The sequence below is a fragment of the Gopherus flavomarginatus genome, chromosome 1 (assembly GCF_025201925.1).
Source record: "Gopherus flavomarginatus isolate rGopFla2 chromosome 1, rGopFla2.mat.asm, whole genome shotgun sequence".
Classification (NCBI taxonomy): domain Eukaryota; kingdom Metazoa; phylum Chordata; order Testudines; family Testudinidae; genus Gopherus; species Gopherus flavomarginatus.
Genome location: NC_066617.1, coordinates 336,128,157 through 336,272,335, shown reverse-complemented (window position 1 = coordinate 336,272,335; position 144,179 = coordinate 336,128,157). Strand labels below are relative to the sequence as shown.

Here is a 144,179-nt window from a genome sequence, read left to right as displayed (position 1 = left end):
AGACACAGAGACAGGACAGTCCTCAGTCCGGACAAAACACAGAAATAATTACCTGACCAGATTCCTGATGTCAGATCCCGGGATCCCTACCAGAACAGAGTGGGAACCAACAGGTTCGATGGCGTAGACCTCACTGTGGCTGTGCACCTTTCCGCTCTAGTGGGGGACCGCTTGGGCCAAATGCCCAGGTGCCGGCTGCCACGGTCATCCCACAAAAACAGTCAGGAATCACACAGCCCCAGTGAAGACGTTTGCCATCTCGGTGGGACCTCCAAATTGTCAAAGTTAGAATCAGGACTCACAATTTGTCAGACCACTCTGTTTATTAGCGCAGCGCTCCGCCAATAACATTCAGAATATGTGAGTGGCCATGCAAGGCCCAAACAGTCTTATTTATACAGATAAAAGAGCGGGAATTAGACAAAGGGACAAAGGAAGCAAAACAGGAAAATTCACCTGGGGCACAGCATGCATATCCTATTTCCTTACTAACTCTTATCGATCTAAGGCTAATACTTCACCAATTGCCCTTAAACGGTGCAATTGTTCTATGTTAATGTCTGTATTCCTGACACCTGGACTGCAGCATTCCAACAGTTTTGCTTAAAGGTACAGACAGCATTTCTTTAATCCTTTCTATTCTTACTATATAATTCATTCTACTTTCACACTAGGCACTTGTCTAGATTCTTATTTTCATAATCTACTGAATACAGTACTAGAATGGACAAGTGCCAAGTATTGTTATGCATATAAGAACCATATTGTCCTAATCCGGTCCCAGGAGGTTGCACATTAGTTAACTGCAGAATTTGGTTATCTGCATACTAAATTAAGGTCAAATATTGCTGTTCAGTGTAATCACTTCAGATAAGTCAATTAGGCATCATATACAAGATTTCCCCAACAATGAAAGGTCGTTCTCCTCTCCCCCTCAGTAAATTATGGGAAAATTATACTGCAAAATATAAACAGTGTTCATGACAAAAAATCGTTAATCATACTGGCAAGAAGAATGCAGAAAACAAAGCATAGCCAAGATAGAATGTAGCTATTGAACTCTCTATAGGAGTTGCTATTCAAATCTTTAAAGCAGAAAGTGTTACATGATATTTACAGTTAGAGTAAAGCTGACCTAAAATTCAGAGACTAAAAATCATCTATGTTCATGCAAATCTGAAAGGAATAAATGCTATTGAGTCAAACTTATGATTATTTAAGTGTTTCAAATGTCTCTCAAGATAATTCGGATTTACATGTATTCTCTATTCTTAGTCTAGGGAGTAATACATTCGTAGATAATAAGGCCAGAAGGGACCATTGTGATCATCTAATCTGGCCTCCTGTACAACACAGGCCATAGAAGTTCCCCAAAGTAATTCCTAGAGCAGTTCTTCTAGAAAAACATCTAAACTTGATTTAAAAATTGTTAGTGATGGTGAATCCACCACAGCCCTTGGTAAATTATTCCAATAGTTAATTACTCCCAGTGTTAAATACAATTATGCATCATTTCCAGTTTGAATTTTCTAGCTTCAATTTCCAGCCGTTGGATTGGGTTATGCTTTTCTTTGTTAGATTGAAAAGGCTGTTCTTAAACATTTGTTTCCCATGTGCATACTTACAGAATTCATCAAGTCACCCCATAATCTTCTGATTGTTATGTTAAATAGATTGAGCTCTTTGATTTTTCTCTCTGAACCCTCTCCAACTTATCAACATCCTTCTTAAATAGTGGGCATCAGCACTGGACACAGTATTCCAGCAGCAGTCAAACCAGCATCAAATACACAGGTAAAATAATCTCTCTCTGCTGCTTGAGATTCCCCTGTTTATGCAACCCAGGATAGCATTAGCTCTTTTGGCCACAGCGTCACATTCAGAGCTCATGTTCAGCTGATTACCTACCACAACCCCCACATTTTTTTCAGAATCTTTGCTTCCCGTGATAGCGTCCCCCATCCTGTAAGTGTGACCTACATTGTTTGTTCTTGGATATATACATCTATATTTAGCCATATTCAAACAAATACTGTTTGAGTCCATCAGTTTAACAAGCAATCCAGATCACTCTGACCTCTCCTTTTCATTATTTACTATTCCCTCAATTTTTGTGTCATCTGCAAACTTTACCAGTGATGATTTTATCTTTTCTTCTATGTCTAATAAAAATAGCAGAGGGCCAAGAACCAATTCCTGAGGGACCCCACTGGAAACAGACCTGCTTGACGGCAATTCTGTGTTTACAATTACATCTTGAGACCTATCAGTTAGCCAGTTTTTAATATATATAGTGTGAGTTATGTTCATTTTATATCATTCTAGTTTTTTAATCAAAATGTCATGCAATACCAAGACAAACGCTTTCCAGAAGTCTAAGTATATTACTTCAACACTATTACCTTTAATCAACCAAACTTGTAATCTCATCAGAAAAAGGATATCAAGTTAGTTTGACAGAATCTATTTTCTATAAACCCATGTTGATTTGCATTAATTTCATTACCCTCCTTTAGTTCTTTATTAATCGAGTCCCATATCAGTCACTCCATTATCTTGTCTGAGATTGATGCCAGGCTGACATCCCGTTTACCCTTTTTAAAAACGGGTACATTCGCTTTCTTGCAGTCTTCTGGAACTTCCCCAGTGCTCCAAGATTTATTGAAAATCAACATTAATAGTCCAGTGAACTCCTGAGCCAGCTTTTTAAAAACTCTTTGATGTAAGTTATCTGGATTTGCTGATTTTAAGATGTCTAACTTTTGGAGTCTCTGTTTAACATCCCCCAGAACTACTAGTGGAATGGAAAAAATGTTATCATCACCATATGAAGAGACTATATCATCTGTTTTTTCTCCAAATACAGAACAGAAATATTTATTGAACATTTCTACCTTTTCTGCATTATTACTGATATTTCTCCCATTTCCACCTAGTAATGGACCAATGCCATTGTCAGGATTCTTTTTGTTCTCGTTATATTTTAAAAACTCCTTATTGTGCTTAAATAGCCATCAATTTCTCCTTCTCAGTGAATACCATGTCATGTTTATTATCTGCAATGACAATTGTAAATATTTTAATGATTACCACAGTAAATGTCTAACTTTGGGTAACTAGATATTCTACCCATTTGCTCATAGTGATGTACCTTAAGTGGTCTGCGCTTTTTTCTCAGGTTACCAGCCTCAGGCATGAAGGTACAGGGCAGAGGTAGGAAGTATATTTTTATTTTGTTTTTTGAAAATTCTCTAGCCATCCTGCTCAAGATAATCTCCCCACTCTCACTTTTATTGGTTACTATGCTCCTAGACTATATTTAATAACTATTGTGGAGGTTTATTTTAATTGCTCCCATCTCTGTACCCATTGTGTTGGGCTGATTTCTTTAGAATAATAGAATATCAAGGTTGGAAGGGACCTCAGGAGGTCATCTAGTCCAACCCCCTGCTCAAAGCAGGACTAATCCCCAACTAAATCATCCCAGCCAGGGCTTTGTCAAGCCGGGCCTTAAAAACCTCTAAGGATGGTGTCATAATATATTCCCAGATTTGGACCTTAGCGTCCAAAATATGGGTGTTAGCATGAAAACCTCCAAGTTTAGTTACCAGCTTGGACCTGGTAAAGCTGCCACCACCCAAAAAATTAGAGTGTTTTGGGGCACTCTGGTCCCCCCAGCAACCTTCCCTGGGGACCCCAAGACCCAAATTCCTTGAGTCTTACAACAAAGGGGAATAAACCATTTCCCCTCCCCCTTCTCCCTTCCAGGTGTTCCCACCCTGGGTTCCTGGAGAGATACAGAGAAGCAAGCTCCGTGAATCTAAATAGAGGGATTCCACCCTCCCTATTTCCAGTCCTGGAAATAGAAGTACCGAGAGAGAGCCAAGCTCACCCCTCCATCCCCCTCCTTCACCCAGAGGGAATGCAAAGTCAGACTAGTAAATCTAACACACACAGATTTCCCCCTGACTTCTTCCTCCCACCAATTCCCTGGTGAGCTACAGACTCAATTCCCTGGAGTTCCCCACTAAAGAAAAACTCCAACAGGTCTTAAAAAGAAAGCTTTATATAAAAAGGAAGAAAAAGTACATAAAAATAGTCTCTCTGTATTAAGGTGACAAATACAGGGTCAATTGCTTAAAAGAAATATGAATAAACAGCCTTATTTAAAAAGAACACAATTCAAAACACTCCAGCAACTACACACATGTAAATACAAAAAAAAAAACATATAAACCACTATCCTTTCTGTACTTACAACTGGGAAACAGAAGATTAGAAAGCAGGAGACAGAAAAATCCTTCCCATAGCCGAGAGGGACAGACACAAGACAAAGAACAAAGAACTCACACACAAACTTCCCTCCACCCAGATTTGAAAAAGTCTTGTTTCCTGATTGGTCCTCTGGTCAGGTGTTTCAGGTTACTCCTTTCCAGGTAAAAGAACATTAACCCTTAGCTATCTGTTTATGACAGATGGAGATTCCTCCACTTTCCTAGGTAACCCATTCCAGTGCTTCACCACTCTCCTAGTGAAAAAGTTTCTCCTAATATCCAACCTAAACCTCCCTCACTGCAACCTGAGACCATTACTCCTTGTTGTGTCATCCAGTACCACTGAGAACAGTCTAGAGCCATCCTCTTTGGAACCCCCTTTCAAGTAGTTGAAAGCAGCTATCAAATCCCCCCTCATTCTTCTCTTCTGCAGACTAAATAATCCCAGTTCCCTCAGCCTCTCTTCATAGGTCATGTGCTCCAGCCCCCTAATCATTTTTGTTGCTCTTCACTGGACTCTTTCCAATTTTTCCACATCCTCCTTGTAGTGTGGGACCCAAAACTGGACACAGTACTCCAGATGAGGCCTGACCAATGTTGAATAGAGGGCAATGATCACATCCCTCAATCTGCTGGCAATGCCCCTACTTATACAGCCCAAAATGCCTTTAGCGTTCTTGGTAACAAGGGCACACTGTCGACTCATATCCAGGTTCTCGTCCGCTATAACCACTAGGTCCTTTTCTGCAGAACTGCTGCCTAGCGATTTGGTCCCTAGTCTGTAGCAGTGCATGTGATTCTTCCATCCTAAGCGCAGGACTCTGCACTTGTCCTTGCTGAACCTCATCGGATTTCTTTTGGCTCAGTGCTCTAATGTGTCTAGGTTCCTCTGTATTCTATCTACCACTCCTCCCAGTTTAGTGTCATCTGCACACTTGCTGAGAGTGCAGCCCACACCATCCTCCAGATCATGAATAAAGATATTGAACAAAAACAGCCCCAGGACTGACACTTGGGGCACTCCGCTTGATACTGGCTGCCAACTAGACATGGAGCCATTGATCACTACCTATTGAGCCCGAGGATCTAACCAGCTTTCTATCTACCTTATAGTCCATTCATCCAGCCAATACTTCTTTAACTTCCTAGCAAGAATACTGTGGGAGACCGCATCAAAAGCTTTGCTAAAGTCAAGGAATAACACGTCCACTGCTTTCCCCTCATCCACAGAACCGGTTATCTCATAGAAGGCTATTAGGTTAATCAGGCATGACTTGCCCTTGGTGAATCCATGCTGACTGTTCGTGATCACTTTCCTCTCCTCTAAGTGCTTCAGAATTGATTCCTTGAGGACCTGCTCCATGATTTTTCCAGGGACTGAGGTGACTGGCCTGTAGTTCCCTGGATCCTCGTCCTTCTTTAAAGATGGGCACTACTTTAGTCTTTTTCCAGTCATCTGGGACCTCCCCCAATCGCCATGAGTTTTCAAAGATAATGGCCAGTGGCTCTACAATCACATCTGCCAACTCCTTTAGCACCCTCAGATGCAGCGTATCCAGCCCCACGGACTTCTGCTCGTCCAGCTTTTTAAATAGTCCTGAACCACTTCTTTCTCCACAGAGGGCTGGTCACCTCCTCCCCATGCTCTGCTGCCTAGTGCAGTAGTCTGGGAGCTGACTTTGTTTGTGAAGACAGAGGCATAAAAAGCACTGAGTACATGAGCGTTTTCCACATCCTCTGTCACTAGGTTGCCTCCCTCGTTCAGTAAGGGGCCCACACTTTCCTTGACTTTCTTCTTGTTGCTAACATACCTGAAGAAACCCTTCTTGTTACTCTTAACATCTCTTGCTAGCTGCAACTCCAAGTGTGATTTGGCCTTCCTGATTTCACTCCTGCATGCCTGAGCAATATTTGTATACTCCTCCCTGGTCATTTGTCCGATCTTCCACTTCTCGTAAGCTTCTTTTTTGTGTTTAAGCTAGGCAAGGATTTCATTGTTATTTGAATTGTTCATTGAATTGATTGCCATTAGTCTCACTTTTCCACTGTCATGCTCATTTATCTGTTGCCATTAAACCATGGCTGCTTTTAACTGAGCTCTTCTTCATGTCATCTTTCTGCACTTCCACCTGTTAGTACATTGCCTTCCTCACATGCAGCTCTCTTCTGGACCTCAAAGCCATCTTCCTCACTGGAACCTTCCCTTCCTTTGTTCCATCTGCCCTTACCTTCTACCCTCTATATACACACAAGGTCTACCTCTAGCTCACACCTCCACCACACCCTTCATCCCCACTCCTTGCACTCATGTTCTCTTTTAATATCTTCCTGCTCTTAGTAGCCCCTGACCTTTGCCCCAACCTTGCCATTATCATATGTGCAACATCCTCCCCACTCCCAACCCCTGCCTCCCAGCTCCATGACCAGTAAGGTAAGGCTGAGAGCTTCTTAATAAGGCTTTGATTTGTAAGCCCTTTAACACTGATTAACCCTTAACCAGGAGGCGGGGCCACTCAGGGAGAACAGTAATTTGAAAAGCCAGCTGCTAAGCGACCAGAGGAGCTAGCAAACAGGAGCAGCTAAGAGAGTTTTGCAAGGGAGTGGGAGAGCTAGATACATCTAATTAACAGTCTGTAAATTTAGGGAAATAAACACCACTCCCCCTGAACAAACAAAACAGAGAAACAAAACCCAACAAAAAAGCTGCAGGAGTAAAAAGATTGCAGGCAGAAGTCCAGCAACAGAGTGAGGACTATCCAGTTTATTACACTGAATGCTACATGTATGATTATCTGCCTTATGGGCAAGTGTCATACATGTGCATTTGTGCAAGGAGGTCATGGTCCTCAGAGACTAAGTACAGGCTGTGGAGACCAGAGTGGCTGAACTGGAGGACCTAAGGGAGACAGAGAAGTGTATAGATGAGACTTTCCAGGACACAGTAGCGTGGTCCCACCCCCAATCTGATACCCTCTCTGCTGTTGAGGAGGATAAAAATCTTGGGGAAGGAGAACATCAGAGTGGAGTGGAGGGAAATGATCCCATAGTTGGGACCATCCCTCCAGATGATGTCACGGTATCCTCTTACACTGAGGATACTTCTCCAAGGGAGGGAACCCTCGTCACTAGGAAGAGACAGTTAATGGTAAGGGGGGATTTGATCATTATAAATATAGATAGCTAGGTTTGTGATGACTGGGTGAACCGCATAATTAATTGCCTGGCAGATACAAAGGTTGCAGATCTCTTGAGACATCTAGGCAGGTTTTTGAGTGGTGCTGGGGAGGAGCTGATGGTTGTAGTACATATAGATACCAATGAAATAGAGAAAGGTAGGAGAAAGGTCCTGGAGGCCAAATTTAGGCTGCCAGGTAAGAAAGTGAAATCCAGGACCGTCATTGTGGCATTGTCTGAAATGCTTCCAGTTCCACGGGCAGAGCCATTTAGACAGGCAGAACTGCAGGGTCTCAATGCATGGATGAGACAATGGTGTAGGGAGGAGGAGTTTAGATTTATTAGGAACAGGGGAAGTTTAATGGAAGCAGGAGCCTATATAGGAAGGAAGGGGTCCATCTAAACTAAAATGGAACCAGATTTCTGGCATATAAAATGTAAAAGGTTGTAGAGGAGTTTTTAAACTAAGGGCTTGGGGAAAACCAACAGGTGAGGAGGATCTATTAATGGGGATTCTCTATATCCTAGAAAGAAGGAGAGGATGGAAGATGATCAAGTACAGGTAAGAACTGATGAGAAACAGTCAAATGAAAAAGAGTCCCATTCAGTTACATCACATAATGTGAAGTGACAAATTTTGTTTCTCTGTACAAATGCTAGAAATTGAAATACTAAGACAGATGAATTTGAGTGCCTGGTATTAAATGAGGATACTGATATAATAGGCATTACAGAAATGTGGCGGAATGGTGATTATGGGACTTGATAATACCAGGGTACAAAATATATAGGAACGACAGAGTAGATTATGCTGGTTGAGTGAGTGGCACTATATGTGGAAGAAAGCATAGAGTCAACTGTAGTAAAAATCTTAAATCAATCAAAGGCTATGGCTACACTAGTGAGCATACAGTGGTGCAGCTCTCTAATGTAGCTGCTGTAAGCTGAAAGGAATGAACTCTCCTATCGGCTTAATTAATTCACCCCCAATGAGCAGCAGTAGCTATGTCGGCGCAAGAAGCTCTCCCATCAACATAGTGCTGTCCATACCAGTGCTTAGGTTGGTGTAACTTATGTCACTTGAGGGTGACTTATTCACACCCCTGAGCGACATAAGTTATACCAACATAAGTGGTAGTGCAGACATTGCTAAAGTGTACCATAGAATATCTATGGATAGGAATTCCATGCTTGAATAAGGATATAGGAGTAGATATATACTACTGACCATCTGACCAGGATGGTGACTGTGAATACTCTGAGAGATGAGACAGGTTATAAAATAGAAAACTCAATAATAATGAGGGATTTCAACTATCCCCATATTGGCTGGGTACATGTAACCTCAGGACAGGATGCAGACAGAGTTTCTTGACACCATAAGTGACTGCATCTTGGAGAAGCTAGTCCTGGAATCCACAAGAGGAGAGGCAATTCTTGTTTTAGTCCTAAGTGGAGCACAGGTTCTGGTCCAAGAGGTGTATAGAGTTGAACGGCTTGGTAATAGCAACCATAATACAATTACATTTAAAATCCTGGAGGGAAGGGACAACAAAGAAGCCCACGGCAGTAGCATTACTGTTTAGTTGGGATACCTGTTGTGCATGGTTGCAACACTCACACTTAGGAAATTACACTCTATATTTATGATAGTTTTATTAATACTGGTAGCAAATTCACAAACACTCCAACCCAGCAAGGTAGGGAGATATAATACAGAATGAGCTAAGCATCCATATACTTACACCATCCCTTGCAAAATACCCTGAAGTGTTAGTTAACATCTTTCCCCTCACCAGTCATCATCCTGTCATTACCTGAGGCATGCTAGCCAAGATACAACTTTTATAATGTGTTATACTGACACCACTATGCTTAATGCATATTTAGTAGGGGTTTCAGCCCTTTTCCCTGATTTGTAGTTCCTCATCCTACTAATGTTGGGATGCCCTTCTCCCATAGGTTATTAATCCTTTTCCTCAAGATTATTAGCATAGACGTCAATTAGTTACCATGACATTCTTGTGGTCAGACATCTGCTGATGTCCCTAACTTAAAATATCCCAAGCTGGTATAAACTAGTATTTTGTGGTTACTTGTCAGCAGTTTATTCATTACAGCGTTCTATTTTGTGATACCTTATGATCTAGTGTTACTGTTGGGTAGCTGCCTATACTTAAGGCTTTCTGGGGCTTATGCCTGAAGTAGTTCAACTAAGCTATTGTCTTACAGGCCTTGAGGCTTGTAGACTCATTGCATTATTGCCTTAATTTATACCTATGCCTCACGTCGTAAATACCTGTACCTATAAGCTACAAGCCTAAGGAACTCATGAAAGGATCTCTATGTGTGAGAATTTTGTCTTCCTTCTGTAGTTTATTTTCCGCTACCTACTTGCCCATTGTGAGAGGAAGGTTGGTCCAATGGTTAGGTAACTAGCTGGCAATTTGGCAGATCCGTGTTCTACCTAGGCCCTGTGGGATTTTAGACAAGTCATGTTGTCTCTGCCCAGTTCCCCATCTCTAAAATAAGGATAATACCATATAGGATAGAATAGAGCTGATTTTTCCCCCCATCTTGTTGCAGATGGTCAGGCTGGTCACCAGAAACTGAGACCGCTTGGCCTACAGCTGGGTGCACCCTGTGACACTTGCCCAGCACATGGAGCTGCACATCCCATGTGTAGTTTTCCATGTGCGCAAGAAGGTAAAAAAACACCTTTGTACTCTGCCTTTCTCTCTGAGCTTGTGGCTGCACTTATTCACATCTCTTCATCCTTGCACACCCCGTTGATGGCCCCATGAAGTCATGAGACCTCCTCATCGATCTCCTTTTGGTGCTGGCCAGGGTGGGTATCCAGCAGTCCAGGAAAAGGAAGCTCGATGTGTGGCATACTTCCATTCTCTCATTATTTCACAAGTTCAAGCTGAGTTCATTTATGCAGTGACCACTGATTCCCAGAATTCCTTCACAGAGCTTTAGGAACTGTCTGGAGTTCTCTGCTCAGCACCACCATCTAGTACCCGTCCCTGTTTTTTCATTTGTTGTCCCAAGAAATCACTTTTGTCCTGTTTCTGTGACTCCTCCCTCAGAACACAGGGTGGGCCTGAGCCTCCTGTACCCTAGACTCAGACAGCCTAGGAGAGTCTGGCTGTCATTGTTTCAAGCATGAACTACTGTTGATGTGTCTCTTATCACTTTTGCATTGCAGTACCATTCTTCCATTCCTCAATCCTTACTAAAGTGTTGCCTTGCTACAAAAAACTGGTAACATGTCTGAGACAAGGAGAAACACTCTCAGTTCCATAGAATTTATTTTGTTCCTGTGCCTCTTGAACCTCCTTAAGTGCATAAATTGTAATTGTTTTGCCTCTGGAATGATATCCTACAGGATTAAAGGGAGAAATGGAAGAATTGAAGGCAACAATGTCTTGTGCTAGCAGATGCTTCAAAAATTTATTTATTAGTAGTATCATCATAGCCTTGGTCATATACCTGGACCCCATACTGCATAGGCACTGCATAAATAAAATTAAAATATGGCCTTTGCCCCCAAAGAGTTTACAATTCAAGTTTAAGACAAGAGACAACAGATGGATACAGACAGACCAGCAGGGTAGTATAAAGAAACCATGAGATGCTATTAGTCAGCATGATGGGTAGAGGTTTAGTGTACCAGCAGCCTAACCACTGTCAGGTTTTTTGTAGGTGTCACAGCAAAAGAGAAGGGATTGAAGGAGGACAATGAGAGAGCTTTGCTGATATTTATGTGGAGCTCCTTCTAAGCATGAGGGAGCAGCAAGGAAGAAAGCACAACAATACTTGTTTGAAAATTTAACAAGAGGGTGATGTAGGCTAACATCCTGACAGGGCCGGCTTTAGGAAGCACGGGGCCCAATTTGAACAGTTTTGATGGGGCCCCGGCAGGATCACTAAAAAAGAAATGTAAAAAAAACACATGGGGTTTGTACTCACCAGGCAGTGCTCTGAGTCTTCGATGGCACTTCGGCGGCACTCGCTCCAGGTCTTTGGCAGCACTGAAGGACCTGCCGCCGAAGTGCCGCCGAAGACCCAGAGCGAGTGAAGGACCCACCACCGAAGTGCCACTGAAGACCCGGAGCACCGCCACGTGAGTAAAAATTAAAAAGGCGCCTCTAGCCAAGGAAGGGATTCTCTTAGGCGTGGGACCTGATTCGGGGGAATTGGTGGAATAGGCCTAAAGCCGGCCCTGCATCCTGAGCTGATCAGAGGTGGGATCCAGGTTTTGGATAGTGAATGAGAGATGATGGGTAGGGTGGAGGTACATATGGAAGGGCCTTGAAAGTAGACGCAAGCAGCTTATATTGATGCAGTAGAGAAGGGGAAGCCAGTGGAGGGGTGCAAAGAGAGGAATGAAAAAATGACAGGAAAATTATTGTTGCAGCAGCATTCTGAATGGATAGGAGTGGGGCAAGATTGCATTTGGCAAGACCAGAGAAAAGGCTGTTGCAGTGAGATATACAATGATGAGAGCCAGGACTAGAGTTTTAGCTATGGGGATGGATCGGAAAAGCCATATCTCTAAGATCATTTCTGCATAATCTCTCTAAGATTTAGACATAGCATATGTGAGGATCTAGAAAAAGGTCTGAGTCAAGGATGACACCCAGATTACAGGCCTGAGTGACAGGCAGGATGGTGGTGATGTTCACAGTGATCAAGAAAGGAGGTAGCAGGGAGGGCTTATGAGCAAAGATTAAGTTAGAATTCCTAGGATACTTAGCATTGTGTTTCATAATTTCCTACCCATTATGCAAATTTTTTTTCAGTAGATAGAAATAGAACTTAGAACTCTGTCTGCTAACACAGCACTGGGTGAATTTCAAATGTTATCTGTTTGCAGTTCAGCTATCTTGGCCCTTTTTTCTCTCTTTCTGAGAAATCTCATTGTAAACTTGCCAATATATCAGTAAAAGTAAAGAAAAATATTTCAGCAAAAGAAATATTTTTGGAGGAAAATATCATCCACTGGAAATTTTGGATCACAGAAAAATCAGCAGTCTAAGGAACCCATGGATGGGCTTCATTGTGTGAGGATCTTGCCTGCTTTCTGTAGATACTCTTCTGCTCCATGCTTATCCATTGATAATCTGGTGAAGCTGGACCAGTGGTTAGATCACTAGTGTGGTACTTAGGAGAGCTAGGTTCCATTCCTGGCTCTGTCCCAGACTTCCTGTGTGATCTCAAGCAAGTCACTTAGTCTCTGCATCTCAGTTTCTCATCTATAAAATGGGGATAATACCAACTTCACCCAAGCAGTATTGTGAGAATAAACACTTTCAAGATTGTGAGGTGCTCAGCTGGGGCCAATGTTAGATAGAACAGAGTGGATTTATCAAACAAACTAACCCTATTTGTCCTGAAGATGGTGAACCAGTTTATATAGTTTTCTGTATCAACTTATTTAATTTTCATTTTAAGAACATAAAACAAAGTTAAAGTTAGGCAAGCCCCTTAAAATGAGGTTATACATGGACAGAAAACTATTATAAACGGGAAGGGTTATAAGTGGAGCTGGTTGAAATTTTGTCACCGCTAAAGGTTTTTTTTTAAACAAAAACCACTCCTTTTCTCCACAGGGGAAAGGTGAAGGGGAAACTGGAGTAGGGTGGCCTGGGTGTTGGGGACGGGGAGGCAGGCAGCAGCATGCTGGATTGAATGGGTTAGTGGGGCTGACAGGCTCCCTACCTGGTGTGGGAGGGAGTTCGGGCAGGGAGAGGAGGGTTCTGGGTGGCACTTACCTGAGGGAGCCCCTGGAAACTGCAATATCCCCCTCACTCAGTTCCTAGGTGGAGGTGTAGCCGCCTCTGCCTGCAGGTACCACCCCTGCAGCTCCCACTGGCTGCAAATCCCAGCCAATGGGAGCTGCGAAGCCAGAACTCTGAGAGGAAGCAGGATGAAGAACTGCTTGGCCATACCTCCGCCTAGCAGCTGAGCGAGGGGGATATCACCACTTCCAGAGAGCCCTCGAAGAAAGTGCTACCCACAGCCCACTTCACCCCATCCTGTGCCCCAACCCCCTGCCCCCTCTCACACCCAAACTCTGCTGCTGCTGGGGGGATGAGGGCAGTGGCCCAAGACTGCCCCAGCAGCAGCCAGTGTGACTATATAGTGATGAGTGCCTTCTTTACTTACAGTAAAATCGTGATCCCATTGAAGTTAAGGAGAGTTTTGCCCTTATGAATTTGAGTGGGAAGTGCAGGACTCAATACTTTGCCAGATCAGCCTTTTAGGCCCTGAACCAGCAAAACACTTAGGTATGTGCTTAACTTTAAACATGTAAAATAATGCCATTGACTTCAATGCTTAAACTGAAGTACATGCTGAAGGGTTTTGATCTATCAGGGATGTGGCTGCCAGGTTATCCCCGCCAAAGGAGGCTGGGAACTAGAGGTGTGGAGTAAGGAGCAGGGCTTCTACCCCTAAAACAATCTACCTCTGTTGATGGACATGACGTGAGACATTTGTCTTCATGTGCTCAGGGTTAAACCGACTGTCAAATTTGGGGTTGATTTTGCCTTGGGTGATTTACACCTTCCTCTGGAGCATTCAGTGAGGATCAGCCAATAAGACCACTTAACAGCCACTGCAGGGGGTGTGTATGGATAGGTCTTATTTAGTCTTTTCATCCAACAGATTTCAAATTCATAATAATAATGACAATAATTCAAGCAGTTCTGTCATTTAATTAACCCTAAATAGAAACTTAGTGTAAAAACCCATGCCCCACCAAGCCTTAGACATTGAACGAAGGCCTTGTCTACACCACAAAGTTGCAGCGCTGGTGAGGGGGTTACAGCGCTGCAACTTAAGAGGTGTACAAACCTGCAGGGCATTACCAGCGCTGCAACTCCCTGTTTGCAGAGCTGGCCGTACACCCGGTCGAACCTCGGGTGTAGAGGATCCAGCGCTGGATCACCAGCGCTGGTCATCAGGTGTAGATACTCACCAGCGTTTTTGTTGACCTCCGTGGAATAAGCAGGTATCCCAGCATACCTGAGGAAGCCTCTCTGGTAATCAAGCAAACTCCACTGCCCTGTGCTCACCTGACCCCTCCTTTAAATGCCCCGGGAAATTTAAAAATCCCCTTCCTGTTTGCTCAGCCAGGTGTGGAGTGCAATTAATCTATCAATCACTCAGCGACCATGCCTCCACGCACCAAACGAGCCCCAGCATGGACCAATGCAGAGCTGCAGGACCTCATTAGTGTGTGGGGAGAAGAGGCTGTGCAAACACAGCTGCACTCCAGAAGGAGAAATTATGATACTTATGGTCAGATATCGCAGTCCTTGATGAGAAGGGGCCATGAACGGGACGCCTTGCAGTGCAGGGTAAAAATTAAGCAGCTGAGGAGTGCGTACTGCAAAGCCCGTGAGGGAAATCGCCGCTCAGGAGCTGCCCCCACAACCTGCAGGTTTTACAAGGAGCTGGATGCCATACTTGGGTGTGACCCCACCGCGAGTCCTAGGAGCACGATGGAGAGTTCAGAGCAGGGAGAAGTGGGGGATGGTGTAGAGGACGGAGACAGTGAGGCTACTGGCGTGGAGGGAGACACCCCGGAGTCCCAGGACACATGCAGCCAGGATCTCTTCTCCAGCCCGGAGGAGGCTAGCCAGTCGCAGCAGCTGGAAGCTTACGGTGAGGAGGAAGCTGAGGATCGTGCTCGTGGTAAGTAGATTTCAATGTTTTGGGAGAGGAGGATTTTGGTTATGGCTGCCTGCATGCATGCCTAAACGTGGAATAGCCCATTGATTTGATCTATCCTTCCCCGCGGTTTGCTCTGGTGTCCCCCGAACCCCCTCTCCAAGCAGCTATCCTTCCCCGCGGTTTGCTCTGGTTTTCCGCACCCCCCCCTCCAAGCAGGCATCCAGCCCCGCGGTGTGCTGCCGTGTTCCCCAGCCACCCTCCAAGCAGGCATCCAGCCCCGCGGTTTGCTCTGGTGTCCCCCGAACCCCCTCTCCAAGCAGGTATCCTTCCCCGCGGTTTGCTCTGGTGATCCCCCACTCCCCCTCCAAGCAGGCATCCAGCCCCGCAGTGTGCTGCCGTGTTCCCCAGCCACCCTCCAAGCAGGCATCCAGCCCCGCGGTGTGCTGCCGTGTTCCCCAGCCACCCTCCAAGCAGGTATCCTTCCCCGCGGTTTGCTCTGGTGTCCCCCGAACCCCCTCTCCAAGCAGGTATCCTTCCCCGCGGTTTGCTCTGGTTTTCCCCACCCCCCCTCCAAGCAGGCATCCAGCCCCACGGTGTGCTGCCGTGTTCCCCACCCCCCCCTCCAAGCAGGCATCCAGCCCCGCGGTGTGCTGCCGTGTTCCCCAGCCACCCTCCAAGCAGGCATCCAGCCCCGCGGTTTGCTCTGGTGTCCCCCGAACCCCCTCTCCAAGCAGGTATCCTTCCCCGCGGTTTGCTCTGGTGATCCCCACTCCCCCTCCAAGCAGGCATCCAGCCCCGCAGTGTGCTGCCGTGTTCCCCAGCCACCCTCCAAGCAGGCATCCAGCCCCGCGGTGTGCTGCCATGTTCCCCAGCCACCCTCCAAGCAGGTATCCTTCCCCGCGGTTTGCTCTGGTGTCCCCCGAACCCCCTCTCCAAGCAGGTATCCTTCCCCGCGGTTTGCTCTGGTTTTCCCCACCCCCCCTCCAAGCAGGCATCCAGCCCCACGGTGTGCTGCCGTGTTCCCCACCCCCCCTCCAAGCAGGCATCCAGCCCCGCGGTGTGCTGCCGTGTTCCCCACCCCCCCTCCAAGCAGGTATCCTTCCCCGCGGTTTGCTCTGGTGTCCCCCGAACCCCCTCTCCAAGCAGGTATCCTTCCCCGCGGTTTGCTCTGGTTTTCCCCCCCCACCCAAGCAGGCATCCAGCCCCGCGGTGTGCTGCCGTGTTCCCCCCCCTTTCCCAAGCAGGCATCCAGCCCCGCGGTGTGCTGCCGTGTTCCCCAGCCACCCTCCAAGCAGGCATCCAGCCCCGCGGTTTGCTCTGGTGTCCCCCGAACCCCCCCTCCAAGCAGGTATCCTTCCCCGCGGTTTGCTCTGGTTTTCCCCCCCCACCCAAGCAGGCATCCAGCCCCGCGGTGTGCTGCCGTGTTCCCCCCCCTTTCCCAAGCAGGCATCCAGCCCCGCGGTGTGCTGCCGTGTTCCCCAGCCACCCTCCAAGCAGGCATCCAGCCCCGCGGTTTGCTCTGGTGTCCCCCGAACCCCCCCTCCAAGCAGGTATCCTTCCCCGCGGTTTGCTCTGGTGTTCCCCCCCCCCCCCCCAAGCAGGCATCGAGCCCCGCGGTGTGCTGCTGTGTTCCCCAGCCACCCTCCCAGCACGGAGGCAGCCACATGGTGTGCAGGCATCCAGCACCACATTTCCACCCCCCCCCCCCAGTATCAGGACGGGTTGAAAGCGGACCAAAAAAAACCCCAACCCCCCAAGCACGTAGCTCACCACCTTCCTGTTCACTACTGTCCCTTCTTCAGGACACCAGCTACCCCCTGTACCCACTGCTGATAAACCCCAGTGACACAGTGGTCAATTCCCACTCCCAAGGGGTAATTTTTGCTAAAAACACTCACCCCATTGCTCGCCATGACTTAGCTTGCTTGCCCTCTCTGTGTTATGTGAGGTATGTGAGAAGGATGCTACCTAAGTCTCAAAAGTCCTTCAAAATTTGATAATAAACAATGATGCCTCTGTGTATTACATGTTTCTATCTCTCTGTTTTCTAGGGACCTTGACTACTGCAGCTGTATCACCGCCCTCACGTAGGTTGCAGAACTTGAGACGCAATCCTAGGAAATCAAAAGAGGAATTGATCAAGTCTGTTCTGAGCCACTACAACAGGGAAAGTAGGAAGACAGAGGAATGGAGAAGCAGTGTACAGGAGTGGAGAAAGACTGTACATGAATGGAGGCAAACAGAAAGCAGGAGAAAGGAATTGTGTAGGCAAACAGAAAGCAGGAGAAAGGAATTGTCTGCAAAAAAAACAACAAAGCAGATGATAAGCCTCCTGTCTCGCCAAACTGAGTCTTTCGAGTCTCTTGTAGCCATGCAGACAAATATGTACCGTGCTAACCCACAGCCCTCCCAAAGCCCTCTTTCTTGTCACCCTGTATATTCACAAAACAACTTTCTCCAGCAGCCAGTTCCTTATTATCCCCAGCTGCCCCCAACACCTATAAGATCACCTACTAGCCCTGATAACTATAATTCTTACCCTGTTCACTCCACCCCCATCATTCTGCAGCATAGTAATGCTGAAGTGCAACAGACAGTGAATATTGATCAAAATAGGACATAGTAAAACCTGTAAATGTACTGTCAACCACCCCTACCCCCTTGCATGTTTTGTACTGTATGTTGAATAAAGTTTTTCTATTTCTTTCACTACGTTTTATTGCTGCTGGAAGTGGTAAATAATACACAATGAGGTAGAGCAAAGCACATCAAATGCATCAAACATTACTGCTGGCTCTCAGCATCAAATTGCTCCCTTAAAGCATCCCTAATCCTTGAAGCCCTTTCCTGGGCCTCCCTATTAGCCCTGCTCTCTGGCTGAGCAAACTCATTCTCCAGGCATCTAACCTCGGAGGTCCATTCCTCACTGAATCTTTCACCCTTCCCTTCACAAATATTATGGATGGTGCGGCACGCGGATATAACAGCGCTGATGCTGCTTTCCATCAAATCTAGCTTCCCATAAAGACACCTCCAGCGAGCTTTCAAACGGCCAAAAGCACACTCCACAGTCATTCTGCACCAGCTCAGCCTGTAGTTGAACCGGTCCTTGCTCCTGTCAAGCTTCCCTGTATATGGTTTCATGAGCCATGGCATTAAGGGGTAAGCGGGGTCTCCAAGGATCACAGTGGGCATTTCCACGTCCCCTACTGTGATCTTGCGGTCTGGGAAAAAAGTCCCGGCCCTCAGCATCCTGAACAGGGCACTGTTCCGAAATATGCGTGCATCGTGCACCTTTCCAGGCCATCCTGAGTAAATGTCAGTGAAACGCCCACGGTGATCCACAAGCGCTTGCAGAACCACGGAGAAATAACCCTTGCGATTAACATACTCTGATGCCAGGTGGGGTGGTGACAGAATAGGAATATGAGTCCCATCTATTGCCCCTCCACAGTTAGGGAACCCCATTTCCACAAAGCCAACTACAATGTCCTGCACGTTCCCAAGACACACGGTTCTTCTTAGCAGGGTGCGATTAATGGCCCTGCAAACTTGCATCAGCACCATTCCAATGGTAGACTTCCCCACTCCAAACTGGTTCGCCACCGATCTGAAGCAGTCTGGAGTTGCCAGCTTCCAGATTGCAATAGCCACCCGTTTCTCCACAGGCAGAGCAGCTCTAAATCTCGTGTCCCTGCGCCACAGGGTAGGGGCGAGCTCAGCACACAGTGCCATGAAAGTGGCTTTTCTCATCCGAAAGTTCTGCAGCCACTGCTCGTCATCCCAGGATTGCAGGACGATTTGATCCCACCACTGAGTGCTGGTTTCCTGAGCCCAAACGCGCCGGTCCAGGGAGCTGAGCACGTCTGTTACTGCCACAAGCAATGTACTGTCTTCACAGTGAGGCGATTCAATATCATCGTCTGACTCACTGTCACTCTCACTATCACTCACTTTTTGCAGGTGAAGGAATAGCTCCACTGCCAAGCGCGATGTGCTGGCAACATTCATCAATAAGGTCGTCAGTTGCTGAGGATCCATTTTTAAAAAAATTCGCAGAAAAAGCGCTGTACAGTCACAATGCTGCCACACTGCTCCGCATGTGTAACAAAGCACCGCTGGGCGTTGGAACAGGAACAGGAAGCGGAAAGACAATCACACTTCCTTCCCCTTCCCACAAGCCACAGCGCCGATATGGGACGAGGTGCTCTGTGGGATAGCCGCCCACAATGCACCACTCCCAACAGCGCTGCAGCGTGGCCACATCTAACATCACTTGCAGCGCTGGTTGCTGTAAGTGTGGCCACTCTGCAGTGCTGGCCCTATACAGCTGTACTAATACAGCTGTAACAACCAGCGCTGCAAAATTGCAGATGTAGACATACCCTCAGACTCTTGACCCTGAAGCATTCTGGCTCATTTACGTTTTCAGGAGAAAAGACAGGGCAAGTGAGTGTTATAAAGAGTGCTTGTGGGTGGCAAATCACTCTCTTCTGTAATGAAAGTTTCAAGTTAATCCTCCCAAACGAGAGCCCTTCACACCACCTCTCTGTAATAAATCTGTCACCACTTCACCGTCATTCTGCCTTGTCATTTTCTCCTCCGGTGCCCGTTTATTCTCTGGAGCATTACAGGAGGTTGCCTCACCTTCACTGAAGAAATCTTTCTGGAAATATCCAATTCTGTGAGGTGCTGAGTGACAACTGCAAGAGGTTCTGAGTGCCCTCAGCTCCCAGTAAGGCCAATGCGGGAGTCGAATACCTCTACGTGGATACTCACCAGACTGCTGTGAGGGAGCAAACTGCTGGATACTTTGTGCTTTAAGCCTCTAGACTGTAAACGGAGTCTGAGTATCAGGGCCGCCCGGGGGGGGGGGGTGCGAGTGGGGCAATTTGCCCCGGGCCCCATAGGGGCCCCCACAAGAGTTTTTCGGGGCCCCTGGAGCTGGGTCGTTCACTCACTCCGGGGGTCCCAGAAAACTCTTGCAGGGCCCTGGCCCCCAGAGCTTCTTCCACTCCAGGTCTTCGGTGGCTGGGGGTCCTTCTGCCCCAGGACCCGCCGATGAAGTGACAGGTCTTCGGTGGCAAGACCCCAGGCCTCCTGAATCCTCTGGGCAGCCCTGCTGGGTATTGCACGTCTCGAGGCTTCTAGACACTCTCAGGGTGCAGAACCTCTGTCTAGCACCCCCGCTCTGAGAGCTGAGTCTTCATAGTCCAACTGCCTAGACTCTAGGACTAGACTGACCCCTCAGACTTCCTCCATAGCTTAACACCCTTTCCCAGAACTCCAGCCAGGTGGGTATCCTGCATCTTCAGGGATATGTTAGGGTGATCATATTTTCTAAAAGGAAAACGGGACACCACACAGTGCTCTCCTGAAGCACACCCCATCCCACCCCGTGTGCAGAGCTGGCCCAAGCCGCTCGCCTGGGAGCTCCCTCCCAGGCACAGGGCTGGCCTTAGGTCTCTTAGGTCTCCCCCACAGGCCCGAGCCGCCTGGCATCACTGCTTACCTAAGCCCCACTACCATTGCCGTTCGCTCTACCCCCCAATATTCCTCTACACGTCACTAGTGGGGCACACCCCACTTTTTTTGTCAAAGCTGGGTATTTGTCCTGTTTGCTCTTGTTTTGGGGAAAAAAATTGGTATGCCCAAGACAGTACTGGCCAAAATGGGATGTATGATCACCCTGTATGTTGTGGGTGGAACACAACACACAGACTTTGCACAGGATTCGAAGACATCATTGCTCAGTACTTAATTGCACAAGCTGTACACAGAGCTAGACAAATAATAAACCCTACATGCATTTCCCTGCCTCAGTTTCCTCACCATTCCATAGTATTCTTTGGGCTGGGGTCAGAGTCCTGTGGGGCCATCCAGGGTTCTTCTATGTTAGTGCATGGATTGTTTTCTCAGTCATGGAGGCCTCCGCACCAGGTCAGCTTGCTCTCTCTGATGTTCCACAGTTAAACCAGCCCTCCCACTAAGGCAGCATGCCTAGCTCTTCCCCTCCAGTGCTGGCCCAAAGCTTGCTGTGACCATGTGTGTTTATATATCCCACCACCACCATCTGATTTATTTATTCTGCTTCTGGGGATTTTCCACTACTGTAGACACCAGCCCCTGTTAAGGTGAGGGAGAAAACTGGTTCTTCAGGCTTCAGCCAACCTTCACAGACTACCCATTGTTAGGTCAGAGTACAGATATTGCAGTCAACTGCGCTCCATTGTGCCCAGTGCAGTGAGGTTACATGCTACTGGCCCTGGTGAATTCCACGATACAGCAATTTTCAATAGTCTCATAATGTCAACCAGAATCCACAAGTTGTACAAATTCCTCAGATCCTCACAGCTCCAGGGTACCCTCCACTCCCATTAAGGTAAATGGGAGTGGAGGATACTCAGCACTTTGTGGAGTCAGACCTTTGACCTGTACACTTTGGTGATTAACAACACTCTATATTCCAAACAGGGTAACTGCTGGCATTTTCCCAGGGTTGGTTGGTTGGTTTGATGAATCCCATCATGGCCAGTTATCTTGTAAGTGTATTAGTATAAAAGGAATACCCTGAACAGATATTTGGCCTTTTTTTTGTGAGGGTAAAATTCAAGGTTTCTTAGCATGGTAATCACATCATCAATAATAAAATCTAGTCCCAATTCTCTTCTCATGCAAGAGAATGTCCATGGCATTTCACCAGGGTAAAAGCAGTGTGAGAGGTACTCTGGCCTCATTTACAGGTCCAGTGTCTCAAGGCCCAACAGAATATATAACACAGAATCAGAAGCGAGGAGCTGCCAACTCCTGTCTCCTCAAGAAGGCATACTCTCTGCTATGAGGCCAGAGGTAGCAGCAACATTCCAGGGGTGCTGTAAAAACGCCTGAGAAAATGTATTTTCTTTTTAGAGCTAGGTCCATGTTGGACTCCTAAGGGCTCCATTCTGTGATGGGCTGAGCACTTCAGCACCAATTTAGCAAAGCACTTAAGCACACGCTTAAATTCAAGCCAAAGGGATTACTCACATGCTTAAAGTGGAGCATGCACTTAAGTGCTTTGCTAAATTGGGCCCCAGCATTTTGCACAATGAAGCACTCCCTGTGCCAGACTTGCTATTTCACAAAGTGAGAATCAAGGTTTACAGCAGCATGTCAAGCAGGTTTCTGAACAGTGCTTGCCGTTACTGTCAATAAATTACACATTGGTATGGAAATGCACCTGCAAGCAAATGCAGGAGCTGTTATGTGTCAGCAGCAATCTGGGCATTGCTGTACAAATGGCCAAGCACTCTGTATGGAATTAGAAAATGAAAGAGATGCAGCGTACCCTAGCTTGGAGAACATTAGAACAAGCACATACAGTCAGAGAATTCTGAATAACTAGGAGTACTAGGCAAAGGGATGACTGATGACTTAGCTGCTCATCAAAAGAAATACACTTCCCCAAATAAAGACCGCAACCTCTTTGCAATATCAATAGCAAAAAAATGAATGAGTCACAGAATGTCTGGGAATAGAGAATATGTCCCAATTCCCTCATCTCGGACACGTCAGTGTGGAGATTTTTTTTTTAAATTATATATATCAATGAAACCAGTGCACAGAATAGACCAATGGAATGGTATGAGCCAGAATTATCAAGAGGACTTAGCCTTCATAACTGGGGCTAGATTTTCAAAAGATCTCAGTTTCTGTAGTAATTATTTATTATTTGTATTAGGATTGCACTTGCAGGCCAGAGCCTCATTTTGCTAGAAACCTGTATAAACATAAAATAAAGAGATGGTCCCTGCCCTGTGTCACAGAAGGAGCTGAGCATTTGAAAATCTAACCCAAAGGGATTAAAGTATGCCAGTGGGGATTTACTTCTACCAAACATGCTGGAGTATTAATAAATTGTTATGCACAGTTGCACAATGCTATTCCACAGCAGCAAATATAGTGAATAAAATGAACTGTCTAGTTAAATCATCACAATTTTCTTTTGTCGATGCACCACAAACATCACCCTAAATGTTCTTAGTTTACAAATATATCAATGAGTCTTATTTCGTGCACAGCTATTTAAATAATAATCAGCTATGCATACTTCGGCTGTCTTCCAAACACTGCCCTCTGCTGGATGGAATGTCATTAGCAGCTCTGTTCAAATGCATATATGAGCAGGCTGCCCTCTAGATCAGTGGTCTACAAAGTGGGGTGCACGCACCCCAGGGGGTGCACAAGACAATCCACTGGGGGGCGCGGCAGGAGGAGTGCCGCCAGGGGGGAGAAGGGCAGTTGGAGGGGGGAGGGAACAGTGAGTGGGGAAGCTGCCCTGCCCCTCCCGCAGGCAGGGCCACCTGGAACACAGGGGCTTTAGGGGCTGCAGGGCCCTGAGCTCAGGGGGCCCCGGGACCCTGGCCTGCAGCCCTAAACTCCCTTTCAGAATGCAGCGCTGAGTCCTCTGGCCCGTGGAGGAGCAGGGGCAGCTGCGCAGCCAGCGGCAGGAAAGAAGCAGCGCTTTCCCCTTCAAAGCCGGCTGGAAAGAAGTGGGGCTTTGAAGGGAAAAGTACCACTTCTCTCTGGCTGCTGGCTGCGTGGCTGCTTCTGCTCCTCCTCAGTCCTCTGGCCTGTGCTCACAGGGCCACATTCCGAAAAGGGCTTTAGAGCTGCAGGCCAGGGCCTCGGGGCCTCCTTAGCCCAGGGCCCTGCAGCCCCTAAAGCCCCTGTGTTCTGCGTAGCCCCGCCTGCTGGGGGTGGGGGGCAGCTACCAGAATCATGGCTCTCAGAATCACGGCCATCGGGGCGGTGCTGCGCTGCACAGAGCCACCTGCACATCCCCTGCACCAAACAGGAGCTGCCCCAGGTAAGTGCTCTGCACCTCCTGTCTGCCTCAGCCCTGAGATCTCCTCCCGCACCCTAACTCCCTCCTAGACCCCGCACCCCAACCCAGAGCACCCTCCCACACCCTAACTCCCTTTCAGACCCTGCACCTCACCCTGAGCCCCCTCTCGCACCCTAACTCTAATCCAGACCTTCAAATTGCTGTATCACAAAGTATTAAACCAAGATTTTCAGAAATAATGAAGCATATTCAATGACATTGCGCTCACTAAAAATATTAATAATTTTTTTTGAGAGCAAAAAGGTTTTTTGTACCGTTAATAAAATAAAATAAAAATATTTTTAAAATATTGTTTATTTCATCTTTATCTCATCCTTTTTTTAATTTCTATTTTTTGTATGTTTTATAATGTACATAATGTATTAGCATAGTAGTACATGTATATAATTTATACATAAATAAATATATATTGGGGGTGCATGCTCAAAAATTTTTTACTGATAGGAGTGCGTGATCAAAAAAGTTTGGAGACCACTGCTCTAGAGACCTACATCTTGGCCTAAACAAAGGGCTGGGAAACAGGATAGGAGAAAGAAGGAACAGAGAGAGAGAACGGAGGAAGGGGAGAAAAGAGCAAGGGAAAAGAACAGATGAAGGCAGCAATAAGGGGAGAATGGGAAAGAAAAGGAAAAATGAAGAAGAGGCAGCTACCTCTGTTGTCAATCCTACTACGCTGTGAATTTCTCACCAGCATCAGCTTGCAAAAGCTGTCAAGAAAAATTTACCAGCCAAGACGGAAAATCTGCTCACCTAAACTTTTACTACGAGAAGGAGAAGGAAAACAAATTACACGATTTTACTTACCAGTCAAAAAACAAAAACCCAGCTCACCCTGGGCCGGCAGAGTGTTGCCAGGTTGAGGAACGACGTGTCTATGATCCCACATCAGACACGTGTTGCACTGGCCTCTGTGGGGTGGATGTCAGACCTGTTCAAGTGTCATCATGTCACTGTCTCAGCTAGCTGCCATAGTAGCTAAATATTAACCCCAATGACTGGTATTGCTGTAGTGTGAGGGATCATTTTACTAGCTGCCAATGGCAGCAATCTAGAATGTACAGACACCTTTAGACTATCCTGAAACAGCCATGAATTTCACAATTACAGCTATTACTCATTGTGATGGGGTAGACAAATCTCAAACTGGACCAGGAAAGAAAGGAGTTAATGGTGTGTTCTGGAGACAGGATACAGCCCATGCTACCCTATAGCACAAATATTACTGTTACAAAGGCAGCGTGCGCCCGTGTTAGGGCACTGGAGTGGGACTCAGGAGACCTCAGTTCTACTCTCATCGCTGCCACTATGTCTCCTTGGGTGACTCACTTCACTTCTCTATGACTCTGTTTCTGCTTCACCCTCTGTCTGTCTTGTGTATGTAGCCTGAAAACTCTTTCAGGAGGTACAGTAATGCACACAAAGGGGCCCTAAGCCCACTTTGGTCCTCTAGTTATTACCATATCATAAATGTTCCTCTCCACGGAAATCTTTAGTAAAAGGTGAAAGATTTATACGAACTGAAGAGAAAGCAGTATTACTACTACCAGCATCCTAGCATTAGAAACTGACACCATCAGGTCTCCTCACCTCTACTTTTAACAGTGTCTTTGGGATACCATTGCTAGTTTCTCTCACTCTCAGGAAAATACTGAGTTGTAGCATTTGGATGCTGAGTGAAAGGTTTCCAAGGGTCTGCCTACAGTTTCCACCATTGCAGATCCACTAAGGGTATGTCTACACTAGCCGCCGGATCAGCGGGTAGTGATTGATCTATCGGTCTAGACGCAGTACATCAATCCCCGAATGCGCTCCCCATCAACTCCGGAACTCCACCAGGGCGAGAGGCAGAAGTGGAGTCGACAGGGGAGACGGCTGTTGATCCCACGCCACGAGGACACGAAGTAAGTCAATATAAGTTGATCTAAGATACGTCGACTTCAGCTACGCTATTCTTGCAGCTGAAGTTGCGTATCTTAGATTGACGTTCTCCCCCCCCAGTGTAGACCAGGCCTAATAGTAGCAGTGCTAGAATAGATTGTTAGGTTTAGAGATGACAGTGGTTAAAATGCCTGCAGTCAGTTTACATTTGGACTCTCACCACTAAAGCTGCATCAAGGAACAGTTAATAGTGATAATTTAAAGAGAAACGTTACTAAAAACAAAGCCTAAGAAAATGAGAAATTAGCAGTGCTGTGTCCCATCAACATCTTCTGCAAAAGTACCTAACTGCACATTCTTTCTACTTCACCAACCAATAACGTTACACCCAAGTTAATTTCCTGATAATGGTCTTGGTTCTCCGCTCCAATACTACCCAGGTGCAGTGCAGTGTTCTATCCTTACCAAGGTCAGTTCAGTTACACTGGCATAAAACTAATGTAACAGAGTGGAGAATCAGGCCCTGTCTCCTTAAAACTATATACCCTGGATGAAATCCTGGCCCCCCCCAAAGTCAATGTGAGTTTTGCCACTGACCTTCACATGGTCAAAATTTCACCCCTTTTCTCTTTCTCTTAACTACTGTGAAAAATAAAATAAATTTCTCTGTAAATACCAAATTTTACCATAATTTTAGTAACACAAGGAGACAACTACCAGCATCTAAACTTGGCTAATTTCTTAAAATAACTGTGTTTATTGTACAATTTTAAAGGCAGTAACAACTGCAGGATGGGTTTTAAAATGCCTCTGCACAGTACTATCACAGGCAAAGATTTAGGCTGAAAATAGCATCTCTTTCAGATTCACAGGAGGAAGTGCAGTGGGTTACTGTTTTTCAAGAACCACACACCAGTTTCCTTGATCATAGTAACTCTTTTGAATTCTTATGCAATCCAGGGTTTTGCAGGCTGCTTCCAGTTCTCCTTCACAGAACACATGATAATAGCGGTGGAAAACAGGACTGAATTCTTGCAATTCCTTAGAGCTAGCTGGAAGCTGAAGGGCTTTGACACATTCCCCTTTCTTGTTAGTGCTCCCTTTCAGGTGCCAGGGAACCAGCACATCTTGAGAACGAAAGGATGTTCTGTTAGTATGAACAGGCAGTTTGGAGTTAATTCCCTGCTTTGCATTGCCGCCTTTGTCCTTAGAATCATTAAGGACTTGGTCAGAACATGCTGAGTCTTGGCTACCGTTGTCATGCATTTGAGCACAGAATAATCCCCAGCCTACATCATTATTGATTTCCTCCTCTTTCCCTTTACTAGTTCTCTTTTCCTTAAGGTACTTTGACTTCTGTTTGTTGTATTCCTGTTCCATTGCCCAGACGTAAATGAGTGCCATTCCGCCAGGCCTTAGGAGCCGGGCTAATTCACGGACAGCAGCCAATCTTCTCTCCTAGTAATGAAAAGACTCAATGAGTACATATGAAGTTAGTACATAAGCAGGAACACAATGAAATGGAACTGACAGCAACCGCACTGCTGCAATGAACAGAAATGATTCCTCTCTGCTCTTCCCCCAAGTATAAAACAGACTGGAGATTTTTTTTTCCATCCTACTCTTTGGTTATGTGTTCGTAGCCTGACAAAAGTGAGCATACTCCCCACTAGTGGGTGATGATTAGTAAGGGGGCAGAGGAGTAATTCATTCATAATATAGTCAACCACTATGCACACGGGCTAGGCCAAAGCTGCATGGGAACTACTTTTTGTCTACAATATGTGGTAACATCAGCTGTACTGATTTTATTAATTTTTATTACAAGTAGCACTGAGAGGTGCCAGTTGAGATACAGGCCCCTCTGTTCTAGGTGCTGTACAAACACACAGTCCCTGCCACAAAAATCTTACCACCTAAATAGACAAGATAGACAAAGTGTTGTGATCCCCACTTTATAGATGGAGAACTAAGGCACAAAGTCTCAGACTGAGCCAGGAATTTTATCAATGTCTCCTGCGTCCTAATGCAGGGTCTTCCTCTCAAATGTCATTAATTGTAACAAAAGCAAAATGAAACATAGATGTCTACACAATCCAACCAAATTCTTAAAAGAAAGTGGAACAATACCCTAGCGGTCTACACAGAGTGGGGAAATGACAGGGACAGCAACACCACTGCAGATTCTGAGGTCTAAGGAAGTCTTTGAGTTGTAACACAGATATATTGCAATCTTACCACCTAGGACAGCAGTCAGCAAGCAATGGGAAGTAACTGGAGAAGCAAAAGCAGCTGATAAGGAGAGGGAAGCACATGAAGACAATTTGTCAGGAGGAGCAGAAATGAATGAGGTTAGCTGGTGTGCTCTGCCTGCTGATCATCATTCTAAACTCAGTCATTTCTCTGTCTACCATGTCTTTCTTCCATTTTGTCTGTCTTCTTCACCTGTTTCTCATCATCTGCTTAGATTGTAAACTCTTAGAGGCAGGGACTCTGCTTGATGTGTACAGTACATACAGAACCTAGTACTTTGGGGCCCTAATCTCTGATGGATGATTCTAGGAGCTACTGCCATACAAATTATTACTATTATTTATATTTGTATTATAGTAGTGTCTAGAGGCATCAGCCCCATTATGCTAGGCACTATATAGACACATTGCAAAGAGATACCACCTGCCCCAAAGAGCTTACAGTCTAAGTAATCTAAATAAATATTAAAGCTACATAATATCATCATCATCAAGGTGCAGCACAAGCTGATCTTATCAACCACCCCACATGTAACATCTCTTCACCTTTTGATCCTTTTAATGCCAGGGAGCAAGGAAAGTGTTGAAAGTTTTTGAGGAGGAAGGAGTTGCAGGAAACAAGAGAAAGGAATCAGAAGGGATGAAGTGGCTATATCCATCCCCTCAGGCCTTCATCCTCCCTGTCCATACCCTCTCTTCTTTTCTTTCCCTTCCATTTCCTTTTGCTCCCAATTTCTCTCCTCTTCTGAGATCCTCTTTTGCCATTCACTTTCTAATGGGACAAGCTGGTGACCTCTTCTGAGATCTACAGTTGTAAGAGTGGACTTACTGCTGTTGAAAAATGGTGGATTACAGCGATGGAGATGCAGGCATCACAAGAACTATTTCGAACTGGCACAGACAACGCATCACAGACAAACGCCTGGAATTTCTTTTCTCCACAGATGTCCACCAAGTTTTGGCTACGATCACAGCCAATCTGTAACAGAAAGGGTATTGTTAAACTGCTGGTTTTCACAGGAAGATAGTTACAGGAATGGCTCCATCAGTCTCTTCTGTTCAGACACTACACTGGATACATTTTAGTAAAAAAATAAGTTCTAGTTAAAAGGAGAAAAAAAAAGTCCACATTTTTCTGTTGCTGCTCATTTAAAATTGACTTGTGGGGCACTGGATTCTAAAGCTGTTGATTATGGATCCTTGATTCTGAAAAGCATGAGTCAGAATAGCCTTGGGACTGCTTGGGATAGTTCTCAAGGTACCCAGGCTATGAACCACCTTGTTACTTCCTGCCTCCAGCGTGAGGGAGCCTTGCCTGTGCTAACTGGGGATTTGCTCCATAACACCACTAACCTGCCAGGCACTCAAACACTCTCCTCTGGGCAATGCCAATCCCGTCTTTACCTTGCTGATTAACAACCCATGTGCCCCAGTCCCCTTGAAATATTCCCCTGTGATATCCATCCCGACACTGGCTACTCACAGAAATCCCACATCCCCCGCTCTAAAGGGAACAGTGCATCCCAATTTACCACCAATATATCACCACTCCTGTATCATGCGCAGTACTTGTGAACACTTATAATAAAACAAAAAAAGCTTTAATTAAGAAATAGGGATTCCACTAGACAAGAGAGATGGAAACAAATGGTGACAACAGAAAACAAAATCATACAACGCGAATTAGGGCCTGTGCTTATTAATGACCTTTCCTGTTTAATAAATAGGTTTTCCACAATCCAAAAGTTCAGTCTGTTGCAGAGCTGGCTGGCTTCCCAGGAACCAGGATCCAACCTTTCATGACCCCCCCCAACCCAAGATATCTCCTCAGTGAATGGATGCAAAGTGTCTTTCTCCACCCTGTGAGATACTGAATCAGTCTGTTGTCTTTACTCACAGCCAGGGTGATTTCTGGTGTGAAAGTAGAATGAATTATATTGTAAAAATAAGAATGGATTAAAGAAATGCTGTGTGTACCTTTAAGCAAAAGAGCTGAATTGCTGCAATCCAGGTGTCAGGAATGCAGATATTAAGGTAAAACAATTGCTCTATTTAAGGGTGATTGGTGAAGTATTAGCCTTAGACAGATAAGAGTTAGTAAGGAAGTAGGATATGCATGCTGTGCCCCAGGTAAATTTTACAGTTTTGCTCTCTTTGTCCCTTTGTTTAGTTCCCGCCCTTTTATTTGTATAAATAAGATAGTTTGTGTCTTGCACGGGGCTCACATTATCTGGGTGTTATTAGCAGAGTGCTGTGCTAGTAAAACAGAGTGGTCTGACAAACTATTAGTCCTGAGTCTAACTTTGACAATTGTCTGGTACAATGTTCCCTTTTTACCTCCAAGTGGTTTCAAATGTTGGCAGTTGTCTTTCGTGGTTTTCCATTGACTGTTCGGAAATGGGGCAAAGCTAGACAATCCTGGACTAACCAGGGAGAAGTGACAACTCCCTGCTGCTTAAATGGCTCATAACCGGGTCATCTGATTCCCTGGTGACTAACTTTTACTCCAAGTCTATAAGGCATCATTTCAATATAGTTACATTATTCCTTATATATTACCCGTACACACATCTTGTAATGATTATGAGTATTAATAAGTTACAAGCTTTCAGTAGAGACCTCACATGCTATCCTGTATGGATAAATACCATGATAGTGGTGTATTAGGTGTTGTGAGTTTGTCATATCTGAGACATGAGTTGCTTGAAAAGAACAGGGAACTCTTTGCCAGTTGGCTGCAATGGGCCTCTGTGTCACACTGCTCCAACTTACATTATTGGCATTTGGTCCTTAAGGTAGACAGGAACATGGGAATGGAGTTCTGCCATGCTCCTGATATTCCTCCTCTTCCTTCCAGCGGTCGGCTTTACACAGGGAGGAGTACCTGTAGCTTCACACAGTCCTTCATCACAGGAACTGTTCATTGGCTACTTATTATCCAACCACTCTGCACCGTGTGAGCTGTGCAACGTGTCTGACTGGTAACCCCTTAGGTATTTAAAAACGTGGGTAATATCCAACAGCTAAACTCCTGTATCAATGGTAAAACTCTCATTCATTGACTTCATTGGAGCCAGGATTTGGCCCCTAGATGCCAAATTTTTGTCTGATAAAATTTTAAATTGCTAAAATACTGAACTCCCCAGAGCTGGATTTTCCAATGGAATAAAGCAATTGAGCTCTAACTCTGGTGATGCTGGTACTCATGTCGCTATAGTAATTGCTATAAAGATTCAGTACACATCAACATTTCCTAGTTTCTGTTTGAGTACAGGAATGTGAAATGTGTCGGTACAGACTTTCCAGCCCCAAAATATCATCACAAATACAACTGTTAGAATTGAATGCACAGTATATACCAAGGGAGATGGGCCACAGGGTCAGTCTTAGGGCAGATTTCATATATGATATTTCCTTAGTTTGTACTTTCCTCTGCATTCAAGGCAAGAGTGAAGAGAAACAGCATCTACAAACATCCTTTTACATGCCTTACATTAAAAGAATAAATCAGAGATGAGGAAGGAACTTCTGTAAAACATACCTGCAGTGATGCACGCATCTCTTTGATTTCCAGGTCTGCCACCTGTATTGAATTTAATAATCAAGCTACCAAAATATATTCCAAATGCATGTTGGCTGGAAATATTAAATTTATTTTTGTTTTAAATAATCATCGATAGGCAGATAATGGAAAACAAAATTCCTAAATAATATTTGCTGGCAGTATTTGTTTTATTTGAAACCAAAAGAATTCCAAGTCACCTTGAATGGGAGAAAAACAGTAAACAATTGTTCTGACTAATCAATTTACTAAAGGTGACAGCATAGTTTAAATTTAAAAAATCTCCGCTGCATTAATTTGTAAAAATTACTATATGGAGAGAGAGTGTAAGGAAGAGCTGAGTTATCCATAATACCATCATATTTTCTGGGTTCAATCTAGCTTAGTTTTTGAGTGTACAATTAAGGCTTGTTTGCAAATGTCCAGCCAAATTTTGTGATCTGACTCAGGCAAAATTCCTATTGACCTCAGTAAAAGTTTTGCCCAAGTGAAGAAACTGCAAGATTTGGCCCAAAGTAAATGTAGCTGTTGCGAAAAGTGCTGAATTGACAGCTCAGGAAAATGGAATCCTTTTACACAATAAAAGCCAGGTACAGCATGGACAGTGACACTGCAAATTTGCACACAGTGCCCTGCCCAAGTGCCTCAGTACAGCCCTGAAGGGATCAATTTAATGTTGTTCAATTTCTATTTAATCTTTGGCTTCTCCACTGAGCTTACCAAAACCTGAGCCAAATGATGCCTAATTTGGCTGGTGATTGATAGGAGGAGGACACTTGTCCATGAAGAAGTAGGCAGAGATCCCAACTCGTTTCAGATTGAAAGCCAATGGTAGTATCTTCTAATCACTCTTGCCCTGAGCTGAATTCCAACTGATGATCTTTATGTGATAGGCTCAACAGCTCATTACCAGTCTGTCACAGAATCCCCTGCGGTTCCTCCTACAGGGGCTGGCAGAACCTGACCATTCCCAGTTACCTACACTGAGTGGTTCCAGCTTTCCTTTGAGTGCCACCCTGCACTGGGCTTGGATCGCAGGTTCTGACATTCATCTGTCCAGGTGGGTGTTCCACCCCTGCTCTGCCTGAGGTCTCGCCCCTGCTCCATCCCTTCCCCCAAGGCCCCACCCTCGCCCTGCCTCTTCCCACCCCTGCTCCGCCCCCTCCCCATAGACTGCATCCCAGCTTACCCCTTCCCACTCTGCCCCCTCCTCTGAGCACACTCCACCCTCGTTCTGCCTCTTCCTGCCCCTGCTCTGCCCCTTCCCCCAGCACCTCCCACCCACCGCCAAACAACTGATTACTGGGGCCCACCAAACAGCAGATTTTTTTTCCATGTGTGCTCCAGCCCTGGAGTTGGTGCCTATGACTTGGATCCTTCCTTTTAAGGAGCTGCCCCCTCCATGTTTGACAGGCCTCAGAGGTATACTCAGCTAGGATAGACAACTGTTTGCTCAGGATGGACTTCATCTCAGCAAGGAGGGAAATAGGATTCTAGGATGGAGGCTCGCTGACCTCATCAAGAGGGCTTTAAACTAGAAAGTTGGGGGAGATGGTTGGGAAATGTTCGGGAGATCTCCACGCCAGAACATAACCTGGAGAGGGAAGTAAACAAAGTGAGCGGGGATACCCTTGCGGCCCCAAGATTTGATCCAAGGAGGAATAGTGGAGTAGAAACCAGAGTAACGGGTGATGCTGGTGGCAGACAGTTTGTGCACGACGGGGGAAAGAATGTCACTGACGCCAAACGCCGAAAATTAAAAGGTTTGTACACTAATGCGAGGAGCCTAGGTAACAAGATGGAGGAACTGGAGTTACTCGTGCAGGAAGTGAAGCCGGATATTATAGGGATTACCGAAACCTGGTGGAATAGTAGTCATGACTGGAGCACGGGTATTGAAGGCTATGTGCTGTTCAGAAAAGACAGGAAGAAAGGCAAAGGTGGGGGAGTAGCCTTGTACATCAATGATGAAATTAAATGTAGCGAAATAAGATGCGATGGAATGGATAAGACGGAGTCCGTCTGGGCAAAAATCACGCTGGGTAAAAAAGCAACTAGAGCTTCCCCTGAGATAGTGCTTGGGGTGTGCTACAGACCGCCGGGATCGGACTGGGATATGGATAGAGACCTCTTTAATGTCTTTAATGAAGTAAACACAAAGGGGAAATGTGTGATTATGGGGGACTTCAACTTCCCGGATATAGACTGGAGGACGAGTACTTGCACGAATAATAGGGGTCAGATTTTTCTGGATGTGATAGCGGATGGATTTCTTCATCAAGTAGTTGAAGCACCTACGAGAGGGGATGCCATTTTAGACTTGGTGTTGGTGAGCAGTGAGGACCTCGTAGAAGAAATGGTGGTAGGGGACAACCTTGGTTCGAGTGATCATGAGCTGATTCAGTTCAAACTAGATGGAAGGATAAACAAATGTAGATCTGCGATTAGGGTTTTTGACTTCTCGAGGGCTAATTTTAAAGAGTTAAGGAAATTAGTTAGGGAAGTGGATTGGACGGAGGAATTAGTGGATTTAAATGTGGAGGAGGCCTGGAATTACTTTAAGTCACAGCTGCGGAGACTGTCGGAAGCCTGCATCCCGAGAAAGGGGAAAAGAACCATGGGCAGGAGTTGCAGGCCAAACTGGATGAGCAAGCAACTCAGAGAGGGCATTAGACAAAAGCAGAAAGCTTACAGGGAGTGGAAGGAAGGCAGGATCAGTAAAGAAAGCTACCTTGCTGAGGTCAGAACATGTAGGGATAAAGTGAGGAAGGCTAAAAGCCGCATTGAACTGGAACTTGCAAAGGGAATCAAAACCAATAGTAAAAGGTTCTACAGCCACATAAATAAGAAGAAAACAAAGAAAGAAGAAGTGGGGCCGCTATACACTGAGGATGGAATGGAGGTTAAGGATAACCTAGGCATGGCCCAACATCTAAACAAGTACTTTGCCTCGGTTTTTAATAAGACTAGTGAGGAACCTTGCGATGATGGAGGGATGATAAACGGGAATGTGGATATGGAAGTGGATATTACTGCAACTGAGGTAGAGGCCGTACTTGAACAGCTCGATGGGTCGAAGTCGGAGGGCCCGGACAATCTCCACCCGAGGATATTAAAGGAACTGGCGCGTGAAATTGCGAGCCCGTTAGCGAGAATTTTTAAGCGATCGATAATCTCGGGTGTTGTGCCGTATGACTGGAGGATTGCTAATGTAGTTCCTATTTTTAAGAAAGGGAAAAAGAGTGATCCGGGTAATTATAGGCCTGTTAGCTTGACGTCTGTAGTATGTAAGGTCTTGGAAAAAATTTTAAGGGAGAAAGTAGTTAAGGACATAGAGGTCAATGGTAATTGGGACGAATTGCAACACGGATTTACTAAAGGTAGATCGTGCCAAACCAATCTGATCTCCTTCTTTGAGAAGGTGACGGATTACTTAGATAAAGGAAATGCGGGTAGATATAATTTACCTAGATTTCAGTAAGGCGTTCGACACGGTTCCGCACGGGGAGCTGTTAGTTAAATTGGAAAAGCTGGGAGTGAATATGAAAGTTGTAAGGTGGATAAGGAACTGGTTAAAGGGGAGACTCCAGAGGGTCGTATTGAAAGGTGAACTGTCGGACTGGAAGGAGGTCACCAGTGGAGTCCCTCAAGGATCGGTTTTGGGACCGATCTTATTTAACCTTTTTATTACTGACCTTGGCACAAAGAGCGGGAATGTGCTAATAAAGTTCGCGGATGACACGAAGCTGGGGGGTATTGCTAACACGGAGAAGGACAGGGATACTATTCAAGAAGATCTGAACCATCTTGTAAACTGGAGTAATAGAAATAGGATGAAATACAATAGTGAAAAGTGCAAGGTCATGCATTTAGGAATTAATAACAAGAATTTTGGATATACGTTGGGGGCGCATCAGTTGGAAGCGACGGAGGAAGAGAAGGACCTTGGGGTACTGGTTGATAGCAGGATGACTATGAGTCGCCAATGTGATACGGCTGTTAAAAAAGCAAATGCGATTTTGGGATGCATCAGGCGGGGTATTTCCTGCAAGGATAAGGAGGTGTTAGTACCGTTGTATACGGCGTTGGTGAGACCCCATCTGGAATACTGTGTGCAGTTCTGGTGTCCCATGTTCAAGAAGGATGAATTCAAACTGGAACAGGTTCAGAGACGGGCTACGAGGATGATCCGAGGAATGGCAAAACTGCCTTATGAAAGGAGACTCAAAGAGCTTGGCTTGTTTAGCCTGGCCAAAAGAAGGCTCAGGGGGGATATGCTCGCCCTATATAAATATATCAAGGGGGTTAACGTTAGGGAGGGAGAGGAATTATTTAAGTTTAGTACTAATGTAGCCACGAGGACGAATGGGTATAAACTGGATATTAGGAAGTTTAGACTTGAAATTAGACGAAGGTTTCTGACCATTAGGGGAGTGAAGTTCTGGAATAGCCTTCCGAGGGAAGTAGTAGGGGCAAAAGACTTTCCTGGCTTTAAGACAAAGCTTGATAAGTATATGGAGGGGATGTTATGATAGGATCGTTAATTTGGGCAATTGATCTTGAATTACCACCAGACAGGTCTGCTCAATGGTCTGCGGGGAGATGTTGCATGCGATGGGTACCGAGTTGCTGCGGAGAACTCCTTCTTGGGTGCTGGCTGGTGACTCTTGCCCACACGCTCAGGGTTTAGCTGATCGCCATATTTGGGGTCGGGAAGGAATTTTCCTCCAGGGCGGATTGGCAGGTGCCCTGGAGGTTTTTCGCCTTCCCCTGCAGCGTGGGGCACGGGTCGCTTGCTGGTGGTGTCTCTGCAGCTTGAGGTCTTCAAACCATTTTTGAGGATTTCAATAACTCGGTCCTGGGATAGGGGTTGTATAAAATTGGATGGGTGGGGTTCTGTGGCCTGCCTTGTGCAGGAGGTCAGACTAGATGATCAGATTGGTCCCTTCTGACCTATGAGTCTATGAGTCTATGAGGACAGACTGTGCTCTAAGAAGCTCTTTAATTCCTTTCTGACTGGGGTAGGATCTTATTCCACAATACACCCACTCACACCTAAGGACAATTTGGCCCTATACTTGTACAGTAGAAATGGGCTTGGTAGTGTGAATTAAATAAAAACCACAGAAATGACCTTGAAAGAGACCACACTGTACATTAACGAAATCCAGTGACCTGAAACTAACTGAGAAGAACAAATCACTGAGAAGAACAAATCACATGACAGCCAGAATGTGAGGTCCTAATTTGCATCTAAATTATATGAAATAATTGTGAAGTCAGGCTTACTTATGTCATACTTATTAAAGTGAATCCACTGCCCAAAACAAAAAGATTGTATCTTGTGATGAACAAGGAGACCTTGAAACATGTTGATTACAATTCATAGCAGATCTACAAAATGTTCACTAGGCAAAATATAACATTGTAGTCCATGTAATTATGATAGAACCTATGTGTATATGCATAAGGACTGAACACAGAGAATTACCATAAATCTGTCTGTTACAGGAGTTAAGCAAGTTTAAGATCCTTACTCGGATAAGCACGGGATGACTTTTTTAATATATAGTTATCAAAGAATTATAATTACAATATTCCTTCATTCCTTCCTTTCCCCACTGTTACAGAAAATAACAGTGAGGACAGCATCCCTTGCTGAACAAAACAATATTTAGAAACTTATCTTGACAAAAAAAAATGTTCTCCATTATACATAGGGCATTTTCTTAACTATTTATTTTATTTTTAATCAGAGAACAGTGTAAGGGAGAGGGTCTGCTAGATGATAATATGGGGCACTTCTCTGTCCCCAAAATGCTTTGTGAACATGAAACTTCACCATATCACTCTGAGGGTGAAGTGATATTTTTCCCTAGCTCACCCCAACAAGTCAGTGGCAGAGCTGGACGCAGGAGCCCAGAGTTCTGACTCCCTGTCTCTGGCTGTAAATGCCAGACAACACCTCACAGGACAAAAGTGCCTCCCCACTGTGAAAAAAAAATACGCATAAAAATAATGGGCCACTCCATTGAACTCACCCAGTTTACACTAGCTGGGGATCTGGCTCATTGTTTTTAAAAGACCTAAGCCAATGTATATTCGTTTTGAAGTGATACAATGTGTGTATAGTTCTCACACTGTAAGCTATAAAATTATTATTATTGTGTGTTCAAATATGTGGTAGGAACCTGACAAAAATGGGTGAAGACAGACAGCTGTACAATGCTAAGCTTCTGAATGGTCTTCCTCTTGCATGTCTGTGCAGCACCTAGCCCATTTTGTGAGCCATCACAGCCTAGATAACTAATAATAGTCCCGGAAATCCCTGAGGTCGTTAGTTAGTTCCTCAGCCAGAATCTTCATCTCCTGTTTATCCTTCTACTCTTCTGGTTCTCACTATATGCTCTCTTTGGAAGACCTCTGGGGCTTGACCTGCTACCACTTCTGCTCGTCTCATTTCTTTCCTCTTGTTGAGTGTTATGCGATGAAACCCCATCTCTTTCCAGGATTTTTACCTTCGGCCAGAGCTCTCAGAATTTAAATGCAATCTCTGTAGGAAAACCAAAGTTTATGGGGAAGCCCCAGTGCTATTTTTATGTTGGCCTGATACAGGTGTTTTGATAATTCCACTGACTGTCCTTTTCTTTCCCCAGAGTTCCAGTGGGGCATGTCCTTCTCTAATGATTCTCACTAAGGTTACTCTACACAGCCTGGGGCAGTGAGCCTCCAAGCCTAGGTTGAGAGACTCAGACTCTTGGGTGCCACGCTACTGCACTGAAAGGGTAGCCGATGAGTCTGAGACCCTCGGTGAGTTAGGGCCTGTCTCCCCATTTCATGCGAACGCTGGCTCCAGCTGACTGAGGAAACCTGGTTCAACAGTCAGGAAGGCGGTGACACCAAGCATTGTGGAACGCTCAAGAGCATGACAAGACACGTAGGCGTCCTGGTCATCCACTGCGCCCTGCCCTGTCTCCAGCCGTCTCGACTCTTGTCCTGCCACTGGATACAAATAAGAACTGGGAAGAGAGAGTGAGGTTGATGTTGCGCAACTCTCCCTCACTTCAATCCAATTCATGTGCAAGTCTCGACATCATATCATATCACATCATATCAAGTCCTGCGGCGATGGGCGAGCGATGAAGCAGCAGGTGTGGATACACTGGGAGCTGTAGCCGCGGACCTGCACGCAGGCGGCTCAGGTACAATGGTCGTTCCCCACTGACCGAAGCAGCAGTGGAGCTCGGCGACTTCTTGAGCGACTGAGCAGCCGTATTCAGGATTGCACTGCTCACCTCCATAGAATGAGGAGAGGGCTAGAAAAGGTGCCCTAAACATTGCCTGCTTCACCTTACCCTGGCCAGCATACCGTGGCTGGCGGGGATCCCATAAAAGTGGTCGAACAAAAACAAAACTTAGAGTGACACCGATCACCATTGGCACATGGAATGTGCGCACGCTACTGGACAACATCATGGCAGACAGACCGGAGAGAAGAACAGCACTTGTTGCCAGAGAGCTTGCATGCTATAACATTGACATTGCAGCCCTTAGCGAAACTCGCCTTGCTAATGAAGGACGGCTGTCCGAGTTAGGCAGAGGCTATACATTCTTCTGGAGTGGCCGCAGCAGCGATGAGCATCGCGAATCTGGAGTTGGCTTCGCCATCAAGAATCATCTTGTTCAGAAACTTGCCAGTCCCCCCAAGGGTGTGAATGACCGACTCATGACAACGCAGCTTCCGTTTCAAAAAGGAAAACAAGCTACTTTGATCAGCGCATACACTCCCACAATGACCAACCCAGAGGATGTGAAGGATAAATTCTATGAAGAACTAGATGTTCTGCTATCATAAGTGCACCGCACAGACAAGCTGATCCTGCTTGGCGATTTTAACGCAAGAGTCGGATGCGATGCCGCAGCCTGGGAAGGAGTCATCGGGAAAAATGGAGTGGGAAAGTGCAACAGCAATGGCCTGTTACCGCTGAAAACTTGTGCAGCACATGACCTTCTGATCACCAATACGGTCTTCCGCCTCCCTACCCGTAACAGGACTTCGTGGATGCATCCCCATTCCAAGCACTGGCATCTGATCGACTATGTCATCATCAAGAGAAGGGACAGACAAGATGTCAGGGTTACAAAAGCTATGCGCGGCGCTGACTGTTGGACGGATCACTGGCTCATAGTATCCAAAATGAAGCTCCGTATCATGCCGAAGAGACGACCACAAGGCTGTAAGGCTCTCAAAAGGATCAACGTGTCGAAGCTGAAGAACAGCCACATCTCTGAAAATCTAGCGGAAGACCTAGAGAATGAGCTTTCTGATCTTCGTATTGAGGATGATGCTGAGAAAGACTGGGAGTGATTCCGCAACACTGTTCATACAGCTGCATCGAAGGTATTGGGGCCCTCCACATGCAGGTGGCAAGACTGGTTTGACGAAAATGATGCAGAAATCCAGGCCTTACTTGCTGAGAAGCACCGCCTGCATCGTGCATATCAGAGCGACCCATCCTCAGCAGCAAAGAAGACCACCTTTATCAACACTTGCAGAACAGTACAGAACCGACTGCGCAAAATGCAGGACTTGTGGCTGAGCGCCAAAGCAGATGAAATACAGGCATATGCGGATAGGAACGACTGTAAGCAGTTCTATGAAGCCCTCAACACACTCTATGGTCCACAGTCTTCTGGGAGCTTTCCCCTCCTGAACTCTGACGGCACTGTACTCCTTACAGAGAAGATGCAGATTCTCCAGAGATGGGCTGAACATTTTGAAGCAGTTCTCAACTGCCCCTCAGTCGTCAATGATGAGGCCACTGACAAGATGCCCCAGGTTGCAGTCAATGACTCCATGGATGCTTCACCAGAAGAGGACGAAGTGAAGAAAGCCATCAACCAGCTGTCACGTGGCAAAGCCCCAGGGTCAAATGCCATACCAGTAGAGGTGTACAAAGTCAGTGGACCCATACTGCTACGGAAACTCACTGAGCTGTTTCAGTCCTTCTGGAAGCAGGGATCCATTCCACAGGAATTTAGAGATGCGTCCATCGTGCATCTCTATAAGAGGAAGGGCAATCGCCTGGTATGCAACAATCACCAGGGAATCTCGCTGCTCTCTACAGTGGGGAAAGTTCTTGCACGGGTTCTGTTGAACCGATTGATCACTCACCTGGAGCAGGGCTTACTGCCAGAATCACAGTGCGGCTTCTGCAAGGGACATGGGACTATTGACATGATCTTTGCTGCACGTCAGCTACAGGAGAAATGTCAAGAGCAGAATCGTGAACTCTACATAACTTTTGTGGACCTCACGAAAGCATTCGACTCTGTCAGTCGCCAGCGCCTGTGGAGGATCATGTCGAAATTCGGCTGTCCAGACAGATTCATATGTACGTCAATTTCATCACAGTATGATGGCTCGTGTCCTGGATGACGGTGAAACATCTGAGGCCTTCCCAGTCACCAATGGCGTCAGGCAAGGTTGTGTTTTAGCACCCACTTTGTTCAGCATAATATTCTCTGCCACTCTGACTGATGCCTTTCAACACTGCACTGAAGGAGTAGGCCTGAAGTACAGAACTGACGGGAAACTATTCAATCTGAGGCGACTGCGTGCCATCACCAAGGTGAAGGAAACTGTACTTTGAGACTTTCTCTTTGCCAATGACTGTGCTTTGAATGCTAGTACAGAGCCAGAAATGCAAGCCAGTATGGACAAGTTTTCATCTGCATGCAACAACTTCGGTCTCACCATTAACATCAAGAAGACTGAGGTCATGCACCAGCCAGCTCCCCATGCTCCGTACTCAGAACCGTCCATCACTGTAAATGGACAGAGACTTCAGGCAGTGGACGACTTCACTACCTGGGCAGTACCCTTTCCCGAGCAGTGTCAGTCGATGATGAAGTAAACTGCAGAATTGCTAAAGCCAGCTCTGCATTTGGCCGATTGCGCTCCAACGTCTGGGAACGTCCAGGGATCAGCCTACCAACGAAGCTGAAGGTCTATCGAGCAGTGGTGCTTCCAACTGTGCTGTACGCCTGCGAGATGTGGACTGTCTATCAGAGTCATGCATGAAGGCTCAATCACTTCCATATTTCCTGTCTGCGAAAGCTTCTAAAATCAGATGGCAGGACAAAGTCCCTGATACTGAAGTCCTTACCAGAGCCAGTCTGCTGTCAGTTCACACACTGCTGATGAGAGCCCAGACCAGATGGGCCGGTCATGTGGTGAGAATGTCTGACGAGCGCATTCCTAAACAGCTCTTCTACAGAGAACTCACCCAGGGAAAGCGCTCCCATGGAGGACAAAAGAAGCGATTCAAGGACATGCTGAAAACCTCTTTGAAGTCCCTCGAGATCAACACCGCCACATGGGAAACCCTCTCACTGAACCATCCAGCATGGCGCAGCCTCATTCACACAGGCAGTAATACCTCTGAAGCGAGGCATACTGCTGAGGCTGAAAGAAAGCATGAGCTGCGCAAGTCCAGAGCTGCCTGCACATCATCAACAGTGCCATCACATGTCTGTCCAATGTGTGACAGGACGTTCCACACCCAAATCGGACTGATCAGTCATCTTCAGACGCACAGCGCCCGGTCATCGAACGAACGAGTTGTTGAGGTCTTCATCAATAACGATGGACGAACATCATCATCACTGCACTGAAAATAACTGTGTAGATGCTGCAGCTTGAGCTCGGGCTCTGAAACCTGGGGCAGGGGATGGACTTTAGAGCCTGAGCCATAACTTAGGAGTGCTATCTACACAGCTATTTTTATCATGATAGCATGAACCCCATGAGCCTGAGTCTGTCACTTCCCAGGAGCCTGGGCTCAGAAGCTCTTTGCTGCTGGCTGATAGACATACCTTAAGTGATCCTGGTTCTCATGCAGCAAGATAACCACATCCCTATGGCATGACCTTGCAGCTGACTGTGTAAACAGGACATGGCATGCTCAGTCTAAATGCATAGGAGATTATTCCTCTTTCCCCAGGAGTTCTCTGCAGCATTTCCATATATAGTTATACATTTTAAGGCCAGGGAGGCCCAGTATGATCACCCAGAATGATCTGCAAAACACAGATCATAGAATTTCACCCAGTGATTCCTGCATCAAGCCCAGCACTTCTGGTTGAGCAAAGGCATCTCTTTTGGAAATTCATTAAATCTTGATTTAGATGTTTCAAGTGATGGAGAATCCATCACATCCCTAGGTAAGTTGTATATCTTTAAGAGTTCCCCCTTTTCTTATCCGTTTTGGGAATCCTTTCAATCTTATTTCAGCAAAACAAGTTTCTTGCTTTGAACCACCTGAAGTCTCTTATCTGCATCAGGTACTGTAGCTGAACGTTCAGTTGAGCATGCCTCAAGTCTAATCATTCTAGCAGCCAGGAGTTTTACACCTTTTATTATTTCCTTGAAGGGGGCTTGCATCTCAGGTTTAACTGGTTTTATTTTAGATAGCAATCCCCTAATGGCTGCCTTTGTGACACACACATTCTTATCTTTCTCCATTATTCTTTGTGAATTGAACACTGGCTCACAGGGAGTTCCACAATGGATGCTGCTACTTCTCTCTGGTTGCTTGCAAAAACGCACTTAATGTAAGCATTGCATTTCTGTACAATCCTTCCAGGGTTGCAATCTTTAGACACTTGTTAGTTGCAGTTTCAGGGTCTTCTTGATTTTCTAAGGCCTCAGCTACACTTCAATTTCAGTCACAGATGTAGATCCACCAGGATAAGCCACTTAATGTAGACATGGTTTACACTAGCATATCCAACTCTGTTTTACACCAGAGTAAGCTGCACTGGCAAAAATCATGTCTGAACTGGGGGTTGCAGCTGGGCAGGTGAAACCCCATTGTAAACAAGTTCTTAGTCACTTTAACGGCCACATGTGGGCTGTGGAAGAGCAGCGCTGCCTAGGAGTGGTCCATACAACCCTTTAGACTGAAGAGAGAAATGGAAGAACAAAAGGGAAGTTATAGGGAAGGAAGGTGGGGATGGAGAAAAATGGGCAGAGTGGTAATTTGTAAGCATTTCCAGCAGCCCCACAGGCGGATTCTTTGGGGGTGGGGTGGGGAGGAGCATGAAGCAGACCTATTGTCACTACTGGGCTTCTAGCAGCCCAACTGCCATTGTTTCATCCAGAGATGGCTGCATTTCAGTGGTGAGTAAAAGAATTCTAATAGCATATAGTTAGTAAAGTCATGTGGAATGGAACATAGGGACAAAAAATGCTAAATAAAGATATTATTAATCGCATCACAACCTGGGAGAGGCTAAGTCCTCAGCCAAAATTAGGTAGAGATAGATAAAAACACTATTATGTTGCTGTGACAGAATAAACCCCTGTGTTCACACACTACATGTTGTTGTAATAATGTCTATACAAGGTATGCCTTGTGAGGTATCATTTAAAAACTCATAATTTGCTGATCAATAATATAGCAAAATGCACATAGCAGTGTTGTATATAAACTTATGAACATAAGCTGAAATCATGACTGAAGTATGTTTCCCAGATAAGTCTAGGAAGTGGCTAAACCAATTCCTTGGAGACAGAGGGCAAGTTGACGCCTCAGCCAGGTGTCAACAAGGCTAATGGACCATTCCCTGCTAAGTGGCCATTCTTTGGAAAGGGAGGGGGCAGCAGGGACAAAAATCTACATCTTAGCAAAGAAACAATAGGGAGTGTCCTTTCTTCACCAGACTGCCTGTAGCCTTGCTCCCAGCTGGAAATGCTTCTCAGAGGGGGGACAGGACTATAAAAAGAAGGGGAGACACCCCAAAACACCCCTTTCTCTTTCTCCCTGCCACCTCATTCTTCACACCTGAGAAGACAAAAGGAGACAGCCATTGGACTCTGGAAGGGTCTAGACCTGAGAGTTTGGGCAGTAATCTGCTGGAACATATGGTGAGAAAGTCTGCTTTGCAACTAAGTTAGTTTCTTAAGTAGATACTAGTAAACGTGTTATCTTTATTTTTTCCTTGTAACCAGTCTGACTTTTATGCCTCATTACTTGTACTCACTTCAAATCTCTCTCTCTTTGTAGTTAACAAACTTGTTTTATTGCCTTCTCTAAGCCAGTGTGTTTAAATTGAAGTGTCTGGATAGCTATTAAAAAAAATAAAATGGCATATTATTCCTTTAAAGGAATACCAGATTTAATACATTTGTACTGTCTAGGAGAGGACTGGACAGTACAGGACAGACATTTCTGGGGGAAGATCTGGGTCTGGGGGCGGGAGGGCGGTGTTGGGGTTATCCTGCCACATAGCCCAGGCTGGTAAGAGGCACAGAGAGGCTGGCTGGCTGCGGCACCCACAGAAATAGCTGGGAGTGACACACATGCCAGAGGCTGTTTGTGAACAATCCAGGTGGGAGGCTGTAACAGCAAGGCATCGTACAGGGCATCCCAGGTTACAGAGCCAGGGCTCATTAGTCTGGACTGTGCTCTGGTATATCACAGTATTTCATCATTATGTATATTCTTTGTACTTTACCTCATTATAACTAACTCCACCTGGTGGAATTAGTTCATTTAAATCTCTTGGAACCTGACTGAGTCAACTCATCAGACGCTGATAGAGAGACCGACATCTAATTCTGAAATCCAACCACCAAATGAAATTATATGTCTCCTCAGAGAAACATTTCAGCTATAACTAATAGCATGAGAGTCTCAAGGAACCAAATTACATTCTAGCAAGCGTCCGCACATACACGCACGCACACACACACAGAGCAAGAAAGATGACTACAACCACAGCGAGAGAGAAAAATCCCCTTGCTTTAGCTGGTCTGAGTCAGACCTTTAGCATTTCTTTCACGTAGTGTTTTGTTTTCTACCGCACAGACCCAAGATGCCTTTGGAAATAACATGCTGTGTCTAAAATGGGAGGTTCATCTCTCACTGGCATAATATCAGAATCAACTCATATTCATCAGTATGTTCACTTGTTTTGTGCTCCTTGCTCACCTGTTCTTTTGGAGCTCTCCCTTCATCCCCCAGCCACCCCAACCCAAGATCTTTCACCCCTTCAGTTACTCTTTATTGAGAGAGCAGGCAATGGAGGCTCCCCAGAACAGACTGCCTGCCCAGTCTTTAGTCAGTGCAGTCTGACCACTACCCAACACAGAGAACTGGCTCCAGGGATACTCTGTAAGTCAGTTCTTTCTATCTGCTTTCACATTCCACCAGGCTCACTGAAATGCTATCTCCTCTGGGAAGATGGCATACCGAATGCAGCCCTGATACTTTCACCAACTTGCACTAATAATGCACCAAACCTTTTACTGCCCTTCCTGAAAAAAGGTACATTTTATGTAAAAGCAGCAAAGAATCCTGTGGCACCTTATAGGCTAACAGACGTTTTGGAGCATGAGCTTTCGTGGGTGAATACTCACTTCGTCAGATGCATGTAGTGGAAATTTCCAGGGGCAGGTATATATATGCAAGCAAGCTAGAGATAATGAGGTTGGTTCAATCAGGGAGGATGAGGCCCTGTTCTAGAAGTTGAGGTGTGAAAACCAAGGGGAGGAGAAACTGGTTTTGTAGTTGGTAAACCATTCACAGTCTTTGTTTAATCCTGAGCTGATGGTGTCAAATTTGCAGATGAACTGAAGCTCAGCAGTTTCTCTTTGAAGTCTGGTCCTGAAGTTTTTTTGCTGCAGGATGGCCACCTTAAGGTCTGCTATAGTGTGGCCAGGGAGGTTGACGTGTTCTCCTACAGGTTTTTGCATATTGCCATTCCTAATATCTGATTTGTGTCCATTTATCCTTTTCGGTAGAGACTGTCCAGTTTGGCCGATGTACATAGCAGAGGGGCATTGCTGGCATATGATGGCATATATTACATTGGTGGACGCGCAGGTGAATGAACCAGTGATGGTGTAGCTGATCTGGTTAGGTCCTGTGATGGTGTCGCTGGTGTAAATATGTGGGCAGAGTTGGCATCGAGGTTTGCTGCATGGATTGGTTCCTGAGCTAGAGTTACTATGGTGCGGTGTACATTACTAGTGAGAATATGTTTCACGTTGGCAGGTTGTCTGTGGGCGAGGACTGGCCTGCCACCCAAGACCTGTGTGTAATAACCTTAGTCCCAGATTTGGACCTTAGCGTCCAAAATATGGGGGTTAGCATGAAAACCTCCAAGCTTAGTTACCAGCTTGGACCTGGTACCTGCTGCCACCACCCAAAAAATTAGAGTGTTTTGGGGCACTCTGGTCCCCCTGAAAAACCTTTCCTGGGGACCCCAAGACCCAAATCCCTTGAGTCTCACAACAAAGGGAAATAATCCTTTTTCCCTTCCCCCCTCCAGGTGCTCCTGGAGAGATACACAGACACCAGCTCTGTGAATCCAAACAGAGTGAATCTCCCTCTCTGTTCCCAATCCTGGAAACAAAAAGTACTTTCCTATTCCCCCAGAGGGAATGCAACATCAGGCTAGCAATCCAACACCAGATCTCCCCGATTCCTTCCTCCCACCAATTCCCTGGTGAGTACAGACTCAATTTCCCTGAAGTAAAGAAAAAACTCCAACAGGGTCTTAAAAGAAAGCTTTATATAAAAAGAAAGAAAAATAAGTACAAATGTTCTCTCTGTATTAGATGATACAACACAGGGTCAATTGCTTAAAAGAATATTGAATAAACAGCCTTATTCAAAAAGAATACAAATCAAAGCACTCCAGCACTTATATTCATGCAAATACCAAAGAAAAGAAACCATATAACTTACTATCTGATCTCTTTGTCCTTACACTTGGAAACAGAAGACTAGAAAGTAGAACTACTTCTCCAAAGCTCAGAGAAAGCAGGCAGGCAGAAAACAAAGACCTTAGACACTCAATTCCCTCCACCCAAAGTTGAAAAAATCCGGTTTCCTGATTGGTCCTCTGGTCAGGTGCTTCAGGTGAAAGAGACATTAACCCTTAGCTATCTGTTTATGACACGCCCCCCAAATTGCAGACAGTGGGGAAGCTCACTGGCGGCGATTTCCTTTTAGAACTTGAAAATAAACAGATTAATACAACACATACACCTTTACATATACTCCTAAGTATATAACTAACAGACTTTCTACATTTTAAGAACACTTTTTAACTACTGAATTCTGGGAAACTCTCACGGGAGAGTGCATCAGCAACTTTATTAGAAGCTCCTGTGATGTGTTGAATTTCAAAATCAAAATCTTGGAGAGCTAAACTCCAACGAAGAAGTTTCTTGTTGTTCCCCTTGGCAGTATGAAGCCACTTTAGTGCAGCATGGTCAGTTTGTAGTTGGAACCGCCGTCCCCAAACATATGGGCGTAGCTTTTCCAGGGCGTACACAATGGCTTAGCATTCCTTTTCACTGACTGACCAGTGACTTTCCCTCTCAGACAGTTTCTTGCTGAGAAACACGACAGGATGGAAGTTGTGATCTGTTGCTTCCTGCATGAGCACCGCTCCTATACCACGCTCAGATGCATCTGTGGTTACTAGGAATGGCTTGTCAAAATCCGGGGCCCTGAGCACAGGGTCCGACATGAGCGTTGCCTTAAGTTGGGTAAAGGCCTTTTGACACTTATTAGTCCACTTAACTGCATTTGGCTGGGTCTTTTTGGTCAGGTCGGTCAGTGGGGCAGCGATTTGGCTGTAGTGTGGTACAAATCGCCTGTAGTATCCGGCCAAGCCTAAGAAGGATTGGACCTGTTTCTTTGACCTTGGGACAGGCCACTTTTGGATAGCATCCACCTTGGCCTGTAGGGGGTTTATGGTTTCTCGACCCACCTGGTGCCCCAGGTAAGTTACTCTGTTTTGGCCTATTTGACACTTTTTGGCCTTAACAGTTAGTCCTGCCTGCCTGATGCGCTCAAAGACCTTTTCCAGGTGTAGTAGGTGTTCGGGCCAGGAGTCTGAAAAAAATGGCCACATCATCGAGGTAGGCAACTGCAAATTCTCCCAGTCCAGCTAGTAGACCATCTACCAGCCTCTGGAAGGTGGCGGGTGCATTTCGAAGGCCGAAAGGAAGGACATTGAATTCATACACCCCCGCATGGGTGACTAATGCTGACCTCTCCTTGGCAGGTTCATCTAGCGGTACTTGCCAGTACCCCTTGGTTAAGTCTATTGTAGAGATGAACTGGGCACGTCCCAACTTTTCCAATAGCTCATCGGCACGTGGCATTGGATAGTTGTCCGGACGAGTTACAGCAATTTAGCTTACGGTAGTCCACGCAAAAGCGTATTTCCCCATCTGGTTTGGGTACCAGAACCACTGGAGATGCCCATGCACTGGTAGATGAGCGGATTATACCCATCTGTAGCATGTTCTGGATCTCCCGTTCTATAGCAGCTTGGGCATGAGGAGACACTCGGTAGGGTGGGGTTCTGATTGGGTGAGCATTACCTGTATCAATGGAGTGGTATGCCCGTTCAGTCCGTCCTGGGGTGGCTGAGAACAATGGGGCGAAGCTAGTGCACAGCTCCTTGATTTGCTGCCGCTGCAGACGTTCCAGAGTGGTTGAGAGGTTCACCTCTTCCACGCCACCGTCTTTTTCCCGTCGTAGTAGACACCGTCAGGCCACTCAGCATCCTCTCCCTGGACTGTAAACTGACAAACCTGTAAGTCTCTGGAATAGAAAGGCTTGAGAGAATTAACATGGTACACTTTAGGCTTTAGTGAGGAATTGGGAAATGCTGTGAGGTAGTTTACAGCTCCCAGGCGCTCTTGGACCGTGAATGGCCCTTCCCATGAGGCTTCCATCTTATGGGCCTGTTGCGCCTTCAAGACCATAACCTGGTCTTCTACCTTGAAGGACCCATCTCTGGCATGTCTGTCATACCAGGCCTTTTGCTCTTCTTGAGCATCCTGTAGGTTCTCTTTAGCAAGGGCTAAAGAGTGTCGGAGGGTGCTTTGTAGGTTGCTTACAAAGTCCAGCATGTTAGTTCCTGGAGAAGGCGTAAACCCCTCCCATTGCTGCTTCACCAACTGTAATGGCCCCTTAACCTCGTGACCATACACAAGTTCAAATGGTGAAAAACCCTAAACTGGGATGTGGTACAGCCCTGTAGGCAAACAGCAACTGCTGCAACACTAGGTCCCAATTATTGGAGAATTCGTTGATGAATTTTCGTATCATGGCCCCCAAAGTTCCATTGAACCTTTCCACCAGGCCATTGGTTTGATGGTGGTATGGGGTGGCAACCAAGTGATTCACCCCATGAGTTTCCCACAGTTTTTTCATGGTCCCTGCCAGGAAATTAGACCCTGAATCTGTAAGGATGTCGGAGGGCCAACCTACCCTGGCAAAGATGTCTGTTAGGGCCAGGCACACAGTGTTAGCCCTGGTGTTGCCTAGAGCGACTGCTTCTGGCCATCGGGTAGCAAAGTCCACTAAAGTCAGTACGTACTGCTTTCCTCTGGGCGTCTTTTTTGGGAAAGGGCCCAGAATATCCACAGCTACTCGCTGAAATGGGACCTCAATTATGGGGAGTGGCTGGAGAGGGGCCTTGACCTGGTCTTGAGGCTTTCCCACTCTTTGGCATACCTCACAAGACCGGACATACTTGGCAACGTCCTTGCCCATCCCCTCCCAGTGGAAGGACTTCCCCAACCGGTCCTTGGTCCTGTTCACCCCAGCATGGCCACTGGGATGATCATGGGCTAAGCTTAAGAGCTTCCCCCGGTACTTAGTTGGAACCACCAACTGTTTTTGCGGCTGCCATTCTTCCCGGTGTCCACCAGAAAGAATTTCCTTGTATAAAAGTCCTTGGTCTATAACAAACCGGGATCGATTAGAAGAGCTGAGAGGCGGTGGGGTGCTCCGTGCCGCCGCCCAAGCTTTCTGAAGGCTGTCATCCGCTTCCTGCTCAGTCTGGAACTGTTCCCTTGAGTCTGGGGTCACCAGTTCTTCCTCAGACTGTGGACTTGGGCTTGGTCCCTCTGGAAGCGATGTAGGTGATGGGGTTGTTTCCGTTGCTGGTGAACCGCTCTCCGCTGGTGCACCTGAGGGTATTTCAGGCTCTGGCCGAGCCTTTTGGGTATGGCTGTCTGTGGCTTCTGCCAGTTTTGGCTCGCTGGCGCCCTTTGGCGTTGAGTTTGAAGATGTAGTTGCACTTGTTGGTGCTGGTTGCTGTTCCAGTTCCGGGCCTGGGACTGGAGATGCTGTGGCTGTTTCAGTGGTAGGCATGGAATCCGGGTCCACTACCTCTGTCTGGGTCTCTGGTAACACAGACGGGGCCTCTGTGGACGGTTCAGGAACAGGAATGGGTCTGGAAGCTTGCCTGGTTTGGCTACGTGTAACCATTCCCACTCTCTTGGCCCGCCTCACCTGGTTGGCCAAGTCTTCCCCCAGTAGCATGGGGATAGGATAATTGTCATAGACTGCAAAAGTCCACATTCCTGACCAGCCTTTGTACTGGACAGGCAGTTGAGCTGTAGGCAAGTCTACAGCTTGTGACATGAAGGGGTAAATTGTAACTTTGGCCTTTGGGTTGATGAATTTGGGGTCAACGAAGGATTGGTGGATAGCTGACACTTGTGCCCCCGTGTCTCTCCACGCAGTAACCTTCTTTTCGCCCACTCTCAAATTTTCCCTTCGCTCCAAGGGTATTTGAGAGGCATCCGGGCCTGGGGATCTTTGGTGTGATGGTGGTGTAATGAATTGCACTCGCAATGGTGTTCTTGGGACACTTGGCCTTGATATGTCCCAGTTCATTACACTTAAAGCATCTTCCATCTGATGGGGTCACTGGGCCGAGGTGAGTTACTGGAGACTGGTGAGGTTGAAGGGTAGGGTATCTGTGGCTTTACTTGGGTGGTATGTGGGGTCTTTGGCTGTCCTCGGTTGTAGGGTTTATGGTCTGTGTGCCCCCTGGGGTAATTGTTCCCCTTGACAGTAGCTTTCTTGCTTTCTGCCAGTTCCATCCATTTGGCTCCAATCTCCCCCGCCTCAGCGATATTCTTGGGGTTTCCATCTTGTATGTACCGTGTGATGTCTTCAGGAACACCATCCAAGAACTGCTCCATTTGTATGAGGAGGTTCAGTTCTTCCAAGGTTTGAATGTTGTTTCCTGTTAGCCAGGCCTCATAGTTTTTTGCAATGTAGTAGGCGTGTTTGGGAAATGACACCTCTGGTTTCCACTTTGGGTTCTGAAGCGCCGACGGGCATGATCTGGGGTTATCCCCATCCTGTATCTGGCCTTGGTTAGGAAAAGTTTATAGTCATTCATTTGGTGCTTAGGCATTTCAGCTGCACCTCTGCTAAAGGTCCACTGAGCTGTGACCTCAATTCTACCATGTACTGGTCTTCGGGAATGCTGTACCCAAGACAGGCTCTTTCAAAATTTTCCAAGAAGGCCTCGGTGTCATCACCTGCCTTGTAGGTGGGAAATTTTCTGTGCTGTGGAGCAATATTTGGTGCCGGGTTGTTAGGGTTGGCTGGCACAGGCAGCCCAGCTTTTGCCAACTCCAGTTCATGTTTTCTCTATTTTTCCTTCTCTTCATTCTCTTTTTGTTGTTTTTCCATTTCTCGGTGGTGGGCCGCCTCCTCTTCTTCTTGCTTCCTTCTGTGGGCCAACTCATCTTCTGCTTGTTTCCTTCGGTAGGCCATCTCTTCTTCTTCTAGTTTTCTTTTGTGTGCTGCCTCTTTGATCTGTTCTTCTCTTTCTTTCATCTCCATCTCTTTTTGTTTTATTTCCAGTTGTCGCCTGTGTTCAGCTTCTTTGATTTGTTCTTCGGCGTCAATTTTTGCCTTAGAAGTCATGGTTCCTGTTTTCTTGTGTTGGGGTGCCCTCCGGTGTTTATCTTCTGAACTGCAGGTTCTCTGTTGCCTCCTGAAGTCTGCCTAGCAACAGTGCCTTTAGTTAATTTTCCTTTTCTCTCTCTAGCTAATGTTCAATGAAGGGAAACCAGAAAAACCACTTTATTTGCATGCATATAAGTGCTGGTACTTGCCTCCTAATGGGAGGGCTATTGCATGACAAAAGACCCTTAACATGCAAGCCACAAACTGCGAGAGAGAGCAGAAAAAAAAAATTCTCTCTGGTTCCCTTTTAAAACCAACTGCTTCTCTCTGCTAAAAAGCCCTTAGCAGAGAAAAGAAAAATATAATATTTCTACTGGCTTCTGGGTTCTGTCTATCTCCCACCAGCTGCCACTCATGTAATAACCTTAGTCCCAGATTTGGACCTTAGCGTCCAAAATATGGGGGTTAGCATGAAAACCTCCAAGCTTAGTTACCAGCTTGGACCTGGTACCTGCTGCCACCACCCAAAAAATTAGAGTGTTTTGGGGCACTCTGGTCCCCCTGAAAAACCTTTCCTGGGACCCCAAGACCCAAATCCCTTGAGTCTCACAACAAAGGGAAATAATCCTTTTTCCCTTCCCCCCTCCAGGTGCTCCTGGAGAGATACACAGACACCAGCTCTGTGAATCCAAACAGAGTGAATCTCCCTCTCTGTTCCCAATCCTGGAAACAAAAAGTACTTTCCTATTCCCCCAGAGGGAATGCAACATCAGGCTAGCAATCCAACACCAGATCTCCCCGATTCCTTCCTCCCACCAATTCCCTGGTGAGTACAGACTCAATTTCCCTGAAGTAAAGAAAAACTCCAACAGGTCTTAAAAGAAAGCTTTATATAAAAAGAAAGAAAAATAAGTACAAATGTTCTCTCTGTATTAGATGATACAACACAGGGTCAATTGCTTAAAAGAATATTGAATAAACAGCCTTATTCAAAAAGAATACAAATCAAAGCACTCCAGCACTTATATTCATGCAAATACCAAAGAAAAGAAACCATATAACTTACTATCTGATCTCTTTGTCCTTACACTTGGAAACAGAAGACTAGAAAGTAGAACTACTTCTCCAAAGCTCAGAGAAAGCAGGCAGGCAGAAAACAAAAGACCTTAGACACTCAATTCCCTCCACCCAAAGTTGAAAAAATCCGGTTTCCTGATTGGTCCTCTGGTCAGGTGCTTCAGGTGAAAGAGACATTAACCCTTAGCTATCTGTTTATGACACTGTGAAAGTGTGGGATCATTGTCCAGGATGGGTTGTAGATCCCTGATGATGCGTTGGAGGGGTTTTAGCTGGAGACTGTATGTGATGGCCAGTGGAGTCCTGTTGGTTTCTTTCTTGGGTTTGTCTTGCAGTAGGAGGCTTCTGGGTACACGTCTAGCTCTGTTCATCTGTTTCCTTATTTCCTCGTGCGTGTATTGTAGTTTTGAGAATGCTTGGTGGAGATTTTGTAGGTGTTGGTCTCTGTCTGAGGGGTTAGAGCAGATGCGGTTGTACCTCAGTGCTTGGCTGTAGATAATGGATCGTGTGATGTGCCCGGGATGGAAGCTGAAGGCATGAAGGTAGGCATAGCAGTCGGTAGGTTTTCGGTACAGGGTGGTGTTAATGTGACCATCACTTATTTGCACCGTGGTGTCTAGGAAGTGGACCTCCCGTGTAGATTGGTCCAGGCTGAGGTTGATGGTGGGGCGGAAGCTGTTGAAATCGGGGTGGAATTTTTCCAAAGTCTCCTTCCCATGGGTCCAGATGATGAAGATGTCATCAATGTAGCGTAGGTAGAGAAGGGGCGTGAGTGGACGGGAGCCGAGGAAGCATTGTTCCAGGTAGGCCATAAAAATATTGGCATATTTTATGTGATACTCCAAATCCTGGCTGATCCTAGACTGGGAGGGGAAACGGAGTGGGGAGAAATAGACCCATGTCTCACTGCAGAAAAGGTAAAATGCTATATCAGAATAACTTAATACTTAAATTAAGTAAATCATTAATTAAAGTTTGTAAAATACTTTGAGATCCTTGGACAAAGGGTGCTATAAAAGTGCAAATTTGCTACACTAAAACCCACCATTTTACATCTTATTTATTACCACATTTCTGACTAACGTCAATATTCTTGCCAAGGTCTACTTGATACACTTCCACACAGTCACTGTTTGTTTGCATTTTCCATCAATGTGCCATCCCAATTAAAAATGGAAACTCTGAAAATGCAAGGCTACAATCCCCTTCAAGCGTATGCTGTAGCCCTTTGAGGATGCTGTATCTTCCCATGTGCATTCACACATGACCACCCCTGCTTCGGCATGCTGGAAACCTGGAGTCAGATCCAAAGCCCATTGAATTCAATAAGAGTCTTTGCATTGACTTCAGTGGGCTTTGAACTTAGGTCATTTTACTGGCCTAGGCTGAAATATGACATTATAAGAAAACAAAAGCCTTGGACATAGATATCAAAGTCGTACTTAAAAACAATGACATAAATGTAACAAAAACCAGCTAAAAACCCCAGGGAATTGTTTGGTGAAAATCAGTTTCTGTGGCACCTTAGCATACATTACAACAATGAAATACCTGTGGGAGCCAAAAAAGCACTGGGATCTCATATTTTATCAGATGCACTATCTTCTGTCAGTGTCTGTCCTAACTAAATGAGGCTCTGATTCCATCTCTCACTCAAAATTCTTCACCTGAGTTTCTGATTGTCATGCAATTGCTGTTCTCTATTGTAATAGAATAATACAGCCATTACAGCATAGCTGGTTTCGTTGAGTGTGCCTGAACTCATGCTAGTTTCATTGTCACACAGTAATACCTGACTAGACAAGGCTCTGTGTAATCATCTAAAGAAAGTCAAGCAAACACAATAGCACAGACAGCCGTGGGGACATTTTCAGACAGTGCCTAAAGATTAAAACACCATGAGACGTACCTTAACTTTGAATTGCTGTTAGAGCTGCTATTTAAAGTACCCTTTCTAAAAATGGGCTGTAACCTCTATAGCACACTGCCTACATACAGAAACTACTTGTCTCAGTTCCTTCTCTTTGCTTTCCAACATCTGCAGGTCAAAATAATTCAGGCTGCATAGCAGCATCGATATATTTGTGCCTTAATAAAATAACTCAATTTCTCAGAAATGTGTCACTGCCTCCTGTCTTAGAGTACCTGCGTTGAGAGTTCTGAACAGGTGTTATGAATACTGAGAGACCTCTTAAAAGGAACTAATAAGTATTGTCATGTAAGGGCAGACCACAGTTACTGAGAAAACTGCTGGGTCAAATACCTCCCTCAGTCAAGGGGGTGGGGAAATGGAGGAAAGATTTGATTCTCTGTATCTTACTCCTAGGGGAAATCTGCACCAACAAATTAAAAATTATGTGCCAAAAAATTAAAAATTCTGCACACAATATTTTAAAAGTCTGCAAGGTTTATTTCTCAAAATAACACTACATAATCACAGAGTTTAAATTATTTTGGTAATTTATTTCAAAATACCCATTAGCAAGTATGTCTGAAACAATACAGACACACACAAAAATTCCCCCTGGAGTTGAGTGTTAAAGAAACTCCTATGACAACCCAGTTCCTGTTTCTCTGCTGTGTCTTCTATGTGTGAGCTCTCTTCCGTTGGCAAAGAGCAACTAAATGAGAGATCTTACAGCAGTACATCTGCATTGGTATAACTGCGCTGCTGTAATGTCACTAGAATAATAGAATCATAGAAGATTAGGGTTGGAAGAGACCCCAGGAGGTCATCTAGTCCAACCTCCTGCTCAAGCAGGACCAACCCCAACTAAATCACCCAGCCAGGGCTTTGTCAAGCTGGGCCTTAAAAACCTCTAAGGATGGAGATTCCACCACCTCCCTAGGTAATCCATTCCAGTGCTTCACCAACCTCCTAGTGAAAATGCTCCAGATGTGGCCTCACCATTGTCGAATAGAAGGGAATAATCACTTCCTTCAATCTGCAGGCAGTGCTCCTACTAATACAGCCCAATATGTCGTTAGCCTTCTTAGCAACAAGGGCACTCTGCTGACTCATATCCAGCTTCTCATCCACTGTAATCCTCATGTCCTTTTCTGCAGAATTGCTGCTTAGCCAGTCAGCTACCAGCCTGTGGCGATGCATGGGACTCTTCCATCCTAAGTGCAGGACTCTGCATATGTCCTCGTTGAACCTCAACAGATTTCTTTTGGCCCAATCCTCCAATTTGTCTATGTCACTCTGGATCCTATCCCTACCCTCCAGCGTATATACCTCTCCCCTCAGCTTACTGTCTACACCCCAATAGTGTAGACATACCCTAAGTAGCCGGGTACCTTGGTCTCTGCACCCCCTGTTGCTTGCATAGTCGTTTGTGAGAGTGCTGATGACAAAATGGATGAGGTGGCAGTTTTAACCTGTACCCCTTTTTATGTGGTGCTTCCTCTATAGGGCAGTGGTACTGATGCACAGAGAACAAAGTGTTGTTCTCAAGTCCTTAAAAGAGTGAAAAAACTCAGTCCTTTTCCTTAAACAAGTTAATTTCATCAAAGGACAGGGTTTCAATCGTGCTTTGTACCTTCCAAAGTGTAACCCTTCTGCCTGTTGGAATTGGCGACAACAAGGGCCAGGTTCAATATCGAGGGGTTCCCCTTGAATAATACAACACAAAATTGGCTCGAGCCGCCACCCAGTAACCTGGGACAATTACATACCACCCCTTGGGTGCCTCTGAGAGGCAATACTTCCTCTCTTGCAAGCACAGAGTCTCTGTGTAGAAAAGAAACTTTTAATAAAAGGAGGGAAACCACCACAAACAGGTTAATAAACATAAACCATGAGCAAAAGACCCACCTCCAAGTAAGTTGGACAGTGTCCTTTTCCCCTCAGGTTCTTAAGTCCAGTGACCCAAAAGTCCCTTTAACATGCCTGACCCTTCTCTCCACCCCACTCACAGTTGCTGTCCTTGATCAGTGCATACCCAGAGGTGCATTTGCAGAGTTCACCTCCCACCTGGTTGGAGTGGGGGGTAAGAAGGCACTTTACTCGTTTCACTGCCTGGGCACTTGCTCTCCTTTCCTCTTCGCTGGCCACACTGCCAGCGTTCCACTCCTCTTTGTTGGCCGCTCTGTCGGCCAATCACCACGCCTCCCCACCAGTCGCCCTGCTGGCTGATCACTGAGCCTCTCCGCTGGTCGATCACAAGGCCTCTCCATCATTCACCTTGCCAGCTTATCTCCACACCACTCTGCTGGCCACATGGCCAGCCACTTGCGAATCTGACAGGATGTCTTCAGGTCCCACCACTTAACACAGCTCTCAGCAATTTCAGTTGTTAGCGGGGGAGCCTCTCTGCTGGTACACAATGGGCAGTCTCTTGCAGCAGATACACTGTCCCAAAGCAGGTCTAATGTTTAGACCTAGGTATCAGTGATTTCAGCTCTGCAGTGGGTAACAAGACTCTCAATTGAGTCTAAATTAGCTTTGTTATTACACAGTGGAGAGAGGAAATGTCAAATGGCGTCTGGGGCCCTTAAGCAGGGCTCCAGCTACCACATACAAGTACCTGTCCCCACACTCTCTCCACTCACTGGACTTTGGAACCTATATCCCCTGCCTAGTGAATACCGTTTAGTTGAGGGTGAGTTCCTCAATCAGGGTATGCCAAGTAGAGTTCTGCTGCTCTTGATTCACACAACAAGGATAACAACACTTTATTACTCCTGCCCCAATAAGGAGGAGACTGGAGATCCCACACCAGCCAAAAGTGACCATTTAGGCAAGCAATCCCAGCATGCTGAGCAGCTAGGCAGAGTGGGTGTGCCCATGCAAATGAGATCGGATCCTCTTCCACAGCTCATCACTAGATGTCAGGGGAGAGCTCATTCAGACTCTGCTTACATAAGAAAACATGAGGATTGTAACCAGGATTCTCTCCTCGTAACAACTGCAGCAGTCATCCCTCTGGCAGCAGTATCAGCAGCATCTACTGCAGCTTGAAGCAATGTTTTGGCCACAAATTTACCCTTATCAAGTAGGTTATAGAATTTGGCTCTATCGTCCTGAAGTGGTTTATCTCTGAAGTCCAAAAACTTCATATAACTGGTGAAATCACATTTTGCTAACAGGGCCTGGTAGTTAGCAGTTCAAAATATAAGTCTTGTCAAGGAGAAACCTTTTCTCCCTTGGAGGTTGAGGCATTTGGCACCCCTGTCCAAAGGTGTTTTCTTAGGGTGTTGCAGCCTAGATCTCTCAGTGCCTGCTTGTACCACCTGGGAGTTAGATGCTGGGTATGAGAACAAAAAATTTCTCTCTAGGTGGGATGAAATGGCATTTCTCTGCCTTTTTTGGGATGAGACTGCATGAAGCAGGAGTATATCATGGTACCCTGGCTGAATCCATAATTGCCTTAATGATGAGAGGACCACTCAACTGGGACCTGAGGGTTGCAAGATGTCCAGTAGCCTATGGTGAGGTATTTGGAGGACCTTCTTGAGCACAGTCTGGAGCTCAGATACCACTTTTTGTACAAGCACCTGATATTGATTGTGATCATCCGGGAGAGATGGTGAAGACTGGGTGACAGCCTCACCTGGGGAGAACAAAGAGATAGCTGCTGGAACCATCAGATCCAAATCAACTTCCTTCTCGTCATACTCTGATGGAGCCAGTTGGTGTTGGCTAGGATAGATAAAGTTCATGCATGGATCCAGGGTGCCTAAAGTAAGGACCCCCGAGGTCCCAGTAAGGCCAATGGGAGGGGTCAATAGGTTAGGGCCGACTCCATAGCATTGAGAACCATCAGGCCCTTGGAAAGTCCTACCTTGGCACAGAACTGAAACTCAATCTCCTGTAACTTCTGTCTGGACTCGCCTGCCTATGTAGGGTTAGAGGTTCATCTGGGGCCTCCAACTCATTCAATGAGAGGGTTGGTTCCCAACCGACCATTACAACCGTTGGTACCGATGGATGGGTACTCAGGTTCGTTCTGTGTCCTTGATGTGGGTTCTTCTTCGGTGTGACACTATCTCTAAATAAGGTCCCGAGGGGACAGGCAACCGAGGATAAGGGTAAAAATGTCCTCCAGGGAGACATAGGTCTCAGATCTTCTTAGGGTGCAGGGAGTATTGGTTATAGTGGACATTGGATCCTTCTGGGGCTATGTTGGTACTGGCACAGAGTCTGATCTGGATGTTGAAGGTAGTGGATGCCAGTCCTTTGGTTTATATGTCGACACTGAGATCAGTGTACACATGTCACGGAGCATCACATTCTTTAGAGAAGGTTTACCCAGACCTAAGTCTATCTGGCCCCATGTATGAAGACTCACCTGACTTGGATGGAGTCAGGGAGGGATCCTTTCTTTTCAGGGCAGATTTTGAAGAGGAACTGTCCTATGCTTGTGAGTGTCCCCTTGCTCTCATGAGAAGCCTTGGATTCTTTAGGCTTGGAAGTTGTAGATTCATCTCCTGAGTTCATGCCTGGAAGGTTGCTGCCTGTTAGTCAGGACCAGTGTGCGTGAGGGGGTCTCCCCAGCCTGGATCCTACTGGGGAGTCTCATGGCTTTTTTTTCCATGAGGTGCTTCCTCAGTTTGAGCTTTCAACCGTCATGAGTCTGGGGAGGGAAGAAGTAGCAGATAATGCACTTAACAAAGACGTGGACTTCACCAAGACATAAAAGGCAGTGTTGGTATTCGGCGCTCTCTGAAAAGGAGAGGGGGCAGAAAACACACTTCTTAAATCCCAGGACTCTGGCCACAGTTCTTCCACTCAGAGGAGAAATTCCCCAAGACAGGGAAAGAACTAACTAAACTACACTACACTAAGTACTAAAACGATAAATTCTAAAATAGTGAATATATATCTATATCTATGTCCATATAGATAGATATAGATATAGATAGATATAGATATAACAGCAGATCAAAGAAAGAAAACAACGGAAGTAGCTGCAGACACAGAAGATTGCAACTCAGGCCGTGCGGCAGTGAGAAGGAACTGGAGGGAGAGGTGGCAGTCCCTACTATCCCTTATATGCTTGAGCTGGACCCCAAGGAGAGCAACTGCGCATGTGTGGACCAATGGACACTCTTACTAAAGATCTCCGGACTCAGGTGCATGGTGTGCATGCGTATCCATGGGTGGAATACACACAGGGACCATCACTTGAACTTTTTCTCTCTAGTTAGACATGCAGATTTTTCTTTCTGAAGAGCACTCAGTCAGGAATGAAAGACTGCAACGTACTTGACATACCAGTGGACTAATGATTATTTTCAGGCCAGAGGAGTCAGGCATGCCTGCTTATAAATCAGTTGGTTCTTTCTGACTTGTGACATCAGTAATGCAAACAGCTTTATTACAAATACTTGCAGAGCTTTAAATAATAGCTTATGTTTTATAGCTGAGTATAAGTAGGACAAACTCCTGAAACAGATAAACAAGTCAGACTTCTATTAGTACTAATGACAATATTTCACATTGTAATGATGTTTTCAGCCTGAAGGATTCCAAACTGTTTTACAATCTAAACACATAAAGGAATCAATTCATTGCTCAAATGCAGACATTTCTGTGCTAAAGGAGAGCAGCAGATAGCATGCTGTACAACACCGAGGAGGGTTTTTTAGCCAAAGAATTAAGGGAAACCTGTAGCTCTACAAAAAGTGTCATGGTATCTTTTAACTTTGAAATATCTGCATTTCTACTACACTGAAAAAAATAATCATTTGTCTAATATTTGTATGTGTATGTCATTGTGTCAGGAAAGGAGGAGAGGGAGTGTGGGGGGATGTGCCAGAAGGTAGAAGATACAGTTGAGTGACAGGATACAGGAGATTAGTGAATGTTAGTGATAGAGGGTGTCTTTGATGATGGGAAAAGAGAAAGGGATCGATAAGGAAGATGAGAGAAAGAACGAGTGACTGAAGGGAGACAAGAAACTGCAAGAACACAATCACGTCAATGAAAGGAGAAGGGTCAGAGGAAGAGAAAAAGGGCAATGGAAAAATTACACACCACAAAAACTGGTATGAAAGGAAAAGAGAAACAAGGACGAAATGTTACACCAAGATTTATTGAGCAGAAAGGAGATTAAAGGGGAACAGAAGCAATAATACACTGGAGGCCAAGTAGGCCAGATTGTTAGCTTGCATAAATCAGTGTAGCTCCATTGACTTCAGTAGCTCTATGCCAATTTTAACCAGTGAGGATCTGGTCCAGTATGTTTGTTTTTTTTAAAACGACTACTGAATGGCGTGCAAACTGTCAAAGGTTACATTAAATAAAATGATAAAGAATAAAATGTGGCTAGAAAAGATGAATAAGGAGACAGGAGAACCATGCTGCAGGAAGTTCACCTTGGGCAGAAAATTGCCTACAGCTGCCCCTATTATGCATGCCACACTTGCACTTCAAACCGCTGCTGTGGGAGCGTTCCCACAAAGTTTCCAGTGTAGACATACCCTTGGACTACAAACTCTTCATGGGGGTCTTGACTTTGCTTCTTCCATGAGTACTTTGGCACATTAGACATAAATACCACAGATAGAAAAATCCACAGAAGGTGTGGCACCTACTGACTATAAATTATGCCAGTGTGTTAGCATCTGTCTCGAGCAAAGTGTATCTGTGGAGAGATTTAGTGGACATTATACACTACGGGGATCTGATGTCATACCCTGTTCGATCAGCAAGAGGCACTCTACTGCTATCTACTAGCATACTTGGGAACTAGATATTTTTATACAGACACATCTCTCTGGCATATTTTTTAACAATTCTGCTTTTTGATATTTAATAGATAAAGATGTATCACTTGCATAGGGTCAAATGCTCCCCGCCACTGTGTAATGTAGAAGGAAACAAAAGAGCATAAAGAAAGGGTGAAATGTCACAAAAAACAATGGGGGGGGGGGGAGAATGGTGGCTTAGTGGTAGCTCCCTTCACCCCTGAGAACTCACAGAAGCCCTCTTTGAGTATGCTGCATGGCTAGGGTTTGGGGGGAAGAGAGGACTGGGAAGCAGTCACTTTACTTGCAGGCTCCCCTCAAAACCTGGTAGAGTTCTAATTGAAAGTTTATGTTGAACTTGATGCTCCTTGAAAACTCCACTTTCTTCTCTTCACTTCTGTACACACTCAAGATGTGTTTGTGTAGGGGTGAGGGCTGTCGTGCAGTCATGACGAGGACAGCCAATGGAAGCCCAGTTCCCAAGTAAGCCACGCTGGCAGAGAAAGAGGATCCTGGTGCAGCATACAGAGGGAACACCTTGTAGATACACCTTGGAGATCTTATTGGTACTGCAGTTTCAGAGACATCCCCACATCCCTTCCATCCACTTTCCGAATGGAAAAATCTACCGGGACACCTGGAATTGTCTGACCATTTGCCCCTTTAGCAGGTTTTTCATGGCAGTGCTGAATACAGACCATTGTAATTATTCCCTACAATTTTCCACTATGACATACTTTGACTTGTAAACCAAAAAGAAAAAAAGAAAACGTGACAAATGGAATGTGCAAACTTAAAACAATCGGTAATTGCTCTTTGGGGCTGGGAGCACCTTTTAATTCTGTGTTTGTACAGTGCTTAGCACAATGGGGTCCCAGTCCATGACTGGAGATCCTAGGCATCACAGTAACACAAATAATAACAACAATAAGAGAAGACAAAGAACATCAGTGACTTACCATGTACAAGTCCTTGTTGATTCCAAGATATTTCCCATTTCCACAACCTATGTCAGCCACTATAGAGCCTTTTGGTAAAGTCCTAAGAAATTCAACAATTTTGGGCCATGGACTATGCCTGGTGCTGCTGAAGTGTGCTGCGATCTCTTCATACACCTTGTGTACATATGCTTGTTCCAGCTTTGAGGCCTCTGTCTCACTGTCATGGAATGAGGGTGCTTCCTCTCGCTGATGGCCTTGCTGACTGTCACATACAGAAGGGTAAGCTAGAGTGTAGGAATAAGAAATCCAGATTGGAAACTTTTAACTTGTTGATTACATTTACTTAATAGGAAAACAAACAAAAAAAGAAAAAGAGAAAATCCATTAAAACCATAGAATATAATGAAGACTTTGTAAAAGACATCTGTCAATACAGCTGAACAGCAGATCAAATTGTGAGTCTGAAACACTTTAAAACAAACAGCCAGTATATTAATCGACTTACTGTCAAGTTATTCAAGGTTCCCACCAGCTTTAGCTTCCAAAATGATACATTATCACTATGTACTGTCAAAGATCATGTGCTTGCTGTAACAGAGCCTCTGCTACAGTGTGTATGTTTTTAAAGGTGAAATGCACCACTGTTCACAAGGGCTAAACACTATGTAAATCCCTGTTTTGAGGGCTTAAATGGTGCATGTGTCCTGTGATGTCTGTCTATTGTGACAAAGTTCCTCCTCTACCTTGGTGGGTTCTGTGCTTATTGGCAGATTTGCTCACCTCACAGATTCACCCTGTGGGTCGGGAAACAGCCCAGAGACCTTCCCCTCTGGAAGAAGCCACAGTCCAGGTCAATTCTTCCTGTGTTTGATCAGGAGTTGGGAGGAACCTGGGCCCACCTTCTACTCCGGGTTCCAGCCCAGGGCCCTGTGGACCGCAGCTGTCTAGAGTGCCTCCTGGTACAGTTGTGCGACAGCTACAACTCCCTGGGCTACTTCCCCATGGCCTCCTCCCAACATCTTCTTTGTCCTCACCACTGGACCTTCCTCCTAATGTCTGATAACGCTTGGACTTCTCAGTCCTCCAGCCGTATGCCTACTCACTCTCAGCTTCTTGCACACCTCTTGCTCCCAGTTCCTCACACGCACTTCCTCTCCTCTGGCTCCCCCTTGGCCTGACTGGAGTGAGCCCTTTTATAGCATCAGGGGGGCCTTAATTAGTCAGGTGCTTAACAGCCTCACCTGACTCTTAGCAGGTTAATTGGAGTCAGGTGTTCTCATTACCCTGGAGCAGCCCCTGCTCCGGTCACTCAGGGAACAGAAAACTACTTATCCAGTGGCCAGTATATCTCCCTTCTACTACTTTGCTGTTCCCAACTGGCCTGGGTCTATCACACTAACTAAGGTACAGTAAGCTGTCATGGGATAAGAGGGAAAGTCCTCTCATGGATCAGTAAGTCCAAAGCAGACTCCAAAGAGTTACAAAGGAATCTCACAAAACTGGGTTACTGGGCAACAAAATGGCAGATAAATGCAAAGTAATGTACATTAGAAAACATAATCCCAACTATACATATAAAATGACGGGGTCTAAATTAGTTGTTACCACTCAAGAAAGAGATTTTGGAGTCATTGTAGATAGTCCTCTGAAAACATCCACTCAATGTGCAGCAGCAGTTAAAAAAGCTAACAGAATGTTGGGAATCATTAGGAAAGAGGTGGATGATAAGACAGAAAATATCACATTGCCTTCCTATAAATCCATGGTATGCGCATATCTTGAATATTGTGTTCAGATCTGATCATCCCATCTCAAAAAAAAATACTGGAAATGGAAAAGGTCAACAAAAATGATTATGGATATGAAACAGCTTTCATATGAGAAGAGATTAATAAGACTGGGACTTTCCAGCTTGGAAAAGAGATGACAAAAGGAGGATATGATAGAAGTCTATAAAATCACAACTGGTTTGGAGAAAGTAAGTAAGAAAGTGTTATTTACTCCTTCTCACAACTCAAGAACCAGGGGTCACCAAATGAAATTAATAGGCAGCAGTTTTAAATTTTAAAAAAGGAAGTATTTCTTCACACAACACACAGTCAGCCTGTGGATCTTTTTGCCAGAGAATGGTATGAAGGCCAGGACTATAACAGAGTTCAAAAAGAACTAGATAAATTCATGGAGGATAGGTCCATCAATGGTTATTAGCCAGGATGGGCAGGGATACAAAATTTTGCTCTGAAGTGTCCCTAGCCTTTGTTTGCTAGAAGCTGGGAATGGATGACAAGAAATGGATCAATTGATGATTACCTGTTTTGGTCATTCCCTTTGGAATGGCACTGGCCACTGTCGGAAGACAGGATACTGGGCTAGATGGGCTATTGGTCTGTATGGCCATTCTTATGTTACACAAAATTCTCCTGCTGAGGAGATGTAAGTGGGGGAAAGTATCCATGCACTGATACTGTATCATATTGCTTTTAAAGGGAAACAGTGCCCACCCGATAAGCTTTGTTCTTTGGCTACACAAGGAAAATGCAAGCTTTGAATGTGAGGGCTGCTCATAGAAATACCAAACATTCATTACATATGATTTCAAATAACTGTGCTTAAGGGTCTGATAAAAGGACAACATACAGGATTCAATGATCAACCCAAGACACTTACTGCAGTTGCAAGGGCTTCTTCTCACTTTCCTAAAAGTAAACGATGTCCTTGTTCCCCTCCTGTTTAATGTCAAATCTCCAACATCAGGAGTGACTGATCCAACTTTCTGTCGCTCAGATGCATGAACGATATCAAACTTTCGAGGCGTGATCCTAATACAAAATAAAGTGATTATTTAATCTGTACTAGGCAAACTGCTCATTGCGACAGATGGAGCGATTTCCAGCCATATCCTTGAGAGACCTCATTGAATTTAGTTTAAGTAGCTTTGGGGCCATTGTACTAAATGAATGGTTTATGATTATTGTGAGCTAGGCTTGTATGTAACCTCTCAAGAGGGAGGTGAATGCAAATTCCCTGCCTCCAGCTATGCAAAAACCCAGCCTCTTGAAGCTATGCCCTGAGGAGCCCACTGTCTGATTTCTTTCTCCTGGAATCTGAAGCTCAAAGGCCTAAGCTGTACAAAGACTGCACTATTCACGGATGTGCTAGGTCTCACCTAAGGCTGATATGAACTTGTAACCACAGGAAAAGCCCTTTGTGGGATTTGAAGGACTGACTCCTACCAGAGCTCTTGTTAGAGTTGAGGTGATCTCTGGTAAGCTTGTTAGCATGCATTTTATTGTATATAATGGTTTTCTGTCATGCGTTCACATTCAGAATAAATGTGCTTGCCTACAAAGAGCTGACTGGTAATTTAACCATGGCAATTACACTGTTTATAGCCTTCAAAGAGAAAGCAACGTGCAGACGCTGGCCTGTGTAGGCAGTATGGCTTGCTGGGAATACCGAAGGGTAGGCAGGGAACTGTGCAACCTAGAAGAACCCTGGTCAGGAGGGAGAGAGACATGGGTCTCTGCCCAAGAGAGGTGACAGCTGGGGAGCTGGCAGCCTAAAGTGGGTGTCTGTGAGGGACCATGGAGAGGGAATACAGGTGCAGTGGTCTTGAACTGTAACACTCATAACTAAGGCTGCATGTCTGTCATGGAAATCATGGATTCCATGACCTCCGTGACTTCTACAGTGGCCAGTGCAGCCTCTGGGCCAGCTGCACCGGCTGCTGCTGGAGCAACTTGGTTGTGGGAAGGGGCTCAGGGCTGGGGCAGGGGGTTGGAATGTGGGGCAGCGCTTACCTCGGGAGGGATCCCTGGAAGTGGCCAGTATGTCCCTGCAGCTGCCCTGGCCGGGGCACCGCTCCCGCAGTTCCCATAGGCTGTGATTCCCCGCCAATGGGAGCTGCGGAGCCAGAGCTCATGGTGGGGGCAGCAAATGGCACCCCCCGGCCTTCCCTCCCTGTAGGAGCTTCAGGGACATTCCGGCCGCTTCTGGGGAGCTGCGCAGAGCTGGGTAGGAAGGCTGCCAGCCCCGCCAACCCTCCCCACTAGCACCAGCAAGGGTTCCGGGCTACGTGCCGCCACCCAGTCCCCTCTCTCCCAGAACCAGCGAGGATCCCAGGCTACCTCCTCAGTACCCACAGCAACCCCAGACCACTCCCCACAGAGCACCCACGAGCCCCTGGCCCAAGTTTTAGTTAGGGGTATATAGTACAAGTCATGGACGGGTCATGGGCCATGGATTTTTGTTTAGTGCCCGTGACCAGTCTATGACTTATAGTAAAAATACCTTTGACTAAAATGTATCCTTACTCATAACTAATTATGTTTTTAGAGGGCAATTCTTAAACAGAGCCTGCTACAAATTTTATTCCAACATGCTATTTAACGTGCTGTTGCATCTCTAATTGCAAATGTGCAACATGCAATCCACCAGCATTACAAATGCTGTATAGAGTGGTTTCCATTAAGGAGGCAGGATTTCCAAAAGTTACCACACAGCGGTATCTGAGATACCGCAGCTAGCCTCATACTTGAGGATCTCCAATACTACCGGGTGGTGGCTGTTAGCAAGTCTTTGCTCCTTCAGTGTGAATAAGCCCCTTCACTTTCAGTTTTAACTGATTTTTACTGAAAAAAATCCCGGGTTTTACAAAAAGTATTCTTCTTTTTTTCCAATTTTCATCCTACTTTTGTATAATTCAAATATATATAAAAATAACTTGTTTTATTAGGAAAATGCAATACACTGCATGAGCTATATGTATTACAATAATACATTAGTCTGTGTGTATATGCAAAACTGCCTGTTGAAGTAAGGTTAGGTATGAATCTAGAAGATACACACAATAAACAAACAGGCACACGTGCCAGCTCTGAAGTGCGTGAGCATCTGAATGTACTAATGAATCTCACACCCATTACGTACACATTTCAAGCTATCAGCAGATAAAGATCTGACGCACTAAAATAGGAAGAAAATGAAAATCTGTATCAGAGTACTTTCAGAAAACAAGGAAGTGTTTGAAAGTTAAAAAAAAAAACAAAAGCAGGAGAAAAGGATGAAGTTGAGTGTATGTGCTACAAATGGTGTGGCTCAATTATTATATATAAATATTTATAGGTTAATAGTTCTAAGTCTACAACAGTAAACTGTTTATTCAAATGAAAAATTATATTTGGGGATTAGAGATGTATTGTTTTCTTAAACTCACAGATGGCATTGTGTTTTGAATTTGTTTTAGTTCTGCAGCAAACCACATGAATTCCGTTCATCAAAGCATTAATTTACCGAATAAACCCCAATATTTACCCAGAAAAATCATTGTTTTTTCAACTGATTTTCACCTGTTTTTGTTGTAGTAGTAATAAACACCAATAAATTCCCAGGAAAGAATAAATAAAACAAACACCAAAAATGAAGGGCCCTATGTATGAAATAGCAAGACTTGACTAGTATTGAATAGGGACAAAATGAATAGGATTCTATAGACATTTAACTGCAAAATTACTCAATCTATACATTGTAATTGAAAATGAGATCATTTACATAGGATTTTTTGAACCATGCTAGAGAAGTTTATGATAGAATAATTTTTTCTATGAAGTTCTATGGGCTCACCTGTGAACCCAACAATGCACAGGATTAAGGGGATTATGGAGGCCCCTTATTCCCATGTGCAGGCTCACACATCACCAGATCTGTGGTAGGAGAGTAGGAGGCTGCTACTCCCTCTTTTATACAAGTGTTCTGGGAAAGATAAAACCTTAACTCCACTCCACCAATACACTGGCCAGCACTGAACTGGCACACAGGGAGAAATGAGTTTCACTAAGGAAAAGGCTGGCACAAGTTTAGCTCCTCCATGGAGCAAAGGGGGAAGCAGGGACAGAACTGTGACCCTCAGAAGCACTGCCTCTTCGTGAGGCTGCACAGCTGTGTGCAGCCCCTTACTCAGGCTGGACTGCAAGGTGCCAATCCAGCCCTCTAGGATTGTGCCATAGGGTTTTCAACCTATTCCACTGCAACCCAGAAAGAATTAGACTCCAAAGGGAAAGCGAGTGGTACAACAGGAGTCAGTGGATTTCGCTACTTACTGAGAAATTTAATTTTTATTACAGTTTCCCCCACACACACAGGATCTGTTTTTGGTGGTTGTTTATTTTGCTCCCAGATCCCTATACTATGAGCCAGAGAAGATGAAAGATGTCTTGAGAAGAACATTTTTAAAGATTATCGATATCAGTCTTGATTTGCAACAACCTTGCTTTTCCAGCCCTCTACCGTAGGTGAGCCAAGTAACGTGACAGTTCTGTAAAACATGACTAATGAGGATGTAATTCTGCACACCACTGGTTTGAAGGACATAGTAGTAAACCCTCACCAGCCCACCAGAAAAAAAGGGACATATCAAGCAGGCGAGACAGGAGCCAGGAGGGCTGCCAATGAAGCCCCTGCAGTGATTTCATTTTCTTTTGGCTTTGACCCAGGTCTTGTGAGGAAGAATAGAGAGGCAGAGGCATTTCAGCAAGGTGAGATTTCGATAATGAAATTATGTTTGTTTTTCAGTTTGTTTTAGGGTAATGTCAACAAATATTTCGTACAACTCTGTGAAAAGTTCTGGCTTTCATAATGAAGAGGTTCCAAAACTGGAATTTTGCACAGCCCTATTCAAGCTAGACCTGGCTGTAGGGTGACAGGAAGCACAGAATCATGGGAAAAGAATGAGGAAGCAAAGCAGAGAATGCAGAGATAAAGGGGACATAGCTGCATCCACATGTGCTTTCCCATGGCTTTCATGCAAAATAAAGCGGGAAACTTCGGAACAAAGTTGAGACCTTTCAGGGAAATAGCTCGACACTTCAAAGTGGTTATTGTTACACTGAGGCATTTCCTGAACTTCATTATCAAGGAGATTAATATAGAAATTTCCTTAATAAAAAGAACTAGTCTCTGAGGAACTGGCCTCGTACTGAAGCCCCTTCAGAACTCTCACTTCAAAGTAAGCACTGGATTCTCAGCAGGAGAGGAGTTTGATGTAATACTGACTTCCATACTGGCAAGCTGAATTTAACCCTGCTAGGATCAGACGAGGAGATAGTTTATTCGTATCTTTTTACAAAGCACAACAATCTCTTCATTATCTCTAATTTCTATTATAACTTTTTCCATGTAACACTCGCACCATCCAATCTGTATATATACCTGTCTGAGACAACAAGTGCACAGTGAACCTCTGAAACTTGCTCAAGGTCACATGCAAATGATCAGATTTTTTTAAAAACAAGGAGAGTGTTTTTGCTCTGGTGCTTACATCCTGATAAGCACCCTCTTTACTCCTGGGAGAATTATGCACCAAAAAATTAACAATACTGCACAAAATATTTGAAGAGTCTGCAAAATTCTGCATATTTTATTTGTTAAAATAATACAATTTAATCATGCCAGTTTCAACTATTTTGGTAATTTATTTCAAAATATCTGTCAGCAAGTATGTCTGTAGCAAGACAGACAAAAAAAAAAAAGATTCTGGGGATTTTTTTTTTTGGACAAATAGGTTCTTTACTAGGCATATTAATACAGAATGTTGAGTAATTAATTTAAATGACAATACAGAGCTGTATTTCCTGCACCTGTCAGAAACCGGCATAATGGAGGAGCTGAGAGAGAGGAAAGGAGCCTAGAAGTGAACCTGGAGGATGTAGGTGCCAGAAGGTTTTTTCTTTGCAGGGGGTGGGATTGTTAGGGAATTGGGAAGCCTCCCCCATGCAGACCCTAGCTGATCCCAGGGCTTTCCCATTCAGTCAGACACATCTGCCCCTGTCCCTGCACCCCTCATCCCCATGGGTCTCTGCGGCACCCCGTCCCCAGGCAAAGCTCTCACCCCACAGCTCCTGAGCCCATGACCAGTCTGTCCCGCACACTAACCATTTTGTGACCTCCCCAGTAGCGCTGTGTGCCCTACTCTGACCTAACCTAGCTCCACGGGCAGGGTGCTGTGGTGAACTTCAACTCCTGGGGAAAATTCTGTAGCACTAGGCATAGAATTTTTTTTTCCTCGCATAAAATATGTTTTGCTTAAGAAATACTGTAGTTCTGCCTTTTTCCCCACCAGAGGCCGCTGTGGTGCCAGAATAGCCAGTTGCTTTCATGCAGCTGACTGTTCTGGCACCACAATCGCCTCTGGTGGGCAAAAGACAGAACTGCAGCACTTCTTAGGCAAAATGTATTTTATGCAGGAAAATACAAAATTATGCGGGACAGACGAATTCTGCTCATCTGCAGATGCGCAGAATTCCCCCAGGAGTACTTCTTGCTCATTAATTTACACAGTCTCCCTATCGGTATGTTCAATGAAGTGGCCTCTTGTATCCTGCAACATAGAGAAAACTGGGGTGCCCTGGCTGAAAACAAGAATGCAGCAAATTAACTTCCTGTCTGGATCTTCCACAGATCCAGAGAGGAGTAATGAGGCAGAGCTGGAAATGGAAGGCTTAATAAGGCAGTCCAGAGAAGCCTGGAATCTACAGAGAAGCAGCTACCTGTGAGCCAGAAGGAAGGAGTCTCTGAGAATGCACAGCTCCAACTGCATGGCCAGCTTGTGTACGTCAGCCTAGCTCCATTGAAGTCACTGCTGTTGTGGGGTCATGTGGTGGCCCATTCTACCAACTTACGTATTTGTACTCAACCAAATAAAATACCCATTGGAACCAAAATGAAAAACCCTGAAGGAAGTGCAAGGCTAATTGTACTGACAAGGCAAAATGAGTACTTTGTCCTCCATATCTCCTTTCCGATATTATCTAATTTGTTTCTTAATCCTATGCTGCTCTCAGAAACAGGAGCTCCTTTTGAAACAGGGAAAAAATAACACTTTTCCCTATCTATGATGTTAATAGGATTAAATGAAGTCTCTAATTTCCCTGGCATCCAAGTACATGCGATGAAAACATTTCCAGAATGATTTCAAAATTGAACCTCTTGCTCTCAGTAATTTGATTTGTAAGAAGTAGATAAAAAGCAATACAGATGATCTTAAATACATCACGATTAGTTATATTTGCAAATGAAGTGACTACATTTGCTTCCATGGCAATTATCTAATTTTGTGGAGACTGCAACTGCATGCTTCACTGGAAGGCTACACACCAAACCAAATGTCTGTCTAGTTGTGTCTACTCTCCTTAGTTTCTTTACTATGAAGCACCAACTGTTGAAAGTGTCCATTTTAGACACAAAGGGCCAGATCCTCATCTGGTGCAAATGGACATTGCTCTATTGATTGCATCAAGTGGCATTTGAGAGCAAAGAAACTAAGGGGAGCAGAGACAACTAGAAAGATATATGAAGTGGGTGTTTTGCCTCCTAAGCATATGCTGAAATCAATGAAGCTATGCCAATTTGCATAAGCTGAGGATCTGGCCCACAAATGCCTTTTCAAAAAATATATGTGGATCCTTTTGAAAATGTAGGACAAAGCATTTTTAGGAAAGGTGGACAAAGAACACCAAAAGCCTGGCCTGGAATTACTGCCTCCAGGGAGAAATTCTTGGGATCCCCGGTTTGAATCTGGCCCGAGTCTGTGGACCCAGAAGACTGATCATCTGAAGACATGTGAAATGAACCGGTGATCTCAGTCTGGTTCTTAGCTGACACGTGCCCACAGCACAAAATCCACCACAACTGGCACCCTTGTTGTAAATCTCAACAGTGAGGAGAGGGATTCTGCTGACATGGCAAGTGAACCATATTCTTAACTCTGGCTAGAGACAATCCCTGCAGAGAAAGGTTGAGCGAGGACAGCGCAAGAAGCTCATATTGCTGATCAGCATGTTGGATCTATTCTGTCAATAAAGAAAGGGCTTTACTGCCCGGAGTATTCAGTATGATGGACTAGGGAGACAAATGATCCCATATGCTGATTTCTATGTTCCTAAGTTCCTGTCATATGTGTTTCTCAGTTGTGCATGATTTTAACAGCATGTCTTTAACCTCTAGGTGCATTCATCAGGAAATCTCCACTGCAGGAACCCCACTTTGTTAAGGCCACTTTGTGCTGTATAAGCAGTCAAAAGTGGCCTTAACCCAGTTGGAGATAGCTGGTAGAAGGACCCAACCCCTGTGCTGACAGAGGTGGGTCCACAGCCTCCTGAACTAAACCCCTCTCCAACCCAAACCCAGGCACAAGGAAGGGGAGGCAGATGTGTCAGGGGTCAGACATGGGTTGGACGAGGTGGGGTGTAAACTGGAGTTCTATTATATCCAATCCTTCACCAGCAGAAGGCCCCTGAGCAATTTTATGCCAGTGGTGAAAGTCAGGACTACCTCTTTGCAGCTCTGAATCAGTGAGCTGCAAATGATTTCCTATAGCCCCCTACTTTTTCACTTGGTCTGAGCACACCTTGAACAGATGGGAGAATCATGTATATTTAATTATATCATTCAAGTCCATTTCCTTCAGAACAGATTTAAATACAGTACATTAAGTGGCAGGGGGAAGTTCTATTCATCTCCCATTTTATGTACGTCGTGCAGTTAACGTAGGAGTTTCAGCACATACCCATGAGTCCACAGATATCTCGATTCTCCAGTCATCACCAGCAAACTCCGTTGAGGCAGCATAACCGCCACTGTACGGCCATCTGGGTGCTTAAAATCCATTACAATCTGAAAACAAAGACAAAACCTTTCACACTGATTAGTATTTATGCAGCCCCATGAAAGGGCATGGCACTGTGCAGACAAAATAAAGTCTACTGGGCCAGATCTTCAGCCAGTGTCGATTGGAATAGCCACTTCTTTCTTTGAGAAGCCAGGGCCTCAAGGTCTCCCCACAGCCCTTAACATCTCCACTCTTCACTACTGCTAACTCCAAGCGCTCAAAAGTCTGAGGCAGGGTCCAAAAACCATGAAATTTGTTTTTGTTTTTTTAAGTGTCCAGACTTTAAAAAATAAATTCTTTCCATCTAAGGTATTTATACGGCCCCCTTCATTGCAGCATCTGAGCATCTCATTGTCTTTAATGTATTTATCCTCACAACATCCCTATGAGGTAGGGAAGCACTATTATCCCCATTTTAGAGATGGGAAACTGAGGCAAAAAGACACTAAGTGACTTGCCAAAGGGCACATACAAGAAGCATGTAGCAGAGTAGGGAACTGAACCCACATCCCCCAAGTCCTAAACTAAAGCCCTAACCACTGGGACATCCCTTCCTCTTGTAGTTTACCTTCTGATTTCTGAACAATTCTGGTATATTTGGGTCAGACTTCTCAAGTTTAACCCTTATGGTTATGGATACGAGACTTTTTTTTCCCCTCACCAAAAGCTGAGATTCTACAAAATCAAGCAACTCTAGGAACTGAGGCTTTAAGGAAAGCACCAAATATCATGAAACTAGGAACAAAATGATGAGATTTGGCAACCTTATTTTGTTCCTGGCTGCCTATTCCCTGGATTTATTGGTACACATTTTTCAAATTGGGGAAGGCCCTGATGAGGAAGATAAGGAGCAAGGCAGACAGATGGCACTTAAAGAAGCTAGGTAAGAGAAGACTTACCCTGAAAGAAAGGAAGACAAAAACATATGAGAGGCAATGTCTCCAATTATGCTGAAGACCGAGTGTCATGTACTGGCCAGTGCTGCCACCTGATTTGTAACCTACCAAGTGTAAGACTTAAAAAAACCCAAAACTTTTTATGGTATGTTGAATCCAAACACATTGAGCCATGTCCAGCCTATGGACATACAGAAGTTTAGCAAAGATGAAATGGTGCAGTGATCAGTCACTTAGCAAAGAAAGAAAGAAATGTGAGGCAGAGACTGTCATATTAGACTCTTCTTCAAAAGCTGCAAATTAACAATTGAAATAGTTTTCTTTAAAATACACCATTACCAGTGCGAACTGGGAAAATCTATAATGGCATTTAAATACATAGGAAGAGCTCATTGTAGTTCATGCTCTGGTAGCACCCACAATCAAGGCACCACTGTGCCAAGGGTTGTAGGAACACATCCAATGACAGGGTCCCTCCCCTGAAGAATTTACGATCTAAGCTGAGACAAGAACCGATGAGTTTAACAAACCACAGCACTGAAAGGGGAGGGAGGAGGAGTGTAATAGGAATAAGCTTACATGGCTACAGGTCACCTGTGTTGCACAGGAGCGGCACCAGGGTTTTTGCCATCATAGGCGGCAGTGCTCCTCCTCTGAGCATTCGGTGGCAGGGGTCCTTCCACTCCACATCTTCGAGGCACTTCGGCGGCAGGTCCTAGAGTGAGTGAAGGACCCGCTGCCAAATTTCCGCCGAAGACCCGGAGCGAAAGGACCACCCGCTGCCAAATTTCTGCCGAGGGTGGCAAAATGCCACCCTGCAAATCCTGCCACCTTAGGCGACTGCCTAGGGTCACCTAGTGGAAGCACCAGCCCTGCACTGTTTGATAACATACAGGGCTTGATAAAGCATAACATACAGGGCTTGATAAAGCCCTGGCTGGGATGATTTAGTTGGGAATTAGCCCTGCTTTGAGCAGGGGTTTGGACTAGATGACCTCCTGAGGTCCCTTCCAACCCTGATATTCTATGATAACTAAATAGCAGCCCCCACCCTTATACTTATCAGTTGGCAGTTTCCTGTAGGCATCCCGTAGTGCAGTTTCCTGTAGCCCAGAGCCCTTTAAATCCCGCCCGCAGCTCTGGCAGCCAGGCTGGGGATGGGATTTAAAGGGCTCGCAGCTCCCGCGGCTGCAGGGAGCCCAGAGCCCTTTAAATTCTGCCCGCAGCTCCGGCAGCCGGGCTGGGGCCAGGATTTAAAGGGCTCGCAGCTCCCCACCACTGCAGGGAGCCCCAAGCCCTTTAAATCCCCCCCGCAGCTCCGGCAGCTTGGCTGGAGCCAGGATTTAAAGGGCTCGGAGTTCCCCCGGCTTGAAGCTCCCGGGGAGCTCCGAGCCCTTTAAATCCCGGTCCCAGCCCAGCCGCCGGAGCTGTAGAGGGGATTTAAAGGGCTCAGGGCTCCACGGCGGCCAGACCGCCAGGCCCTTTAATTTGCCCCTGAGCCCCGGAGGCTCCCAGCCACCTCTGCACTGGGAGCCCCAGGTTGATTTAAAGGCCCTCGGGCTCCCAGCCACAGCCAGTGCCCCAGGGCCTTTAAATCTTGAGAGGCCCCACCTCATCCAGTTGAGGCCACGTCTTCCCTCAGGACTCTGGCAGTACTGGTAAGTCCCGTAAGTTACTTTCACCCCTGACCCCTTCCTACACCCTCTCCTGCACCTCAAACCCCTGCCTCGGTCCCTCATACAATTTCCCTACCCAGATGTGGCCCTCTGTTTAAAAAGTTTGCCCACCCTTGACCTAGAGCAAACAATAATTTGACTTTTTTTGTCTTAGCAACAAATCTGAGGGTCAGACTAAGAGCCAGAATTTAGGAACACACTATGAACATCTGAAGGAAGGGACTGTAATTCCTATGTCAGTGTTTCTTGTTTCCACCTAGAATCATCAGACCTGAAGACTTAAAAACCTAAACAACATAATTTCTGCCACTCTTAGACTGTAGTACAGTAAAGAACATTTAACCCTGCTGAGTTTTTGCAGACCTCTCTTCTCATCTCTCAAAGAACTATTGCTGACTGAAGTAGATAACACTCCCACACTTGTGTGTGTCTCTAGCCTATCAGAACATTCAGTTGTTACCGTCAGACACACAAAAAGGAAAAATTAAGTCATTTGGTCCTCTTTTTAATTCACTAAGGACTCACAATCAATAAAGCTACTCAGCAACCACTGAATCAATCTGCTTCATGACAGTTCTGCTACACAGGAGCTATTTCCAATTACTATTTTTGTTTTTTACCCATTTTCTTTATTATCTGAGGTGGCAAAGCCAATAAAGATCAAATTTCCAGCTAGCCCACGGTGCTTGTTGATAAAAATGCTGGATGCTTTGATCTTCTACACCTTTTACAATCTTTCTTTGTTCTATGGAAAAAATACATGCCTCTACGCACATCAAAAACCTGAAAGATACGTAAGGAGCTAAAAATATCCCCTTATACAGGTAAATACCACGTCATGATGCTGGGTTATTTAAGGGATAATATTCATGATGATGGAGTATATGAATCAGTAAACAGCTTTCAAAGATGGTTAAACATCAAAGCAAAGCAGACACCTACATCCTGAACACTTTTCCTATTACATAAAATATAGGAAAATGCCAAGAAAGAAAAAGAAAAGAGAAAAAGATGAAATAAAAAAAGAGTACAAGAATTCTGTGCTGCCCCTGCCGCTGAGCTGACATCGTATTTCATGGAAGGCAACAAGGACAGAAGTGAATAATTGTTCCGGACTCTAGAAAGGGAGAAGTTGTCCAAAGGTGGATAAGGAATGATGCAACTGGATATACATAATGTCAATAAGGATTTCACTCTTGGCTGTGAAGGAATAACTTCCCACTTTTCTGGGATTTGACTCTGGTGTAATTTATATTCAATATTAATCTAAAACTTTCTGGCAAGCATGGTTTAGTGGCTAAAACACTGGGCTGGGAGTCAGACTATGGAATATTATTCCAGGCTCTGTCACTGATTTGCTGAGTGACATAGGGTAAGCCATATAATCTCTCTGTGCCTCTGTTTCTCAAAATGTAAAATAATGCCTACCTCATAAGGCTGCTGTGAAACTAAACGGCCCAATCCTGCAAATAAGTCTGCCTGAACAGACCTCTGTGCCCACACCATGCCCCAGCGAAACAGTGGGGTTCCATGTGAGTGCTGGAGTCTGTCTTCACAGAGTTACTCAAAAGATTGATGCCTAAAATTTTACTGTTTGTACTGTGCTGTGTGATTAAATGCAAAGAGCACATTAAATGTCAGCTTACGCAAGTTCTCAGCATCAGAATTCTGAGCAGCACTAGAATATGGGGGGGAGGAGGAGGTGTCATTTCACCAAAATAATCTACTTATTTAAATTATATCAGATCTAGAAAAACATGTTATCTAATCTATCCAGGTATTTATGCTGCACACATGACCACAGAATCTGAATATGGTCTGGAATATGAAACTATGATGAAGTTGATATGCCTCATCAATTCTCACCCTCGGAATCTCAGTACACCCCACCCCCCCATAAAAAAATCAGGCTAACACTTTATCTGATTTATGCCAAAACATATTAATGACGACTAACTACTTAGCTGCATAGATACTATGCTGATGGGAGTCAGATAAATACTTAATAGATTTTCTTTCACCAAAAAGTGTGTTCAGTTTTCCGTCAAAATGCTGCATAATTTTCTTTTGATTCTTCGTTTCATATATCCTTCACCATGTGCTGCTTATCCCACACTGTTTTGTTAATCTCTTTTTAAAGTGTAGTCCATTATACTGATTTTCAAACCATTATAATCTCAAATACATTATTGGCATCATTTCATTCGTTTTTCAGGATCTTACACAGCTAGTATTTGCTTGATAACCATAAGAAAGGCAGAATAGCTAACAAGTAGGGTAGGATACTATGATCCTGGACTCTGTGCCAAGCAAATGACTCAGTGAGCCAGATTCTCTGTCTGCTCTGTTCCCTTTGCAAGATTTGGGTGGTGCCAGGGGAATGGAAGGCAGCTGCAACTTCCCCACGGGGGGTTCCCCTTGAATGCTCCCTCTGTGCACAGCTAGCAGGTGGCTCCTTAGGAGCCGTGACCAGCTGGTGCAGCTGGGACTGGTGCAGAACTGACCAGAGGATCAGGCAGCTGCAACTATCTCCCTTACAGCCCCGACTCTGCTGCGCTCTGTGGTATCCGACTGCAGCAGTGAATACTGGCCACTGGCCTTGCAGGGTCTCAGTACTCCTCATGAGGAATGAAAGATAGCATGAGGATAAACACGCCTTCCCTTCTTCAAAGGCATATTGCATGACTGAACTCACTCATGTTGGTGATGCGCTTTGAGACGTTTGGCTGGAAGGTGAGGTAGAAGTTCAGAGTGCTAGTATTCCTAATCTCTAAAGTCACACTTCCACTAAACGGTCTGCCATTGCAATAGCCCATCTTTCTGCAGTCCTGACAGAACAAGGAGTAATGGTCTCAGGTTGCAGGGGGGGAGGTCTAGGCTGGATATTAGGAAAAACTTTTTCACTAGGAGGGTGGTGAAGCACTGGAATGAGTCACCTAGGAGGTGGTGGAATCTCCTTCCTTAGAGGTTTTTTAAGTCAGGCTTGACAAAGCCCTGGCTGGGATGATTTAGTTGGGGATTGGTCCTGCTTTGAGCAGGGGTTTAGATTAGATGACCTCCTGAGGTCCCTTCCAACTCTGATATTCTATGACTCTATGATTCGTAATGTGTTTGCTTCCCATTCACCAATCATTCATCCTCTCCAAACTTCCATATCAACAGTAGGCTACTGAAAAACAAACCAACCAACCAATCGCATGCCACCTCTGCCATGCTAAAGACTCTCACTATCTCTTCTTCCAAGGCTCTTATTTCTTCAGCATGCTGAAATGTAATTCGTCAGGCCCTCCTGCTTTCCCAGCTTCCCAATTACATAAGCAGCTCCCTGTACTAAGCCTCAAAGCATCTGATGTTAGAATTTTGCATGAGAGAACACCCATTCCCGTAGTGGAGAGATAAATCATTTCATTGGCTCACTCTCTCCTCTGCCACAGTTATAACTTAATCCCCTCTGGAAAGTGTGATCCAGCCCCAGAATGTGACCTTCAGCTCCTTCTGTGATTGCTGAAACAAAGACACAGTCAGGTTCTCAGCAGTATCTAGTTTATTTCAATTCACTAACTTCCCACTCTCATCCTTTAATAAAGGGCCTCTCTAATTCTGCGCTCAGCCACTTGCTTTCTGTGTACTAAAGGAGTTTAATGGTTTAGTCTTTAATTTATTTCTTCTACTGACCTAGCTTTTCTTAGCAATATTTTACCACTTGAGGGAAGTGGACCCCAAACGGTGGGGCGCACCCCCTGTGGGTGGTGTAGAGACAGGGCCGGCTCTGGCTTTTTTGCCGCCTCAAGCAAAAAAAAAAGTGGGAGGAGGGGCAGCCAGAGCAGCAAAGTAGGAGGGAGGAAAAAATGGCACGGCCAGAGTAGCAAAGCGGGGGAGAAAAAAAAAAACAAAAAAACGGCATGGCTGGAGTGGCAAAGCAGGGGGAAAAAACAAAAAATAACCCCTGCGGCATGGCCAGGGTGCAGGGGGACTCCCTACGCTGCAGACGTGCCCCGGTTAGCAGAGGGGAGGGAGAGGGAGCGGGGGGAAGAGACAGAATGGGGGAAGTCAGGGCTTCAGCGGGGGGCTCACCACACGGCCCCGACCAACGCACCACCTGCCAGGCAGACTCCGCACCACTCCGGTCGGCAGGGAGGGAAGGACATGGGCTGCCGGGCTTGTTGCAGACCTGGCACCGGCTGGGGCAGATGGAGCGTGCAGCCCGCTCCCAGCAGGGCACTCCGCTCCTCTGCGCCGCCACCCCCTACATGGCAGCCGGATCGGTGAAGCAAAAAAAGAAGCGGCCGTGCCACCCTAAGATTGGGGGGACTGCCGCCTCGTAGAATCTGCCGCCCCAAGCACCAGCTTGCTCAGCTGGTGCCTGGAGCCGGCCCTGTGTGGAGGAACATTCAGGAGTGGGATGCAACAGGGCCTGGATCAGCCCCCACGGGGGGTGCAGAGAGAGCTCCATCCAGCCCTGCTCCGCCCCCAGGCCAGCTCCACCTCTAGCCCCAGCTCTTTCCCCATCTCCAGTTCTCCTTCCAGCTCCGTCGTCGGTGGAGAAGGGGCCTATCATAACCTTAGTCCCAGATTTGGACCTTAGCGTCCAAAATATGGGGGTTAGCATGAAAACCTCCAAGCTTAGCTACCAGCTTGGACCTGGTACTTGCTGGCACCACCCAAAAAATTAGAGTGTTTTGGGGCACTCTGGTCCCCCTGAAAAACCTTCCCTGGGGACCCCAAGACCCAAATCCCTTGAGTCTCACAACAAAGGGAAATAATCCTTTTTCCCTTCCCCCCTCCAGGTGCTCCTGGAGAGATACACAGACACCAGCTCTGTGAATCCAAACAGAGTGACTCCCCCTCTCCGTTCCCAGTCCTGGAAACAAAAAGCACTTTCCTATTCCCCCAGAGGCAATGCAAAATCAGGCTAGCAAATCCAACACACAGATCTCCCCGATTTCTTCCTCCCACCAATTCCCTGGTGAGTACAGACTCAATTTCCCTGAAATTTCCCAGTAAAGAAAACTTCAACAGGTCTTAAAAGAAAGCTTTATATAAAAAAGAAAGGAAAAATACATACAAATGGTCTCTCTGTATTAAGGTGACAAGATACAGGGTCGATTGCTTAAAAGAATATTGAATAAACAGCCTTATTCAAAAAGAATACAAATCAAAGCACTCCAGCACTTATATTCATGCAAATACCAAAGAAAAGAAACCATATAACTTACTATCTGATCTCTTTGTCCTTACACTTAGAAACAGAAGACTAGAAAGTAGAAACTACTTCTCCAAAGCTCAGAAAAAGCAGGCAGACAGACAAAAGACTCAGACACAAACTTCCCTCCACCCAGAGTTGAAAAAATCCGGTTTTCTGATTGGTCCTCTGGTCAGGTGCTTCAGGTGAAAGAGACATTAACCCTTAGCTATCTGTTTATGACATGCCCCCCAAACTGCAGACAGTGGGGAAGCTCACTGGCGGCGATTTCCTTCTAGAACTTGAAAATAAACAGATTAATACAACACATGCACCTTTACATATACCCCTAAGTATATAACTAACAGACTTCTACATTTTAAGAACACTTTTTAACTACTGAATTCTGGGAAACTCTCACGGGAGAGTGCATCAGCTACTTTGTTAGAAGCTCCTGTGATGTGCTGAATTTCAAAATCAAAATCTTGGAGAGCTAAACTCCAACGAAGAAGTTTTTTGTTGTTCCCCTTGGCAGTATGAAGCCACTTTAGTGCAGCATGGTCAGTTTGTAGTTGGAACCGCCGTCCCCAAACATATGGGCGTAGCTTTTCCAGGGCGTACACAATGGCATAGCATTCCTTTTCACTGACTGACCAGTGACTTTCCCTCTCAGACAGTTTCTTGCTGAGAAACACGACAGGATGGAAGTTGTGATCTGTTGCTTCCTGCATGAGCACTGCTCCTATACCACGCTCAGATGCATCTGTGGTTACTAGGAATGGCTTGTCAAAGTCCGGGGCCCTGAGCACAGGGTCAGACATGAGCATCGCCTTAAGCTGGGTAAAGGCCTTTTGACACTCATCAGTCCACTTAACGGCATTTGGCTGGGTCTTTTTGGTCAGGTCGGTCAGTGGGGCAGCGATTTGGCTGTAGTGTGGTACAAATCGCCTGTAGTATCCGGCCAAGCCTAAGAAGGATTGGACCTGCTTCTTGGACCGTGGGACAGGCCACTTTTGGATAGCATCCACCTTGGCCTGTAGGGGGTTTATGGTTCCTCGACCCACCTGGTGCCCCAGGTAAGTCACTCTGTTTTGGCCTATTTGACACTTTTTGGCCTTATCAGTTAGTCCTGCCTGCCTGATGCGCTCAAAGACCTTTTCCAGGTGTAGTAGGTGTTCGGGCCAGGAGTCTGAAAAAATGGCCACATCATCGAGGTAGGCAACTGCAAATTCTCCCAGTCCAGCTAGTAGACCATCTACCAGCCTCTGGAAGGTGGCGGGTGCATTTCGAAGGCCGAAAGGAAGGACATTGAATTCATACACCCCCGCATGGGTGACGAATGCTGACCTCTCCTTGGCAGGTTCATCTAGCGGTACTTGCCAGTACCCCTTGGTTAAGTCTATTGTAGAGATGAACTGGGCACGTCCCAACTTCTCCAATAGCTCATCGGTACGTGGCATTGGATAGTTGTCTGGACGAGTTACAGCATTTAGCTTACGGTAGTCCACGCAAAAGCGTATTTCCCCATCTGGTTTGGGTACCAGAACCACTGGAGATGCCCATGCACTAGTAGATGGGTGGATTATACCCATCTGTAGCATGTTCTGGATCTCCCGTTCTATAGCAGCTTGGGCATGAGGAGACACCCGGTAGGGTGGGGTTCTGATTGGGTGAGCATTACCTGTATCAATGGAGTGGTATGCCCGTTCAGTCCGTCCTGGGGTGGCTGAGAACAATGGGGCGAAGCTAGTGCACAGCTCCTTGATTTGTTGCCGCTGCAGACGTTCCAGGGTGGTTGAGAGGTTCACCTCTTCCACGCCACCGTCTTTTTTCCCGTCGTAGTAGACACCATCAGGCCACTCAGCATCATCTCCTTGGACTGTAAACTGACAAACCTGTAAGTCTCTGGAATAGAAAGGCTTGAGAGAATTAACATGGTACACTTTAGGCTTTAGTGAGGAATTGGGAAATGCTATGAGGTAGTTTACAGCTCCCAGGCGCTCTTGGACCGTGAATGGCCCTTCCCATGATGCTTCCATCTTATGGGCCTGTTGCGCCTTCAAGACCATAACCTGGTCTCCTACCTTGAAGGAACGTTCTCTGGCATGTCTGTCATACCAGGCCTTTTGCTCTTCTTGAGCATCCTTTAGATTCTCTCTAGCAAGGGCTAAAGAGTGTCGGAGGGTGCTTTGTAGGTTGCTTACAAAGTCCAGAATGTTAGTTCCTGGAGAAGGCGTAAACCCCTCCCATTGCTGCTTCACCAACTGTAACGGCCCCTTAACCTCGTGATCATACACAAGTTCAAATGGTGAAAACCCTAAACTGGGATGTGGTACAGCCCTGTAGGCAAACAGCAACTGCTGCAACACTAGGTCCCAATTATTGGAGAATTCGTTGATGAATTTTCGTATCATGGACCCCAAAGTTCCATTGAACCTTTCCACCAGGCCATTGGTTTGATGGTGGTATGGGGTGGCAACCAAGTGATTCACCCCATGAGTTTCCCACAGTTTTTCCATGGTCCCTGCCAGGAAATTAGACCCTGAATCTGTAAGGATGTCGGAGGGCCAACCTACCCTGGCAAAAATGTCTGTTAGGGCCAGGCACACAGTGTTAGCCCTGGTGTTGCCTAGAGCTACTGCTTCCGGCCATCGGGTAGCAAAGTCCACTAAAGTCAGTATGTACTCCTTTCCTCTGGGTGTCTTTTTTGGGAAGGGACCCAGAATATCCACAGCTACTCGCTGAAATGGGACCTCAGTTATGGGGAGTGGCTGGAGAGGGGCCTTGACCTGGTCTTGAGGCTTTCCCACTCTTTGGCATACCTCACAAGACCGGACATACTTGGCAACGTCCTTGCCCATCCCCTCCCAGTGGAAGGACTTCCCCAACCGGTCTTTGGTTCTGTTCACCCCAGCATGGCCACTGGGATGATCATGGGCTAAGCTTAAGAGCTTCCCCCGGTACTTAGTTGGAACCACCAACTGTTTTTGCGGCTGCCATTCTTCCCGGTGTCCACCAGAAAGAATTTCCTTGTATAAAAGTCCTTGGTCTATAACAAACCGGGATCGATTAGAAGAGCTGAGAGGCGGTGGGGTGTTCCGTGCCGCCGCCCACGCTTTCTGAAGGCTGTCATCTGCTTCCTGCTCAGTCTGGAACTGTTCCCTTGAGGCTGGGGTCACCAGTTCTTCCTCAGACTGTGGACTTGGGCTTGGTCCCTCTGGAAGCGATGTAGGTGATGGGGTTGTTTCCGTTGCTGGTGAACCGCTCTCCGCTGGTGCACCTGAGGGTATTTCAGGCTCTGGCTGAGCCTTTTGGGTATGGCTGTCTGTTGCTTCTGCCAGTTGTGGCTCGCTGGCGCCCACTGGTGTTGAGTTTGAAGATGGGGTTGCAATCGCTGGTGCTGGTTGCTGTTCCAGTTCCGGGCCTGGGACTGGAGGTGCTGTGGCTGTTTCAGTGGTTGGCATGGAATCTGGATCCACTACCTCGGTCTGGGTCTCTGGTAACACAGACGGGGCGTCTGTGGACGGTTCAGGAACAGGAATGGGTCTGGAAGCTTGCCTGGTTTGGCTACGTGTAACCATTCCCACTCTCTTGGCCCGCCTCACCTGGTTGGCCAAGTCTTCCCCCAGTAGCATGGGGATAGGATAATTGTCATAGACTGCAAAAGTCCACATTCCTGACCAGCCTTTGTACTGGACAGGCAGTTGAGCTGTAGGCAAGTCTACAGCTTGTGACATGAAGGGGTAAATTGTAACTTTGGCCTTTGGGTTGATGAATTTGGGGTCAACGAAGGATTGGTGGATAGCTGACACTTGTGCCCCCGTGTCTCTCCACGCAGTAACCTTCTTTCCGCCCACTCTCAAATTTTCCCTTCGCTCCAAGGGTATTTGAGAGGCATCTGGGCCTGGGGATCTTTGGTGTGATGGTGGTGTAATGAATTGCACTCGCATGGTGTTCTTGGGACAGTTGGCCTTGATATGTCCCAGTTCATTACATTTAAAGCATCTTCCATCTGATGGGTCACTGGGCCGAGGTGAGTTACTGGAGACTGGTGAGGTGGAAGAGTAGGGTGTCTGTGGCTTTACTTGGGTGGTATGTGGGGTCTTTGGCTGTCCTCGGTTGTAGGGTTTATGGTCTGTGTGCCCCCTGGGGTAATCGTTCCCCTTGACAGTAGCTTTCTTGCTTTCTGCCAGTTCCATCCATTTGGCTCCAATCTCCCCCGCCTCAGCGAGATCTTTGGGTTTTCCATCTTGTATGTACCGTGTGATGTCTTCAGGAACACCATCCAAGAACTGCTCCATTTGTATGAGGAGGTGCAGTTCTTCCAAGATTTGAACGTTGTTTCCTGTTATCCAGGCCTCATAGTTTTTTGCAATGTAGTAGGCGTGTTTGGGAAATGACACCTCTGGTTTCCACTTTTGGGTTCTGAAGCGCCGACGGGCATGATCTGGGGTTATCCCCATTCTGTATCTGGCCTTGGTTTGAAAAAGTTTATAGTCATTCATTTGCTGCTTAGGCATTTCAGCTGCCACCTCTGCTAAAGGTCCACTGAGCTGTGACCTCAATTCTACCATGTACTGGTCTTCGGGGATGTTGTACCCAAGACAGGTTCTTTCAAAATTTTCCAAGAAGGCCTCGGTGTCATCCCCTGCCTTGTAGGTGGGAAATTTCCTGTGCTGTGGAGCAATAATTGGCGCCGGGTTGTTAGGGTTGGCTGGCACATGCAGCCCAGCTTTTGCCAAGTCCAGTTCATGCTTTCTCTGTTTTTCCTTCTCTTCATTTTCTTTTTGTTGTTTTTCCATTTCTCGGCGGTGGGCCAACTCTTCTTCTTCTTGTTTCCTTCGGTGGGCGAACTCTTCTTCTTCTAGTTTTCTTTTGTGTGCTGCCTGTTTGATTTGTTCTTCTCTTTCTTTCATCTCCATCTCTTTTTGTTTTATTTCCAGTTGTCGCCTGTGATCAGCTTCTTTGATTTGTTCTTCGGCCTCAATTTTTGCCTTCGAAGTCATGGTTCCTGTTTTCTTGTGTTGGGGTGCCCTCCGGTGTTTATCTTCTGCACTGCAGGTTCTCTGTTGCCTCCTGAAGTCTGCCTAGCAACAGTGCCTTTAGCTAATCTTCAATGTTAAGTAAACCTGAAAAACCACTTTATTTGCATTTATATAGTGCTGGTAATGACTCTCAATGGGAGTGCTATTGCATGACAAAAGACCTGTAACAGCTCCTTAATGGCTTCTTGCTTAACATGCAAGCCACAAACTGCCAGAGAGAGCAGAAAAAAAAAATTCTCTCTGGTTCCCTTTTAAAACCAAACTGTTTCTCTCTGCTAAAAAGCCCTTAGCAGAGAAAAGAAAAATATAATATTCCTACTGGCTTCTGGATTCTGTCTATCCTCCCACCACTGCCACTCATATCATAACCTTAGTCCCAGATTTGGACCTTAGCGTCCAAAATATGGGGGTTAGCATGAAAACCTCCAAGCTTAGCTACCAGCTTGGACCTGGTACTTGCTGCCACCACCCAAAAAATTAGAGTGTTTTGGGGCACTCTGGTCCCCCTGAAAAACCTTCCCTGGGGACCCCAAGACCCAAATCCCTTGAGTCTCACAACAAAGGGAAATAATCCTTTTTCCCTTCCCCCCTCCAGGTGCTCCTGGAGAGATACACAGACACCAGCTCTGTGAATCCAAACAGAGTGACTCCTCCTCTCCGTTCCCAGTCCTGGAAACAAAAAGCACTTTCCTATTCCCCCAGAGGGAATGCAAAATCAGGCTAGCAAATCCAACACACAGATCTCCCCGATTTCTTCCTCCCACCAATTCCCTGGTGAGTACAGACTCAATTTCCCTGAAATTTCCCAGTAAAGAAAACTTCAACAGGTCTTAAAAGAAAGCTTTATATAAAAAAGAAAGGAAAAATACATACAAATGGTCTCTCTGTATTAAGGTGACAAGATACAGGGTCAATTGCTTAAAAGAATATTGAATAAACAGCCTTATTCAAAAAGAATACAAATCAAAGCACTCCAGCACTTATATTCATGCAAATACCAAAGAAAAGAAACCATATAACTTACTATCTGATCTCTTTGTCCTTACACTTAGAAACAGAAGACTAGAAAGTAGAAACTACTTCTCCAAAGCTCAGAGAAAGCAGGCAGACAGACAAAAGACTCAGACACAAACTTCCCTCCACCCAGAGTTGAAAAAATCCGGTTTTCTGATTGGTCCTCTGGTCAGGTGCTTCAGGTGAAAGAGACATTAACCCTTAGCTATCTGTTTATGACAGGGCCACGACAGGAAGAGTCTGGGCATCACTGCTTTAGGGGGGATTTCTGCCCTCATGAAGGTGTGTGCTATTCTGCTGACATCAGTGGAATTGCATCTTCCTATGACAAGGCTGAATGTATGCGAGCCTTTAAAAATATCCATTCCATCAGCTTTCTTTCTTGATGATTTAGGTTTCTTCTGCTTTCCAATGAGGTGAAATTCAGTGGTGAGAGCACTAGATCATAATTCTGTCATGCAGGACATGTCAATGACCTCAGTGACGTAAAGAGGAATTATGGCATTTATGTCAATGTGTCCATCTCCTCAGTCTTGCATTTCATTTACTCCAGTCTAAACCTCTATGTCCTGGATGGAAATATACTTCACTGACATGTATATCCTTCCCATTCCCATCCTACAGCTCTCTCCTCTTTCTCCCCTGTTACAGACACATTAGTTTCTTGTCTGCTTTAACTCCTCCACTTGCCCCGTGACCTCATTGTATCACAGTGACCTGATCTCCTTTGTGCCCACCCTCATGCCCTCCTTTACTCTTCTGCTTAGCCTCTGACTTTCCTCTGTTTTTCCCCTCCCAATACTAACATGTTCTAGTTTCTTCCATCTTACAACACTCTTGATCCCATTTGCCTCTCCACTTATTGCCCCTCTCCCTTCCATCTCTAAGATTACTGAACACACTTTTACAATTACTGCTTGGAGTTCCCCTCCTCCAATTCCATCCTAGACCCTCTCCAATCTGGCTTCTACTCCTTGCATTCCACTGAATGTCAGAACCAGTACTCCATCCTCATCCTCCTTGACCTAGCAGCCACATTTGACGCAGTAACCCATGCCTGTCTTCTTGAACTATTGTCCTCCTTTAGCCTCTATTCTCTATTGGCTCCCTTCTTCTCTCTCTAATCGCTACTTCAGCATGTCCTTCAGAGGATCTTCCTTGCCTGCTCTCACACTTTCTGTGGGGGGTTCCACAGGGTTCAGTTTTGGTCCTCTTCTTCTATAGCTTATCTTGGGTAATTTCATTCACAAACACAAATTCAATGACTATCTTCATGCTGATGACTCACAGACCTACCTCACTACTCCAGACCTGCCTCCTTCTGTCCAAATTAAAATCTTGGCCTGTCCCTCCAACATCTCCTCATGGCATAGCCGCCGACTCCATGAGTGCTCAGGGGCTGGAGCACTTATGGGGAAAAATTAGTGGGTGCTCTGCACCCACTGGCAGCCACGCTCCCCTCACCCACCGCCCCACCTCCTTCTCCTCCCCACGAGCGCGCCGCATCCCCACTCCTCTGCTTACCTCCCAGCGCTTTCCCCCAGTCGCTACCAAACAGCTGTTTGGCGGTGTGCTAGGAGGAAGGCGGAGGGGTGGGAACGTAGCGCGCTCAGGGGCCGGGGCGGGGATTTGGGGAAGGGGTTGGAGTGGGGGCAGGGACTTTGGGGAAGGGGTGGGAAGAGGTAGGGCTGCATAGAAAGAGTGGAGTGGGGGCGGGCCAGGAGGTGGGAGGTCAAGCACCGAAGGGAAAGCAGGGAAGTTGGCATCTATGTCTCATGAAGGTCAGTCATCAGTTCAAGCTTAACATGACTAAAACAGAGCTCTTACACTACCTCCTTTCTCAATCACGGTGGACATCACACCATTCTGCCTGTCATTCAGGCCTACATCTTTGATTCAGACCTTTTTCTAGGTCCTTACATTCAGGCTATGTCTAAATCATGCCAATTCTTTCCGTATAACATCTCTAAGATACGGCTTTTCCTATCCGTCTATCCAGCTAAACCTCCCATCCAGGCTCTCATCATTTTGTGGCTCGATTACCGTAACATCCTTTTCTCTGGGCTTAACAGATACAGTCTTGCAGCCCTCATTTCCACTCAGAATGCTTCTGCAAATATCATTTTCCTAGCCCATTGCTTTGGCCATGTCACCCCTCTCTTTGCATCCCTCCACTAGCTCCCTCTTCTCTAGTGCATCAAACATACACTGCTTGTCTTTACTTCCAAGGCATTTCAGGATCTGTGTCATCTCTTATTTAGAATTGAGAGGTCAGCTCCCATCTCCAATGGGCCTGTGATGTTAGCTTGCATCACCCATTTATTAAATTTTCAAACTAGCATCTTTGTGCTTTCTCAGTTGCCAGTAGCTGGGAATGAGCAACAGGGGATGGATCACTTGATGATTACCAGTTCTGTTCATTCCCTCTGGGGCACCTGGCACTGGCAACTGTCGGAAGTCAGGATACTAGGCTAGATGGGCCTTTGGTCTGACCCAGTAGGGCCATTCTTATGTTCTCCCATGCTGCCTCTTATTCTTGGGAGGAACTCCCCACAAATATCCACCAAGCTATCTCACTATCCTCCTTCAAATTCTCCTTTGTTGTGATGTCTACAAAATACTTAAACGTTGGGCCACTGGTGTGCTGAGACCACTTCCTAGCATGCTGACCAATACTGTCTTCTTGTTTCCTTACTACCTGTCACCAATCTGTATCCATCTATTGTCTCTTGTTTTATGCTTATATATAATAACAATTGGAGCTATACCTATCTCCTAGAACTGGAAGGGACCAAAGGTCATTGAGTCCAGCCCCCTACCTTCACTAGCAGGACAAAGCGCTGATTTTTGCCCCAGATCCCTAAATGGCCCCCTCAAGGATTGAACTCACAACCCTGAGTTTAGCAGGCCAATGCTCAAACCACTGAGCTATCCCTCCCGCCTAGACCACAAAACTCTCTAGAGCAGGGACTATCTTTGTGTTTTGTGTTCGTACATCACCTAGCACCATGGAGTCCTGGTCCATGACTAGGGATCCTAGGCAATACAATAATACACATAATAAATAATAATTTACTTATTACATCTTCAGTGGTCTCACAGTTTACTTACAAACTACTATCCTTTTATTACACAACAGATATCACTAACCCTTGCTACTATATTCATATGTAAAATGACTTGGTGTGCATGTGAGTTTACGTACTTATATTGGCACCGTGTATATGTAATTTACATACACTCACTTAGTGCCAACTCTGAGACAAAAGGTGGCAGCCAACCAGAGTAGAAACAGGTATACAACTGTGGGGTTAGGGGAAGCTTTGTCTAAGGACACTTGGACAAGCTTTTTCTCCTTGCAAAAATTACTGCCTGCCCAAGGACCTTTATTGTCCGAATAATAGAACTTCAGAGTTTGCAAAATGATAACGCCATTGTGTGTGTGTGTGCATGTGCGTGTGTGTGAATTAAGTGAAAACATGCCCAACAGCTGGTAGCTGCTATCTAACTGAATCTATTAAATGTATGTAAATATACCCATCTTTGCTGTAACCTTGTTCCCACCCCACCCCAGCTATCTGGTTGTCCACCTACTGAACCTTGTTATTATTCTAATTTGTGAGTTTTCTGGGCAGGGACTGTCTTTTTGGTTTTACTAATTTGTACAGCAACAGCACACTGGGCCCCTGACTGGGTCCTCCAGGCGATTTAAGGAATAATAATTAAACTGACAATAATACTGGACAAAGAATGTGGTGAATGGGCCTTCGTGGCTTCAGAAAATGCTGCCAGACTTGAAGCAATAGGTGGCCCATGGCATGTGAGGAACCACCTCCGTACCAGGGACAGGATGAAATACTAATTTGACGTTTACTGCTCCTTCACCACTTCCATGCAGTATCTGTTATAACAGCATGAGAGTGAAGACGTTCCCTGTGCTTTATGGCGCTGGCTAGAGCAGACTGCAGATTCACCCTCCTCCCCGTTAGTCAGAAAAATGAGTCCCCTCTCTCCACAAAGACATATAGCAGCTCTGGAAACCTCCTCTATTTTCCCCACCTCTGTGAGTCTGAATCTCCTGCCCCTCCGCAGATTAGCATAGGAATCTGAGGTAGCTGGGGAGAAGGAATGAATTTTGGGCCTCATAAACCAGGGGTCCAGTTGGATTGATTCCCAGGAGACCCCAGATTTGTTCCACCTGCCCTGTTTTAACCCCAACCCTATCCCCTGGGACTGTTCTAGCCACACCACCATGTCCCCAGTATGCTGCATCTGAAACTCCCATGCAGTAAACTGCATAGTATTCACTGTCCATACCTCAGCCGGATGAAAGGCTAAACTGGCGTAGCTGGAACCAGTGGTTGTAAACAGATTAACACGTCTCAGACGCCAGCTTGTAATGGCCCCGCAGGAGCTGTTTCAAAAGGTGTGTGTTACCAGAGCACAAGACACACACACACACACACACCCCTTCCAGGAGATGGGTGGCATAGCATCTAGGCATATCCCTAGGCAACAGGAATCACCAAGTGGGCTGGTAGGGCAGCCTAATGTCCTCTTTGTGCTGCAGTGTTGAGCAGAGGGGACATATGGGGGCCCAGAATCTGGCCCTACATATACAAAACCAGTTAAGCCACACAAAAGTAAAGTCATTCCTTAGCAACCAAAATCGTACTCCCTAAAGAGACCATAAAAATAATGAAAGCCATCTTCTTGGCCAATGTTGTCTCACAGGGCAGTGAAGTATAATTCAAACACAGCATGACTTTCTTTGAAATAGATTTCTTTAAACTCATTTGGGGAGATTGCTTTATCCACTTCATGCCGTAGCTGTGTTCTTCTCCACGTCTCAAAAAGTACCATAGATGCATGAAAAGTTGTGAAATGTAACATTTTAAATAGGTTAAAAAAACAACAACCCATAACAACAGCTACACAGCTGGTATGCTGAGACCACTGGATATCATGCTGACCAGTACTGTCTCATTGTTTCCTTGAACTATTCCCATCCGTCTGTATCTCTCTATTTTCTTCTGCTTACACTTTGCTTTATTCACCTGCTGTCTATATTGTTACACGTAGAATGCAAGCTCTTTGGGGCAGGGACTGTGCCTTTGTTATATGTTTGCACAGTGCCTAGCATAATGGGGCCCTGGCCACTAGGCTATATCATAATTAAAAACAGTAATAAATCATCCTATATTCCATGGGTGAAATCTTAGCCCCACTGAAGTCAAAAACTGCCTCTGACTTCAATGGGGAGAGGATTTTATCCTATATACTTATCTAGAAATCAAAATAAAAGTGTTGACAGCCAAAGAAAGAACAGCTTATCACTGCAGAGTTCAATTATATGAACTCAAAGAAATCTGAACTCCATTTCTAGATACATTTGGATAAAAAAGTTGAGATGCTCAAAGAATGGCAGATGTCCGTTTCACCTAGCCTCCCTCCTTCCCTCCTCTCCTTGTTCATGTATTATCTTCTATTTTATTACCGAAACCCCTACTCTAATAGGCAATGTCTGTGTAGTATTGTCTGGTCTCACAGTTTTGATGAGCTGTTAAATTGCATAATTCTATCGGAAATCATGAGAAGCATTTGGAAATACATACAAGTTGTACATCATTTACCTTTTTGTACTTTTCATTGTCTATTTTCTTGTGACAATCAATAAGAAAAATCACCAAAAAAATCAAAGTAAAAGAGATACAGATACCTATAACAAAGACACAAGTAACAATTTAGAAAACCATGTTCATCTTCAACAGAATCACAGCTTTCCACAGAGCTCTCCTGACATACCCACTCTAAAGTCCCCAGCCCTGTAGGGAAAGATTGGATGAATAGATAAGCTGTACCAGCATTAGTGGCTGATCTTCCAAAAAAAAAAAAAAAAAAAAAAGGGTGCGTGGGAAGTTGTAAGCAGCAGGGAACCCTTCCCACTGCTGTGGTATGACCAGATTTCAGGGCCACCCAGAGGATTCCGGGGGCCTGGGGCTGTCAGTGGCAGGCGGCTCCGGTGGACCTCCCGCAGGCGTGCCTGCGGAGGGTCCGTTGGTCCCACGGCTCCGGTGGAGCATCCGCAGGCGTGCCTGCGGGAGGTCTACCGGAGCCGCGGGACCGGCAAGCGGCAGGGCGCCCCCTGCGCAGCAAAATGACTAGAGCTGGCCCTGTTTGGCAGCAGGGGGCCCCCGCCATGGGTCTTCGGGGACCTTCGGCAGTGGGTCCTGGAAAGGAAGGGCCCCCCGCCGCTGAATTACCACTGAAGACCGGGTTGCACCTCAGCGGCAGATCCCACTTCGGCGGTAATTCACTGGTGGGGGGTCCTTCCGCCCCGGAGTGGAAGGACCCCCCCCAGCCGGCAAAGACTGGGAGCGGAAGAAGCTCCAGGGCCCAGCCCCGCAAGAGTTTTCTGGGCCCCCTGGAGCGAGTGAAGGACCCCGCTCCAGGGGCCCCGAAAAACTCATGGGGGCCCCTGCGGAGCCCGGGGCCTGGGGCAAATTGCCCCTCTTGCCCCACCCTCTGGGCAGCCCTGCCAGATTTTCTAAGTAAAAACTGAGGTATCAAGGGGAAGATGAGGAGTGGATACCTTGGGAGGGCACTGGTAGTGGGGGCAGAGATAAAATTGTGGAAAGTGGACAAGGAACAGGGAAGGAAGGCTGCTTATTCTTCTCTCTCCCACCATCCATTCTCTCAGCCTCACAATCAACCGCTGGCTCCTTCCAACAGTTCCTCTTCCTTCATCAAAAGAACAAGAGCTCTAGTCCAATTCCCCACACGCTGGAGCAATGGCCTTCCACAGGCTCCTCAACCTCCCTTGTTGCTTAGAATCCACACTTAACTCCTCCCACCTGTCCCTTGGCTCAGAACCCCTTCCCCATCCTGTGACTCCAAACACAGATTTCATAAGTGCACTTCAAAAAGGAACTGGTATCTCTCTCTCTCTCTCTCTCTCTCTCTCTCACACACACACACACACACACACACACACACACACACACACACACACACACACACACACACACACACACACACACACACACACACACACACACACACACACACACACACACACACACACACACACACACACACACACCTTCATCAAAGTCAATGGAGCTCTGATATTTTAAATCAGCTGAAGATATACCCGTAGAAGTCTAAACACTGCTGAAACAGACCCTGATTAGGAAACCGGACACAGAAGATACTGTAGCATGCAAACGGCTCAGCTTTGAAAAAACAGTGCAAAGATAGATCGATTTTATACTCCATTTGCTACAATGTGTTGAGACAGTATCAAAGACCAATTTAAATCCATGAGAAATAATCTGCCACACTGAGCTTAACAAATTAAGCTCATTTCTTTGCTTAAGGACTAATTGTGACTGGTTCTTATTTTATCATATGAAGGGTTCATTTGTATGTGTGAACCTTTAAATGAAATTCATCACAGTTCTAAAATAGACTCCTATAACAATAGAGAATAGACATCACTGAGGAGATGAAATTAGCTTTCTTTATTGAATTCCAGAACTGAAATATTACTGAAATGCAACAGCTAAAGATAATGACTTTCTAATGCCCCAAAGTTCAGCTTGTTCACTGTTAATCTGTGGCAGGCGACAGGGGTTTCATTTCATGCACCATGTACTGATCTTCCAAAAATAGCAAGGAGAATGAAAATAATTTCTAATGATAAGGCTCTTTCAGAAATTAAGATTTCTTTTTAAGAAAATCCACTATATGTCCACCAACATAACAAAATTGATATTTCTAAACTCATATGTAGCACTGCCACATTCCAACCAAGGTTTTGGATTCTAGGGCTTCAGAGAGAAAAGCTACATACACAGCTGTATAAAATTTACTGCAGTTTAAATTGCAAGCTGTTTGAGTTTTGGTCCATTACCATAACTTTTATGGGATCAAAACTAGGATTTCATATTTTCCCCTAAAACAGGTGACCCCATTGTGACGTAGCACTCTATAGGTTTATGGAAATATGCTTATAAGTGTAAATATAACATAACTGAAATATGCTTTATGCTAGATATGCCATGTAACATATCTTTGCAAAGGTTATGATCTACTGAATATATTTATCCTATTTGTAGACACGTATCATTTTCATATCTGAAATTATGAACGTAGGCTCTATGCTTGTATTTGAAGAGTTTGCTGTAGGAAACACATAAGGGAGGTTTGGCCAACACACTGTGAAGGGACTATTCAAGTAATTGGGAGTATTTAACTAACAACGGACTTTGGGAGACACCAATCCACATCCGAGCTTTCCTGGGAACGTTCAAACTAACATGTAAACAATGGCGTCGGCCTGCAAAAAGCTGACTCATTCATAGACATGTGACTTGCCCATGTGCCTACAAACTCCATCTTGTTGCTGTGATTTTGCACAGAAGAGCAAAGGGATTTCCACCCACAAGAGAGAGAATATAGAAGGCCCTGGAAACCTCTCCATTTTGGTCTTCAGCTGGCTCAAGAGATGATCTCTCCACCCCAAAGAGATGCTTAAAGAAACTGGAACAAAGGACTGTAACTACTGGAGTGTGAGTGACTACTGGACCCAGGCTATGAACTACAACGTTCGTCTGAAAAAGATTGTACCTGATATAACATCTAGGGTGAGAAGTTGGTATTTGTAACTAGGTCCTTAGTGTATTAAGTTAGCCTTGCGTATTTTGATTTATTTTACTTAGTAACTTACCTTGTTCTGTCTGCTATTACTTGAAACTACTTAAATCCTACTTTTTATACTTAATGAAATCACTTTTGTTTATTAATTAACCCAGAGCAATGATTAATACCTGGGGGAGCAAACAGCTGTGCATCTTTCTCTATCAGTGTTATAGAGGGTGGACAATTTATGAGTTTACCCTGTATAAGCTTTATACAGAATAAAACGGATTTATTTGGGGTTTGGATCCCATTGGGAGCTGGATGTCTGGGTGCTGGAGACAGGAGCACTTGCTAAGCTGTTTTCAGTTAAGTCTGCAGCTTTGGGGGTGTGGTTCAGACCCTGGGTCTGGGAGAGAAAACGGGCTCAGAGGTAGTCTCAGCACATCAGGTAACAGTCCCAAGGGGGTTTCTGTGACTGAACCCATCACACCCATTACTAAAAATATAATCAGTGATAAGCACGGGAAGGGTGGGGGAAGGTGTGAGAGAGAGGATCTAGTTTCATGTATTTGTAAAGGATACAAAAGGTACTATTTCAGTCTCATTTCAAATAAACACAAACTAGATCCAATCCAATTTCCCCTGAAGCCAGTGGAAACACTTCATGATACTTGATCTTCCTCCAAAGGTATGGAACATTTTAGGATAAATAGCTATAATCATACTTCCCATTACATGGAAGACAATTAGAACTCTCTAAGACAAGCTATGGAATAACAAGACACTTCAGTAAGTGGGGTGGTTCCACCAAAAAATTCCACCTATGCATTTGTATATAACACTAACCTGAAGAGCCAGGCAGCGACAAAGCAGAAATGAAATGATGCAAAATAGGAATGACACTCTACAGAAACAGCAAATAGGCTTGGAGGCAATAGGCAAGAATCAGCAACGCTCTGTTAACTCAGAATCAGGTTGATAAAGCAATTTTGTAGAAGTTTTGCTTGTTTGGTAAGAAGCTAGAATTGTGTCTCAGAAGACCAAAAAACCCTCAGCAGATTTCTAATGCTTTTTTTAAAAAAGTTCACTTTCTCTCAGGTAGATTTTTGGTGTGGTTCCTGACTATTTCACCTGTACTGTATATTTTTCAAAACCCCTTGTATCTTTGCACTCAATATCAGATGGAATCTTTTTTAGCCTAATCTTCCCAATTACAATTTCACTGTCTCAAAGTCTTGGGTTGGGGGCTGGTTAAGCAGCTCAGCGGAGTTGTAGTGAACAACACTGAGTCTCCCTCCACCCCTTAGTCAACTCTGGATGCATGGAGGAGAGCAGGGGGTACTTGCTTGATATCCTCCCTGGTGAACAAATGGGTTAGGAGAAGAGCAGGGAATGGGAAAAGCCCTGCCTCTGCCTCCTCCAAACACCAGCCTGGGTGCATGGGGAACAAGTAAGCTGCTCCAGAAAAAGTGGTGAATTAACTTACTACACTCCCTGAGCAGCGAGCAGAAGAGAGATTGTGACTCATCAAGTCACGATTCATTCTCTGGTCTGCTCATGGAGTGGTGAAATTACAGCCTTCCCCTTACTCAGGGCAGACTGTAACATTACCGAGAAGCTGGATAGGAGTCAACAATGTGCCCTTGTTGCCACAAAGGCTAACGGCATATTGGGCTGCATTAATAGGAGCACTGCCAGCAGATTGAGGGAAGTGACTATTCCCCTCTATTCGGCACTAGTGAGGCCACATCTGGAGTACTGCGTCTAGTTTTGGGACCTCCACTACAGAAAGGATGTGGACAAATTGAGGAGAATCCAGCAGAGGGCAACGAAAATGATTAGGGTTCTGGGGCACATGACTTATGAGGAGAGACTGAGGGAACTGGGATTATTTAGTGTGCAGAAGAGAAGAGTGAGGGGGGATTTGATAACAGCCTTCAACTACCTAAAGGGGGGTTCCAAAGAGGATGGAGCTAGACTGTTCTCAGTGGTGGCAGATGACAGAACAAGAAGCAATGGTCTCAGGTTGCAGTGGGGGAGGTCTAGGTTGGATATCAGGAAAAACTATTTCACTAGGAGGCTGGTGAAGCACTGGAATGGGATACCTAAGAAGTGGTGACATCTCCATCCTTAGAGGTTTTTAAGGCCTGGCTTGACAAAGCCCTGTCTGGGATGATTTAGCTGGGGTTGGTCCTGCTCTGAGAAGGAGGTTGGATTAGATGACCTCCTGAGCTCTCTTCCAACCCTCATGTTCTATGTTCTATGAACACAATTCATGGGCAAGTAAGAGGAATGAGCCCACGAATGCTGGGCAAGAAGCTCATTGTTTGTTGGTGAGAGCAGTAAGAGAAAGTTAGGAAAAGGGGCTCTGTAACAGTCTATACGATTATGTTCACCACTTCACAGCATTATGACAATTCTGTACAAAGTATACCTTGTGAGGTATCATTTGAAAGCTTAATCTCTTGAACATTATTGTCCTGAAAAAGTGTGTGTACCAACATTGTATGTGAAGTTATAAGATTTTACTGTATAACATTCCTGTAACATATTCCAAGTTAGAAAAGCAGGCCCAAACCAGTTTTCAGAGACAAAGACACAGTGATATCCCAGCAAGGTGTTAATGGACTATCACCTGCTTAAGTGGCCATTCTCTGGCAGAGAAGGCATGAACAAAAAATTTGCATTTCATCTGAAGGACGGTTCAAACCTCAAGTCCACAAGAGATTGTTTGTCACTATGACTCAGCAAGATTGCATTATAAAGAGGGGAGAAAAATGCTTGACCTCACTCTCCTCCTTCATCTCTGCTCATGACATCAATGACTCTTAAGAAACTAAACTACTACAGCCGACTACAAAACTTATGCTGAGAGAAACCTTTTTGCTTTTAAGTTCACTTAGCTTATTCAGTTTATTTTCTTTGTAACCAATCCTGACCTTTTTACTTGTAGTCACTTAAAATCTTTCTTTTCTTTCTGAAGTTTATTAACTTGTTGCACTGTTTTAGTTAACCAATGTGTATGGATTAAAGAGTGTGGGAAACTCCATTTGGAATACAAAGCTGGTTCACATCATTTTCCACTGATGAAAACAGGACTTCATATGAGCTTGTTTTGTCCAGTAGTGTGCTGGGCCATACAAGAGGCACATATTTGGGGGAAAGTCTGGGACTAGAGTATCTGCTGGTGTTCTTCTGCAGTGTAATTCATGAGTGGCTAGCTAGCAGTACTCAATACAATATAGCTGAGAGCAAGTTACATGCTGGAGGCTGTGTATTAACAGGTCAGGAGTGGCAGTTCACCAGTCAAGCAGTGTAAAAGGCATCCCAGGTTGGAGAACTGAGGAGACACAGCTATTCAGCAGTGCTGACTGTACCCTGGGTACAGCTCCTACAGAGGAGAGAAGTGAGAGCCAAATTTCCTCAGGTGCTCTCTCGGGTGAGGCCCTTGGCAGTGAAAACAAAGGTTCTAAGTTTCAGAGTGGTAGCCATGTTAATCTGTATCAGCAAAAACAATGAGGAGTCCTTGTGGCACCTTAGAAGGGTTCTGAGGTTCACTATACCACAGCAAGTGTAAAGAGGCAACAGGGACTCAGAGAAATTCACCAAAATGGAAAAAAAAACCCAGAATACTTTTTAAAACATCCTTTAAAAATTCAGCTGATTTGGTAACTTAATTTTGGCTTTGTACCTTAACAATAGCTGGTGGGATGGGGGTGAGGTAAGAATCAGATGCTTCTGTCTTGTTTCACAGCAAATTACTGTCAAACAGTTCCCAGAGAAATGACGAGAGCATCATAATTCTTGGGGCAATTCTGAGTGAATGCTTGTCTTGACGGCATCTCACTGTGAAGCAAGATCTGTAAGTAGATTGCAGCAGCTTTCATGAAAATAGATGCTTGGCCATGTCTTCACTCACATTGGGTGTCTGCAGTTATCTTTTGGCTGAGTGAGAAGTTAGCCTAGAAGCACATGTCATTGTGGGAGGGAGAATGGGGAGGCGGGGATTAAGAATTTACAGCATGGAGTCCCATTTGAACAATTCATATGAAAGAGGAACCTGAGCTTCCAGGGACCCTGCAAAGATGAAAATAGTAACTGATCAAGTGGAAGCAACGGTAGGACATGAAGGCGATGGGAGGAATCTTTAATAAAAATGGGAAAAAAGAGAAGGTCAGACACAAAAAAACTGGGAACAGTATGTTTTCTGAATAGACTATTTCTTTCTTGCCTAAAAATAGTGAATATATCGCAAATGTTCCCAGGCAGAGCTGAGGAATAGGTTTTTGTTCCCTTTCTCTGAGGACCAAATTCAACACCCATTGAAATGAACAGGAGTCTTTTCTCTGACAGGTTTTATATCAGCCCCAAGCTCAGTGTGGAGTGGACACTGCTTTGGTAATAGACATATAGGACACACATATTCAAGGAAAACATCACATGAACGTCGGCTGCATTAAATGGTTGCCTTACTTGACCCTACAACAATTTGGTATGTTCACAAAACAGCATTGTTTGGCACATCCACCCCAGCCTGCCCTACAACTGTGATTACACCAATGCATTCTGGGATTCTTAAAGCAGCTATCCCATGATTAGGGCCCTACCAAATTCATTGCCGTGAAAAACACATCACAGACCATGAAATCTGGTCTTTTATGTGCTTTTACCCTATACTATACAGATTTCACAGGGAAACCGGCATTGAAATTGGGAAACCTGACCCAAAAGGGAGTGGCAGGGAGGGGTCACAAGATTATTTTAGGGAGGACACAGTATTGCCACCTTTACTTCTGGGCTGACTTCAGAGCTAGGCAGCTGGAGAGCAGTGGCTGTTGGCTGAGCACTCAGCTCTGAAGGCAGTGCCCCGTCAACAACAGTACAGAAGTAAGGGTGGCAATACCATGCCATGCCACCCTTACTTCTGCGCTGCTGCCTTCAGAACTGGGAAGCCAGACAGTGGCGGCTGCTGACTGAGGGCCCAGCTCTGAAGTAAAGGTGGCAATACCATACCCGATACCAGCCACTGCTCTGCAGCTGCCCAGATCTGAAGGCAGTGCTGCCACCAGCAACAGTGCAGAAGTAAGGGTAGCAGTACCACAACCCTCCATATAATAACCTTGCAACCCTCCCCCTACCCTCCCACAACTCTATTTAAATAGTTGAAATCATGAAATTTACTATTTTAAAAACCCTACAACAGTGAAATTGACCAAAATGGACTGTGAATTTGGTAGGACCCCACTTATGATGCCCAAAACTGCTGATGGGAGCAGGAGCTTTTTCGTTACTTCCAACCATGAGCTACTATGTTGTGGCGCACATTCAGGGGGATTGGATGAACAAGTGCACCTGCAACCCTTGTGGCTTCCCCCTCTAGTGCAAAGAAACAACTGGAGACTACACCATTTCAAGCACCCAACCAATGCTTGTAAAAGGCCTGGGATGGCAGTTCTATGCAGATGCAAGGCGTGCTATCTTCATTGCAAGCTCAAGGGAATCCATACAATGGTTTGATGAGGTGACTTTTCATGCAATGAAGACAGACCCTTCTTATTTCAAGCACAATAGCTTGGACTAACTCCTAGGTCTTATTCAAGGTTAAACTGCAGTGATTAAAATATTAAGTCTGATATTTTTCCAGGGAGGTGCAAAGGCTCTAACACACTTTTTAAAAGAATGTTTGCTTTTATTTAACAATTTCACTTAGTACAGTTATGCTGTTAGCGTAAAGAGGGAATAATTTTGCTCAAACTCTCATAATTATCATCAGAACAATTAATCAATCCCATAAAATACTGTCTGCCTGTTGTGAAAGACAAATAAAGGAAACAAAAAAGCAGGCAAACATTAAACCGAGCAGGTGTCTAAAGAAGATAAGCAAAATACAATTGGGACAGCAAGACTTACGTGAAGGTAAGTAGCGTCTGTCTAACTTGTCTGAATTCTTTGAAAGAGTTAACAAGACAGTAGGTAAATGAGAGCCACTAGATATAATCTAGAATTTCAAAAGGCTTCTAATAAGATCCCTCTCAAGAGGCTGTTAAGAAATCTTGGTTTTACTACAGGGTGAGGGGAAAAGTCCTCCCGACATCTGTGTCTTAACACTATATGGATTAGAAACAGATTAAAAGATAGGAAACGAAGTGTAGAAATAAATAGCCCCAGTTCTCTGCACAGAAAGAGGTTAATAGCAGGATGCCCCACAGGATCAGTGTTGGACCAGAGCTGCTCATGAATACCTTTAAGGATTCTGTGGCCTGTCTTTTTCTGGTGTTCCCTGCTTCCAAGATGCTGGATAAAGCCACAAATTGTCTTTTTAGATTGAGAGCCTTAATAGCCGTAGTTAGATTATCCAGAAGGAATTCTAAGATGTGTGAGACTTTGGCTGAGTTTAGTGACACCCCAAGTTCTCTGCACCACTATTTAAACCTGACCCATGAATCTGACTGATTAGCTGAACATCCTGAAACTTCCGGACTGTTCCACTTTACTGTTTGGGATGATGGGGAATGGGACTGCACTGCACCATGAGGGTAGGAGATCCACGGTCAGGAAAAAAGGCTGTCCCACAATACCAAGTTATAGTCTGTGTTCTATACAATAGTACATTTAGGTACTTTATGGGACTATCATGCCTTCTTCTAAAGCATCCAGAATACATCAATGTCAAAGACAAGACATCAAATGAGACAGACTATTGGGCTGTTCTGATATCGCAATTCCTATGTTTCTACCTTTTTAACAACGGATCAGAAGCTAACTGGGACTCATTTGTGATACTGTGTTAAACGTCAAATTAAACCAGTATCAGGAAGCTCAAAGAGGGAAAATATTATTATTAAGCTCCTTTCACAGTCACTGCAGGTCTGCAAAAGGAAACCCTAACTCCTTTCACAAGCTTAAACGATGACTTCTGAGATCATTGCAAAGTTAGCCTCAAATAGAAACCACGCTCTTCTGATAAGAGGCATTAACTTATGCATCTCTAGAGACCCCATATGGAGGCAGAGAAAATAACAGCGTCCCCCAAACAGTGGAAGCTATTTGTAAAAGAGCTGATGTATCCTGTTTTACTGCATTTTGTTCAAACAATGGACACTTTCAGGAAGAGGAGGATGAACAGTTAAATCCTCAAGATCGGTTTTATCCCGCTTCTTTTTTTTTTTTTTCTATTGTGACATTTTCTCAGCAAAGAAAGGAAAATTGAACTCAGTGCTCAGACTTCTTCCTATTATTATTATTGATATTGTAGTAGCTCCTAAAGGCAAGAGGAATACAGTGAATGGTATGCCCTATGGAAGCCCAACAGGACGTTTTGGTGGCTTCACTCAACCCTGTAGTTGCTCAAGAGATGTGGGTCTCTCCCGTTGAGTCCGATGCTGCAAGGTGCTGAGCACTTCCTGCGCAAATGGCCTCAGCTCCCATGGAAGCTCAGTGGGAGACAGGACTCTCTACACCTCTCTGAAGGTGCTATGCACATCACAGGATTCGTCATGGTCTCTCTCTCTTTCAATCCCTCCAGCTATCCTTTGGTGTTCTGTAAACCTATCTCCTCTCCCTTCTTTGAGCTCCTGCCTCTCCACTTCAAGGCCAGGTTTAGCCTGCCCTGTAACCTCTCTAGAGGATATGTGCGGTCTTAAATAGTGGTAGGTATTATTTTCTGTATTGCTCCTCCCCGCATGATACAGACATGTGTAATCACAGTAACGGGGGGTGGGAGGGGAGAGAAACACCTTGGGCTCGATTCCCTACTCCATTCTACCTGTCTTATAGCAGCATCACACCCTGGATTCCAGTGGAGTTGCAGCACAACAGAGAGGAAAATCAGGCTCCCTATTTCCTTTTTTGGTTACTTTTTAAACATTTAGGTGTATGATCTATGAGCTGCTAAATGCTGTCCTCTCAAACACAACTCTGCCTCTGGCGTGGGTAACAGTTTTCAGTGCTTTCTAAACAACGAGTGGGAGGCAGAAACCATTACTAAGTTTATCTCAAAAACAAATTAGACTTGCACAGGTTGATCTGAGAAAGGAATGGTCTGAAGAACTTTCCGACCGGACGGACTCATTCATCAGTAAGAAAAGGAAAGATACTGAACAGTAGGTGTTACACTGCAGGATATTACTGAGGTAAATAACTTTGTACATTTGAGAGGAAGGATGGTTCACTGGTTAAGGCACTAGACAAGAACTTGGGAAACCCTGCTCCAGCATAGATTTCCTATGTGACTCAGACAAATCACAGAGCCTCTCCATGCACCAGCTCCCCATCTGTACAATGGGGATAAAGCACAAAGGGGTGTTGTGTGGATAAATGCACTGAAGATTTTTAAGCGCTCAGATACTGTGGTGATGGGGGGGGGAGCGAATGCAATAAGAACCTAAGATGGACAGATTTCAAAAAACAAGATTAGCCATTTATATGAATGGAAATAACATTCTGCAGTTGTGCTAGCTAGGATAAATGTTAGAAGGGTGCTCAGTCCTCATGTGTGTATAAGTTGTTCACCAGGCAGAGGTCAGAATGAAATATCCCCCCATGGCTTAGTACAAACATAAATTATGCACATGCATTATGATGTTTTTCCTTCTTTTACAGCATGTAGTAGTGGCCCGGCTCAGAGAGAGAACAGTGGACCAGAGACTGCTAGTCTGTTTCTTTGTATATAACATGTTTATTTAACCTGCATTAACAGATGTGTTGTAAACAAGACACGAGAAGTCATTCTTCCGCTTTACTCTGCGCTGGTCAGGCCTCAGCTGGAGTATTGTGTCCAGTTCTGGGCACCGCATTTCAAGAAAGATGTGGAGAAATTGGAGAGGGTCCAGAGAAGAGCAACAAGAATGATTAAAGGTCTTGAGAACATGACCTATGAAGGAAGGCTGAAGGAATTGGGTTTGTTTAGTTTGGAAAAGAGAAGACCGAGAGAGGACATGATAGCAGTTTTCAGGTATCTTAAAGGGTGTCATCAGGAGGAGGGAGAAAACTTGTTCACCTTAGCCTCCAATGATACAACAAGAAGCAATGGGCTTAAACTGCAGCAAGGGAGATTTAGGTTGGACATTAGGAAAAAGTTCCTAACTGTCAGGGTAGTTAAACACTGGAATAGATTGCCTAGGGAAGTTGTGGAATCTCCATCTCTGGAGATATTTAAGAGTAGGTTAGATAAATGTCTATTAGGGATGGTCTAGATAATATTTGGTCCTGCCATGAGGGCAGGGGACTGGACTCGATGACCTCTCGAGGTCCCTTCCAGTCCTGGAGTCTGAGTCTGAGTCTATTACGGTAGTTCCTAAGCTTTAGGGCAATTCTCTTTTAAAAGTATGATGTTTCTCCTCTGGAGAAGAATAAAGGAAAGATTAGCAGTACAATGATTATATAAATTTTTTTCATTATGGATGTAAAGCAAACTGGAATACCAAGTCAGAACCAAGAAGAACAGGGAAAGACACTCAGGCTGAAATCAGGAATAAATCCTGTTCAATCACACAATATTCAGGTGGAGCAAATGTATTAAAAGATGTAAATGAACATGCCAGTGAATGTTACAGAGACAAGGTGAGTGAGGTAATAGCTTTTATTGGACCAATGTCTGTTGGTCAGAAGGACAACTTCTCAAGCACACAGAGCTCTTCTTCAGGTCTGGGAAATCTGTTCCACCTTGCATTTTGCTGGGACGCTGAGAGTACCTTTCCCAGGCTTGAAGAAGAGTTGTGTGTGGCTTGAACGCTTCTCTCTCTCACCAACAGAAATGTGTCCAATAAAAGATATTAACTCACCCACCTTGTCTCTCTAATATCCTGGGACTGATGCAGCTACAACTGCACTGCATATCCCAGTGAATGTGCTAGATAATCGTGAAAGGATAAGGAGAACAAAAGATGAGTACAAAAAGCATGCTGTAATGTTGGGCTCAGACAAAGAAATGCTAAAATAGCAAAGTGCATACTACTGCAGCCATTATTAATATATTAAATGCAGATGAGGGTCTCAACATGCAAACAATGTGTATTACCGAAGTTTAAACAGTTAGGTACCAGAAGGAAAGGCTGTCAAATAATGCAGTAATTTATGGGCCATTGGGATTGTTTTACTAGCCCTTAAATATACACTTTGGCTACCTTCATCAGAGAAGTGTGTCAATGATTATCATTAAAAGACATTACAATTTTGGGCTGTACAGGAACAGAACTTTCTGACAGGCTGTTCCCAATGCCGACGTCTAAATGTTGAGCATCTATTAAAAAAAATAAATTGGGCAGGACTGGATTGGTCACGGGACTGATAAGAGGATACAAAGCCTCTCTCCTCTAGCCAACTACTTCCAGCGCAGGGACTTAACATAAAATATACTGAAGGCCTCAGCCCATTTTCTAATGGACAGATGCCCACATTGCTAAAAACACTTTAGATTAGAATAATATAGAAACTACTGCCTCAATAACAAGGCCAAAAACTGAATAGGCATGAAGATAAACTATAGCTAGAGGAAAGGGGGGGATCTCCAAAACAGGGCTGTGCTAAATGGGGGAGCATGCACTGATCCTACTCATGTTATACTCACAGCTGGTCCTAGAGACCTGTGAGGCATCCACTGTTAGCGGACACTTTGGAAAACATTGGCCTAAGCGACCAGCCCAAAGCCAAAGAGGAAGTCAGTGTCAGAGCTTTGATTAGAACTCCCAGGAATTCCTGGCTCTCAGTTCTGTGCTCAGATTGCATGACTATGCCTCTCTCCCTCTGTCTATCCACAGCAGCACAACCACAGGCTAACAATCAGGTTACAGTTTCATACCTCCAGGGCCTGATTATCCACATTCAATCTCCATTTGGGCAGGTGCATTTTTGCAGGTGCACACATTTGCATTCTTTGTGTACTAGTCCCTGAACGAGCAAGTGACAGCATACATGTGTAGTCATTAGTTCATAAAATGTGCCTGTACAGGAACAAGGCCCCACTGAAAATTAGACCTTTACTCTCCACTGTTATACAAATTTAGTGGTCTCATTGGGAATTAAATAGCACCGTATATGTATGTGGCGACTAACAATGGCTAGAATACATGCAATGTCCCTCCCCCAAAGAATACAATATAGCAATGGGAGTACTGCATAGTGGAGTTGTGTGTGAGTGTTTGTGCATGTAAGTACTGCAGAACAAGTAAGTATTTAGGAATGATAGGAAGGGAGATGGGGTTGGCACTTAGCCAATGTTTGTTGTGACGCTGTTCCAAGTACAGAAGGCACAAAGTAGGGAGTGGGTACAGATGCTCTCATACCACAGCGATAAGTGCAGTACAAGAACCGAATTACAAAGAACAGAAAAAAGGGTGTGGAGAGGGAAATGAACTAGGAGCAGGAAAACATGGATTCTATTCCCAGCCTTGCCAATGACCTGCTGTGTGATCCTGGCAAGTCCCTTCACCTCTCTGTGCCTCCATTTCTCTTCCCACCCTTTGCATGTCTTGTTCGTTTTGGATGTAAGCTCTTTAGAGCAGGGACTGTCTCCAGTTATGTGTCTGTACGGTGTCTACCCCAATAGGGACTCTGCGAGCTACTGTAATAAACACAGTAATAACAGGAGAGAGGAACTAATAGGGAATGGTACAGGAAGAATTGAGGTAGAAAAATACAAAGGAGCAATGATATGAGAGTTTTGAAGGTGCTAATAAAACTGAGGAAGGGCAATGGAGAATTGAGTCATAGTAGTTTAAAACAGTCAGTTTCATGGAAGATTTTATTTTATGGCAATGATTTCAATGGGGCCAGAATTTCACCTCTTTAGGTATCGCACTGTTGTTACAGGTTAACATGCTAGACATCTGATACAAAAGAGTGAGAAAAAATGTTATATAAAACATTGAACCTTTTATTAAGATCTACTCAGATCTTATTTTCATGTCCATTGAGTATAATCAAAATATAAAAAGAAATATTAAGCATACCTCAGCTCCTAAACTGAGAGAGGTTATTTCATCCTCAAAAGCAGAATGAGTATCAATATGAGGAGGAATTCCTATAACACAAAAAACAGAGAATAAATAAATAGTCCCTGCAACCATAATGAAATGCCATCACTTTTAATGTAACCTTCTCCCAAGTCCCATTTTCACAGCTGTCCATGTGTAAACCACAACACAGTAACCTTGTGCATTTTTATGCCTACTATGTGTAGTGCAGTACTACAGCAGATCAAAAAATGGAATTTCCTTCCCCTCCCATGGGAAATTCTGATATTTCAACAATTGTTTTCATCCCAAATCAACATTTGTTTTCAAAATGCCCTGCAGTAACTCAGCCATAGGGAGACTCCAATGTATCATGGGAGACATAGTCTGGCCAGAGAGCAAGGCCCATAGGGAGAATGGAGACATGAAGGACTTGGAAATACAACTTCCATGAGGCACTACAGCTGCTCTGGAAGGCACGCAGACTAATGTTGACGTGACCCCAAATTAAACATTTCATTTAGATTCTCCTGATCAAAACTTCTGTCAAAATTGATCTCTTCCTGTAGAAAGTTTTGATTTTTATGATATCCTATTTTCCAACAAGAAAAGGTTTTGTTCTAATTGTTTTGGCCAGTCCTATACATAGTACCAATATCAGAAGCCAGATTTTGCCCCCAGATGCAAACGTATTGACTTCCATTAGTTTCAAGAGGAGCAATGTACTTAATCACACACAGAACTACATAGGTTAAGCTTCTTACACCAAGTTCGCTATGTTACAACATGAATTGCAGAAATTCTGCCCTCAGAAATATATTGAGGTCAGCCTGATAAAAGACATGTGCATCTATTATTTCTTTGTAGCAGCATCCAAACACTCAAATCAGGACCTTATTGTGCCAGGAGCTGCACAGACATATACTAAGAGACAATGGCCTAAATTTTTGAAAGTGAATAGAGATTTCAGGTGCCTGAATTTTTGGATTTTCAACTTGAAATACCTTATAGAGGCCTGATTTTCTCAAAGTGACCTCAGAAAAATGAAGCCCATTTAAAGGTAGCCACCAAAAACTGAGGTTCCCAAAATCACTAATCATTTTTGAAAACAGAAGTCAGTGTCCCTGCCTTGAAAAGCTTAGGAGGTAGGGATAGAATTTGACTCAGTACAGATACTGGATCGTATTTATATGAATGCACTGGATTGCACATACTGTACGCTAATTAATGTCCTAAATGATTAGTGCTTAAGAAAGGTTTTATACATATCCTGTATTTGTGGAAGAAAGTTACAATTCATACTAATTAATTTAGATAACCCAGCCAGCAGCACATAACCATACCAATTTAACTGGCTGTCAGATATGTGAACAAATGGGGTCAGATGTCTAGACCCTAAGATGGCAGATACTAAGTACACTGTCAGAGAATAATTCTGGAAGAGAAGTGTTTGTCCTTCATGCATAAGGACAAACCAGATATATTCCAGAGAAGGGAAAGCCAAAGCCAGGTACCTTGCCTTGATGACTGAACTCAGCAAAAAGCACAGCATATGCTTTACCCTGTGGATGCCTGAGTGGAAGTAACTACCTCTTCTATCCTACTGAGTCTGGAAGAGATTGTTGGAGCAGCACTCCCTGCCTCCAGTACAGGGATACATGTGAGAGCATCACCCTGAAGATGCTCTCACATGTACTTATAGAAGGGGGCTTCTTGTTGCTGGGAGAACATGGCAGGAAAGGTTGGAGTTTGGCCAGCCCGTTGAAACCCCTGCAGTTATACTTGGACCAGGTGATTTTCTTGAATCTTTGTCCGGGAAGCGAGTGAAAAATGTGTTTGGTTGATCCTGTTATACACGGACTGTTTCTCTCTCCAGGTTACCAACTCTTTTATTACACAATCAGCTTCCATGACCTGGTTTAAGATGCTTGGGCCACATTCTAATCTCAGTTGAGCATTTTCAATACCAGGGTATCTCTAAATGTGACTTCCCAAGTCAGGAACACTGCATTCAGACACTGCCCTCAATTCATGAAAGCATCCCTGTAGAACTTAGCAGATGCAGAAGTGCTGGCTCTGAATCACAGCCGTTGTAGCTGGATTCCTCTTTTCAATCCTAGATAAAATATTGAGTTTGATTTTGTTTTTTAAAAGGGCAAATGCACTTACCTTGTCCAGGTTCATACTGATTTATTGTCAACTGATTAGGTTTATGTTTGATATATCCCTGCTTCAAGCACTTCTCTAGAAGCATGCTGCAAATTTCCGGGAGCCCTGTTATTACAAACAGAAGTATAAACCAGGTGTTTTCCTATTCTTTTTTCCTGCTTTTGGTGAAGGAGAAATCTAACAACTGGACAAAATACATAGAAATATGATAAAATACAATAGCTAAAATGGGATGTGTAAGTTTGTGCACCCCATCAATTACACAGGCAATTTTGTACTCACTATGACATGTGCATGGAAATAGTGGGTCTAATGTTGTAAACCCTCTACATGTATAACTTGCACAGACTATGAGGAGTTTTTAGAAGCCCTCCACACACAAAGCACTGACAGCACTGAACCCACTGTTTGACTGTAGAATTTTTGTGCCAAATTTAGTGTCATTGAAATCAATGGCAAAATCCCCATTCACCCCCATGGGTGCAGAATTTCACCCAGGTGCACAAGTGTTTTGCACAAAATTAAAGGCTGAGTTATGACCCTGTCTTAGGGCAGTCATTCCTATGGCAGGCTGCTGAGTGACAGACATGCCTCAGTTTCCTTCCTGCAGACTCCCCCAGAATAGTCTACAGAATCTTTCTGAAGGCAAATACAGCCCTTGTAGGATTATCTTATTAAAAAAAGTACAGTCCACATAAATCATAACAAAAGTCCCATTATCATAGTCCAGTTTTCCCTCAGCATATGTAAGACACAGCCCTGGCATCTCTCACCACAACCCAGCTCTCCAATGCAGCCCTTTCCAGTCCTTGCACCAGGACAGTCACCGGGCTCTTCCAAACAAAGTGCAATCCCACTCTTTCCAGCTGGAACCCCAACCGCCTTTCTGCTGGGAGCACCCCTCACACCTCCTCTCAGTCTCACTCTCTGGCCCTGCAAGGTCAATGGGTAAGCCCCTCTGCTGTTCCCCTGCTGTCAGCCCTCTCCACCCTTAGCTCCAGCAGGCAACTCCCTCTGCTGCTCCTCCTGCCTTCAGCCTTCTCCAGCCTTTTGGCCCTGGCTCGGGGCTGCCAGCCCGCAAACCCTACTTGCTGCTCTCCTACGTTCAGATCCCAAATATATCGTCTCCAATTCCTCCCTCTTCCCAGGGATGATCTTGCAGAGGGCCTTCTGCTCCTTGTAGCTTTCCCCACAAACCTCCTCCAGTCTCCTGACTGACTGACCAGGACTCTCTCCCTCACTGGGTCTCTTCCTGATCTTTTGTAGCTGCCAGTGCTACCCAAATGGGAGCATCTGCACTGGCACAGGGGAGTTTTCATTTACGGGGGACAGCCAGCCTGTGACAGACCACTTTGAAAATTTGAACCTTAAAATTTAACCCTGACAGCCTGCTACTGATTCAAACATTGAATTAAATAAGGTATCCTAATAAATCTATTGAATTTAATGTATTTTATCAGTAATATGCAAAAATGAAACCTTCAGAGAGTTTGCAGTTTGCTACTATACAGGACGAAACCTTAACTGTAAAATTCAGTGAAGTACAGCACACTTGAATGCTATGCTAAGAAATATTCCTTTCAGCAATCTGTCAATATTGATGGTTATTACTGCTTTTTCTCTCCAAAACTTGTTCCCTCCGTTTATGTTCGTCACACACACAGATCATTTAACATCTAGCTGGAGGCCACAAAACAGCCAAGACAAATAACAACACTTGTATGATTAAGCACAATTTCAGACGAAATATAAAGTAACTTGCACCTGTCCAGGGGAAACGGTATACACGTCAACTTAAACACTTGTGTTTAACTTTGAATTCTATATTTTATTATTTATACAGCTAGGTTGTAGATGGCTCACTGTTTTCTGTGACTCATAGCTCTCAGACTCAAAGGACAATTTTTCAGAAAGTTTTCATGATTGGTTTCAGCACAAAGGACAGTTGTTTTGGAAAGTTATAAGGAAAATCCATTCACCCATTTTCACTCATTTAATGTGTTAAAAATATTTTTAAAATATTACATTTTTACCATCTTGAATAACTTGAACATTTTTGTGTGTGTGTGTGTGTGTGTGTGTGTGTGTACACACACCGTTTTTCCAGTACAAAAATGAATCTGAAATGATCCTAAAATAGCGATTATTCAAAAAACTACCGAAATTTAGAAGTTCACAATCCACATTTGGCTAGACCTCAGTGAAGAATAGCAGCCATTATTTTTTTTGCAAACTTTTTTAAACATACAAAGTTATAAGTGATTAAAAATGGGTTCCATTCATGCACACTAAAATATGATTACTAAGGCACTGATTCAGAAAAGTATCCCTATTCAAGAAGGGTGGTTAAATTCCTTAAATTCCATTGAAGTTAATTGGATTTACACACCTGTTTAAGTGCCTTCCTTAATCAGGACTTTAGTTACACAACTTCTTGGGACACTACACTGTACATAAGTTAGGTTCTGTGTGTATCTGTTGGAAAACAGACTTAAAACAAATGCCATTTTAAAATGCCTTTTCATAGGAAAGTTCTCACCTCCAGGCAATGGTTTATCTTTATCTACATTGTTGTTATCATATCGAAACTCGTATCCAAAATGCTTTACCCTTCTGTGTTTTAAAGACTTCTGGGCTGCGAAGCAGAAAAAATTAAACAACGTAAAAATATTAAAATATGTACAATATATTTATTTACACAATTTGCTATGCTTGCAGGGTATCTGCCTAATGCCTATTCCATATAATCTCTGTGCATCTCAAGAACCATTCAATAGTTGAAAATACTATTATTTGTGAACCTCACTTTCAATATACAACTCAACTTTCCCATGTACTAAGAGTGATTAAACAACACAGAGCTTTAGTACCATTTCTCTTTGAAGTCAAAACCCCGATGCTTTTACACATAGCAGCAATCCCACAGACGTCAATTCTTACACATGGGAGCAAGGACTGTAGGTCCCTGGACCTTGTGTTTGTCTCTCTCTGACAACAGTACCAATTTTCTTGAGCGATGGCTGACACTTTGGACAAGCTCATGATATGGACATAATAGGAACTTTCACTTTCTTGCATCATTACATTGCACACTAACTGAAGTCAATATAATGCTTTGTGCTGTGTCAAGTAAAAGTTATTTTGTAATATGGAAGCTAACTGGAAAAAATAACTGGCTTTGTTACGAAATTTAATTCCCACAGAGCTCATTTGAAACTATATGAGCAACTGGGAAGGGAGCTTTGACTTCTCTCTGGTGCTTGAAAAGCTCCAGTTCCCAAGCAAGCTATCAAATTACAGGTGCTGCATTTTGAGAACAAACTCACTGACTGATCATGCTGTCAGGAAATGACTCTACAGTAGCTGCTTCTGGAAGCAGGAGCATAATTCAAATTAACCCATTCATGAGGATCACCTTATACCACATGCCTCTGGTTCATTGTAACTGTATGATATAAACTCAATTTTAAAAGGACTAAATATACAGAATGAATTTAAGGAATAAATTATCTAAGATGCAGACTTCTTGCAGAAATTAAATTCAACAAAAGGACAATTTGCAGTTATTTCTGTGGTTCTACTAACCATTTTGAATTACTTCATTTTCTGTCCAATCAATACTTTCCAACATCTTTTGTTCTTCTTCAGGAGACACAAGCTCTTCAACCATCATCAGGCCTGGAGGCAAGCTAATAGGTATAATGTCCTCCCAAAGCACTATGGGTATAAAAATAAAACAGTGCTACTGCTTATGGAAAATGATCCACTTGTGTTCTTTTATCAATAATGATAAACCCTAGATTGATCATCATCTGAACTAATTATCCTCCTTGGCAGCATAAAACAGGATCAGAATCCAAGATCTGTGCTATACAACCCAATTCTCAAATCTCACCGTGTAGGACCTGAGAGACTTAATGTTTTCCACTCTCAAAAAATATCTGATTAGTCTGTCAAAATAAAGGTCAAAACTTCCCCATGCATTTCAGGGGAGATTCTAGTTGGAGTCAATTTTATTTTGCCAGGACTCAGCATTTGTCACTGCTCATGGTTGACAAGCATAGAGCACAGTGAAGAAAGTATGTCTGAATGCTATAAACCTGAATGCTATATGCTGTTTCTTAAATGTAAGAAATTATATAAAATTAAGATGGCCATTTGTAGCTCTGCAACCAGATGTGATGAAATGTTCACTGCAACACCTATCTTGACAGAAAATGACTTACGTAACAGGCTCCCAACTTGCAGCCCTATGAATTATTATTGAAAATGATCTGTACTATGGTAGAGTTTAGGGGCCAAGATCAGGACCTCATTGTGCTAGGTGCTCTACAAACACAAAGAGACGGAGTTCACAATCTAAACAGGCAAGCGCTTTTGTTCCTGTTTTACAGATGAGAAACTAAGGTGCAGAGAGAACAAGTGACTTGGCCAGGGTCACACAGGAAATCTGTAGAATGGGAACTGACCTCAGACCTCCCAAGTCCCAACCTATTGTCTTCACCACAAAGATCATCTTTCCTCTCCAGCAACAAATGGTTTGGCTCCAAGCTACCAGAGAGACCATCTCTCTCTCCACCTGATACAACCAAATGTGCTCATGGAGGTGTTCCAGATGTTGCCTCCTAGCATTAAACAAGAAGGAGCTGCTAGCAGGACATTTTCTGTGAAGGGTCTTTAGTTCTGGCATTTACTCCATGCCTCAGACTACAAGAGACCAGATTTCAGGGTATGCTGCAAGACCCCTCTTTTTTCCCCTAGACTTTGGTTAAGGAGAAAGAAGACTATTGCTTCTATTATTGTTTGATCCTTTTGGGCAATTAATTTAGTTTCTCAGGTTCCAGGAAAAGCTGACCCTTCTATCTGATACATATATTTATTCATCTATTTTATTCAGCCACATAAAGTATTGTTGCACGCATCCACAGATTGCTCTAAGTGCCATATAATAAAAGACAAAAATCAGGAATGATTCACCAAACACAGTTCAAAAATATACAGTCAATTTCTGACCCCATTGAAGTCCATGACAAAGCTTCCATTGACTCTCATAGGGCCAGAATTCTATCCACAATTCCACTATAACAAGCAACTGAAAAGCAAAGGAAGAACAGTGATGCTTTATGGGATAGCAGAATATTGATACCTTTTTCCACGAAGTTAACATACAGAGTAACATTTTGGTTGGAGTCCTCCAGCATTATCTCTTTCCCATTGAGAGTGTCGTAGGCTTTCTTGGCTTCTTCTGTAGACCCATATTTCACAACTGAATAGGGTTTATTTGGAGGCATTAAGAGTGCTTCCACCAATCCACATTCCTCTACTAGGCTGAGCAGTTGGTGTCTATTCACACCATTACCCAGACCTCCATTGGCAACGACCAAGTTCTAATTTAAAAAAATTAAAAATAGACACATTAGCAGTCACCACTGTCCTGAAAATAGCATTTCACAAACACAAGTGTCATAAAGAGAAATGAAGCTATTATCTCTAAATCGGTCTGTGGTTATTCTGTTTGATATTCCACAGGAAATGTTTATATTTCAATTAGTCTGTGGCTAGCTGAAGCCCAGAGCACATTAGTACAGCACACATTTAAGGGAAAGGCTCTTACAGAACAAGAGCATTCGAGCTCGGAGAGAAATAACACGCCCATGTTTGTGTGTGCAGGCACCACAACTGTGCCTGCAAACAGGTATCTGTGCAGAGGAGATGGTGGGCAGGGGGGGTTTCTACACATTTACAGTACCTGGATGATATGTGCCTTGCACATGCCCTGAACATTCTTGTCCCTCAGCTACAGAGTTTATTTGTATTTGCAGATTCCATAGCCAACAGTTGGCTGTAAGTGTCCTGCAATACCCTTGAAAGAGTGGAACAAAAATAAATCCCATTGTATTAACTGTATCTGCCTGATTTTTTTCATGACAGCCAAGTGTTACGGCTCCCACAAACGAACTCAGAGAGAACTGAGCTCAGCAGCCCATTTCTAAACACTCCGAATAATTTTTTTTTGAAGGAGTGGCCTCTAACATCCTCAACATTTTTCTCTTTACTCTTTTCTGCAAGGAAGGGTAACCCTTTCCTCTGTGTGAGGAGAGTCCAATGCATTCATTAGTATAGCCCACTAGTGCTATTCTTTCATTGGGCCAGGGGAGGAGGGTCACTTGAGAGCAATATGAGGTATCCCTCATGACCCATTTTGGGAACCAACCAGGCAACCAGTGCTGAGCAGAATCAACCCTGAGCAGGATCAGCTCAGAATCCAACTTCAGATCCCCTTCAGGGTACTTCTCTAAGTTGATACTAGCTTCTTGGGGATGCCCCAAAATGCTACAAGTAAAGATATACTGGACATCCTGCTGAAAGAACGGAATCACCCCTTACCCAGGGGGCCTGCTACACAATACAAAATACAGCTTTAGGGCCCCAGTTCATCCTCCAAACACTTATGCACAGGAGTAGTCTCAATGGGACAATTCGCCATCACCAATGTACCAATGTCTCAGTGCAGCGACACTCGGGGTATGGCTACACTGCAATGCAAGCCTGGACTCAGACACAGGCTTGAGCCCAAACCTCTCTTCTGTTTACACACAATCCTGTCGTACTCAGGCCCAGGCTTCAGGATCATGCAGGATTGAGTCGATTCGAGCCTAGGTCCCACTGACTCGGGACCAAACTTCATCGTTTTGCATTTGCGGATGCAACTCAGGCTAAGAGTTAGCTAATGCTATCCCACAAACCCATGGGACACTGTTCTTTGTCCTCTCTATCCCAAAAGTAGCCAACTGACCCCCAGGAAATGGAAGCAACCCCACTTGTACAGACAGGCAGCGTTTAACCCTTCCACTTTACTCTGACCACTGAGCTACAGAGTAAACCTTCTCCCGCCTTAGCTACAGCCATCAACCAGAAGTCATCTTTTGCCAAGCGTGCCGCTTCCAGGTTCCGAGAGCACAGCCAGATTTTGGTGAATCTCTGATGTGAGGCCAGCAAAAAGATGAGTTTCAGTAGGAGTACTACCAATGACCATGCATAAAAAGAGATAGAGAAGAAGCTGGCAGTGCGGGGAAGTCACTGGACCACAGACTAGGTCAGAGAATGGATCAAGCAGCTCAAGACCAACTACCAGCAATCCAGGGACGAGAACTGCGCCTCTCAGAATTCGCCGTCAACCTGCACCTTTGATGAGGAGTCTGACTGGGTGCTGGGTACTGCACCGAGCACAGAGCCAATAATGCTTACAACAGCCTGGTCAGCTGGGGTGGCAAACTTCTGAACCCAACATAGGCATGGAGGGAGGCCAGCAGGCACCGACTCACGCCAGCAAAGTCACTATGGTGCTGGAACCAGTCCCCAAGGAGGCTTTGTCACTGGCGCAGCTGCAGCATATACTGGGTCCGGAGAAGCCTTGTGTTGTCCCCACTTTGAGCAGCAACCTGCCACAGAATTGGAAGAAACAGAATTAACCTGAGAGCCTTGTAAGTTTCTGGCTCCGTGTTTGTCTTGATTAATATAGGAATGGAAGGGATTTCCAGGTTATGAACCAGTGCAAAAGTTATAACATACCGTGGGTAGCACTGGGTGTCCACTCATGGCAGATTACACAGGCAGCACCTTGGCGCCGGGGTGTTAAAAATAAGACTTTTATATTGCCTTCCCTGTCAGTACGTTGCTCTGTCCTAACACAACAGGGCAATGAGCCACTTGTAATCAGTGAACTGTCCAGGTGGGGGTTGAAATGTGGCCCATTTGTGTATGTAGTCCATGGATGACAAAATCATTTGTCCAAAATAGGGGTGGAGGGTAGGAATGCCATCTGGAAATGTGTCTGGAAGGAGGTGGGGTGGCTGTGGAGTTCTCTACGAGTCCATATTAAGGTGTGTGCTTGCATGCAGTCATAAAAGGCTGTATGGAAAGTTGTGGGGAGACAGTAAGCCATACAGATGCTAGCACAGCATCCTGTTGATTCCCCCCATGGATTCTGACCCAATCCCAAGGGCTGATATAGCTGCAAACTTCTCCCGTAGCAGGAACTCCAGAGAGCTAGGCACATTGGGGAAGAGCAAATTTTCGAGGGCCACCACAGTAGCTGGCCAACACACTCCACTCACAGATGTGCTATTCGGGCACCATAAGTTGGAATACTTTGGTGGCATACACGGTTGGCTTGCCCGCCTGGAAATGCTTTAATATTGTTAATTTTGTAACACAAATAAATGCTTTTACTTTATTTAGAGAGTTTATTGCCATCACTACATCACGTCTTGTAATGTGTGTTTTGAATAATAAAGATAAACATAGGGGAAGAAACAATGGGCAAGTTGTAGCCATACACAATTTCTCAGTACATCTATGTACAATCAATCAATAATGAAAATGCACAGTTTCCCGTCCATTACATTAACAGTGAGGTCATCCAAAATAAAAAATGTGAGGGGAGGTCTAAATTGGATATTAGGAAACACTATTTCACTAGGAGGGTGGTGAAGCACTGGAATCAGTTACCTAGGGAGGTGGTGGAATCTCCATCCTTAGAGGTTTCTAAGGCCCAGCTTGACAAAGCCCTGGCTGGGATGATTTAATTGGAGTTGGTCCTGCTTCGAGCAGGGGGATTGGATTAGATCATCTCCCGAGGTCTCGTCCAACCCTAATTTTCTATGATTCTCTCTTAATATGCCCCATTCACTGTGTACAGTGACAATATCCTCCCCACACACACATTTTATTGTGTGCTGTGACAATACATCATTTACTGTCAACACTGATTTACAAAAACATTCCAAAACATGCTGTTCTCCCTCTTCCCTTGGCCCATGCAAATCCATAACGTGGGAGCACAGAGCATCCCCGATTTGTGTTGCCTGGGCCCATCCTGCTGTCACAGGTGCACTTTCTGGTCGAGTGTACTGGTTCAGCGATCCATCACTGCCATAGCGCCATTCAGGGGCAAACAGCTCACCTTTGGCTTCACACAAATTGTGACGAACGCAGCAAGCCACAGTGATGCGGACAGCATTGATGACACTGGAATCCAAACAGGCCTGTTGATAGTGCCAGTGGGATTTCAGTCTGCCAAACACACATTCAACCACCATTGTGATTAACCCTTCTTTTGCCAGGCCCCGAGATCAGGATACAGTTTCATAAGCCAAGGTAAAAGGGATTACGTGGGGACAGTAACTCCATTTATGACAATGTCCTTTGGTGGAAACAGAATCCCAGCCTGTCCATGAAGGTAAACTCCTGCCCAGCAGAAAACCCTGGCATCATGATCCCTCCTTCCAGTGCAGCTCACATGGGTGTCCATAAATCAGTTTCTGTGGTGCACAAGGGCAAGTGTAATAGAAGAGTAGTGCCCTTTGCGGTTTATGTACTCATTTGCTCCCTGAGGAGTACAAGTCCCATCAGTGACTCCAGTGCAGTTTGGAAAGCTCATTCTCTCAAAATCAGCAGTTACTTCACAAATATAGTTTCTGCCCACCTCAGCTGGGTAAATCACATGCCTGATCATCTCAGAAGCCTACATCACCACTTTACCCACATTTGACTTTCCAACACCAAATTGGTTATCAATAGACCTGTAGGAGTCTGGGGTAGCCAGCTTCCAGACAGTGATAGCAATCCACTTCTGGACCAATATGGTCGCCCGCAAACAGGTCTCATGCTGCTGGAAGGACAGGACAAGCTGCTCACAAAGCTCCAGAAATGTAGCTCTCTTCACGCAAAAGTTCTGACCCCATTATGCAGACCTGGGATGGCCAGCAATGATGGATCCCGCCAATCTGCGCTTGAAGCCCTATTCCAGTAGCACAGGTCTACACAGAGGGTATCAGCAACTATACTGAGAGTTGCGAGTTGTACCAGCCAGTTCCATACTTCTGAATCTGTATTGTTGTTCTCCTCTTGCTCCGTCATTAGCTCCATCAGGTGCTTTTGGAGGGTCATGAAACATTGCTGAAATGTGCACCAGCATCTCATGGAAGCTCTGCCTGTTTCCTGATACAGGAGCGAAAGCCCAAGCAAGAGAAGTTCTTCAAATGGTGACTCTTCCACGCTGCTGGCTCCAGTTGCTGGGAGCATGCAGGCCAGAATGACAGCTTGGCAGGATGTGTTGGCAGGCTGTGACAACTTCTTGGGATGTGCGGGGTGGACGGTCAAGTTTTCCAATTCTGCACCATGAGCCAAGGACTAGAGAGACCACATTTTGGGAGGATGCTAGGTAGTCTGGCATATGGTTGGTTGGACTCGGGTCTGCATATTGCAGTATGGCTGTTGCTGCCCCAGTGTGGGGCTCTGACTTAAAATTTCTTATCCTAAGGTTACCAATGAGCATGGACACTCAAGCCCCTGAGCTTTCAAATCCAGAGTCTGCAGACTCAAGCCCCACTAACTCTGGGCTTACATTGCAGTGTAGACATATGCTCAGCTTCCCTAGCATTGCTTTATGGCGCACTGGAGTGCTGAGGCAGTAATACCAGGGCTCTCTTCAAGCACTGCTGCCTCAGCACAGATGGACTCCCTCAATCACAGGCTTTCCACAAAGTCCCTGTCTCCCCTATGCCATCACAAAAAGATGCAGCCTCAAAATGAAGCTGATAGCTGAACTTCTGAGACTCCTTCATATGCCAATTTCTCTCTCTCTCTTTCTGGGGTGGAAGAGAGACAGCCATCCCCGCTGTTTATTTAGGTTCACTTGAGTAAGGAGGAATCACCTTTTGAGTGTTTAATTTTAGAATTTCAAAAGTGGCTGATATGCAGTGGTGTTGTAGCTGTGTCAGCCCCAGGATATTAGAGAGACTAGGTGAGGAAATCTCTTTCATTGGACCAACTTCTGTTGGTGAGAGAGACGAGCTTCTGAGCTACAAAGAGCTCTTCATCGGGTCTGGGAAAGGTGGAAGAGATAGTTTAGCATAAGCAATTAGCACATATTCTAAGTGACCATTCAAGGTAAAGTGGCCCATTAACATCCCTATAGTAATAGGACAAAAAAGGAGGATTAGTAGGTTACAGATTGTCATAACAAGACATAAATCCAATGTCTTTATTAAGACCATGATTTTGAGTGTCTAGCAAAGTTATGTATTTAAACTCCCAGATTCATCTTTTGAAAGTGTTGGGCAGGTTCCCTTTGAGGATGAGGACTGATAGGTTGATATAATTTAGTAGTGTAGACATGCTCTCTCTCAGGAAAATGATAAAAGACAAAAACACAACATCACCTGTGGGTGAACAATTTTCACAAAGCAATCACGCTATATCTTACCTATCAGTCCTCATCCTGTGTAGCTTGAAAGCTTGTCTCTCTCACCAACAGAAGTTGGTCCAATAAAAGATATTACCTCACCCACCTTGTCTCTAAAACTGGCTGATGTCCGAAGAGTTATCAGAATGTGGGTGTGTTGGGGGGAGTGTGGTTGTTTCGTTAGTGGAACTAAACAAAATAAGACAAAACTTAAAAAAAATAAAAAATAAAAAGGCATTCATAAATATTTCCTCTGCAAAAGATAGTACACCTCTACCCTGATATAACACTGTCCTCGGGAGCCAAAAAATCTTACCACATTATAGGTGAAACCACATTATATCAAACTTGATTTGATCCGCCAGAGCACGCAGCGCCTACCCTCTCCCCAGAGCCCTGCTTTACCATGTTACATCCGAATTCGTGTTATATCAGTTGGCGTTATATCGGAGTAGAGGTGTACATATTTTGCAAAAATTACAGACAAGGTCCAATTGTCTTCTGAATCGTTATTTTGCCCAGTTTGGATAGTAAATCAATCATTTCAGTATGAAACAGAGGGATTTTAATCCTACTTTAAGGGCAAATTAAATGCAACTTTAAGTACGGAGTCAATATCGGTGCCTTCATATAACTAGCAAGCATATGCCATTACTGCCCTAAAATGGCATATCTGCGTTTCACACATTTTTTATTCTCAACATCTTTCCCAGAATGAGTCAGCCAATCTTTCTGTAAAAGCATTTCTATAAATGCTCTATGACCTTTTCTGAAAGCAGACCCTAAAAAGTTTTGTTGTTTCAAATTACAGTGTCTAATTCTTCCAAACGAGAGCAATTTGGCTTGAAAATGGGAGGGAAAGATTTAATAAATGGAAAAGGATGACAGTACTCTTAAAATCTTAACAAGGAGTGCTAGGTGACATGTCTCAGTAACTACTGAGAGATATTTCTATTATGAAGTCTCAGGACAGTGTCAGTACTTCTATAAGAAATCACACTTTCCAGAGGTTTACAATGCAATTATAAAAAAAAATTGTTCTGGCTTGAAACCAGCAAAGAAAATCTCAGTGAAGAGTCAATTTCAGGAAACTCTCTTCATTACCTAATCTGTGTATTGTCACTAGACCACAACGTTCACAGGATTTTCAAAGTCTGTGTGTTAAATTCAGCTACAAATTCTGACTATTATTACTGTATTATTTTTATTTGGATTGCTGTAACACCTACAAGCCCCAGCCACGGATCAGGATTCCACTGTGCTAGTGCCGTAAAAAAAACAAAACAAAAAGATAGTCCCTTCTCCAAAGAATTTGCCATTTGCACTAGGTTTTCAAATCATTATTTACCTACATCCTCACATGGTTTTAAATCTCAGTGTAAACCAGGCCCAACGACTTGTCTTAAAACAACTGCCAAGGCTGCAATGGCAACCATAAGACTAGAATGAGGAAGTCCTGAGACAGACCGGGCAAGACATGGGACAACAGTTTACATAAGAAAAGCTGAAGTGAGATTTCTAGTGAGGATCAGATTAGTGTTAGAAAAGATTTCTAGGAGTGGGGTTTAATAGGGAGTTTGAAGGAGAGAGATTATGCTTTGTGGAGAAGCATGGAGGGAAAAATAATAAAGGCAAAAAATGAAAGCAGAAGAGACAAAGAAAGCAATACGGGAAAAGGAATGGGAGGTTCTAACATGTATATTAATTGACGAAGGTAACAAATTTTATTAGTAATATAATTATGGCTATCAGAACTTTTCCCAGCCACAAGAACAATCCTTTCAGCCTAAAAGACCTGGTCCAAAGACCATTAAAGTCACTGGGAGTTTCTCCCTGGATAAAGAGCTTTGACCAAAGCCCGAAGTGCAGTTCTAATTTGGAATCAATGTAAAACAATCAACATGGAGTCGCACTGCCCTTTTTACAGACACTTTTCAGAACAGAACTGCACTTTAGTCAACACATAGGTGAGGCTAGGATATGCATGAACTGTGCATTCAGGCTCACATAACAACAATTAGAGCTTCAAGTCACCTGGGTGGTGTGAGATACACACTCGATGCCCTCATGTCTCATTAATGTGTTTCTGGCCTTGATCTGTTTCCTCAATAATTTCTTCTCAGATTTATTCCGTTTCAGATTGTTTTGACCGGTGCTGTCCATTTCTGCACTGGAGATTTGGAAAGACAAGGCCACAGCAGAAGGGAGAAAACATTCAAGAGTCCTTTAAAAAAAAAAAAATCCTAAATGTCATTTATTCATAGGCCGTTTTAAAATATTTTTTAAAGAGCCACTAATAACAAAACTCCTATGTAAAAAATCCATTATTTCTATTACTAATAACACCTATGTTCTAATCCCACCTTTAATACAAATCCCTCACAGATCTTGGGGGTGTTTCCCATTTTTTTCCCCATTTGAAAAATGGAGAACAAAACTCACCTACTTCACATTGCTCCGGTGAGATTATTCACCTTGCTCAGAAGTCCTTTTTAACGTAGGAATGGGGAACTTCATTTAGTTCACAATTTTACAAATCTTACAATTTGGGGGAGAGGATCACAAAATTTACTTGAATGCAAAAATTGTTTTTTCCCCTTCAATTCATCCCCATGGGATTTTTTTTCCTGTAGGGTGATTCATGCAAGAAAATGGCAATCTATGCTACATATTAGGGAAGAAAAAATTAGGCTGCTCTGAGGGGAGTCCTATGTATAGTATATAATGCCAGATTTTTTTTTTCATTTCAGTGTTTAATCTCTTCCCTATTCTATTCCTTTATTCACAAGCTTGTGGCATTAGTTTTTCACCCTACCTGCCCCTCCACTATCAGTTTCATCCTGTTATTTCAGTTGGTTTCACCCCCCTTCTCCAATATCTCCAGAGTGGAACAAGAACCCACAAATGTCCAAATCTGAGTTGAACTTCCATCCTTGCAATGTTTGAGCGGGTTTGAAATCAAATACCTATACAACACAGCTCACCGAAACCAGGCCCCATCACTTAAAGGGATCAAACAGCTGTGCATTCAACACAATATAGCATTCAATAGAATCTGTCAAAAATCTTCCATTCCATTTTTCGATAGAAAATAAGGCTTTCAACGAAGGGCTTGTCTACACTGGCAATTTACAGCGCTGCAACTTTCTTGCTCGGGGTATGAAAAAACACTCCCTTGAGCACAGTAAGTTTCAGCACTGTAAAGCACCAGTGTAGACAGTGCGCCAGCGCTGGGAGCTAGTCTCTCATGGAGGTGTATTTTTTAAGAGCACTGGGCGAGCTCTCTCCCAGCACTCTGCCCTGAGCACACAAGCCACATTAAAGCGCAGCCGTGGCAGTGCTTTAGCATTGCCAGTGTTGACTAGCCCTAACCAAACCTTTTCACAAAAAGTGTCAGCTTTCCAGAGAAAATGTTTATATTGTGTTAATATAAGAAACATGGAAATTTTCAATTAAAATGAAACAATCTGTATAATGGTAACATTTTGTCAATCAACTTTCTACTTAATACATTTTTAAAAGCTGATTCACTCCCGACCCTTTCCCTGCTTATGTTGTATCTTCTTACCCTTCCTCATTTCATATCATATTTTCTTTCATATCACAGATCATGCTGTATCTTTTCCTGCACTGTCCTTGGTTTCTGCCTCCTTTTCCTTTCTGTCTCCTTCCACCTCTTTCAGACTCTCAGGGTGAAATCCTGGCCACACTGAAGTCAATGCACAACTCCCACTGACTACAGCGGGACCAGGATTTTGCCCTCTCTTTCCCTACAGTGTGTTCTCTACCTCCTGCCCTATATTTTCTGTCTCTCCTATCTTCTCTCACTTCTTTCTGACAGCACTGGCTAGACAGATGAGCTAGGATGGTCCCTCCTCCCCTCTTCCTCCTTCTCTCATTCCTTTACTCCTGCTAACCCTTTCCCACCGGTCAGCCCCCTGCCCCAAACTGTAGAGAATCTATGTCAATCACCACTATATTTAGCTATTTGTGTCTCACCCCATCCTCAATGCTTCATCTGTTTGTGTATCTCTTAGATTACAAACTCTCCAGAGGAAAACTGTCTCCCAACCTGTGTTTGTAGAGCATCCTGCACAATGGGGCTCCAATCCTCCTTGGGAGTTAAGGGGCCAACCATGGTATAAATGATAAATAAAACAAAACAAACAAACAAAGAGGAAAGGTTCCTACATTACACAGGCAAGTGGATCTTTCGTCCTGGAGCTCACCCATTCCAGATGTGAGTGCCTGTATATAAAGGACTTTGAAGAGGAAAGGTCGAGTGTGTGTGTGTGTTCCATGATCTTAATGACATTTTATATCACTAAAAATGAACTTTCAAAAAATAAAATGATCCTTTTAATGCAAAACAAGACCTACCAATGAAATACAAAAAATCTTTTCAAACTCTTCACCTCCATATGTAAAAATGCAACCAGTACTAATCTCTACAGCAGGGTGTGACATTACACTCCATATTCTTCATAGAAATAGTGTTGAGAACATAAGAACGGCCGTACCGGGTCAGACCAAAGGTCCATCTAGCCCAGTATCTGTCTACCGACAGTGGCCAATGCCAGGTGTCCCAGAGGGAGTGAACCTAACAGGCAATGATCAAGTGATCTCTCTCCTGCCATCCATCTCCATCCTCTGATGAACAGAGGCTAGGGACACCATTCTTTACCCTTCCTGGCTAATAGCCATTTATGGACTTAGCCGCCATGAATTTATCCAGTTCCCTTTTAAACATTGTTATAGTCCCACCCTTCACAACCTCCTCAGGTAAGAAGTTCCACAAGTTGACTGTGCGCTGTGTGAAGAACTTCCTTTTATTTGTTTTAAACCTGCTGCCTATTAATTTCATTTGGTGACCTCTAGTTCTTGTATTATGGGAATAAGTAAATAACTTTTCCTTATCCACTTTCTCTACATCATTCATGATTTTATATACCGCTATCATATCCCCCCTTAGTCTCCTCTTTTCCAAGCTGAAGGGGCCTAGCCTCTTTAATCTTTCCTCGTATGGGACCTGTTCCAAACCCCTAATCATTTTAGTTGCCCTTTTCTGAACCATTTCTAGTGCTAGAATATCTTTTTTGAGGTGAGGAGACCACATCTGTACACAGTATTTGAGATGCAGACGTACCATGGATTTATATAAGGGCAATAATATATTCTCAGTCTTATTCTCTATGCCCTTTTTAATGATTCCTAACATCTTGTTTGCTTTTTTGACCGCCTCTGCACACTGCGTGGACATCTTCAGAGAACTATCCACGATGACTCCAAGATCTTTTTCCTGACTCGTTGTAGCTAAATTAGCCCCCATCATATTGTATGTATAGTTGGGGTTATTTTTTCCAATGTGCATTACTTTACATTTATCCACATTAAATTTCAGTTGACATTTTGTTGCCCAATCACTTAGTTTTGTGAGATCTTTTTGAAGTTCTTCACAATCTGCTTTGGTCTTAACTATCTTGAGTAGTTCAGCATCATCTGCAAACTTTGCCACCTCACTGTTCACCCCTTTCTTTAGATCATTTATGAATAAATTGAATAGGATTGGTCCTAGGAATGACCCTTGGGAACACCACTAGTTACCCCTCTCTATTCTGAGAATTTACCATTAATTCCTACCCTTTGTTCCCTGTCTTTTAGCCAGTTCTCAGTCCATGAAAGGACCTTCCCTTTTATCCCATGACAGCTTAATTTACGTAGGAGCCTTTGGTGAGGGACCTTGTCACAGGCTTTCTGGAAATCTAAGTACACTATGTCCACTGGATCCCCCTTGTCCACATGTTTGTTGACCCCTTCAAAGAACTCTAACAAATTAGTAAGACACAATTTTCCTTTACAGAAACCATGTTGACTATTGCTCAACAGTTTATGTTTTTCTATGTGTCTGACAATTTTATTCTTAACAATTATTTCGACTAATTTGGAACCCTGAAATGAAACAGTGCCAAAGAAATTTCTTTTAAAAAAATAATTGTCTCTCTTTTCCTCGCCCCTTCTTTAAACTTAAGATGAAATAAAATGCTTGTGGAAGGAAATGAATTGCCAGCACTGGAAAGTGATGTCTTCTATCAATAGAACAAGTTCCAGCAGGGACAGCGGCAACAACTCTGTTCTGAATATGTGTTTCAACTGATTACTAATAGGGTTGAGGGAGTTAGGAGAATTTCCATGATCATTCAGTCTTTGACCTCTTTGCCAAGTAGTGTTATGCAATCTCTGAATGGCCAGGTTCTCACATTTACAAATGAACTGAGAAAAGGGATTCTCTGCTGCTCCAGGTACCTTAACACCATGCTGGGGCACCAGTTCAGATAGGAAAAGCACTACCTAATGAAATATGTCACTATGTCACATGACCACAGAAACAGAGACAAAGAGGCAGAAAAGATCTACGAAGCTACCTAATCCTTCTTCCTACCAGTGTGGGATTATTCCTCATTATACATTTATTAATGGCAATCCTATCTAGTTTTAAAAGTCCTGAGTGATGCGGCACTCACTGTCTCCCTTAGGAGACTATTCCAAAGGATAACAGATCTCAGTTTTACAGTTTTTGTCAATACTCAATTCTGATTTTCCTTTTCTGCAACCAGTACTCTTAGTTTTACTAGTATAAATAACCACTTGCCCTCCCTCAGGTCTCCTATGCATGAGAAAGCTAGAGGAAATTGTGGGCTCAGTCCACAACAGTGTCCCTTCAAGGGCGATCACACTTGCCTATGAAGACTGCAAATTCAGAATATTTCTCTTATCTGAACAGATTGCAGTTGAAAACAAAACAATTGGAGCATAGCAGTGCCTGTAATGTGTATTTCAGAATACAAGAAAACAAGAATCAGCCCAGTAAAGACAAGGGAAACTCATACCTGCTTAAACAAAAAGTGCAATGAATTTAGTTTTCACTTGGGAGAGGAGAACACAGAGAAAAATATAAGGACAAAGTTAAAATTCCTGTTTATCTTTGTAAGAAGACATTTTGAGAAATCAGTTACACAACTTTCCTCAGAGACTTGAAACTAGACCTCTTTTACTGCTGGAGCTATTACTTGTAATTGGCAGGTAACATTATAACAAGATAGTGGGGAATAAAGTCTCAGACAAAAAGAGACTTTATTCCCCACTATCTTGTTATAATGTTACCTGCCAGTTACAAGTAATAGCTCCAGCACACACAAGAAATGAAAAAGCCCCTTTTATCAAATGGGCATCTATTTATAGCAAGGATTTGGCCTGATTCACTAATCAGTCATTTCAGGATTTGAATATCAAAGGCAAACACAGGTTGGGATTTAAAGGCAATGGTATGGAGGACTCTATAGGAAAGCTTGCACGCTGCGTGCACATATTGGGCCTGATTCTCCACTGTCTTGTACATTACATATCCATTTAAGGCTCAGTTCTATGTCTATTGAAAACAATGACAAAGCTCTCATTAACTTTAATGGTGCAAAATCAAGCCCTTAGAGCTATGCACGGTGAGTGAAAAACTCTATCATTCCCAATTTGTAACTTTTTTTACCCACTTTGCACATGTTAAAATTACCATAAAAGGTACAAGGCAATGGAGAATCAGACCCATTATTACAGACCTTAACTCATTTGCACTGAAAAATAACCCCCCCAAAATGCATCAAAATTAAAGCAAAAACATAGGCACAATCATGTTGTACTGGCAGTTTTAGTTGTGAATATAATGATCCATATCATGCCACACTGAAATTAATGGAAAGAGTTAATGGAGAGTTTTGCTTAATAATGGAGAGCCTGGACTGGCCCCATATGTTTTAGGAGCAATTTCTGAACAGAATAGCAAGATCAATTTAGACTGTAGTTTGGTGTGCTAGTTACCAGCAGATGGAGCACTATGCTCACTTATAAGGTGACTGATTTCACTTTGTCGGTGCTCAGAACTTCTGGAAAAGATGCCTAGATAGAAAATGGATATAAAACAGAGAAAAGAGGGGGGTGGGGAAGAAATATATTACTTCCATAATTTCTTGATGATGTTTTTAATATTGCATATAAAATGTAGTGTATTCATGATAACATGCCATATATAGTTTCACAGTCATTAGTTAACTGTTGATCCAATACATAACTTCTCATAGTCACAATTGTTTTATTTTATACCCTTTAACCATTCAGGCCCTTATCCTGCAATGAGATGCATGAGGGCAACTCCTGCACCTGTATGGAACTCCAATGACTTCAATGCAGGTCTACATAAACACATTACAGAATCAGGGCCTTACTGTGTAAGATTACTGACATGAAACAGTAATAGATGACAATTTTTTTTTTTTTTAATAATTGGAGATATACTTATCTCCTAGAACTGGAAGCGACCTTGAAAGGTCATTGAGTCCAGCCCCCTGCCTTCACTAGCAGGACCAAATACTGATTTTTGCCCCAGATCCCTAAATGGCCCCCTTAAAGGACTGAACTCACAACCCTGGGTTTAGCAGGCCAATGCTCAAACCACTAGATGAACTTCCATCTGAATCTCTAAAATTCTGCATAATCTACTTTGCATTGATTTACAAAGTCAGATATTATAATCAGAAATGAGCTCCAGATGCAAGTTTCAGATACAGATTAGGGCTACAAATATCTCAAAGTCTGCAATGCTTTGAAATGCCCACTTATAAAAGGTGGCATCATTTGCAAAATTTGAATCTGGGTTTGGATTTTAAAAACTGACTCCCAAAATTCCAGACTGGCCAGATCTAGAGGTTTGACCTGGGCTCAACCTGTCACTAATTATAATAATTCCAAAGATTACTATTATTTATTCATCTGTCAAGATTAGATTGGGTTCAATCCAATTGTATTGTACAGACAGTAAGAATGTTCCCTTCCTCAGAGAGCTTACAAGCTAACTAGAGAAGACAGGAAAAAGGTGGGAAACAGTACTTAATTTGTAATGCAAGAGGTGCTGGGGCTCAAAGCAATTTTTTTTACATTCAGAACTTCTGCAGCAAGCCCAGAAGTGCTGGGGCTCAGCCCTGGCAAGATGTGGCACAAATTAAGCACTGAGGGGAAGGGAAACAGAACAATGAAGTGACTTGCCCTAAATAATGCAGAGATCAGTGGCAGAGCACGAACTAGAACATGTCTCTAACCTCTCAGTCCTGTGCGCTATCCACTGGACCATGCTGCCAACAGTGACCTTCTTGTACAGCACAGGTGTACGTGTGTGCACACAATCCCCTTGCCGAGGAAAACTTACATTATAGAAAGGGTTTAGTTATATTTCCATGTGCACGTACCTGGTTAGCCTTATACATCAGCCTATGTAAACAAGTACTTACCACAGGAGTGGGGCAGAGCAACATAAAACCCTGGGAGAGTGCTCCTGACTCTAACACTGTGCTCTCCCTACACACAGGGATTCCCAGTGGCAACATGGCAAGGCTGATCAGAATTGCACTCTGCCACGAGGGGGTTGAGAGACGAATTGTCTCCTAAAGCCTCAGTTATGACGGGACCCTGAACCGGCTGCTGTCAGACCAAATACAGACAAAGAGTGACCCCTCCCCAAAGGAGCAGCCCCTTGCAGCACAGACCTGAGCTCCAGCCCAGCCCATCCTTAGGGCTGGATCTGACAACAAACCATTACTCTTGATCACGTTAACACAGTGACTGCCATGGGCCACATTCACCCCTGGCCCGGTGCCGCTGAGGCCAGCCGCGTCCGCCCAGCTTGGAGCGTGGCCCCCGGAGCTCAGCTGTGACCCGTTCAGCCGCTGGAAGGTGGCAGAGGAAGCAAAGCACATTACCTTGCTGGAGGCAGCCATGCTGGGGAACTCTTGACTACAGCTCCCATGAGCCTCACTGCCTACAGCTCCCATCATGCCAGTGGGCGGCTGCTTCCCTTCCCTGTTAACCCTCTAGTCCCCAAGTAGCTGTGTGGTCTCATCGTCTCCTGAGCGTGCTCACCCTGCAGCATCCCTGGGGCAGTGCAGTATCACCCTCCCGCAGTGAGGTGGGTGAGGCAGGTTTAACTGCCTGCCTACACCAGGGCCCCACAAACTCATGGGACCTCCTGGTCAACCTCCTCCTCGCCCCGGCTAAAATGACCATCTATGCAACCAGGGGGAGGAGATTGGCCAATGGAGACTCCTGTGACTGTGGGGCTTGTTTCCAGTCCTTAGTCCGTTCACATATCCGGGCGGAGTTCCTCTGGGCGGCGTCCACTGGCTCCCTTGACGCCTTCGAGGAGCAGTGGACGCTGTCCTTGGTTCTCTGCTCAGTGTCCCGGTCAGGCTCCCTTCTTATGACCCTCTGACTGCACTCCTGTCCCTGTTCTTTTATTAGTTGTCCCCTGGAATCAGTTGGGTTTTTGAGGTCCTATAGATCCTCCCCTTAGGCTGGGGAGGGGTCCATTAGCAGTGGGCAGGCTTCCGCCAGCCCACTTCCCAGAAACCCAATAGGTACACCAGGGGGTTCTCAGCCTTTTTCCTTCTGCAGCCTCCCCCAACATGCTACAAAACCTCCACAGCTTGCCTGTGCCACAACAGCTGTTTTTCTGCATAGATTCTACAATAGATTAAAAACCAGAGCTGGAGCTAGGGAGGTAGCAATCAAGGGAATTGCCCAGCGCCCAGGGGCGGCTCTAGGGATTTTGCCGCCTCAAGCATGGCAGGCAGGAACCAGCCGCGGGACCAGCGGACCCTCCTCAGGCAAGCCACCGGAGGCAGCCTGCCTGCCGCCCTCGCGGCGCCGGCAGAGCTCCCCCCGCGGCTTGCCATTCCAAGCATGCGTTTGGCGTGCTGGGGCCTGGAGCCACCCTTGCCAGCGCCCCATGTCAGAGGGGCACCTGTGAAGCTAAGTTGCTCGGGTTTTGGCTTCAGACCCATGCAACAGGGTTCAAGCTTCAGCCCCACATGGTGGGGCTCAGGCTCTGGCATTCTTTCCTAGGCCCCAGCAACTCTTAATGCTGGCCCTGCTCTCTGGTTTATTTTGGCAGACCCCCTGAAACCTGCTTGCGAACCCCCAGGGGGCCTTGAACCCCTGGCTGAGAACCACTGGCCCAGACAAGTGGTTTTTTCAACCTTTTTTCATCTGTGGACCCTAAAAAATTTCAAATGGAGGTGCAGACCCATTTGGAAATTTTAAAAGCAGCACAGAGTCCTGTGGCACCTTATAGACTAACAGACGTTTTGGAGCATGAGCTTTCGTGGGTGAATACCCACTTTGTCAGATGCATGTAGTGGAAATTTCCAGGGGCAGGTATATATATGCAGGCAAGCTAGAGATAATGAGGTAGTTCAATCAGGGAGGAGGAGGCCCTGTTCTAGCAGTTGAGGTGTGAAAACCAAGGGAGGAGAAACTGGTTCTGTAATTGGCAAGCCATTCACAGTCTTTGTTTAATCCTGAGCTGATGGTGTCAAATTTGCAGATGAACTGAAGCTCAGCAGTTTCTCTTTGAAGTCTGGTCCTGAAGTTTTTTTGCTGCAGGATGGCCACCTTAAGGTCTGCTATAGTATGGCCAGGGAGGTTGAAGTGTTCTCCTACAGGTTTTTGTATATTACCATTCCTAGTATCTGATTTGTGTCCGTTTATCCTTTTCCGTAGCGACTGTCCAGTTTGGCCGATGTACATAGCAGAGGGGCATTGCTGGCATATGATGGCGTATATTACATTGGTGGACGTGCAGATGAATGAACGGGTGATGGTGTGGCTGATCTGGTTAGGTCCTGTGATGGTGTCGCTGGTGTAGATGGTGTAGATATGTGGGCAGAGTTGGCATCGCGGTTTGTTGCATGGATTGGTTCCTGAGCTAGAATTACTATGGTGCGGTGTGCAGTTACTGGTGAGAATATGTTTCAGGTTGGCAGGTTGCCTGTGGGCAAGGACTGGCCTGCCACCCAAGGCCTGTGAAAGTGTGGGATCATTGTCCAGGATGGGTTGTAGGTCCCTGATGGTGCGTTGGAGAGGTTTTAGCTGGGGACTGTATGTGATGGCCAGTGGAGTCCTGTTGGTTTCTTTCTTGGGTTTGTCTTGCAGTAGGAGGCTTCTGGGTACATGTCTGGCTCTGTTGATCTGTTTCCTTATTTCCTCATGCGGGTATTGCAGTTTTGAGAATGCTTGGTGGAGATTTTGTAGGTGTTGGTCTCTGTCTGAGGGGTTAGAGCAGATGCGGTGGTACCTCAGTGCTTGGCTGTAGACAATGGATCGTGTGATGTGCCCAGGATGAAAGCTGGAGGCATGAAGGTAGGCATAGCGGTCGGTAGGTTTTCGGTATAGGGTGGTGGTAATGCGACCATCACTTATTTGCACCGTGGTGTCTAGGAAGTGGATCTCCCGTGTAGATTGGTCCACACTGAGGTTGATGGTGGGGTGGAAGCTGTTGAAATCATGGTGGAATTTTTCCAGAGACTCCTTCCCATGGGTCCAGATGATGAAGATGTCATCAATGTAGCGCAGGTAGAGAAGGGGTGTGAGTGGACGAGAGCTGAGGAAGCGTTGTTCCAGGTCGGCCATAAAAATATTGGCATATTGTGGGGCCATGCGGGTGCCCATAGCGGTGCCACTTATCTGGAGATATATATTGTCATCAAATTTGAAATAGTTGTGTGTGAGGATAAAGGCACAGAGCTCAGCAGCCAGTTGTGCTGTAGCATCATCAGGGATACTGTTCCTGACAGCTTGTATTCCATCTGTGTGTGGGATGTTCGTGTAGAGAGCCTCTACATCCATGGTGGCTAGGATGGTGTTTTCTGGAAGGTCACCAATGCATTGTAGTTTCCTCAGGAAATCAGTGGTGTCACGGAGATAGCTGGGAGTGCTGGTGGCATAGGGTCTGAGTAGAGAGTCCACATATCCAGACAGTCCTTCAGTGAGAGTGCCAATGCCCGAGATGATGGGGCGTCCAGGATTTCCGGGTTTGTGGATCTTGGGTAGTAGATGGAATAACCCTGGTCGGGGCTCTAAGGGTATGTTGATTTGTTCCGGTGTTAGTGTAGGGAGTGTCCTGAGCAGATGTTGCAGTTTCTTATGTATTCCTCAGTGGGATCTGAGGGAAGTGGCCTGTAGAATTTGGTGTTGGAGAGTTGTCTGGCAGCCTCCTTTGGGTAGTCAGACCTGTTCATGATGACAACAGCACCTCCTTTATCAGCCTGTTTGATGATAATGTCTGGGTGGTTTCTGAGGCTGCGGATGGCATTACGTTCTGCACGACTTAGGTTATGAGGCAAGCGATGTTGTTTTTCCACAATTTCTGCCTGTGCACGTCGGCGGAAGCATTCAATGTAGAGGTCCAGACTGTCATTTCGACCCTCAGGAGGAGTCCATGTGGAGTTCTTCTTCTTGTGCTGTTGGTGGGAAGGTACCTGTGTATCAGTGCACAGTTCAGTGTTGTCCTGAAAGTATTCTTTGAGTCGGAGACGGCAGAAGTAGGTTTCCAAATCGCCGCAGAACTGTATCATGTTGGTGGCAATCTGGAAGCCTACTTCCGCCATCTCTGACTCAAAGAATACTTTCAGGACAACACTGAACTGTTCACTGATACACAGGTACCCTCCCGCCAACAGCACAAGAAGAACAACTCCACATGGACTCCTCCTGAGGGTCGAAATGACAGTCTGGACCTCTACATTGAATGCTTCCGCCGACGTGCACAGGCAGAAATTGTGGAAAAACAACATCGCTTGCCTCATAACCTAAGTCGTGCAGAACGCAATGCCATCCGCAGCCTCAGAAACCACCCAGACACTATCATCAAACAGGCTGATAAAGGAGGGGCTGTTGTCATCATGAACAGGTCTGACTACCAAAAGGAGGCTGCCAGACAACTCTCCAATACCAAATTCTACAGGCCACTTCCCTCAGATCCCACTGAGGAATACATAAGAAACTGCAACATCTGCTCAGGACACTCCCTACACTAACACCGGAACAAATCAACATACCCTTAGAGCCCCGACCAGGGTTATTCCATCTACTACCCAAGATCCACAAACCCGGAAATCCTGGACGCCCCATCATCTCGGGCATTGGCACTCTCACTGAAGGACTGTCTGGATATGTGGACTCTCTACTCAGACCCTATGCCACCAGCACTCCCAGCTATCTCCGTGACACCACTGATTTCCTGAGGAAACTACAATGCATTGGTGACCTTCCAGAAAACACCATCCTAGCCACCATGGATGTAGAGGCTCTCTACACGAACATCCCACACACAGATGGAATACAAGCTGTCAGGAACAGTATCCCTGATGATGCTACAGCACAACTGGCTGCTGAGCTCTGTGCCTTTATCCTCACACACAACTATTTCAAATTTGATGACAATATATATCTCCAGATAAGTGGCACCGCTATGGGCACCCGCATGGCCCCACAATATGCCAATATTTTTATGGCCGACCTGGAACAACGCTTCCTCAGCTCTCGTCCACTCACACCCCTTCTCTACCTACGCTACATTGATGACATCTTCATCATCTGGACCCATGGGAAGGAGTCTCTGGAAAAATTCCACCATGATTTCAACAGCTTCCACTCCACCATCAACCTCAGTGTGGACCAATCTACACGGGAGGTCCACTTCCTAGACACCACGGTGCAAATAAGTGATGGTCGCATTACCACCACCCTATACCGAAAACCTACCGACCGCTATGCCTACCTTCATGCCTCCAGCTTTCATCCCGGGCACATCACGCGATCCATTGTCTACAGCCAAGCACTGAGGTACCACCGCATCTGCTCTAACCCCTCAGACAGAGACCAACACCTACAAAATCTCCACCAAGCATTCTCAAAACTACAATACTCGCATGAGGAAATAAGGAAACAGATCAACAGAGCCAGACGTGTACCCAGAAGCCTCCTACTGCAAGACAAAGCCAAGAAAGAAACCAACAAGACTCCACTGGCCATCACATACAGTCCCCAGCTAAAACCTCTCCAACGCATCATCAGGGACCTACAACCCATCCTGGACAATGATCCTACACTTTCACAGGCCTTGGGTAGCAGGCCAGTCCTTGCCCACAAGCAACCTGCCAACCTGAAACATATTCTCACCAGTAACTGCACACCGCACCATAGTAATTCTAGCTCAGGAACCAATCCATGCAACAAACCGCGATGCCAACTCTGCCCACATATCTACACCATCTACACCAGCGACACCATCACAGGACCTAACCAGATCAGCCACACCATCACACGTTCATTCATCTGCACGTCCACCAATGTAATATACGCCATCATATGCCAGCAATGCCCCTCTGCTATGTACATCGGCCAAACTGGACAGTCGCTACGGAAAAGGATAAACGGACACAAATCAGATACTAGGAATGGTAATATACAAAAACCTGTAGGAGAACACTTCAACCTCCCTGGCCATACTATAGCAGACCTTAAGGTGGCCATCCTGCAGCAAAAAAACTTCAGGACCAGACTTCAAAGAGAAACTGCTGAGCTTCAGTTCATCTGCAAATTTGACACCATCAGCTCAGGATTAAACAAAGACTGTGAATGGCTTGCCAATTACAGAACCAGTTTCTCCTCCCTTGGTTTTCACACCTCAACTGCTAGAACAGGGCCTCCTCCTCCCTGATTGAACTACCTCATTATCTCTAGCTTGCCTGCATATATATACCTGCCCCTGGAAATTTCCACTACATGCGTCTGACGAAGTGGGTATTCACCCACGAAAGCTCATGCTCCAAAACGTCTGTTAGTCTATTAGGTGCCACAGGACTCTTTGCTGCTTTTACAGATCCAGACTAACACGGCTATCTCTCTGATACTTGGAAATTTTAGACATAGTCTGCAGACCAAAGGTTGAAAAAACACTGGTCTACACCTTAGCCTTTAAATCTGTAACCCAGAAGCTGAACATCTAAGAGTGCTGGTTTGATTTCTAATGGGAAGAGTCTTCTGTTTTTCCCCAAAGAAAACCAAATATATTTCCTACTAGGTTCTGAATCCTAGTTTTTCTTTCCTTCCTCTGACTGCAAATATATAGCCCTGTTAATTCTTATTTTGAGCATGCGTTCCTCGCTGATCTGGATAGCATCCATAAACAGAGAGAGGCAGGGACAGAAAATTCAGTGTCTTTGCACACAGAAACTAGGATTCTCTCCTCTTCATTGTCTATGGCATCCAGACAACAAGGTGGTACGTGCCTTAGAGATGGTAATTATATAAATCCCCAAACACAGTATTGTCTGTTTTAATACACCTCTATCCTAATATAACACGACCCGATATAACACAAATTTGGATATAACACAGTAAAGCAGTGCTCCCAGGGAGGAAGGGGGAGAGGCAGGGCTGCGCACTCCGGTGGATCAAAGCAAGTTTGATATAACACATTTTCACCTATAACGTGGTAAGATTTTTTGGCTCCCGAGGACAGCATTGTATCAGGGTAGAGGTATATGTATTTGGGGATCACATTTTCATAGTGAAAAGCAAGACTGTGGCGAGGGTACCTGGAGTGGTGGGGGTCAGGGTAAGGGAAGTGAAAGCAGAAGGAGTTTGGAGGGAAAGCAGAGAAAGGGGACTGAGATATCCCACTCCTTCCACTCCCCTTCTTGACCAGATACCCAACTTTCTCCCTTTGGAGCAGCATAAAGAGGCATAGAAGGAGTCAGAATCTGGCTCTTTATATTTAGTCTCACCTGGTCTGACTGGGACTTTATTTCTGCCCCCTTCTCTCTATATACTTCCCTTCCTCTTGGATATTATGTTCTTCGTAATCATCGGTGCTTTCCTTTCACTTTTTCTTTTCTCTTCCTGTTCTCTTTTTCCTTTCCTCATTTTGTCCTCTGCAATGTTACCCAAACAGTGAGTGCCAATCCAGCAGTGCGTCATGAGAAGGTTCTAAACATGTCGCTGCATCCAGGGCTGGATTAATCTATCACTTGGCCCTGGACTAGGCAAATATACACTTCCCCCAGCGCAGGGTGGAGAGGATTCCCTAAGGGTTGAGGGGTTGGAGAGTGAACCCACCCTGCAGTCAACCCATGGTGGTCACTCAAGGCTGTGACTGGATCCCAGCTCCAGGCATTATGACCTGGGACATGGGGTCAAAGCACCACTTGATTTGACCCGGAGAGGCGGCTGGGCCAAACCTGAGTGGCACTGCAACCCCACAAGCCAGGTTGCAATGCCATTCACTCAAATTTGGCCCAGCCACCACCCCAGCATGACAGAGAGGCAGCCAGGCCAAACCTGAATGGCACAATGATCCCATGCGTTGAGTTGCAATGCCTGGAGAGAGGAGCTGGGACCAGTCCCGCAGGACCGGAGCCACCACGGTGGGGTGAGTGCAAGGCAGGCTTGCTCTCCAATCCCACACCTTTTGCAGACTCACTTCTGCGCTAAGCTGGGGCTAGGGTTGTGGTGCCGGGGCGGAGGATACATATACATACTGGTGGGACACAAAAAAAAATAAAATGCAGCTGGTGGGTCACCTTAGTGAAAAGTTTGGGAACCACTGCTCTATACATTCTTTCCTCTCTGTCTTTCCTTCATTTATCTTCCTTTTCCTGCTAGGTGTCAGACTCTCTCTCTCCCCACTAGAGTATAACCTACCCCCAATACACTATTATCCTCCTGGTCTCCTAATCTCCCCTTCCTCATGTCACCCACAGCATCCCCACCATGTGCTCCCTCACTCTGCCTCCTGTCCTCTCATCCATCCCCTCCTGCTGCCCCCACACCTCCTCTTTCTCCCAGTAGAACCCCCTGGCTGCTTCCTCATACCCTCCCATGTAGGGATATAAATATTGTTAAAAAAGTTAACATTAAAAATTAAAATTATATAGTTTAAACCATTAAACAATTAAAACTATATCATTTAAATGGTTAACTGATTAAAGGTAGAGGGGCTAGGGTTGCTCTGGCCAGCGAGGCTGGGGCTGGTTGGCCAGCCACGAGGCTGGGGTTGGCTGGCAGCCAGTGGAGTGGGGCTGGGATCCAGCATGGCGCAACCAGAGCCGGGGTCCAGCTGGTGTGGCTGGGGTCCATCTGGAGCAGTGTGGCCAGAGCCAGGGTCCAGCTGATGGGGTCCATCTGGAAGGCATGGCTGGGGCTGGGGCTGGGGTCTGGCCAGAGGGGCTGGGATCCAGACGGTGTGCCCAGGGTTAACGGTTGAGGTTGGTTAACTGGTTAACCAGTAAGCATTGGGCTGGCTGGGGTTAATGGCTAAGGTCGGTTAATTGGTAAGCCTAATGTTGACTGGTTAACCAGTAAACATTTTACATCCCTACTCCCATCCCTCTTAGAAAAACTCCGCCCTCCACTTCCTCCTGATTCCTGCTCTCCCTTCAGCCTCCCTTTGCCTTCTACCTTTCCTCTTCCCAGAATCCTCTGTTGTCCCCATTTTCTCTCCGCCTCCCCCTCAAAAATTAATCTCCTGATTTGTCTCCCCACACCCAATCCCAGATTCCTTTATGCAGCTCTTCCCTCCAGGACAGTGCCAGAGGAGAGGAGAAGTGCAAAGTGGTAGCAAGTCTGAGCGTTCCCTACTCTTTGCAGCAGTACCTGACTCCTGGAGTTGGACCCTCCAGAAAGGCTGGCTACAGCAGAGGTCTCTCCAGTGGGGATGTGAGGGGAAGGGTGACAATGGCTATGATCTAGGAAGGTTGGTCTTAGAGGCTCAAAGGCTCATCCTCTCAGACATCGATCTGCTATTTCATGTGATCTTCTGCTTGCCAATGCCAACTGCATTCTGTTCAATGGAGAACTCACCCCAAAATGAGAGACACAATAAAAATGTAACACACAGTTTAAACTGTAGGGGATTAATTTATATTCATAAACTGCATGGTTGGTAACATCATATATTTTCAATATTTCTGACAGGAATAGTGTACAGAAAAGTAAGACAGTACCAAGTGTGTGGGGGACAGTAAATGTGGCAGTAAATTTGGATCTTTGGTGTGGAGAAGTGCTGAAAGTCAGAATTCACACACAGGATCTTCACCTTCAAAACATCAGACTTCATCTAGATCTGCTTCAGTAGCTCAGATCATTACACAGGAAACTGAATTGCCAGCAGAGGGCAGTATAGCATACGCAAACCAGTAGAAAGCGTTCTCCATTACACATTAGCTAAAAGTTTCTTGACTGATACTTGTACTGATTATTATTATTCATTATTTATACAGTACCCAAAAAATTTGCCTTACAGAACAAATAAAAAGAGACCTTGTTCCTACCATGGAGATCGTACAGTCCAGTCTGAGATGTGGTGCAGCAAATGAAAAGTGAACACACTATGGGAAGGGTGAGGAAGAACAACATACGCTAGTATGGAAAGGGCAGTGGTGAACCTAATGGAAGCTGAGAGGACATGGCTCCATGTGGCAGCTCTTAGCTCATCATACAGCACATGAAGAGTACCTGGGTGAACCTGCACTGGTAAATAACCTGCATCTTAGCCAGGTCCAGAAAGTTTCTCCTTGTCTCATACACTGGGTGTCCAAGGAACTGATACCTCCTTCACAAGTCTTGCCTTCCTCCTCCTCTTCCTTACTTACAGTCTTACATACCGTCTAGTGTAACCCACACACCTGCTGGGGGTGGTGTTCTGTCCCCTCTAGTGGCACCGAGACCACTTAGAGATTAATGAGTCTGCTACAGCCTTAGTTAAGGTCCATGTGGCTTTTAGCTCATGCAGTAGAGGCTCATGCATTTAGCTCCAGAGGTCCTAGGTTCGATCCTGCCTGCTAATGACTGCAGTCTGTCAGTGTTACACTAGCTACACTTTTGGTGCCATCTGTGGCTGGTGCAGCCCACACCCAGAAATGCTGAAGTCCTGGAATCCCCTCCCATCCCTGCCTAGCCTAATGTCCCCTGTTCTGGCCCAGCCATAGCTCCTGGAAAAGTGTGTGTCCTGCCTTCTTATCTCTCTCAGAAGATCACAGACTCAGTCCCTATCCACACTGTCCTGTATTAATTTAATCAGTTAGATAGGTGGTGTGCAGCCCTTTGGAAAATCCTAGCTGGACAGACAGCCCCCTAACCATGTCCAAATTCAACCTTAGGGAGCATTCACCCTGTGGAGCACCACAAAGATTTGTGCACAACAAACTTTTCTGAAAATCCCCTTAACACCCACATGGACCTAAGCAGGACACTCGTCCCATGTGAACGTTTGTAAATCCCAGCACGGACCTCTCAGCTTCAGTTTTCCCATACGTAAAAGTGGGATGATGATAACCTCCTACCTCACAGGGTGTTGTGAGGGTTAGTTAACCTTTTCCGGTGCTTTTGTAAGTTGAAGTTAAGAGTGGGGGAAGAATGTCCAAAAGCAATGCTGACAGCTGCTCCCTTGGGTAGAATTTTCTCTGTGAGCCACAGTATGGAATTGATGAAATCTGTAAAAGGACTCATAAGGTGGTTCTAATGACTTAAACTGGCATTTCACTGCCAATCTCCAGCAAGTGGGAAATACCTACTGTCCAGAGATTGTTTCTGAGGCCTGGTCTACACTACGCGTTTAAACCGATTTTAGCAGCGTTAAACCGATTTAACGCTGCACCCGTCCACACAATGAGACCCTTTATATCAATATAAAGGGCTCTTTAAACCGATTTCTGTACTCCTCCCAGACGAGAGGAGTAGCGCTGAAATCGGTATTACCATATCAGATTAGGGTTAGTGTGGCTGCAAATCGACGGTATTGGCCTCCGGGCAGTATCCCACAATGCACCATGGTGACCGCTCTGGACAGCAATATGAACTCGGATGCAGTGGCCAGGTAGACAGGAAAAGCCCCGCGAACTTTTGAATTTCATTTCCTGTTTGCCCAGCGTGGAGCTCTGATCAACACGGGTGGTGATGAAGTCCCAAATCCAAAAAGAGCTCCAGCATCGGCCGTACGGGAGATACTGGATCTGATCGCTGTATGGGGAGGCAAATCTGTCTATCAGAGCTCCGTTCCAGAAGACAAAATGCCAAAGCATTTGAAAAAAATCTCTAGGCTATGATACAGAGTCCACAGCACAGTGCTGCATGACAAGCGTAATGGAAAGCCAAAGAATCAAATGGATGCTCATGGAGGGAGGGAGGGGGTTCTGAGGACTCCAACTATCCCACAGTCCCCAGCAGTCTCCAAAAAGTATTTGCATTCTTGGCTGAGCTCCCAATGCCTGTAGGGTCAAACACATTGTCCAGGGTGGTTCAGGGTACAGCTCGTTAATTTACCCCCCTCCCCACCCGTGAAAGAAAAGGGAAAAAAATCATTTCTTGACTTTTTTGAATGTCACCCGATGTCTGCTGCATGCTGCTGGTAGACCCGATGCTGCGGCAGTGAACAGCAGTATCCTATCCCCTCCCCTCCCCTCCCCGGTGGCAGACGGTACAATATGACTGCTATCCATCGTCATCATAAGCCCGTGAGTGCTCCTAGCTGGCCTCAGGTGAGGTCGGCCGGAGGCGCCTGGCTAAAAATAGGAATGACTCCCAGTCATTCCCAGTAGATGGTCCAGAACGGCTGGTAACCGTCTTCATCATAGCAACTGGGGGCTGAGCTCCATCAGGCCCCTTCCTTTCATGTGTAAAGAAAAGTTTCTGTACTGCCTGGACTATCATAGCAGTGGGATGCTGGGCTCCTCTCCCCCGCACCGTTTAATGTCCTGCCTGAACTATCATAGCAGCTGGAGGCTGCCTCCTCCTCAATTTTTCTCACTAACAAGTCAGTGTTTCTTATTCCTGCATTCTTTATTACTTCATCACACAAATGGGGGGACACTGCAATGGTAGCCCAGGAGGGTTGGGGGAGCAGGGAAGCAATGGGTGGGGTTGTTGCAGGATCTGACATGGAGCGGCTGTGCTCTCTGTTTCTCTGGTACACTGGTTCTCTAGTACACTTGCACCATATTCTAGGCAGGACTGACTCTATTTTTAGATACCATAAAGGAGGGATTGACTCTGGGAGTCATTCCCATTTTTGTCTTTGCGCCCCCAGCCGACCTCAGCCAGGGGCACCCATGACAGCAGCAGACAGTATAGAACGACTGATAACCGTCATCTCATCGCCAATTTACAATGGCATGGCAGACGGTACAGAACAACTAACTGTCTCTGCTATCTTGCAAAGGCAGATGAATGCTGCTGTGTAGCGCTGCAGTACCGCGTCTGTTGGCAACATCCAGCAGACATACGGTGACAGTAAAAAAAAGCTGAACAGGCTCCATGGCTGCCGTGTTATGGCGTCTGCCAGGGCAATCCAGGGAAAAAGGGCACGAAATGATTGTCTGCCGTTGCTTTCACGGAGGAAGGAATGAGTGACGAAATTTACCCAGAATCACCCGCGACACTGTTTTTGCACCATCATGCACTGGGGTCTCAACCCAGAATTCCAATGGGAGGGGAAGACTGCAGGAACTATGGGATAGCTACGAGATAGCTACCCACAGTGCAACGCTCCAGAAATCAACGCTAGTCTCGGACCATGGACGCACACCACCGAATTAATGTGCTTAGTGTGGCCGCGTGCACTCAACTTTATACAATCTGTT

At 45.0% G+C, this 144,179-nt stretch overlaps 2 protein-coding genes, 2 long non-coding RNA genes and 1 other non-coding gene across 8 annotated transcripts; 2 read left to right on the top strand and 3 right to left on the bottom strand.

The window, feature by feature from the left end:
• Positions 1-14,591: 14,591 nt before the first annotated feature.
• LOC127036977 (zinc finger and SCAN domain-containing protein 29-like) lies at positions 14,592-17,825 on the top strand. Its single transcript, XM_050928266.1, has 2 exons — positions 14,592-15,155; positions 17,186-17,825. The coding sequence occupies exons 1-2, from the start codon at positions 14,633-14,635 to the stop codon at positions 17,755-17,757; spliced, it is 1,095 nt and encodes a 364-aa protein (XP_050784223.1). The 5' UTR covers positions 14,592-14,632; the 3' UTR covers positions 17,758-17,825.
• LOC127037105 (uncharacterized) lies at positions 15,410-16,316 on the top strand. Its single transcript, XR_007770277.1, has 3 exons — positions 15,410-15,454; positions 15,609-15,661; positions 16,022-16,316. It is a non-coding gene; the product is annotated as an uncharacterized LOC127037105 (long non-coding RNA).
• On the bottom strand, positions 15,645-16,085 carry LOC127037112 (uncharacterized). Its single transcript, XR_007770280.1, has 3 exons — positions 16,011-16,085; positions 15,749-15,856; positions 15,645-15,702 (listed from the first exon to the last, which is right to left on the bottom strand). It is a non-coding gene; the product is annotated as an uncharacterized LOC127037112 (long non-coding RNA).
• Positions 17,826-25,439: 7,614 nt separating the features above from the next.
• LOC127043412 (U5 spliceosomal RNA) lies at positions 25,440-25,558 on the bottom strand. The gene has a single exon (XR_007772259.1). It is a non-coding gene; the product is annotated as a U5 spliceosomal RNA (small nuclear RNA).
• A 1,065-nt stretch (positions 25,559-26,623) lies between these two features.
• ALKBH8 (alkB homolog 8, tRNA methyltransferase) lies at positions 26,624-131,504 on the bottom strand. 4 transcript variants are annotated; one of them, XM_050927942.1, is made up of 13 exons: positions 131,463-131,504; positions 129,532-129,609; positions 123,697-123,886; positions 115,561-115,801; positions 114,000-114,131; positions 112,954-113,049; positions 110,415-110,519; positions 108,243-108,313; positions 73,737-73,843; positions 65,843-65,994; positions 63,194-63,459; positions 28,981-29,130; positions 26,624-27,357 (listed from the first exon to the last, which is right to left on the bottom strand). In XM_050927942.1, the coding sequence occupies exons 3-13, from the start codon at positions 123,823-123,825 to the stop codon at positions 26,788-26,790; spliced, it is 2,019 nt and encodes a 672-aa protein (XP_050783899.1). In that variant the 5' UTR covers positions 123,826-123,886; positions 129,532-129,609; positions 131,463-131,504; the 3' UTR covers positions 26,624-26,787. The 4 variants fall into 4 exon arrangements, with proteins under 4 accessions (XP_050783899.1, XP_050783917.1, XP_050783924.1 ...); XM_050927960.1 differs by having other exon boundaries at positions 123,697-123,832; XM_050927967.1 differs by lacking the exon at positions 123,697-123,886.
• Positions 131,505-144,179: the final 12,675 nt, after the last annotated feature.

Excerpts from the sequence above, each read along its gene's own strand:
- LOC127036977 (XM_050928266.1), top strand. The coding sequence starts at position 14,633 with ATGCCTCCACGCACCAAACGAGCCCCAGCATGGACCAATGCAGAGCTG. Across the intron at positions 15,156-17,185 it reads AGCTGAGGATCGTGCTCGTG|GGACCTTGACTACTGCAGCT; the intron begins GTAAGTAGATTT and ends TCTGTTTTCTAG.
- ALKBH8 (XM_050927942.1), bottom strand. The coding sequence starts at position 123,825 with ATGGACAGCACCGGTCAAAACAATCTGAAACGGAATAAATCTGAGAAG. Across the intron at positions 113,050-113,999 it reads AAATGAAGTAATTCAAAATG|CCCAGAAGTCTTTAAAACAC; the intron begins GTTAGTAGAACC and ends TCTGCTTCGCAG. Across the intron at positions 29,131-63,193 it reads TCAACAAGGACTTGTACATG|ATTGGCTGTGATCGTAGCCA; the intron begins GTAAGTCACTGA and ends TTTCTGTTACAG.